The 133,846-nt window shown below is 43.0% G+C and overlaps 1 protein-coding gene across 2 annotated transcripts; it reads right to left on the bottom strand.

The window, feature by feature from the left end:
• Nucleotides 1-12,314: 12,314 nt before the first annotated feature.
• Nucleotides 12,315-99,587, bottom strand: LOC117360997 (sulfotransferase 1 family member D1-like). Of its 2 annotated transcripts, none has more exons than XM_033945740.1 (8): nt 99,436-99,587; nt 69,613-69,761; nt 65,751-65,876; nt 35,274-35,371; nt 34,858-34,984; nt 34,410-34,504; nt 33,958-34,138; nt 12,315-12,998 (listed from the first exon to the last, which is right to left on the bottom strand). In XM_033945740.1, the coding sequence occupies exons 2-8, from the start codon at nt 69,758-69,760 to the stop codon at nt 12,886-12,888; spliced, it is 888 nt and encodes a 295-aa protein (XP_033801631.1). In that variant the 5' UTR covers nt 69,761; nt 99,436-99,587; the 3' UTR covers nt 12,315-12,885. The 2 variants fall into 2 exon arrangements, with proteins under 2 accessions (XP_033801631.1, XP_033801632.1); XM_033945741.1 differs by lacking the exon at nt 99,436-99,587 and adding an exon at nt 99,221-99,409.
• Nucleotides 99,588-133,846: the final 34,259 nt, after the last annotated feature.

Genomic DNA, 133,846 nt, shown 5'->3' with positions numbered 1-133,846 from the left:
TTTTATTTGACTAATACATTTCTCAATTAGCTTTCAGAGGTTAAAACCTCTTTCTTCAGGTCAGTAAACTATACTGCTATTACAGTGTCCCTGTTCTGACCCGAGGAAAGGAGTTTTGTTCTTTGAATTAGTAAAAAAAAAAAAAAAAGTTTTAAAATTAGTCCAATAAATAGGATCATCTTATTTCCATTTTCTATTAATAAACGATTATCAACACAGCTATAATAATACTTTATCCTAAAGCAAAAATAAATAAAACAAATAGATTTTTTTCTACCTTTGTTGTCTGGTTTCTGCTTTCCTTATCTTCTCATCATTCTCTTCCTTCCATCCACTGTCTGCCCTCTCTTTGCCTTTTCCATATGGCATCTGATCTCTTTCTATGCCTCTTCCAGAAACTGTCTGCCTCTCCCTTCCATCTCTCCCTCCTCCCCCATTGGTGTGGCATCTGTCTTCTTCCCATCCATCTCTCCCTCCCAGCAGATTGTAGCATCTCTCTCTCCTCCTCCTTTCCTCCCCTCAGATCTGATATATGTCTCATTTCCTCCTCCCAGGTCTGGTATCTGTCTCCCCCCCACCCTTGCTCTGGCTTCTCTCTCGCCACTCCCTTCCTCCTGTTCTCCCTGGTCTTCCTTCTCAATTTATTTTCTGCCTCTTTCTAAATTCTTTCTTACTATTCAGTCCTCAATTTCCCTCTTTCATTATGTCTACCTATAGCTTGCCACTTTCCCTCACCCCTTCCAGTATCTAATTCTATCCTCATCCCCCAATCCAGCATGTGCCCTTTTTTCTATTTCCTCCCCACTTCCTTCCAGCGTCTGCTCCCCTCTCTTACCCCCTTCCATTCAATCTCTGTCCCCCTCCCCCACACTTCCATTCAGCGTCTGTCCCCCTCTCTCTACCCCTTCCATCTACTGTTCACCCTCTTGCCTCTTCCATCCACTGCCCTCTCTATCCAGTGTCCTTCCTCTCTCTTTCTTCCATATGGCATGTCCCTTCAATAAACTGTCCTGTGCCCGTTTTCTCCTTTGTACATGATTCATTTCAGCTTCACCCCTTCTCCATTTTTCTGTCTCCACCACTTCTCCTAAGCGCTAGCATCTCTCTCTTCTCATTTCCTTCCTTCCCACTGAACCCCATGGCCTAGAATCTCTCTCCTTTCCTTCACTTCTATCTCTCCCTCCCCCCTCCATGTTCAGGCCTCTTCTTCCTTTCCTTCTGGTTCGGCATCTGTCTCCTTCATTTCCCTTTCCTCCCCCATGCCCTGGCATCTTTCTGCTCTCCTTCTCTTCTATCTCTCCCTTCCCCTCCATTATCTGGCATTTTATCACCTTCCTTTCTCTCCCTCCCTCCTTCCTTGCCCCTGGTCTGGCATCTGTTTCTTTCCCATCATTTCTCCTTGATGGTTTGGTATCTGCTTTCCTTCCCCTCCCTCCCCCTCCATGGTCTGGTATCTCCTTTCCTTCATCTCCCTCCAATGGACTTGGCATTTCTATTTCTTCTCCTCTTCCTTCCCTGGTCTTCCTTCTCCCTCCTCCCCTCTCTCTCCCCAATTGGGGGAAGCAGCAGTATTTCTCCCCCCCCCCCCCCGACTGCCTGGTGAGGTGGTCAGCTTCCCTCCCTTAGCAAACTGAACCCAGGCCATGGGACTCTAACACTGTGTGCTGGCTTCCCTTCTCCTCTGAAACAGGAAGTTACATCATTCCTGTTTTGGAGAAGAAAGGAAGCCGACGTGCGCAGTGTTAGAGCTCCGTGGCCTGGGTTCAGTTTGATTGCGGGCGAGATGGCAGCAAGAGAGTGGAAAGGTGGGAAACTGACCTCACCAGATCATTTTGCCCTGTTCCACCCCTAACCCCGGCCCTGGAGCCCGCCTGATATTTTCGCACCCAAGGCATGTGCTTACTAGGCCTATCCTTTAAGCCGGCCCTGATAGTAAGAAGATGTTGTTGTGATGATTGAAGTGAACTTGAGGATTTGTATGGGATCAAAACTCTTTCAATAAACAAGGGGAGTGATTGGTCTGAACTTTGAACGTGAGAAAAAGAGTTTAAATGTAATTCTATGGGTGATGGGTAACTAATGGGCCTTTTTTAGAAGAGGGGTTAAATTGTCAAATTTCTTTGCATTAAAGATGATTTTTATGGCTGTGTTTTGGATTATTTGAAGTCTCCTGATCTGTTTTTGTGTGATTCCCTGGTAGAGAGAATTGCAGTAGTCTAAGGTGGAAATGACCAATGAATGAATAAGAATATTGAGAGATTTTGAGTCTAGAAGAGACGAAAGAGACAATATCATCTTGAGTTTAAAGAAACATTTTTGCACTACTGAACTAATTTGGGCTTTAAATTAAAGTGTATTGTGTAGGATCACTCCTAAGAGCTTAATGGTCAGAACCAGCTGGACCGGAGTAGAAGAAATACATAATTGGGATATAAGAGGTTCATTTTCTTTGGTTGGAAAAAACATGGTCTTCAATTTATTAACATTAAGGGAGAATAAATTTGACAAAGCAATTACTGACAAGGGTTAGTTTTAGGTTGATTTCCTGAATTTCAGATGGATTGTCTGATTAAATGTAACATAGTAACATAGTAGATGACGGCAGATAAAGACCCGAATGGTCCATCCAGTCTGCCCAACCTGATTCAATTTAAATTTTTTTTTTTTTTTTTTTTTGTAATTTTTCTTCTTAGCTATTTCTGGGCAAGAATCCAAAGCTTTACCCGGTACTGTACTTGGGTTCCAACTGCCAAAATCTCTGTTAAGACTTACTCCAGCCCATCTACACCCTCCCAGCCATTGAAGCCCTCCCCTGCCCATCCTCCACCAAACGGCCATACACAGACACAGACAGTGCAAGTCTGCCCAGTAACTGGCCTAGTTCAATATTTAATATTATTTTCTGATTCTAAATCTTCTGTGTTCATCCCACGCTTCTTTGAACTCAGTCACAGTTTTACTCTCCACCACCTCTCTCGGGAGCGCATTCCAGGCATCCACTACCCTCTCCGTAAAGTAGAATTTCCTAACATTGGCCCTGAATCTACCACCCCTCAACCTCAAATTATGTCCTCTGGTTTTACCATTTTCCTTTCTCTGGAAAAGATTTTGTTCTACGTTAATACCCTTCAAGTATTTGAACATCTGAATCATATCTCCCCTGTCTCTCCTTTCCTCTAGGGCAGGGGTGCCCAACACGTCGATCGCGATCGACCAGTCGATCGGGAAGGCAACGCCAGTCGATCTCGTGTTGCCGTTCCAATCGGCCGGCCGATCAGCCTTCCTCTCCCCAAGGTTCCCCACCGGAATCTCCCCAAGGTTCCCCACCGGAATCTCCCCAAGGTTCCCCACGCACACTCATTCTTGCTGCGCCCTTCCTGCCCGACTGCATCTTCCGACTGGGGGATGAAGTCACTTCCTTCGGGAGAAGGCGGGAGGGAGGTCTAGGGAAGTCACGACCCTTGAGAGCTGAGCGCCGGCTGCCCCTGGCGGAATTGACAAGCCAGACTGGAGAAAGGCGGTCGGGAGCAGGAGGTGCTCTGCCCAAAAATGCCGGAGCTGCTGCTGCTGCTCTGACGTCTTGAGCCTGAAAATGTGAAGTTGAGTGTCCTGCTAAAAAGAGACTGGAACGGCTCTCATGGAAGACTGGCTTTTTTTCTTTTCTTTTCCTCGGCCCTGGGGACCCAGAGATTTGGGCCTGCAGAAGCCTAACGCTGACCAGCATTCCTCTCCCCGACATCAATTCTTACATCGTAGAGGAATTTCTGGGCCAGCCAATCGCTGCCTGGCTGGCCCGGAACTTCTCTCCGATGTAAGAATTGAAGGGGAGCAGAATGCTGGTCAGTGCAAGGCTTCTGCATGCAGAGCTTGGGGGGCGGTGGCTTGGAGGCCTGTTCCCCGGTGGCGACGGCAAACCTAGTGGCTTGGGGGAGGGCAGGGAGAAAGAAACAAAAACAGAAAGAAAGTGGGCATGGAGAGAGAGAGAGAAAGAAAGAACAGGAGGCAGGGAGAAAGAAAGAAAAAGTTGGGGGAGAGAATGAGGTATGGAAGAGAGAAAGCATATAGGAGGCTGAAAGAAGGAGTGGGCTGAAATCAGAAGATGTCAGAAGAAGTGCAGCCAGAGTGAAGTGAGAAGAAGTCAGAAGAAGAAAGTGCAACCAGAGACTCATGAAATCATCAAACAAAAGTAGGAAAAATGATTTTATTTTCAATTTAGTGATCAAAATGTGTCTGTTTTGAGAATTTATATCTGCTGTCTATATTTTGCACTATGGCTCCCTTTTACTAAACCACAATAGCGGTTTTTAGCGCAGGGAGCCTATGAGCGTCGAGAGCAGCGTGGGGCATTCAGCGCAACTCCCTGCGCTAAAAACTGCTATGTGGTTTAGTAAAAAGGGAGGGGCTATATTTGTCTATTTTTGTATGGTTGTTATTGAGATGACATTGCATAGAGTCATCTGCCTTGACCTCTTTGAAAAAAACCCGGAATATGAATGATAATTAACATTTTCTCTGCCTTTCAGTGTGCTTTGTGGGGGTTTTAAAATTTTTTTATTGTTGGTAGATCATTTTGACTTGGTCATTTTAAAAGTAGCTCGCAAGCCCAAAAAGTGTGGGCACCCCTGCTCTAGGGTATACATATTCAGGGCTTCCAGTCTCTCCTCATATGTCTTCTGGCGCAAACCTCCTATCATTTTCTTCGCCCTCCTCTGGACCGCCTCAAGTCTTCTTACGTCCTTCACCAGAAACGGTCTCCAAAACTGAACACAAACTCCCAAGTGGGGCCTCACCAATGACCTGTACAGGGGCATCAACACCTTCTTCCTTCTACTGACTACGCCTCTCTTTATACAGCCCAGCATCCTTCTGGCAGCAGCCACTGCCTTGTCACACTGTTTTTTCACCTTTAGATCTTAGGACACTATCACCCCAAGGTCCCTCTCCCCTTCCGTGCATATCAGCTTCTCTCCTCCCAGCATATACGGTTCCTTCCTATTATTAATCCCCAAATGCATTACTCTGCATTTCTTTGCATTGAATTTTAGTTGCTAGGCATTAGACCATTCCTCTAACTTTTGCAGATCCTTTTTCATATTTTCCACTCCCTCTTCGGTGTCTACTCTGTTACAAATCTTGGTATCATCTGCAAAAAGGCACACTTTTCCTTCTAACCCTTCAGCTATGTCACTCACATACATATTGAACAGGATTGGCCCCAGCACCGAACCCTGAGGGACTCCACTAGTCACCTTTCCTTCCTTCAAGCGACTTCCATTAACCACCACCCTCTGGCGTCTGTCCGACAGCCAGTTTCTGACCCATTTCACCACTTTGGGTCCTAACTTCAGCCCTTCAAGTTTGTTCAACAGCCTCCTATGAGGAACTGTATCAAAGGCTTTGCTGAAATCCAAGTAAATTACATCTAGCATATGTCCTCGATTCAGCTCTCTGGTCACCCAATCAAAAAATTCAATCAGGTTCGTTTGGCACGATTTACCTTTTGTAAAGCCATGTTGCCTCGGATCCTGTAACCCATTAGATTCAAGGAAGTACACTATCCTTTCTTTCAGCAACACTTCCATTATTTTTCCAACAACTGAAGTGAGGCTCACCGGCCTGTAGTTTCCTGCTTCATCCCTGTGGCCACTTTTATGAATAGGGACCACATCCGCTCTCCTCCAATCCCCAGGAATCACTCCCGTCTCCAGAGATTTGTTGAACAAGTCTTTAATAGGACTCGCCAGAACCTCTCTGAGCTCCCTTAGTATCCTGGGATGGATCCCGTCTGGTCCCATCGCTTTGTCCACCTTCAGTTTTTCAAGTTGCTCATAAACACCCTCCTCCGTGAACGGCGCAGAATCTACTCCATTTTCTCGTGTAACTTTGCCAGACAATCTCGGTCCTTCTCCAGGATTTTCTTCTGTGAACACAGAACAGAAGTATTTGTTTAGCACATTCGCTTTCTCCTCATCACTCTCCACATATTTGTTCCCAGCATCTTTTAGCCTAGCAATTCCATTTTTTATCTTCCTCTTTTCATTAATATATCTGAAAAAATTTTTATCTCCCTTTTTTACATTTTTAGCCATTTGTTCTTCCGCCTGTGCCTTCGCCAAACGTATCTCTCTCTTGGCTTCTTTCAGTTTCACCCTGTAGTCCTTTCTGCTCTCCTCTTCTTGGGTTTTTTTATATTTCATGAACGCCAACTCTTTCGCCTTTATTTTCTCAGCCACTAGGTTGGAGAACCATATCGGCTTCCTTTTTCTCTTGTTTTTATTGATTTTCTTCACATAAAGGTCCGTAGCCATTTTTATCGCTCCTTTCAGCTTAGACCACTGTCTTTCCACTTCTCTTATGTCCTCCCATCCTAACAGCTCTTTCTTCAGGTACTTTCCCATTGCATTAAAGTCCGTACGTTTGAAATCAAGACTTTAAGTATCGTGCGGCCGCTCTCCACTTTAGCCGTTATATCAAACCAAACCGTTTGATGATCGCTACTACCCAGGTGAGCACCCACTCGAACATTAGAGATACTCTCTCCATTTGTGAGGACCAGATCCAATATCGCTTTTTCCCTTGTGGGTTCCGTCACCATTTGTCTGAGCAGAACCTCTTGAAAGGCATCCACAATCTCCCTACTTCTTTCCGATTCCGCAGACGGAACATTCCAGTCCGCATCCAGCAGGTTGAAATCTCCCAACAGCAGAACCTCCTCTTTCCTTCCAAACTTTTGGATATCCACTATCAGATCCTTATCAATTTGCTGCGATTGAGTCGGAGGTCTGTAGACCACACCCACATAGATAGAAGTTCCATCTTCTCTTTTCAGAGCAATCCATATCGCTTCTTCCTCTCCCCAGGTCCCTTGCATTTCGGTCGCTTGGATATTGATCTTTACATAGAGAGCTACTCCTCCACCTTTATGACCATCTCTGTCCTTCCTAAAAAGATTATATCCCGGTATGTTTGCATCCCATCCATGTGATTCACTGAACCATGTCTCTGTGATAGCAACAATATCTAGATCTGCCTCTAATATCAGGGCTTGCAGATCATGAACTTTGTTGCTTAGACTGCGAGCATTTGTGGTCATCGCTTTCCAGCTATTTTTCAGCGATAATCTCCTTTTTCGTATGGATTTTTGTGTCGTTTCACTTTCCGTTGCAATACTAAGAAATGAGTTGTTGATATTGCTTATGTTGCAGCCTTTACTACTATCACATCTTTTCTTTTGCCGGGGTGGTCTCTATAATTGTCCTTCGTACATACACCACCCCCACCTTCTAGTTTAAATGCCTAGAAAAATATTGTCTAAATTTCTCTGCAAGGTTTCTTTTTCCTGCTGTAGTAATATGTAGCAAAAATATAAAGAAACACACCACTTATAGAAATGCTACAACCACCTACAGTTTTTATATTGTTTTTTACTTTTTTATAACTTTTTAGCAACAATTTATTATACTATGTTCATTCAGGAAAAAGCCTCAGAATAGGAGCCCACGCTTAGTCTTATCATAGACTTCTCTTTCCGCGTGGTTTTTTTTTTTTGCTCCGTGGTTCCAGTCATTGGCTAAAAAACCTGAGACTCAATCTTTACTGCTAGATAGTTCAAAAGTTTTTATCATAAATATCTTTACCGATTTTTGAGATAACTACTTATTTTATATATAGCTGTGTATGCAACACTTCATTAGTTTGAAAAAATTAGCAACCAAGCACTTATCTCAGCGTTCGTTTTATGTGCTGTCATGCTGTCAAATAATTGCCGCTGCCTGCCAACGTTTCGCGGATATACCATTTAGTCCACTGCTTCAGGGCTAAAGGCAGAAGCATTCAAGCATTGTTCTCAGCTGTAAATAATACAAAAAAGAAAGAAGAAAGGAAAAACTAACTTAGTAACGTTTCTTCTTCTGGTTCACCTAAAACAGAGTGTGACTTACTGTTCCCAGCTGCAAAGGATTTTTCAAACCGAGGCAGAATGGCCCCGGCATTCATTTTATACTATAACAGTAATCTGCTGACAAAGGACGTTATGTCACGGGCTGACGTCATCGTTCCCGACGTTAACCCTTACAGAGAATACAGAAGAGACTATCAGTAAAAATGCTGCCACTCCATATTCCTGTTGAGCCCACTAGGGGCTAAAGAGCCCAGTCGATCGATCCAGCGTTGTTCTCGCTGGGCAAGATAACGTTTAAAGTTCCCCCCTCTATTACCTTGATGAACAATTTCGATGATTATAGCTTTGAGAGAGAAAAAATCATGATTGTTTTCTACACAGTGTCTAGCTAAAGGAGCTCCTAAAACATGGTTTTTGATGTTGCTTTTATGCTCTATCAGTCTTATATTGAATTTTCTTGAAGTTTGTCCAACATAAATCATCTTACAAGGACATTGTAAAACATATATTACACCCTGCGATTTACAATTAGAGAAATGTTTAAGATCGTATTGCTTATTATCTTTGGGATTATCAAATCTATTTGAAATGATCATTATTTTGCACATTTGGCACGTTCCACTTATTTGATGCCCCGGATGTGTCATAGCTGTATTGCAGATGGACAGAGAAGTTCTTTAAGATTTTTGTTCCTCTTGTAGGCGATCCGTAAACGATAATCCTGAAACACCCCTGCGATCTTTAAAATATCCCAGTGTTTCCTTAGGGAACGAACTGTTTGATAGCAGTTCCCTGAGTAGGTTAACACACAGGTCATGACCTGATCTGTTCCTGATTGTGTATTGTCTTTAGGAGTCAATAAAAGTTCCCTATGGTTATGATATGCCCTTTTGTAAGCAGTTTTAACTATTTTAGAAGGGTATCCCCGCTGAAGGAATTTTTGTTGAAGCACATCCGCCTGTCTTCTAAATTCACTATTAGAGGAGCATATTCTCCGTATTCTTAAAAATTGAGAATAGGGTAAGCTCCTTTTAAGGGTGAAAGGATGGACACTGGAAAAAAGAAGCGCTGAATTGCAATCAGTAGGCTTAAAGTTTACTTCTGTGTCAAAAAGGCCATCTTTAATTTTAATTTGAACATCCAAAAAGGAAATCTGCAAGTTACTGTAAATATGGGTAAATTTTACTTTAGGGTGACATCCATTAACATATGTTAAAAATTGGCATAATTCATCCTCTTCTCCATTCCAGATGAAGAAAATATCATCGATATATCTCATCCATATCTTGATCTTTTCAAAGTATTCAGAAGGATATACCCAGTGTCTTTCAAAATTGTCCATGAATAAATTAGCCACAGACGGGGCCATGGTGATGCCCATAGCAACCCCAGATTTTTGTTGGAACAAGGTCTCCTCAAACATAAAGAAGCTACCAGTCAACACTGTTTTAGCAAGAGATGTCAAAAATTCGGTGGGTAACTTAGCTTTTAGAAGTTCACAGGGCAGCCTTGTTCACAGCAATGTCCCAAAGATAATGGGTTGAATAAGTTGAATATCATTCGCATACGTGAAAACTGTAAAGCCAACAGATTGTGCAATGGTCAGAAGAGGAGCAAGAAAGAGGTTGAACAACATAGGTAATAGAACGGAACCTTGGGGGACACCTGAATCTTGTGTGTAAGGTTCTGATGAAGAGGCTGGAAGGCAGACCTGGTATCGCCTTTCGGAAAAATATGAATGAAACCATTCCAGATTACTCCCTGAGATACCTAATTTGAGATGGCTGAGAATTGAATGGTTGATCGTATCAAATACCGCAGTTAAGTCTAATAAAATCAGAAGGACTGATTTTCTTTAATTAAGTTAGTTCCTAATAGTAGCAACTAGTCCTAGAAGAGGGTGCATGGCATTAGTTTGTTCCAGAAACAGTGTCAGTTGATTAAAAATAATCTTTTCAGTAAGTTTTGCAAGAAATGGGATGTTGGCTATAAAGAGATAATTGGAGCAATCGCCAGAGTTGCCTGAGAGTGGTTTCATAATTGGCCTAATGTGGGCTAACTACCATTGTTTAGACATAGTGCCAGTGGAGAGACTGTTTCCTATCAGACTTTGGATAAAGAGTCCAAAGATGGAGAAGTATTACATTTCTTTGTAATCCATCTAGTTCTTTTAACTGAAGGAATAACCAATCTATTATCTTGAAGTGATCTCAAGGTCTTTCTAAGTACGTGTGGAATAGTCAATGAATTCAAATATCCTGGTTGTAGAGTATTTAAGGATTTATGAGTTAGCATATGTACTTTAAATTGAATTTTATAAGCTATCGGGAGTCAGTGATATCGCAAAAAAAAAAAAAAAAAAAGAGGAGTAGCATGATCATATTTACTTTTGTAGCCTAAAAGTTTGATCACTGTGTGGTCCTTTAACTAAGGTGTGCTAATTGATTTAGCACACGCTAAATGCTAAGATGCCCATAGGAATATAATGGATGTCTTAGCATTTCGCGCACCTTAATATAAGGACCCTGTATTTTGTAGTGTCTGAAGCCATCGTATTAAATGAAGAAATACCTGAATAAACATAATTACAGATATCAATTTTGGATGTGAAAAAAGCATGTATTAATGTGCTTAAGTTCTTATTATCAAGAAAATGCCAAATGGCTCTTATTGATCTTAAAGCATAAAACCTTTTTTTTTGTTGTTGTTTTCACAATTTCAGAAATCTGATCATTAATCCCTCCCCCCCTTTTACAAAACCATGATAGTGGTTTTTAGCGCAGGCCGACGTGTTGAATGTTCTGCACTGCTCCTGACACTGATAGAGTTCCTTTGAATGTCGGGAGCAGCACAGAGCATTCAGCGCACCGGCCTGCGCTAAAAAACGCTATTGCGGTTTTGTAAAAATGGGTGGGGGTGGGGAGGTTAAAAGACAGATTTGAATACAATATAATTCCTAAATATTTAAATGTATTGAACTTTGGAATTTATTTTTTAAGAAAATTAAGTGTCATATTTGGTTCAATTCCATAAGCACATAAGCAATGCCTCTGCCGGGTCAGACCTGAGGTCCATCGTGCCCAGCAGTCCGCTCACGCGGCGGCCCAACAGGTCCAGAACCTGCGTAATAATCCTCTATCTATACCCCTCTATCCCCTTTTCCAACAGGAAATTGTCCAATCCTTTCTTAAACCCCAGTACCGTACTCTGCCCTATTACATCCTCTGGAAGCGCATTCCAGGTATCCACCACCCGCTGAGTAAAGAAAAACTTCCTAGCATTTGTTTTGAATCTATCCCCTTCTAATTTTTCCGAGTGCCCTCTTGTTCTTTTATGTTTTGAAAGTTTGAAGAATCTGTCTCTCTCCACTTTCTCTATGCCCTTCATGATCTTGTAGGTCTCTATCATGCCTCCTCTGAGTCTCCGCTTTTCCAGGGAGAAGAGCTCCAGCTTCTCCAATCTTTCAGTGTATGAAAGGTTTTCCATGCCCTTAATCATTCGTGTCGCTCTCCTCTGGACCCTCTCAAGTATTGCCATATCCTTCTTAAGGTGCGGTGACCAATACTGAACACAGTACTCCAGGTGCGGGCGCACCATTGCCCGATACAACGGCAGGATGACTTCTTTTGTTCTGGTCGTAATACCATTTTTAATAATACCCAACATTCTGTTCGCTTTCTTCGCGGCTGCTGCGCATTGCGTCGTTGACTTCATTGTTGTATCCACCAGTACACCCAAATCTCTTTCAAGGTTACTTCCCTCTAATACTAGTCCCCCCATTTGGTAGCTGAACATCGGGTTCTTTCTCCCTATATGCATGACCTTGCATTTCCCTACATTGAATTTCATCTGCCATTTATTCGCCCACTCTTCCAGTTTGCTTAGGTCCCTTTGTAGGTCCTCACACTCTTCCATAGTTCTGACCCTTCTACAGAGTTTAGTGTCATCCGCAAATTTTATAACTTCACATTTCGTCCTACAATCCAACATGAAAAACATTTATCAGTATGTTTCAGCTTCTCATTGGCCTGTATTTTTCGATCACAGAATACAAAAAATACACAAGGGTGTGAAGACTTTACAAGGCATCATATCCTGGAAGTTTCCTTCCTTCCAACTTCTCCCTTCTCCTGTTCCTGGAGCCCTCCCTCTCCTTTTCAGCTTCCTCATCTCTTTCTTATTTATTCTTTTCTCTCATTCCAGACTTTCTGTTATTCCCTTCTGACTCTCCTTCCTCTTCTCTATCTGCTCCTCATCCCATTCCTGGTTCTCCTTCCTCTCCTGTCCTCTTCACTAATCCTCTCACTCTGCTTCTCTTTTCCTTCTCTTCAAAATATCCTTCCTGTGCTAACACTTAAGATGAATTTTTTTCACCCAATAAACACACACACACACACAAATACAGACACACAAGTTAGGAAAACTGCTTTATTTTTATAATGTAATAGAAAAGATAGAAAATTTTTGCCAATGTACTTCAGAATTTCACAGTTCTTGCAGAATATAATCTTAGACTGCTACTGGAAACAGAGGTGCTGTGCCTTACACCTTTTGCTCTCTGACATTTCAGAGAATAAGTGGGGGGGGGGGGGGAGCAGCAGGTACTATAATTTTGGCACTGTCTATAAGTTTCAACCACATTTTCTATCTCTGACTGTTTGGTACTTGACAGTCTTCTCTTTACCTTTAGCAAAGGATCATGTGTGTGAGGCAACATATCAAGGACCCAGATGCACATGTTAGAAAGCAGGATAACATATAGCAGTACAGTGATATGGCAGAGTCAATTTAGCAAAATCCATTAGGAAAGGCTGTTTCAGTTGATGAGAAGAGAGAAAAAGCAATTAGCCACAGAAAAATAGATATTTGCTATAGGATACAGGTATTGATTAGATTGTAAGCTCTACCAAGTAGGGACTGTCTCTTGAATGCTTTAATGTAGTTATAGAAATGACAAGTAATGGTAGTAATAAAGAGGACATCCTTCATAATTCATTTCTGAACTGCAAGCTGGTTTGTCCCATCTTTTTGGCATAATCAGCATCAAATTCCTCATTCTGTGCCACAGTGAAGTAGTTTTTCCAGTCTCCGGAAATCCCTGCAAGTTAAAAGAGATGCCATTTGGAAACATGGTGTCATTTCTTCAAAAAACAGACATGGTGAAATCAACATCCAAAATGCAACAATTGTAGTAAACATGGGACACATGCAGTGCTTGGCTTAGTTTGTAGGCTTCAAAAGGAAAAAGGTTCAGGATTATACATACACAGTACAAGCAGATTCCCCAAGGACTTCCAAATTCCTCCTCTTAATCTTGACCTCCCTGCTTTCCTTGGGGTCTTGGTTTTAACCTTTTCCTTTGGGAACTACCATCTATGACCCCCTTTGCTAAATTTCTGTTAAGGTAAGTCAGGGTTGGTCTTTTAAGGCAGAATGTAAATATCTCCTACACATTTATTTATTTTAAATACTTGTATCCCACATATCACAATATCTATGTGGGTTACAATATATATTGCAACACTGAACAAATACAATGTCTTCTGTGCCAGGGGGAGGGGAAGGAAAGGGAGATGCTAGACATGTTCATGGGAGGAAGCAAGAAGAAGATGTTGGACACCTTGGTGGGGGGACAAAAGGAAGGCAAGAGATGCTGGACAGCTGGGAGGGAGAGGACAGAGGAGATGCTGATTACAAGGGGTGTACACATCCCCTTTGCAAATACACACTATGTAATTTCAGTGGGTATTTTCAGGATAGCACTTAGGTAGCATATTGGCATTTATGAATCTGTGTATACAGTATATATGTGTATATGTCATTATTCTACACAATTAATTCTTCAAAGGATGAGTAGAACGTCCAAGAGAACAGCTAACAAAGAGTTAAACTCAAAAACAGAAGACTAGTGGAGAAAAAAACCTCACAACCACTTAATGGACATGAACACAAGGAGCCGAAAGCCAGAACTCTCCAATCCATCACGAAAAGAAACAGGACCCAATTCTTCAACTCTTAACCTCCACCATAGAACCATTCAGGCATCAGGCAACGGCTCCCTCAGCTGCCAGATCGGAGCAACTGTCAAACTGGAAATCAGTAGATGAGCTCAAAAGAAGCAAACACCAACGAGACTGGAAGTCCCAAATGAAAACAGCAGAGACAGAACAAAAAACCAACAAAAAGAAATTTAAAAGAAAAATCAACAAAGGCAAAATAAAACAAAAACAAAAGCAGGACAAGGGAGACAGCACAGAAGATGACCTAACTGGCCGCCATCTTGTTGGAATATTCATTTCTATCTCTATCTCTACCTCTGTCTTTATATTTTTATCTTTACTTTTCATAAATTGTTTCTTCAGGTACTTTAGTTAGATTGTGAGCCTTTGGGACAGTTAGGGAATTTCCAAGTACCTATCTTATTTATTGTATCTTTTAATGCATCATTTTTGTAAACCGCTTAGAAACCTCACGGTTATTAGTGGTATATAAGAATTAAATTAAATTAAATTAATGCTGCAACCTCTAAATGATATACAATCATAATGAGGGAGTGTGTTTCATCATAGGTCAAAAAAACCTCTACATACTCTATTTGAAAACTGAGAATTCTCGCAGTCAATTGCAGTTCTCTCCTTCAGCTCCACTTTTTAAGAATTAAGGCAAATATATCCAGGACAGTGTCCCTGTATTCCACAGGACCCCAAATTTTAGATAAACACTGTTCACCTATCTGTCCATATATCTATGACCACTTCCACTTTGATTCCAATGCTGGTCCACTACATGCTCCTAACAGGAAAGCTCCTTGTATCACCAGAGCTGCGTCAAGTGATTGAGGACTCTAACAGCTCCACAAATCTTTCTCAAAATGACCACAACAGTCATAAAATTAGAAGAAAAAACAACAAAAAAGTCCTATCAAATGAAGCTCCCAGCAGGAGTAAGCTCAGCTGAGGCAGCTTCATTTTGAGTTGCCTCCAGTCCTAGTCCAGACCGTCCATTCTTTGAAAGGATTCACTATGTACAGCAGTTTCCCTCAATATATGAGCTCTGGCTTAACATATGCTGTTTTTGTCACTGGGCTAGTCAAATCTCCCAAAGTGGTGAACTGAAACTTTTCCAATCCCAGATCATTTTGCAACAAATCTGTCCTGTTAAAATACTGCTAGATCACCTTGAAGTTTGAGGAGGTGCTCTCACCTCAGCTCCCAGACACTATGGAGTTAAAACAAAAACAAAAGCAATCTAGACTAATAACAATAATAGCAAAAACCATGAGAATCAGAGAATATGTATTTCTGAGAGCACTAGCAAGCTTACTGACCAATTCATCCCTTAGTAGCCTGAGCACTTCTCTTGTTCCAAATTTGGAAAATGCATCTCAAAAATTCCTCAATACTATACAAAGGTGACTGCTTTTCCTTTCACTGTGCTGGAATATCCTCTTACCTTAGTATGTAAATAAAAGACTGTTGCCTGTTTATACCTAGGGGGAGAGGCACAAGAAGAACAAACATTATGTTCTTCCTGTGCCTTCCTCTGTTCTGTTCCCCCCCCCCCAAAGAAAGATTGAGTCACCTCCAAGCCTGTCAAAAATGCCAAAGGTGGAGGGATGGGTTTTGTTGACCAGGTCAGTGATGGCTTTGAACCAATACTTCATTGTGGTCTCTCCTGCCCTGGATGGAGTATAAAGCTACATTGTGACTCCTGAACTCCCAGATTTTGGAAAACTCAGCTTCCAACACATCAAGTCCCCTGAGCCAGCTGTTCTGCATGATCTCTGTCATTTTTCCCTTCATCATCTTTATGGTATCCCTGCTTGACTTCATGATGGTCTTCACCTTGTCCATGTGGAAGAAATAGCTCCAGAGGACCAGGCTAATGCAGATCAGGAAAAGGGTTTAGGGACCGAGCAAGAAGCGGCACATGATCTGAGCCAGGAGAGACAGCAGAACAACTGCCGCACAGCCTTAAAGAAAGCAGCAGGCTACAGCATCATACAGTCCTATGGTAGTGTTTTCCACCAGGAGGAACAAGGAAGCCAGACTTGGAACAAGGGCACAAATCCAAATTGGCACAGTAGCACAGGAATGCCTCAGGCTGTCAGAGGATTCAGAGCCTTGAGCGAATCCCCAAAGGATTTTTTTTAAAATTTGTTTTATTTTGATTAGTTGGGCAGGCTCAGAAGTTCTGCCCAACCAATCAAATTAAAACAAAACAAAAAGCCTTCAGGAGGATTCACTAGAGGCACTAAACACTCAGAAGGCATAACACACTTCTGTGCTCCAAGCCAGAAGGATGCTATGGAGGATTTTGATTACTGTGCTACATGCTGATTGATCAGCGTGCAGCCATCAAGTGACTCACTGAAGGTATTGGGGATGGAAAGAGCTGGGAAGAGGGGAGTGGAAAGAGCTGGGAGTGAGCCCTCAGCGCAATACTCTGCTGCTTCATTGTGTCAATCTTCAGAGGATGCCTTCAGGGGACCACATGCAACTGGAATAGTGTTTGTCTGAAATTTGGGGTCCTGTGGAATACAGGGACATAAGAACTGCCATACTGGGACAGACCAAAGGTCCATCAAGCTCATTATCCTGTTTCTAATGGTGGCCAACCTAGATCCCAAGTACCTAGCTAAATCCCAAGTAATAAAACAGATTTTATGTTGCTTATCTTAAGAATAAGCAGTAGATTTCCCCAAGCCATCTCAATATTGGCCGAAGGACTTCTCTTTTAGGAAATTATCCAAGTCTTTGTAAAATCCTGCTATGCTACCTGATTTTTACCTCATTCTCCAGCAACAAATTTCAGAGTTTAATTACAAGTTGTACAAAGAAATATTTTCTCTGGTTTGTTTTAAATCTACTACTTAGTAGCTTTATCACATGCCCCCTAGTCCTAGTATTTTTGGAAAGAGTGAACAAATGATTCACATCTACCCTTTCCACTTCACTCAGTATTTTATAGACCTCTATCATATCTCCCTGAGTCGTCTCTTGTCCAAGCTGAAGAGCCCTAGACGCTTTAGCCTCTCCACATTGGAAGTCATCCCAAACTTTTTATCATTGTTCTCGCCCTTCTCTGTACCTTTTCTAATTCTGCTATATCTTTCTTGAGATATGGTGACACATAGTATTTGAGGTACAGCCATACCACAGAGCAATACAAGGGCATTATAACATTTTCATCTTTGTTTTCCATTCCTTTCCTGATAATTCCTATCATTCTATTAGTTTTCTTAGCTGCCACTGCGTTCAGATTCCGGGGCAAAATTAAATTTAAAAAAAAATTTTGGATTCCAAGTTGTTTGAGTTCTGAGACGTTCAGAGGTACCACTGTATAAGGGTTTTGTAAACAATGCAACAGTTCACAGGCAAGCAATGGAGTTTTTTCAGCATAGGTTGAATTTTTTCCTGCCACATATCAAACGTGTTGCCATGTTTTTGCTTGTTTGTAGTGCTTTACACATGATGAGGATGTTATACCCAAGTACAGCGCATTGCAATAGGCTAACTTTGAAATAATTGAGGTCTGTACCACTAATCAGAAGTCATACCTTGATAACATCGGTTTACAAAACCCTTGAATTAGTTTTCAAAGTCATTCACCATAAAATTCCCTGATATCTGATACAAGTGATGAAATTGTACCAGCCGTTGAGTATAGGATACAGTGTCCCCGCCCAACATGGCTGCCTTAGATTAATAACTCACACTAATGTACACATTTTCAATTAAAATTATTTGTTTATTCAATTTCTATGAAAAATGCCAATTAATAATAACTGCAGTAATTTCCAGAATTAAGATTCCACAAGTAATATTTTATATTTGTAGAGGGAAAAAATTATCTTTATGTATGGAGGATTTTTCTCAAAATGCCAAAGCTGGGCACACTCTTATATACTGTTGAAATAACAATGGTACATCATCTTTCTTATCTCCATGGCTTAGTCAGACCATTTCCATATAAGGCATATAGAAGAAGGACTATTCTTACACATGGATCTAGACAAAGACATTCCTGACCTTACAATTCATAACACTGAAATTAAAGAAAGTCATGGAATAGAAGGAGATATGTTAAGATGGATAGGAAAATGGCTAGAAAACAGAAGACAGAGAATGGGCATAAATGGGAAGTACTCAGACTGGAAGAAAATAACTAGCGGTGTACCTCAGGGCTCAGTTCTTAGGCCTATCTTATTCAATATCTTCGTAAATGACCTGGAAGAAGAAACGACCAGTGCTATCATCAAGTTTGCAGATGACACAAAACTATGCCGAGCAATCAGGTCACAAAAAGACAGCAAAGAACTCCAGAGAGATTTGAAGCAACTTGAGAGATGGGCAGAAAATTGGCAGATGAGTTTTAATGTAGAAAAATGCAAAGTGATGCACCTGGGCAGTAAAAACAAGGAGCATGGGTACAAACTGTTAGGTATAACATTGGGAAAGAGCGAACAAGAAAAAGACCTGGGAGTACTGATAGATAGAACCCTGAAGCCATCGGCTCAATGTGCAGCGGCGGCAAAGAAAGCTAACAGGATGTTAGGCATGATAAAGAAAGGAATCACGAGTAGATCAAGGGAGGTCATAATGCCGTTTTATAGAGCAATGGTCAGACCACACCTGGAATACTGTATCCAACACTGGTCTCCATACCTGAAGAAGGATATAACACTACTAGAGAGGGTGCAGAGGAGAGCGACGAAGCTAGTAAAAAGTATGGAGAACTTGAGCTACAAAGATCGCCTCAGAAAACTGGGACTATTCACCCTTGAGAAGAGAAGACTGAGAGGGGATCTGATAGAGACTTTTAAATTGCTAAAAGGGATCGACATAATGGAGCAAGCTCACTCACCAGCAGGGGGAAAGGATGGTGAGCAAGAAACAGCGTTATTCACATTGGCAAATGTAACCCAGTCTCGGACCAGAGGTCATGGCCTGAAGCTGAGAGGGGACACGTCCAAGACAAACGTCAGAAAGTTCTGCTTCACACAGCGAGTGGTGAACACCTGGAACTCTCTCCCGAAAGAGCTGGTGGAGGAAACCACCATTCTAGGATTTAAGGGAAAATTGGACACATATCTTCTTGCAGAAGACATTGAAGGATACGAGTGACCAGTGTATTTGCCAGGGTGTGCCTGGCTGAGCCTCCGCATGTGCGGATCGCCGGACTAGATGGACCCCAGGTCTGATCCAGTGCAGGCATTTCTTATGTTCTTATCTATTTTCTTTTTTTTTTTTTTGTCAATCCCTGTCCCAAGAACAAAGCAGAGAAGACCAGGTCTTCAAATCAAACAAACTTTAATGGCAACCACCTATACTGAACATTCATATGACTCGACACCAGCCATGTTTCAGCTAAAAAAACCTGCTTCAGGAGTCCTGAAATGTACAATAGAGAGGACATACGCTTAAAGCAATATACAGTACACTACAGACAAACTTGATTTTTTAAAAAATTGTATTATTTTTAAATTAACAAAAAGATATAGACAATAATAAGAACATACAGTACTTATGAATGAATCACTGAGTCGCTTACAATACAACCCCCCCCCCCCGCTAAAAATACCCTATTTAAATAAACAAAACATAAGTAAATATGACATCATAACTGAAATCATACAATTTCAAGAACAATAAAACTAATTCAAAATAACAGAGCAATAAATGTAAAATAGTTTATCATAATTGAAGGATATAAGAACAAGGTAATAAAACTCAAACTGTAATCACACAGACACGATGAATATATAAATTACAGTAATTAAAAACATCAAAGAATGATACTTAAATAAAAAGTGAGATTTTAAAAGGAAAAATGATTTAAATCTAATATAATAAAATGCTAGGCCGCGTATGCACACTCCCATCTGCGTGCGTCCGTTTTCCGTGAGATGTAGGGCACCTTAGGTAGGCGTGCGCATGCACGCCTACATCACCAGCCGCCGATGCCTCCACAAGCTGGGACCGCAGCCAGCCGCCGATCTCCGTTCCTCCAGCAGGCCAGTGGGCGAGCGGCCGGGTGTCTTGGAGGAGAGGGATCGCGGACGCTCAACGCCCCCACCGAGGAGCCCAGCAACTTTCCGCCCCGGATCGGGATCCGAGTCCTTTGCCGCCCCCCCTTCCCTTCCCGCAGATCCGACCACTTGGGCGATTCAAGCAGCGTGTGCAGCAGTCCTCACACGCTGCTTCGGGCCCTTCTACTGCCCTGATCCGATCTGCCGCGTCTCTGATGATGTCATCAGTGACGTGCCAGAGCAAATCAGGAGCGTGTGAAGACTGCTGCACACACCGGAATCGCCAGGTTCGTAGTCTGTACCGTGGGAAGGGAAACGCTAATGTTGCTGCAGGGAACTAGTGTGGGGGGAGGGAATGCTGCTTTGGACAGACAGAGGGAGGAAGGGAGACAGAAAGAAAAGAAGAAAGACACAGGGGCAGGGAGATACACAGAAAGACAGAAAGACAAAGGGGGCCAGGGACAGAGACAGACAGACAGAAAGAAAGACAGCGGGAGTCGCGTCAAGAGGGGTGCGGGATGCGGCAGAGGGAACTTTTCCAATGGGTGCAACTGGGCGGCTGTCGGGAACCTCTGATCAGGGGCAGAGCAAGGTAAGTGTATCATAGGGATAAGAAGGAGGGGGGGAGAAAAAGGAAGGGACGCCTACTGCTGCACAGGGGGAGAAGGAAAGAGGTGCTGATGGACAGGGGGGGTGAAGAAAAAGGAACGGAGGCCTAATGTTGGACAGGGGGAGAAGGAAAGAGGTGCTGCTGGACAGGGGGGAGGTAAAACAAAGGGAGAAGGGCTGCTGCTGCATAAGGAGAGCAGTGAAGGGGTGGTGGTGGTGGACACAGTGGAGGTAAAAGGAAGGGAGAATGGACAGGGGGAGCAGGCAAGGGGTGGTGATGGACAGCCAAGGAAAAAGAAAGACAGAAAGAAAGAAAGCGGCTAAGGAGAGAGAGAGAAAGAAATAAAGACAGACACACACACATATATTCTAGCACCCGTTAATGTAACGGGCTATAAGACTAGTAAACTATAAAGCATTGAACCAGGGGGCATTTAAAAGACAGACATCAATCTGGGAGCTTAATTCCACTTAGGAATCGACAATTTAAATGTAACATCTAAGTATATGTGGTTAAAATTTAAACATCTTATGTGGAAGCCTGTAATTAACATTTAGAAAAATGGTGTTACAAATGCAGCGCTGAATGATTTCTTCAAAATAAATGTAAAGGCAGCAAGTAATGGCAATAGCATAAATGCATATTGACATGATTCTAAAATTGGCTACACACAGAAAAGTAAGACTTTATAAATAACTAGCTGATGCCCCGGCGTTGCACGGGTATTTAATTATAGCAATAACACAGTAAATGGATTGAAATAAAGATACTTTATAGTGGTGAATGAAATTATTTTTTTACAGCTTTATAAAAAGTACAATAATCCTATATAATAAAAGGCTAACTCGCGCATGCGCACTTCTATTTGCGTGTTCCGTGCGCTGTAGGTCTGTGGCCTAAGGAGTGCGCATGCGCGCGAATACGTCACCACCCGATCGCCTCCACAAGCCAGACCGCAGCCAGACGACGATCTCCGTTCCTCCTGCACCATGGCACACCAGGCATGTCCCTGCCTCCCCCGCCGCCGGCCTCGGGTTCCTGGGGGCCGGCGGTGCGAGCCGCCCGGCCGGTGCTGAGGCCCCGCCTTCCCGCTACACAGCGCCGCCAGACCCGACAAAACGGCCCTACACTAACAGACCCGCGAGCAGGGTTGCCATGGAAACCCAGCCGGAATAACGCAGTCGCGCAAGGGTCAGTGAGAGGGGATCAGGAGCTAAAGAGAGATTGAAAAAAACAACAGTGTACAAGGAGAGAGAGACACACAGACACTCACAGAAGGACAGGGGGCTAAAGAGACAGATTGAAAAAATAACAAAACACAGAGGACAAGGAGAGAGAGACACACAGACACTCACAGAAGGACAGGGGGCTAAAGAGACAGATTGAAAAAATAACAAAACACAGAGGACAAGGAGAGAGAGAGACACAGGGAAAAAAATGACAAACAGACATACAGCAGCCAAGGAGACAGACAGAGAGACAGTGGGCAAGGAGACAGCAAAAAAAAAAAAAAAAAATACAAACAGCCAATGAGACAAACAGAAAAAAATAGAAAATACAATGCCCAAGGATAAATTCAGGAAAATAAACCATACAGACATACAGTGGCCAAGGAGTTAGACTGCAAAAAACACATACAGCAGCCAATGAGACAGACAGACTGACAGGAGAAAAAGCTAAGCAGTAATGTTACAGCTTGAGAATGGAGACTGAGGAAGAAAGCAGAGACAGCGCTACACAGGGAAATGGAGGGAGGAAAGAGACAGAAAGAAAAATACAGACATAAATTCTAGCACCCGTTAATGTAACGGGCTTAACGACTAGTCAAATTATAATGTGAAATATTTGACAAAATGAATACAATACAACTAACACAAAACTTGATTATAAACAACAATTTTAGTTTCACCTCCAGGAGCAAGAACATATAAATTCTTGGGTGAACCCACCCTTGATCAAGCAACATAGAGTTGTCCATGGGAAAAACAGGGGGATCTTAAATCCACTCCACAGTATGTAATAGTCTGTCCCTGTGATTTGTTGATTGTGATAGAGAATGCAAGTCTCACTGGAATTTGCAATCTCTTAAACTGAAAAGGAAGATCTGTTGGAATAAGTGGCATCCAAAAGTTTCAGTATTGATTTAAAAAACTCAATATGTGGAAACTCAGGTTGAAAAGAAACTCCATGCAGTTTGTTCCCGGTTCAGAATGGAACCTGTGTTCCTAGTTCAGGATATGTGAGTACTCATGTAATGTAATAACATTATGAACTGGGGTGCATGAAGGAAACAGTTACAAACACAGTTAGAACATACAAACTCTATATGTATGGTGTCCGTGGTAGAATAGAAACGATGTCCCTAGTGGTTATAGTGTCATAGAAAGTGTTTTATAGTTGGAATTACTGTGAGAATGGCAGCTGTTTACATTTTTTCCATTGACATGAATGGGTGAAATCTGATTTTCTGTTTGTAGCTCCGCCCACGTGTGCAGGTGGGCCGCGAGACCCCCAGAACATATCACCCCAGGTAGTGAGGGATCTGCATACCAAGTTTAGTTCAAATCGGTCAAGCCGGTTTTGAATTACAGTGAGAATGGCAGGTTTTTACATTTTTTCCATTGACATGAATGGGTGAAATAAGATTTTCTGTTTGTAGCTCCGCCAACGTGTGCAGGTGGGCCGCGAGACCCCCAGAACATATCACCCCAGGTAGTGAGGGATCTGCATACCAAGTTACGTTCAAATCGGTCAAGGCATTTTTGAATTACTGTGAGAATGGCAGCTTTTTACATTTTTTCCATTGACATGAATGGGTGAAATCCGATTTTATGTTTGTATCTCCGCCCACGTATGCAGGTGGGCCGCGAGACCCCCAGAACATATCACCCCAGGTAGTGAGGGATCTGCATACCAAGTTTCGTTCAAATCGGTGAAGCCGTTTTTGAATTACTGTGAGAATGGCAGCTTTTTCCATTTTTTCCATTGACATGAATGGGTGAAATGTGAATTTCTGTTTGTAGCTCCGCCCACGTGTGCAGGTGGGCCGCGAGACCCCCAGAACATATCACCCCAGGTAGTGAGGGATCTGCATACCAAGTTTCGTTCAAATCGGTCAAGCCGTTTTTGAATTACTGTGAGAATGGCAGCTTTTTACATTTTTTCCATTGACATGAATGGGTGAAATGTGAATTTCTGTTTGTAGCTCCGCCCACGTCTGCAGGTGGGCCGCGAGACCCCCAGAACATATCACCCCAGGTAGTGAGGGATCTGCATACCAAGTTTCGTTCAAATCGGTCAAGCCGTTTTTGCGTGATCGCGGCACATACACACACACACACATACATACATACCTCCGATTTTATATATATAGAAGAAAAAGACACTGTAGAGAAAACCAGACCTCAATATCTTGGTTCATATTTCTTCTTCTTAGCTATTTCTAAAATAATACTTTCAAGAATATTCATATAGAAAGACTCAGAAAATGTTCCTCTTCTAATCACAACACCTTTAAAAAGTCAGACTGCTTTCCTGCTAGCAGTCTGCAGCATCCTACGTATCTTTCAAGTTTTATCAAGCTTTATTGAAAATTTGATTGGTTGCCTATCCAAAATTCTAGGCGATATACAATGCTAAAAAGGGGAGAACAAAAATTAAAACAAAAACAAATACAAACAAAATCCGTAGACTCGACATACAATTAAATGAAAGGGAAGAGGGATAAACTACAAAAAAATATAGGAAAGAGAACATTAAAGGGGGAAACAATATGAACAAAGGGGAATAACTTCTTTGCCACTGGATACCTTTAAATAAGAAGAAAGAGGAAAGTCAGTATTCAAAGGTGTCTTTAAAAAGAAAACATTTCAATGCCCCTTTAAATCTGTCTAGATTTTTTTTCTTCTCTAATATATTGGCAGTGAATTCCAGATCATGGGGGCAGTTATAGAGAATGTTGTTGCCCGATGAGTACTAATAATCTTTAGTGAAAGTATGAAGAATAGATGTTGAGTTGTAGATCTTAATGCTCTGGGTGGATCATACGGAATGAGAAGTTTATCAATGAAGGCAGGTTTTATGGGTTTTGAAGATTAACATGGCAACTTTATATGTTACTCTATATAGGATCAGGAGCCAGTAGTGGAGTGATGTGGTCATATTTCTTGGAATTAGTGATGACTTTGATAGCTGTGTTTTGAATTAACTGTAGATGTCTGTAGACATCTAATTTATTTCTGTAGTATTCCTTTGTATAGGGTGTATAGGGAGTTGAAGTAGTCAATTTTTGATATTACAAGTGAATGTATCAACATATTTAGAGGTGGAAGTTCCAGAATACTTCCCAATAACCTTATCATTCTAAGTTTATGGAAACAGCTTCTAACCACAGCCCCAATTTGCACGTGGTAATTTAGTTTATTGTCAATAATCACACCCAGGATATTAACCAAACTGACTAAATTGATCAGTGTGTTATCGATGCGAATTGGAGATGGGGAGAGAAGGCAGTTTGTTTTAGAGATACTTAGGGATAGCATGTTTTCTCTTAAACAATTGTTGATGCTATCTAACTTCAACAGATTGTGGCGTCAATGTCATTGTTGTTAGAAGGATCGATAAGATGGATGATCTGAATATCGTCAGCATATGTGTAAGCTGTGAAACCTATTGATTGACACAGCATCAATAACGGAGCCAGATAGATATTAAATAATAGCAGGGAAAGAATAGATCCTTGAGTAATGCCGAAGTTATTTATGCATGTCTTAGAAACAGAGTTATTGAAGATCACAGAGGACGATCGGTCCAAGAAATAGGAATGGAACCATTCAAAAACTTGATCAGTAATTCCAACTGACACTAATTTTTTTAGAAGAAGTTGATGGTCGATTGTGTCAAAAGCTGTGGAGAGGTCCAATGAAATGAGGATGACAGACTTGTGTTGGCCAAGGTAATACTGTATTGATATGGTTAGACCTAATAAAGAGTGTTTGGTGGAATGATATTGACGAAAACCTGTTTGGTTAAAATGCAGAATTTTGGTTTTATCAACAAAATCTGAAAATTTGATTGAAGAAAAGGGGAGGGGTTGAATAATTCTTAAATTGCTAATGTGTTCCTCTCAATTTTTTGGGTAAATCACATAATACAACTTGGGGCAAGTATGTTTTATTCAAAAGAAAACCCTTAAGTATTTACTCTTCAAGTATTGACTTATATCTCAATAGTTTACTAATATATATACGTCAGATAACTATATATGTAAAATCTAACCTCAAAGACGTGCCTCTTACTTACTTAACTATTCTATTGGAATGCAGCTCAAGAGTCATTCTTTCTAAAACCTAATACATTACTATGTAAAACAAAGAAACGTGTCAGTAACCAGACCTCAAGGTCAGAAAGAAAGATATTGAAGTCCAGTCCTTGCATTCAATAGATAAACCAAAAAGTCAACAAAGGTCAGAGTTTGATTTATTATAATACTAGTGTTTAAGCCCGTTACATTAACGGGTTCTAGAATATATGTCTGTCTGTCTTTCTCTCTTTCTATCTCTATGCCTCCCGCTGTCTTTCTTTCTGTCTGTCTCTCTCCCTGGCCCCCTTTGTCTGTCTGTCTGTTTTTCTCTCTCCCTGCCCTGTGTCTTTCTTTCTTTCCCCCTCCCTCCCTCCCGCTGTCTGTCTTTCTTTCTATCTGTCTCTCTCCCTGCCCCCTATGCAGCAGCAACATTTCTCTCCCCCCCACTTCCCTGTGCAGCAGCCACAGCAGCATTCCCTCCCCCTCCATTTCCCTGTGCAGCAGCATTTCCCTCCCCCCACCCCACTTCCCTGTGCAGCAGCAGCAGCAGTATTTCCCTCCCCCTCCATGTCCCTATGCATCAGCAGCAGCATTTCCCCCTAACCCCTTCCCTTCCCATGGTCTGGCCTGCTCCCTTAGTCCCTTGATGCCCCTCCTTCCCTTCCCGTGGTCTGGCTGGCTCCCTTAATCCCTTGCCGCCCTCCCCTTCCCTTCCAGTGGTCTGGCCGGCTCCCTTAGTCCTTTGCCGCCGCCCCCTTCCCTTCCCTTCATCTGGCCTGCTCCCTTAGTCCCTTGCCACCCCCCCTTTCACTTCCCACGGTCTGGCCAGCTCCCTTAGTCCCTTGCTGGAGTTTATTTTTAAGTTTAAAGGTGCCGCGGCAGCTACTCTCACGAGCCGCACCTGTCCAGCAGTAGCCCTTCTCCCTTCCTTTTACCTCCTCCCTGTCCAGCAGCACCCCTTCCCTGCACCCTCTATCCAGCAGTAGCCCTTTTCCCTTCCTTTCATCTCCCCATGTCCAGCAGCACCCTTTCCCTGCTCCCCCTGTCCAACGTCATGGAGGGAAGGCAATCTGTAGCACACAGAGAAGTCTCCTGGTTTTCGTGGTAGTCTACACTGGCTCGCCGCATCACCGAGGGAAGGCAATGTTTAAACTGCCGCAGGCTCCAACACTCGTCAAGATGGGGAAACCGCCGCACACTCCTTCTTCCCACTGCGCATGTGGAAACCGCCGCACGAAACCATGCTCCTTCTACTGCGCATGCAGCGGCACGGTAGCACAAAGCACGGATGCAAGGAGATTCAATTATGCATGCATGGTAAGGGTTTTATTATGATAGATATTCTTTTCCCTCTCTCTCTACTATATTCTTCCTGGTCTTTTGTTAATAATATCTTTCTTATTTATTCAAGTTTCTTTTTGCTCCAGGGCAGTTTTTGCATAAGCCACTTACTCCATTCAGGTGTTTTCCCTAACTGTCCCGATGGGCACTTTTCTATCTAGTATACCTGAAAAGCAGCGGACATGCATATAACTGTATGAGAAAGATCCACATTAGACAACACGTCAAGCTTATTGCTATGATAAATATTTGAGTGATGAGTAGTGTTTCTAAGGTCCGAAGTTCTAGAAAGTTATGAAATTTACAGCTATTAACATTGATTGAATCATATAGTACAACGGATATTTATTACTTGGAATGTGAGGTACTTATGAGCTATATGCGATTCCAAGTTAGATTATTATTTAAAAAAAAAATAGCATCTTATATTAAAAAATAACATCTTATTGGGACTCAAATCATTTATATCATCTATACGGATAACCTTTCTCATGAAACCTTTTTCTCATTTCTTTAGCCCATTCTTTATATGTAACTGGGTTAGATCATAGCCTTTATCTCAAAAACTGACTAAAAGGAAGATTATTCTTCAGTGACTGACAGTGACAGCTTCTATAGTTCAAAAATATATTAACATCAGTTGGCTTTCTATAAACATCAGTTGAAAATGAACCATTATTAACATTTGAAAAAAAGATCTTTTTCAACACACTGATTTAGTGAGAACATTATACTTTGGAAGAGATATATTGATGATGTTTTTATTATCTGGCAGGGCACCACAGAAGTCTTTCAAGAATTTTATGGTTGGGTAAACCAGTTAGACGTCAATATTAAGTTTGCAATGCAGTTTGATAAGAAAAGTATAGCTTTTCCTAATATCCTAATTTCAGTTAATAATGGTTCAGTCAGTAAATGAAGAATAACTTTTCTTTTAGTCAGTTTTTGAGATAAAAAAAGGCTATGATCTAACCCAGTTACATAAAAATAATTGTCTAAAGCAGTGTCCCTCAAACTTTCTCGAGCCGGGGCACACTAAAGGTAGTGGCCATGGCTCAAGGCATCTGGAAATGTGCAGACGTAGCCGAGATGATGTCACGTGTATGTGTGACATCATCATATTTACATCTGTGCATGCACAGAGGCCCTCCAGATGGGCCCTGAGATGCCAGTGAGGGTCACCAGCAGGGAAGAGGGCCGGAGAGAAGGAGAGGCGCTGGTGCTGGCTGATTGCCTACAGCAGGGTTTCTCAACTACTTCAAACTAAGTACCCTCTAAGTCTAACAAATATCAACTGAGTACCCCCAACCACATACTGCCCAAGCTCCCTTGGGGGTACACGGTCCACTTGTTGGGGGTAAGCGGCCTGGTCGCCACCACCACCAGGGATTCCTCCCTGCCCGCCCACCCGCCCCCTGCTGAAGCCGTTGCCAGAGATCCCTCCCTGCCTGTCGGCCTACCTACTGCACCACCCCCCAGCCCCAAAGCCGACTCTGTTACTTCGTTGGAGCCTTACTAATTCTCTCTTCCCCCAGCAGAACTACATGGAGGGACGCAGGCAGTGACTCACACACTGCGTAGCTGACCCAGAACCTTCTCTCTGACATCAGAATTGACATCAAAGGGAAGGCTTATGGGTCAGCCATGTGCAGCGTGTGAATTGCTGCATGCACAGTCACTGCATGGAGTTGCTGCAGGGGGAGGATGGAGTGAGTCCAAATCCAACAAAGTAACAGGGTCAGCTTCAGGGGTGGAGGGTGGTATGGCGGGCGGGCGGGCAGACAGGTAGGCAGGGAGCAATCCCCAGCAGCAGCTTCGGCAGGGGGCAGGCGGGGGACAAGGATCCCCGGTAGCGCCTGTGGCTTCCGTGGACAGGTCGGCTCCGGGGGGGGGGAGGTGTGCGGGCGGGGCAGGCAGGGATTCCCGGCATGCAACTTAATTTTAGGCAGTGGGGGCACAAACTCGACACAGAAGGAAGGGAAGTGGCATGAACATGGGATTTAGGAGGGAGGGAATGGAAAGGGGCAATTGTTGGGCATGAGCGTGTGAGTGACAGATGGTGCACATGGGAAAGGAAGAAAGGAAAATTGGCATAGAGAGAGGCGTGAGGTAGAGGTGCACGGGGAATAGAAGAATGGTCTAAAGAAATGAGAAAAAGGTTCCATGAGAAAGGTTATTCATATAAATGCATTGATGCTTGCTATCAGCGTGCAGCTGCTATAGAAAGAAAAGATTTACTGACTGTTCAGCCTAAGACCACAGTTGATAAAATTGTTTGTCCATTGTCCTTCATACACATGTCCTCTGAGAAAAAACATCAGCATGTCATACAGAAAATTGACCATTAGTCTGAAAATAATGTAATGATGGCTTATAAGAGAGAAAATAATTTAAGGGATATGTTGGTGCCTTCAGCATTGCCAGTTATTGGTTCAGTGGTAAAGCATTTACCATTGGGTCATTTTAAATACAGCTCATGTTCAGTGTGTAATGTTAATTTGAAAATTAAAACATTTATACACCCTAGGACAGGTGAAGAGTTTAAGCTTAATCATTTCTACAATTGCTAAACTGTTGGTATGGTTTATGCTGTTATTTGTCCATGTAATCTTATCTATATTGGCAAGAGAAAAAGGAGACTCAATCTGATGATTACTGAACACAAGAGTATACCACTAGCTCTTTCCCACTTCCCAATACCACTCCCTAATACCTTCCCGATTCTCCAAAGCAACCTAATCTACTCCATATCTCCTTTAGAAATTACCAGATATCTTCTTCATGTAATACCTTTAGTGTAATCCTTTTGTAATCTGCCTTGAACCGCAAGGCAATGGCGGAATAGAAATCTCTAATGTAATGTAATGTAAGACTGCCATTAAGATGAAAATTAAAGACAAGCCACTTGTGGAACACATGATTGAAACTAGTCATGCTTTTTAAGAGTATGGTTTCTTTGCACTGGCAGTACCCCAGCTGTCATGGAGAGGAGATAACAAATATCAACTTCTGCTGAGAACTGAACAAAGGTTTATCTTTAAATTTCAAACAGTAAGCCCATTTAGGTCTGAATATGGAAATGAACTTATCTGTTTATTTGTTTTTTGAGATTGCAAAGAGTCTTGTTTATTAAGGACATTTGTTTAATAAGGACCTTTGTGGACACACAAATAATCTGAATTATGTTAGGTTGCAAGAATTTCTGCAAAGATTCTTGTTTATTAAGGACAATGGTAGATGTAGGGCTTCCATGTACATTATTTGAATTATGCTAGATTGAATACATTTCTGTTTGTTGGTACCAAATTATTTGAAACCTGAATATTTCAAGGATTTTGTGGGGAGGGGTTAAGGATATCTATTTATTTATTTATGAAATTATTTATTATTTCATTTACTCAAAAATATTTACTTCTTATATAAAGAAATACAGAATATGGAATTCAATTCACATTATAATAACATACTAGAAAAGAGAAAAATATCATAAAGTTTCCATCTAGCCCTCATCAAGGGAGAAAATCATATCTCTTAAGTAATAATAGGTAATATAGAAAAATTAATTCCACTTATCTAAGGCACAGTATATATTTTAAGCTCCTTTTTAAAATCAGTCAATTTCCCCTGAGCCTTAAGAAATTGCTCTAGTTGCAAAGAATTCACAAAAATAAATCTTTACTTTAATAGGTAACTAACACTTGCAAGGAAACTTCAGAAAAAAGTTGCACCCAAGCCCAACACCCTAGGTTTCAAAGTTAAGAAAGCCTTTTGCCTCAATTGAGTGGCCTGACCAATATCAGGAAATAACATCACTTTTACTTCACAAAAAAACCAAAAAGTTTTTCTTAAAGTACAAGTGGCCACTGAAAAGTTCTCAACCCAAGCAACAAAGTTGGGGCAGTCTCCATCGAGGGCTATACCCTTAATCCAGCAATTTTCCACTTTTTCTTTTTATTGGAAAAATATGGAACAAAAAAAAAAAAAAATTGGACTAAGTACATAGCCCTCAATGGAGACTGCCCCAACTTTGTTGGCTGGGCTGAGAACTTTTCTGTAGTCCCTTGTACACCTTCAGAATCAAAGATTTATCAAATTCATTAACACATGTTACTAAAAAAATAGATCTGATCTGAATCACCTCTTGAGAATCTTCAAGAAAAGCAGTTGTCAATATCAGGAGAACCTAACTGATCCCACACATTGTTCAATAGAAGGGAGGTAAAAGTATTTAGAAAAAGAAAACTTTGTAGCATTTTTTAGACTTAGAACTCACCGAGATATTTCCTCAGTAAAGTTTCCAGTGAAAGCAAATAAATTCTAAGAAAATTAACAAAACACATATTTCTTGCCCTATTTGCATTTTCTATCATCTCTAACTTTAAATGCAAATTATAAGAATCCTTAAGTGCAGACACTGAAACTGCATGAAGAGAAGAAGCCTGAGTTTCATCCGCTGACAATTGTTCATCTAAGGATAATGCTGTGTATTAGAATCCACATTAATTTCTCTACAACTTCTTGAGAAAACCTTTGATTCTGAGTTATAACTGATTTTAACATCCCCTCCATATGGTAATTTAAATCCCATAAGTCTTTTAGGGTAATGTCCTGCATGTCTCCTTCCTTGACCCTCAAACCTGGGTCTTCAGTGGAAATAATTTGAGAAAAACAAACTTGTGGCATTTTAGAAAATGATACATTAAGAAAAGTTTGAAGTCCAGATTGAACAGGGCTAGGAGATATAGAGCCTATAGAGCCTATACAATGAGGTTCTGTGTTCATCAGGGGGAGTACAAGCTGGAGGACTAAGAGAGACTCCAGTTGACGACAAAGAGTGGGATACAATCCCAATATGTACCCCAGTTATTAAATGTTTGTCCATCGTACCAACTATGTAGATACTCGTACTTTGGATTTATGTTGACCCATAATGAAAAAGTACCTTGATAAACTTGAAATATGGCGCCTTCAGAAGAATATTGGCTCCTCAAATCTCCTTGGGTCTCAGGTCTCCAAGGGACTTATGGCACATCCCTTCAGCCAAAACCAATGACCGCACACCAGCAGCCACATGCTGCAATGGCATCAGCACTTTATAGGAGTGGCAAAGGCTCCCAATGACATCAAAGGTTAAGACCAAACGTGCTGACTCCTCAAAGAGTACAGTAGTGAGTGAGGGGGGCTGGCGTGGACATATGGCTTGTGGCCAATGTTCAGTATGTGAGTTCATGGTGGAAATGAGTGTATTTAACCATCCACAGACAGGGAAAAGATATGATCTGAAGAATGAGACATCGTGTGTGACAAGAAGGGTGATTTACCTGATTTGGTGCCCGTGCCCACTGCTCTACATTGGGCAAACCTCATGCATATTAAGAAAGTGAATCTTGGAACATTGCTCCTGAGTGAAAGCCAGAAGAGTGGAGGAGCCATTGGTTTCACATTATCTCCAAAATCACTATGATGTTAATGTTTTAAAATGTGTGGCATTGGAACAGGTGAAGGAATCCCCGTGGCATGGTGACTGGTGGCGCAAACTTTTGCAACATGAGCAGCGCTGGATATATGAATTAAAAACAACACATCCACAGGGTTTAAATGCCCCTATTGAATGGGCTGCGTTTCTTTAAATTACAGCGAGTGTGTAGATGAGGAAGTCTGAGGGAGTGCACTGATTGGCTATTTGTTGGTGAAGGGGAGGAGCAAGCTGATGCACAAAGTATTTTCTCTGGTGTGCCAGTGACCCAATGTCACTCAGCAGCTGAATGTTTGTGTTGCTTCAGCCATACTGCAGATTTACAAGCAGAAGATTCCTGAGGAAGCCGGTTTGGTGAAATGGGGATGACCCTGTAGGATCTCTGCATTGCCATTTTGGAAGAAAAGGAGAATAGCAGTTTGTGGTATTTTCAAATGGAAAATCTGGACCCATGGCCCCGCCTCATTCCAGCCAGCCATGCCTGTTCCACCACCAGCCCCGCCCCCTCGACCTGCACGAGCAATGGGTGACGTTGGACGGCATTCGCTGGTGTGATGCGATGACATTTATTGTAAGAAATCTTCACAGGTAAAAGTGGTACATATCATGGAATCCTTGTAGTACACAGTTTTACCTGTGAAGATTTCTTACAATAAACTTTTCATCATCAAGATCATCATTTCCACAGTTTTGTTTCTTCTTGGTTGACTCCTTTCCACTGTGGAACCCTTTGGTGATTCTCTTTTGCATGCCTTATTTATTTGATTGTCAGTTTTTACATCCCTGATGTAGCCCTTATGAGGGCGAAACATGGCCTTCTTGGGCTTTAAGTTATTTATGCATTTATGATTTTATGTGGTGAATAAATTTCACATTGGAGTTTTGGACCTCTATTCTGATCTACTGTTTTTTGTACCACCAAATACTCTGACACACAAAATGGTCTTTTTCAAGGCCACCTATATGAATATGAAGAATAGATGATGTTCGTATGTAATTTTTTGGCCAGTGACATTACTCAATGTATGCAGAAAAATGATTAATATGGCAACTTTAACAAACAAACTCAGAAATTTAAGGCCAAGCTAAAATGATAATTCTAATAGCCAAATGTATCCCTTATAATGTGGTAAAAAAGACACATCTATTGGGTCAACAAAGAAATTAAAATAAAAGGTCAGAAAGTTGAAAGAATGCAAAATTCACAAGTGGTTCTGTAAATCAGAACATTTTTCAAAACTGGCTACACTTCTTACTTTCCCCATCATGAGCACACAAGTTTTCAGGGATTTCTTACCCTTTCGCATGAATGGTGAAATGGAATGGTCCATTACAGAGGTTGGAATTGTACCATAGTTGGCCATGTCATTCTCCTTCATGACTTGAAAGGAGGTGCGACGGACAATTCGCTCTAAAACCTCTTCTCCTAGGTCCTTCTCCATGAATTTCATCACCTTCTGGATCTCACGCTTTGGGTTCTGCCATGGGAAAAGAGACAGATATACAGATAACCATTGGAAAACCAGGTGGGGGGGGGAAGTGGAAGGAGAGAGAGAGAGAGAGACAGAGAAAAAAAACCTCCAGCCTTAAAAGAAGAGAGACTCATCAGAGGGTGATATCGCTGGTAGTGAAAAAAAGATACCCATTAGAAAAATATAGGTGATAGGAGGAAATGGAAAGTCAATTATTCTAGGCAATTGGTTAAAGCTCTTGGAAGATTCACAGGAGCTACACTAGCCACACTCTCACCTCCTTCATATCCTCATAGAACAAGTAGAGGATACGATAGTCCTTTTTCTTCTCCCACCAACCTTTCACATGGTTATACCATGAGCCAAAACTAACTGCAACAGGAGAAGGGAGAGAAAGATGCACTTAGATCCTGTAGGCTGTCTGAAAATCTAGAAGAGGTGTTTATTTCACCTTCTCCGGCCTAATAACTCAGGGATACACTGATTTATGTGCCATGTAAGCCACTTTGTACATCCTGCTGGCTGAAAAGGCAGGTTATACAGTATATTTTTAGGTTAAACCCTCAGAACTCAGGGATATTGAACAGAGGTTACTCAAGATTAGCTAGCCCCACTGTTCCAGCCTCAGAGCTCAGGGATGGAATTAAGCTCTCAAGAAAACCGATGTAAGTACTCTAAAGTACTGGTATAAGACAGAGATCTCCTGTACACAATAGCCATCTCACCATCTCCATCCATGTATTTCTTCAGAAACTGTTTCCAGGTTCCAGGATCTGGGTGCACCTTTGCCATCTGGTAGAAGTGATAATAAGATACAGCCACATCCTTGGCATTTCTGGCCACATATATCATCTGCCCAGGAAAAGAATAGGAGATGTTTATTTCCTAATAAGATGTTAAGTGTGTTCTTATGCAGGCCTGAGTTCTGACTGAGGCTTAATTATTTTTCTGTACCCTTTTTTGACCTCCCAGGAATAAGGAGCTGTCAGGTACATTAGATGGTCACTAGTATAAACATTAATTGAAAGCTTTCAAAAAAACAACAACCCCAAAACATTGCTGCAAGCAGAGAGTTCAGAAAAAAAGTTGTATAATAAAATAGTCTCTTTTCTACCTACTTGCTATGCTCTAGACTACATACCTTACAGTTCTTATCCCAGAAGCTCTGAGGAAGAAACTCAACAGGCAGGTGGGTCTTTATTACCCGGGGAGGAGGCAAGGCAGCTAACTGCTCAATCCCTGGAAAGATATGAGATGCTTAAATAAACCCACTGACATACAGCTCAAATGTAGACTAATGTTTTCAGAAAGATGTTTATGTTTATTACTTTATATACCACTTGATTTTGATAGAATTTAGTGATTTACATTTCTGACAGAGAAGCCTAAAAACAGACATCCAAGAATCAATCATACCAAAGTACAATACGAATTATTAGGGGCATTTCAAAATCACTAAAACGTCCAAAAATGGTCTAAATCGACACTTGGATGTCCTAATCACCAAGAGTCCAAGTGCTGATTTTCAAAACCTTTTCTCTAGACGTCTTTTAAAGCGTCCTAGCCGATGTATGTCCAACACTAAAGAGGGGCATGTTGGAGGCATGTTATAGGCAGGCTTAGACTTGGATGTCCTGCGATAATAATTGAACCTTGATGGAACTTAGATGTTCTGAACTAGACCTGTTTTAAAAGTGTATAAGTGCCAGCGATGGGCACATGCAAATTTAGCGAGTCTTCGTTACTCTCCGCCAACCTCATTTACATGAACGTTTTTTTGGAGAATGACTCACTTTTTTTTAATTTGTTACCAGAACGGCTGCGATAGCAGCCCATTGTTTTTTAACGCGGTTTTTGAGAATCTAGGCCTGGGTTCCTTTACCTTTGCCCTGTAGCAGAATTCTGTCAGTAGGGAACAGGAAAGTCAGGTACAGGGCTCCTAAACAGAAACATTTCTAGGGTGAGGAGTTCTCAGGTGAGGAGTTCCCAGAAGATACATTAGGAAGACATTTTCAACCACTGGGAGGAGATGGGGAAGGGGTAGGGAACAGCTAGCTGAGGAAGAAAACTGTATGGAAATAGAAGAGGATTTCCCAGATTTAAATAACCCATAAAGCACAGTTACTTACCGTAACAGGTGTTATCCAGGGACAGCAGGCAGATATTCTTTACGCATGGGTGACGTCACCGACGGAGCCCTCGGTACGGACCTTTTTAACTAGAAAGTTCTAGTTGGCCGCACCGCGCGTGCGCGAGTGCCTTCCCGCCCGACGGAGGAGTGCGTGGTCCCCAGTTAGGATAAGCCAGCTAAGAAGCCAACCCGGGGAGGTGGGTGGGACGTAAGAATATCTGCCTGCTGTCCCTGGATAACACCTGTTACGGTAAGTAACTGTGCTTTATCCCAGGACAAGCAGGCAGCATATTCTTTACGCATGGGTGACCTCCAAGCTAACAAAGAGGGAGGAGGGATGGTTGGCCATTAGGAAAATAAATTTTGTAACACAGATTGGCCGAAGTGTCCATCCCGTCTGGAGAAGGCATCCAGACAGTAGTGAGTAGTGAACGTGTGAACTGAGGACCAAGTGGCTGCCTTGCAGATTTCCTCGATGGGCGTGGAACGGAGGAAAGCCACAGAAGCAGCCATAGCTCGGACCCTGTGGGCCGTGACAGCACCTTCCAGTGAGAGACCGGCCCGAGCATAACAGAACGCAATACAGGCAGCAAGCCAATTGGAAAGCGTCCGTTTGGAGACAGGACGACCTAGACGGTTAGGGTCGAATGACAAAAAGAGCTGAGGAGATGAGCGGTGAGCCCTGGTACGGTCAAGGTAGTAGGCCAGGGCACGCTTACAATCCAGCGTGTGCAGTGCCTGTTCCCCAGGATGAGAATGGGGTTTGGGAAAAAAGACGGGCAACACAATGGACTGGTTGAGGTGAAAAGCTGAGACCACCTTCGGAAGGAATTTGGGATGGGTACGCAGGACCACCTTGTCATGGTGAAAAACAGTGAATGGTGGATCGGCGACCAGTGCATGCAGTTTGCTAACCCTCCTGGCAGAGGTGATGGCGATTAGGAAAAGCACCTTCCAGGTAAGAAATTTGAGCGAAGTTGTGGCAAGAGGCTCAAACGGAGGTTTCATGAGTGCTGATAAAACCACATTCAGGTCCCAGACGACAGGGGGAGGCTGTAGAGGAGGTTTGACATTGAAGAGACCTCTCATGAACCGGGAAACCAGTGGATGAGCCGTGAGAGGTTTTCCGAGGATAGGCTCGTGAAATGCAGTGATGGCACTGAGGTGGACTCTGATGGAGGTAGATTTGAGGCCAGCATTGGACAGTGAGAGCAAATAGTCCAGTACAGATTCCACCGCTAAAGAGGTGGGATCATGATGATGTCGTAGACACCACGAGGAGAACCTGGTCCACTTCTGATGGTAACATTGGAGGGTAGCCGGTTTCCTGGAGGCGTCCAAAATGAGGCGGACAGGCTGAGATAGATTCTCTGGAGAGGTCAGCCCGAGAGAAACCAAGCTGTCAGGTGGAGCGAAGACAGAGGAGAACACAGCCCCAGGAATGGACGCCTCCGTGCAGACAGAGGCCATCCCACAGCAGTACATTACGGCCTCTACACAGACGGAGGAGGTCGATCAGAGGGATGAAGACATCATGCAGGAACTAAGAAACCTCAGGGAGGAGGTGAAACGTCTGAGAGGCATTAGAGAGGATGAGGCCTACATCGATGGGATAGTGCAGGAACTATCTCAAGTCACAGAACGCACCTGTGATGGATCTCTCATGATGACTCCAGGGCCGCCGACAAAGAAACCAACTGTTGCAGTTCAGGAGATGGATGGAGACACTGACTCCTGGCAGTTAGTGACCTCCTCCACAGGTAAACGTAGGAGACCCCCACCCCAATTTACAATATACTCACCTTCTCTCTCTTTCTCTCAACAGGGCAGCTCCACATCAACTCCACAGCTGAGCCTAAAGAACAGATTCCAGGTCTTGCAGGAAGAGACTACCGACGGGGAGATGGACCAGGATCAACGCATATCTCCATCTCCAGGGACGATGGATCGACACCCCCAAAAGAAGCGTAGAGTAATAACCATTGGGGACTCCATGTTGAGAGGCACTGAGGGACCAATATGCAGACCGGATATGCAGTCGAGGGAGGTCTGCTGTCTACCCGGAGCCAGAATAAAAGATGTGACCACCTGTCTCGATAGACTTCTCAGGCCCCAGGACCACTTCCCCATGCTGCTCATCCACGTCGGAACGAATGACACTGCTAAGAACACCCTGGAGGACATAGCTAGAGACTTCGGAGCTCTGGGAAAGAGGCTGAAGCAGACAGGAGCACAGGTAGTATTCTCTTCCATTCTTCCTGTTAGGGGCAGAGGAAGGGACAGGGACGAACGCATCCTGAAGACGAATGAGTGGCTACAACGATGGTGCCGGGAGATGAACTTCGGATTCCTGAATCACGGAGAGACACTGCAGGGACTACAGGGACCAGACGGACTCCACCTGACCAACAGAGGTAAGAATGTCTTCGGACACAGACTAGCCCGCCTACTTCGAAGGGCTTTAAACTAGGTAAGTCGGGGGTGGGTACCCACTTTTACACCGGAGCAGTAAGTAACTATCCTGATGTGGAGAACCAACACTACGCTTCTAAGTCTGAGGTAAGTACCCTTATTGCAAAAGAATTGCTAGGAGACACCTTGACTCAAATGGGAGGCTCACTACAGGAGGTTAGTAAACAGAAAGAGTGGAGAGCTATGTATGTTAACGCACACAGCCTAGGGAATAAATTTCTACAACTAGAAACAGAAATAGTTAATGCAGATCTAGACATAGTAGCAATATCCGAAACATGGTTCACAGACTCTCATGGGTGGGATATAACTATACCAGGGTACAACCTGATTCGACAAGACAGAGAGGGTAAGTTAGGAGGTGGGGTAGCACTATACATCAAAGAAAACATTAAGACAACCAGGATCACGGATGTCAAGTATACTGGGGAATCTATCTGGGTAAACCTGGCCAGAGGCGGAGAAAAATGCCTGTACCTTGGTGTGATATACAGACCTCCAAGACAATCGGAGGACAAGGACGCAGAACTAATTGAAGACATTGAGAATATCACCTTACGGGGGGAGGCTGTACTATTAGGAGACTTCAACATGCCTGATGTAGACTGGAACACACTATCAGCGACAACTTGTGATAGCAGGAGGATATTAACGTCCATGAAGGGAGTACGGCTCAAACAAATGGTACTAGAGCCCACTAGGGCCCAGGCCATCCTGGACCTGGTACTTACGAATGGGGAGAGCGTCTCAGAGGTCTCGGTGGGAGAGACGCTAGCCACCAGTGACCATAACATGGTATGGTTTAACCTTAAGAAAGGCTTTCCTAGATCACAAACAAAAACAAAGGTACTCAATTTCCGGGGCACTGACTTCGCACGCATGGGAGATTTCGTCTATCAGACGCTGCAGGTTCAAGAAGTAACTACTAATGTGGAGGCTATGTGGTCAACCTTGAAATCGATCCTTCATGAGGCAACTATCCGCTACATAAAATCGGTAACCAAACAACAAAGAAAAAAGAAACCCCAATGGTTCACAGATGAGGTATCGTGCCTCGTCAAGGAGAAGAAAAGAGCATTTCTCTCATACAAACGCACGGGGGAAAAAGAAGCAAACATTGAATACAGAAAAAAGTCTGCAGCGGTCAAAACAGCAGTCAGGGAGGCCAAAATTCGTATGGAAGAAACTCTAGCAAAGAACATCAAGAAAGGGGACAAATCCTTCTTCAGATACATTAGCGACAGGAAAAAGAACGCAAACGGGATAGTACGCCTTAGAACACCAGACGGGAATTATGTAGAAACAGACTCCGATAAAGCCAAACTACTGAATGATTACTTCTGTTCAGTCTTTACCTGCGAAGCACCAGGGCACGGGCCTCGGCTAGCAGCAAAGCAAAGCATGGAAGACCCATTTCAGAAGTTTGAGTTCACACCAGCTGATGTTTACAAAGAACTGTCAAGACTCAAGGTGAACAAAGCCATGGGACCGGACAATCTGCACCCAAGAGTGCTCAGAGAGCTATGCGATGTTTTGGCGGAACCATTAGCAATACTCTTCAATCTCTCCCTAAATACGGGGAGAGTCCCCCTGGACTGGAAAACTGCCAACGTGGTTCCTCTGCACAAAAAGGGTTGCAGAGCGGAGGCCGCAAATTACAGACCAGTAAGTCTCACATCAATAGTGTGTAAACTCATGGAAACTCTACTTAAAGAGAAATTAGACACAATATTGGATGAGGGGAATCTGAGGGATCCCTGTCAACATGGATTCTCTAGGGGCAGGTCATGCCAGTCCAATCTCATCAGCTTCTTTGATTGGGTGACAGGAAAGCTGGACTCGGGAGAGTCTCTGGACATAGTATACTTGGATTTCAGTAAAGCTTTTGACAGTGTCCCACACCGTAGACTATTAAACAAGATGAAATCGATGGGGTTAGGTGAGAAACTAACGGCGTGGGTCAACGATTGGCTGAGTGGAAGACTTCAGAAAGTGGTGGTCAATGGCACCCTCTCTGAGACATCGGAGGTGACTAGCGGTGTGCCTCAGGGCTCAGTCCTGGGACCATCCCTTTTTAACATATTCATAAGGGACTTGACCCGAGGGCTTCAGGGTAAAGTAGCGCTGTTCGCCGACGCCGCCAAACTGTGTAATATAGTGGGTGGAAGCAATCCCACGGATGGTATGACGCAGGATCTGATCAAGTTGGAAAAATGGTCCACGACATGGCAGCTGGGCTTCAACGCTAAGAAGTGTAAGGTCATGCATCTCGGCAGCAGAAATCCATGCAGAACATACACCTTGAATGGAGAAACACTAGCTAGGACTTCAGAGGAACGGGACTTGGGAGTGATCATCAGTGCAGACATGAAGGCTGCCAAACAAGTGGAGAAGGCCTCATCCAAGGCGAGGCAAATGATGGGATGTATCAATAGAAGCTTCGTCAGCCGCAAACCTGAAGTCATAATGCCACTGTATAGAACCATGGTGAGACCTCATCTAGAGTACTGTGTGCAATTCTGGAGGCCACATTACCGTAAAGATGTGCTTCGAGCTGAGTCGGTCCAGCGAATGGCCACTAGGAAGGTCTCTGGACTCAAGGGTCTCTCATACGAGGAAAGACTGGGCAAATTGCAGCTGTACTCTCTAGAGGAGCGCAGGGAAAGGGGTGACATGATTGAGACTTTTAAGTACGTCACAGGTCGTGTCGAGGTAGAAAACGATATATTCCTTCCCAAGGGACCCTCGGTCACAAGGGGGCACCCGCTCAAACTCAGGGGAGGGAAATTTAGAGGTGACATCAGGAAGTATTTCTTCACAGAAAGAGTGGTAGATCACTGGAACAAACTTCCGACGCAGGTAATCAAGGCCACAAGCGTGCTCAACTTTAAGAATAAATGGGACATCCACGTGGGATCCCTACATGGGTCGAGCAGCACTCAGACTTAATGGGGTGGGTCAGTAGAGTGGGCAGACTTGATGGGCTGTAGCCCTTTTCTGCCGTCACCTTTCTATGTTTCTATGTTTCTATGTAGTAGAGATTGATGCTGCTGTGTAAGTAGAGTAGGAAACACAGGAAGAGGAATGGGCTCCCTGGAGCTGAGTTGGAGCAGAAGGGAGAACCAGTGTTGTCGAGGCCACCGAGGGGCGATGAGAATCATGGTGGCTCTGTCCTTGCGGAGTTTGGACAAGGTCCGCAACAGCAGAGGAAGTGGAGGGAAGGCATACAGGAACCGATCCCTCCAATCGAGCAGGAATGCATCTGGGGCCAGACGATGAGGAGAGAAGAGTCTGGAACAGAATTGGGGCAGCTGATGATTGTGAGGTGCTGCAAAGAGGTCCACCTGCGGAGTGCCCCAGCGAGCAAAGATGGAGTGGAGTGTTGGAGGGTCCAGCGTCCACTCGTGAGGTTGAAGGATGCGGCTGAGATTGTCGGCCAGAGAGTTCTGTTCGCCCTGGATATAGACAGCCTTGAGGAAGAGATTGCGGGCCGTGGCCCAGGTCCAGATGCGTAGAGCCTCCAAACAAAGGAGGCAAGATCCGGTGCCGCCTTGCTTGTTTATGTAGTACATGGCGACTTGATTGTCTGTGCACAGGAGAAGAACCTGGGGGCAGAGAAGATGCTGGAAAGCCTTGAGGGCGTAGAACATGGCTCTGAGTTCCAGGAAATTGATGTGATGTTGACGCTCCTGTGGGGTCCAAAGTCCCTGGGTGCGGAGATCTCCCAGGTGGGCTCCCCACGCATAGGGGGAGGCATCTGTGGTGATGATCATGGAGTGAGGGGGCAGATGAAAGAGCAGACCCCTGGAAAGATTTGAGGAGTTCAACCACCATTGGAGAGCTTGCTGAAGAGATGATGTCACAGAGATGGGATGAGAAAGAAGATCCGTAGTCTGTGACCATTGGTTGGCGAGAGTCCATTGAGGTGTGCGGAGGTGGAGACGTGCCAGAGGAAGGACATGTACTGTCGAGGCCATGTGACCCAGGAGGACCATCATCTGTCGGGCCGGAATGGAAGAATGTCTGAGGACCTGACGACAGAGACGGAGCAGGGTCCATTGACGATCGGAGGGAAGAAAAGCCCTCATTAGAGTGGTGTCCAGAACAGCTCCGATGAATTGAAGTCGCTGGGTGGGAAGCAGATGCGACTTGGGGTAGTTGATCTCGAACCCCAGGAGGTGGAGGAGAGAGATGGTGTGATGAGTAGCCTGTAGCACAAGTTGAGACGTAGGTGCTTTCACCAACCAATCGTCCAAGTAGGGGAACACCTGGAGGTTGTGAGACCTGAGGAAGGCCGCTACTACTATAAGGCACTTGGTGAATACCCTGGGTGATGAAGCGAGGCCAAACGGTAGCACCTTGTACTGATAGTGGCGGTGTAGGACCTGGAAACGCAGATAGCGGCGAGAATTCGGATTGATGGAGATGTGAGTGTAGGCCTCCTTGAGGTCCAGGGAACATAGCCAGTCGTGTTGAGAGAGAAGAGGGTAAAGCGTGGCAAGGGAGAGCATTCTGAACTTCTCCTTGACCAGACACTTGTTGAGGTCCCTGAGATCGAGAATGGGACGGAGGTCTCCCGTCTTTTTGGGTACCAGGAAGTAGCGGGAGTAGAATCCCTGACCCCTTTGTTCTGGAGGTACTTCTTCGATGGCATTGAGAAGGAGGAGGGATTGAACCTCCCTCAGGAGGAGGGGGGTTTGAGATGAGTGTGAAGCAGACTCTACGGGAGGGTTGTCCGGTGGAAGGGTCTGGAAGTTGAGAGAGTAGCCGTGGTGGATGATGTTGAGGACCCACTGGTCCGATGTGATGACCTCCCAACGGCTGAAAAATATGCGGAGACGACCTCCGATTGGTTGTGGAAGAGGGAGCAAAGGCGGAAGACTGGCTATGCCCTGGAGAGAAGAGTCAAAAGGGCTGAGAAGGCTTTGCAGGTTGAAGAGGCTTGTTGGGCTGATTGGGCTGAGAACGAGCCTGGGTATGGTGTTGTTGCTGACGGGGTCGCCGAGGTTGTTGAGAAGGCGGATTGAGTGGCCTGGCTGAGAACCTGCGCTGATAGGATGATTGAGGCCTGTAAGGTCGTGCAGGTGGAGCCTTTTTCTTCGGCTTAATCAGGGTGTCCCACCTGGTTTCATGGGCGGAGAGTTTCTGGGTGGTGGAATCCAGGGACTCTCCAAAAAGCTCATCCCCCAGACAGGGGGCGTTCGCCAGACGATCCTGGTGGTTGATGTCCAGGTCTGAGACTCTCAGCCAGGCCAGGCGGCGCATGGCTACGGCCATGGCAGAGGCACGGGAGGTGAGCTCGAATGAATCGTATATCGAGCGGACCATAAATTTTCGCAACTGAAGGAGGCCAGATATGTGTTGCTGAAAAAGTGGAACCTTGCGCTCCGGGAGGTATTTCTGAAGGGCGGACAGCTGCTGAACCAAATGTTTCATGTAAAATGAAAAATGGAATGAATAATTATTTGCCCTGTTGGCCAGCATGGCATTCTGGTAGAGCCTCTTGCCAAACTTATCCATGGTCTTACCCTCTCTGCCAGGAGGGGTAGAGGCATAGACACTGGAGCCCTGAGTCTTTTTTAAGGTGGATTCGACAAGAAGGGACTCATGGGGCAATTGAGACTTGTCGAACCCTGGAATAGGGATTACTCGATAGAGGTTGTCCAGTTTACGGGGGGCCCCCGGTACCGTAAGGGGGTTCTCCCAATTTTTGTAAAAAGTCTCCCGTAGGATGTCATGTACGGGGAGCTTGAGGAACTCCTTAGGAGGTTGTTCAAAATCTAAAGCCTCCAGGAAGGCTTGAGATTTTTTAGAGTCCGATTCCAGAGGAAGGGACAAGGCTGCAGACATCTCCCTGAGGAATTTCGAAAAGGAGGACTGCTCAGGTTTGGAGGTGGCATCGGGTGCCGATGGATCCTCATCAGATGAGGAGAGATCCTCCTCGGTACCGGGGGGGGACTCTTCCCATAGGTCTGGGTCCCGGACCTCTGGGTGTGCATGCCGAGACACCGGGGTGGAAGGTGCGGTGTGGTGAGTCTTGGATAAAGATTTTCCAGAGCGCACCGAAACGGTACCGGGAGAAGAGGACCGGCGTCGATCCCGGTCCCGGGAAGAATGGTGTCCTGCCTGGTCCCGAGGAGGATCCGTCGTGGTATGAGGGTGAACCACCGGATGGGCATGAAGTTGCTCAGCCGAAAGAATCGGCATAGAGGTATTGATAGGTACCGATGGGGTGGATACCGGGGGCTCGGTACGGGGCTCGGGCCGGTCTGGTACCGAAAGGAGCGGTGCCAGGATAGTGGGTAACAGGTGCTCGAGTTGGCGCTGCAACTGTTCCTGGAGTTGAACTTGTAGGATGGCCGTAATACGGTCATCCAGGGGTGGCACCGGAACCGCTTTCTTTTGCTTCGGTTCCTTAGGTGCCGCTCCACGCCCCGGCGATGAGGAGGCCGATGACGAGGCACTCACCGAAATCGGGGCGGAGCGCTTTCGGGATCGGCGCGAGGCCGGCAATGTCGGTGTCGCCACTGTGGCTGGTGGACGCTCGAGGGAAGAGGGAGGCTTCTTAGCCAGCTTACCTGGCGCCAGAGACGCCGATGTGGGGTCGGGCGGTGTCGAAGTAGACGGTGCCGATTTCTGTGGTACCGCTGTCGATGCCGAGGAGTCCATCGTCGACCCGGTGCCGAACAAAAGATTTTGTTGGATTTGTCGGTTTTTAAGCGTCCGCTTTTTAAGAGTGGCACAGCGGGTGCAGGAGTCCGCCCGATGCTCCGGACCCAAACACTGTAAACACCAATTGTGTGGGTCAGTGAGGGAGATCGGGCGTGCACACCGCTGGCACTTCTTAAAACCGACTTGCGGGGGCATGAAGGGGAAAACAGCCTCCGCAAAATCGAACCCCGAGGCCTGTATAATGGCAACAGGCCCCGCCGGGGCAAAGACGGAAAAAAGGGAAAAAATATAAGTTTTTTTTTTTTTTTTTTTTTTTACAAATCAAAGGAAAAAAGAAACCCGAAGGCAAAAAAGAAGAAAAAATGGAAAAAAGCGCGAGCGGGAAGGCAAAAAGTGATTTCAACGGCCGTTGAAAAAACACACGCGTCTTCTTCGCTCCGCGGAAACGAAGAAACTGGGGACCACGCACTCCTCCGTCGGGCGGGAAGGCACTCGCGCACGCGCGGTGCGGCCAACTAGAACTTTCTAGTTAAAAAGGTCCGTACCGAGGGCTCCGTCGGTGACGTCACCCATGCGTAAAGAATATGCTGCCTGCTTGTCCTGGGATAATATATGGACTGGTGTCCAGAACCAGAAGAAAGTGTGATATATGAATGTATGAGTGAATGAGTTGCTTAGGGGACAAACCTGAATGTTTGTGTTTAAATAGAATGATCCTGAACTAGTTATAAATCTCGGAGTGCAGTATGCAAAGCTTTGGGAGTGGGGAGTGACTGAGATAGCCAGCACTGCTGCTAACAGGAGCCTGGTTTAAAGACTAGAAAGCAAGCACAATTAGCTTTTAAAGACCCAAGGTTTGCTACTCCTGTGACAATGAATATTGGGGGAACATTGGGCGGGTACAGGATCATAAAATCACTATAAGGGTGGAAGTTCCCACACCTTCTGACCTTAGCTTGAGGGAAAGGTCAGTTAGGTGGAAGTGTTTGAATGCTTTAAAGAAAGCTTGGCCCAAGAACTGCTTTATAGCTCCTGCAGGATTAGTGTGGGGAAAATGTTAAGCAGGAGGCCATTCATTCTTGCCGGCTAGCAGACCAGCAGAGTGAGGTGCCTGCAAGAACTGAATTGAAGTTGCAGCCATGTTGTGTATAGTTTGAACCTGTCCTGGATTATAGTGATGAACTATTGATAATATGTGCCAAGAAGAAACTGAATGTCTGAAGATAGTTGTATGAAGAGTGGAATATGCTTTTGTTTTGAATTCTCTAACTGGAGGTGATATAAGAACATAAGAACACTAGTCTTATAGCCCGTTACATTAACAGGTGCCAGAATATATGTGTGTGTGTCTGTCTTTATTTCTTTTTCTCTCTGTATTTCTGTTTTTTTCCTTGGCTGTCCATCACCACCCCTTGCCTGCTCCCCCTGTCCATTCTTCCTTCCTTTTACCTCCCCTGTGTCCACCTCCACCCCTTCACTGCTCCCCTTATCCAGCAGCAGCCCTTCTCCAGCAGCAGCCCTTCTCCCTTTATTTTACCTCCCCCCTATCCATGCCTCCCTTCCTTTTTCTGGCCGCCCTGTCCATCAGCACCTCTTCCCCTTTCTATCAACCCCTCTTTCCTGCTCCCCCTGTCCAGCAGTACGCCTCCCTTTTACTGCCCCTCTGTGTGCGTAAATAGCATTAACAGGCCCTCCCTTTGAATTAGCGCTGCAAGGCACTTGGGGGGATTTTATTATATATGATGTTTGGCGAGCCTTTAACCTATTTATTGTCTCAATATTAATGATTTTTACACTTTGATAAATTGATAATGATAAATCTAATAAAAATAAAGCTGAAGTTGCTTTCTTCAAGCAGCTGAACAAATGCTCCATGGAGGTATTTCTACTTGAGGTCACAAAATCGAAGACAGGCTGCCTCCAGCAGTCCCGGAAGAGCTGGAAATTTCTCTCATTCAACTCCCATCTCTGATTCAACAATGGGCCACTAAGGAAGACTACCTGGACACTATTCTTCTTGACTTTGTGGATGGCCAGGGAAATTTGCCCACTGATAATGAGCTGCTTGTGGTTCCAGGACCACTGCTTGGCCCTAGTGCCTCCCTGCTTGTTACTCCGTATTATACAGTATTTGCCGCCTCCCCCTTCCCGCGGTCCTGACAAATCTCTCGCCTCTAGCAGCGGCCGCAGCACTCTACACACGCTGCTTCGCGGCCTTCAACTGCCCTGATTTGCTCCACCGCGTCCCCGGTGGAGCAAATCAGGGTAGTTGAAGGCTGCGAAGCAGTGTGTGTAGAGTGCTGCGGCCGCTGCTAGAGGCGAGAGGTTTGTCGGGCCCGCGGGAAGGGGGGGCGGCAAGGGAGTAAGGGTAGGGGCCTGACCGCGTGAAGGGGTTCGTGTGCGCTGGGGGGGATGGGCTTCCCCAACCTCCTTCCACACGGCCGCGCTGCGGCCCTCTTGGAGTCAACGGAAGAGCGGTGAGCGGAGAGCAAAGAAGAGGCACAGGAGACAAATCGTGAAGAGAGGGAAGGGGAGAGGGGGGTCATAGGCTTTTTCCTCCCTCCACTGCGGCGGGAGCCTGAGCCGGCATAGGCGGATGAGGGGGGAAGGTTGTGGTCGGAGCTGCTAGGCTGCAGCGGATGGGGCAAGCGTCTATCTCCCTCCCCCCCTCTTTGTCCATCTTCCGTCTGCCCTCTGCCGAACCAGGTGAGCCAGCGAGGAGGAGGCTTTGGTGGTGGTGGTTTGGGCGCTGAGTGAGGGCGGGAGGGGGGAGTCGCTGGCTGTGCTGTTTCTCCGCTTTCCCAATTGTCTAGCCGCCATCCTCACTCCTGCTGGCCACGGACCTACTGATCACAGATCAGGGATCACGGAAGCACACAGGTAAGTGCGCATGCGCGGCTAGCATTTTATTATATAGGATAAGCAGTGCCTCTGCTGGGTCAGACCAGAGGTCCATCATGCCCAGTAGTTCGTTCACACGGCGGCCCATCAGATCCAGGACCTGTATAGTAATCCTCTATCTATACCGTTCTATCCCCTTTTCCTTCAGGAAATTATCTAATTCCTTCTTGATCCCCAATACCGTACTCTGTCCTATCACACCCTCTAGATGCGCATTCCAGGTGTCCACCACCCTTTGGGTGAAGAAGAACTTCCTAGTATTGGTTCTGAATCTGTCCACCCTTAATTTTTCCGAATGCCCTCTCATTCTTGTAGTTTTTTTTGTTTTCGCGTGGAACTGATATATGGCTCAGAGACTAAAAGTGCTTTGATAATACTTGTTTGACTCCATTGGCACTCCTAGGAGCACTGGTTTGTGCACAAGTGGAGGAGGTCCAGCCTTAACTTACCTGACAGCCTGGGACCCCGCCACAGTCTCCAGTTTGTAAATACTGTATATTCTTTCCCAGTGTCCAGCTGGCTCTTATATACCCTCTTATCTACTTCAAGTTTAAAATTCTTGTCAATTATGGAAGCCAGATTACTATTATTTTCCAAATCTTTTCCTTAAAATGGTCAAATAGACAAAAAAAGTGGCCAAATCTAGCATGGGGGAATGGAGCCTGATGCCACACTGATTTGCACAGTGTGTGTTCCCGCCTCTGGCAAGACACAAAGAGTGGCCAAATTCAGCATGGGGGAACGGATCCCAATGCCAGACAGTCTTGTCTGTGTCCTGTACATGGTGAGGGAAGGTGAAGGTTCGACAACTCCAGTCACATAGAGCAAGTGGGGGAACAGTACAGTTTAGGAGGGAGGGGAAGACATCTTGACTGATAAATTGAATACTATCAGCAATACACCAAGTATCATCCCCATCATGTTTGGCTGCATATATGGTGGTGATTTCACAACCAGCATTTAAACATGGGTGACCTGTACCTACATGAAGTGGGGGGTGAGGCTCTGGTCACCTTGCTGGGCAGACCAGATGGACCATGAGGGTCTTTTTCTGCTATCATTTACTATATTACTGTGGTTTTTCAATTCTTTAGTGGTATTAAATATACATGGTACTATACACATGCAGATAAGAGATTTTGCTCCAGAGTTTACAATCTATTCAATACAGACAAAGCGGACAAATAAGAGATTGGAGACTTTTACTTATTTATTATGGAAAATGATTAAAAGCAACATGGCTAAAACAGAGACCTGAGAGGGAGTTAATATACTGACTTAGGAAGTTTATTCCAGGTGTATGGTGCTGCAAGGTGGAAGGAATGGAGTCTCGTGTTGGCAGTTGAGTAGAAAGTTACATATAAGAGTGACTTACTGCAAGGTGTAAAGCGAGAAGAGAAGAAATGAGGAACTGTAGAAAGAATGTACTTATAGAGCACTATGAAAAATCTGAAACTAATACAGACTAACTCTCTCTTCTATTAAACTGCGCCAGTTTTTAGCGCAGTGAATAACTCGCGCTGCTCCCGACACTCATAGAGTTCCTATGAGCATCGGGAGCAGCGCAGGCCATTCAGCGCGGCTCTCTACACTAAAAACTGCTAGTGCAATTTAATAGAAGAGAGGGTTAGTCAAAAAGTCAAAGTGAGAAAAAAGTATTCAAGGTTTCAAGGTTTATTAAATATTTGATGAATCGCTATATCTTTATACAAAGCGATGTACAAAATAAAATAAATTAAGTTAAAATACATACAGTATATATAAACAATAGAGATCCAACATGACCAACAACAATTGGGAGGGAAGGGGGGTTAAAGTTACATCTATTATATTGAGAAATACATTTAAGGAAGAAACAATGGGGAATAAGGGGATTTTAAAAGCAATTAATAAAAAAAAGTAAATTTTAGATATTAAAAGCCTGTTTAAAAAGAAATGTTTTCAGGGATTTCTTGAAGGATGAAATGTCTTTTTCAATTTTTATGTATTGGGGCAATGAATTCCACCATTGGGGGCCAACTACAGAGAACATATCTAATCTTCGAGTGCCTATTATTTTTAAGGAGGGAACAACTAATAGATTTTGGGAAGATGATCTAAGTGCGCATGTGGAACTATGGGGAATTAACATTTTTGAAATGCACTGAGGTTGATTGAATATCAAATTTTTAAATATAAGTAACAAGACCTTAAATTCTATGCGCTGGCAAATAGGGAGCCAATGTGATTCAATGAAAAGAGGAGTTACATGATCAAATTTTTTGGCATCATGGATTAATTTAATAGCAGTGTTTTGAACAATTTGCAGTTGTCGTTTTTCTTTTTGAGTAATATTAAGTAACAGAGAGTTACAATAGTCTATTTTTGCTATCACTAGAGAATGAATTAAGATATTGCGGGATTTGGATTCAAGGAATTTGGATATAGATCTAATCAAACGTAATTTATAGAAACAGACTTTAACTATGTTGTTGATATGATCTTTAAAATCTAATTTTTCATCAATTATAACACCTAGGATTTTTAATTTGGGAACAATTTCAATTGGCGTATTATTAAGAAGGAAAGGCGAATTTAATATGATGTCTCTTTTCCAATTAAAAATCATAGCTTTTGTTTTATTTATATTTAATGCTAATTTATTATTATTAAGCCAATTTTGAACGAGTTCCAGTTTTGTATTTAAAGATTTAATGTCTTCTTGATTTTCAGGATTGAATGGGTGTATTAATTGAATGTCGTCTGCGTATGAAAAAGCAGTAAAGCCAACAGACTGGCATAGATTCAATAATGGTGCAAGATAGATATTAAATAAAAGGGGCGATAAAATTGAGCCTTGAGGAATTCCAAAGGTCGTTGTGTATGCATCAGAATATTCTTTATTAAGTTTAACACAGGAAGTTCGATTAGTGAGATATGATGTAAACCAGTTAAGAACTTGATCGCAGAACCCAATTGATTCTAATCGACTAAGAAGTAGATCGTGGTCTATTGTGTCAAATGCTGCAGAAATATCAAGAGAAAAAAAGGCGACAGATTTATGATGGTCTAGGAAGTAGTGAGTAATAACAATAGGGAATTGTGTCAATAGGTCAAGAAGGAAGAGGTCAAGTAAAAACCCCTTAATTTGGTCATAGATATGCTCGGAGGCCCTTTAGACACAGCCCAGACGATGAATTTGTATGGGGCGGGGCTGGGAGTGGAACAGAGCTGGGCTGCATGTCCTCTTTATTTCATGAACAAATCTGGTAACCCTAACCAGAGAGAAGTTGAGAAGCAGGAGCTGCAGGGTTAATTCTGGTTTTTACTTTTACACCATATATTCAAACAAAAGGAATATAAAGTGGAAAATCTCTGGAAGTCAGGAGCTTCAGTGTATGTGACCTCCTCTAGATCGTCAGCTTCCTTGGACACCTCGTCTACCTTTATCCATGTTACTTCTTTCTTCATATCTCTCAGCTCACAACTGTAACTCTCAGCTGGAACAATCATTGTTGCTTTCAGCCTGTGCCCTTGGCTGTTGCCAAGCCAACAGGTTCTCAACACAAGGACATTGCTCAAAACAGCAGAAAATTAGCCCAGTCAGTTTCAACACTCAAAGACTTACAGTAGAACACTGCACTGTTATGCTGCCACCTCTTGGTTAGCCTAATAAGTAAACGTGATTTATTTGTTTTATAAGAAATTAAACTTAAAGCAAACAATTACCAAAATGTTAATGGCATGTGTAAGTTCTTGTTATAACTTTATTATGCATTAGTGTTTAAGCCCGTTACATTAATGGGTGCTAGAGTACATGCCTGTCTGGTTTTTTTTTTATTTGTCTCTCTCTCCTTGGATGCTGTCTGTCTGTCATTATTTCTGTCTGTCTCTCCCTGGCCCCCTGTCTGTCTATCTTTATTTCTAACTCTATCCTCTTTCCTCAATCCTGCATGTGCCCTTTTTTCTTTCTCCTCCCCACTTCCTTCCAACGTCTGCTCCCCCTGTCCCTCAGACTTCCATTCAGTGGCTGTCTCTCCTCTCCCCCACACTTCCATTCAGTGTCTGTCTCCCTCTCTCCACCCCTTCTATCTACTGCCCCTTCCATTCACTGCCCTCTCTTCTCTTTCCATCCAGTGTCCGCCCTCTCTCTCTCTCTGTTCCATATGGCATCTCCTCCTTCCTTTTCCCCTTCCTTTTCCCTTGGTCTGGCATACATTCCTCCTTCCCTCCATGCCCTGCCATCTCTTCTTCCCTCCAAGCCATTCTCTCCCCCTCTGCTCCCTTTCCTCCTTGAACTTCATCGGGCAGTAGCAGCAGCATTCACAATTCATTGTTGTTGCCGGCTTCAGGTCTTCCTCTCTGTCAGGTCGTCTTCCTGAAACAGAAAGTAGGCAGGACCCGCCAGAGAGGAAGGCCTGAAGCTGGCAAAAGCAGCGAATTGTAAACGCTGCTGCTGCCCGAAGAAACCAGGCCTTCAAAAACCCGAGGCACACTGCTTCTCTTCCCTCCCAGCCCAACCCCCGCTGACTTGGCTCCCTTACCCTTTCCGATCCCCGCCTGCGTCGCGGAAGCGTAAAGACTGAACGCCGGCAATCGGGGTGGCGAGGACGCGGCTCAGGAGACTGTGAAGGTGTTGGCATGTGGCAGTGCTCCACGAAGCCCCCCTCCCAGCAGCCGCCGCCAGCACCAATCGGGGCGGCGAGGACGCGGGCAGGGAGAGAGCTTGTCTGCGCTTCCTCCAGCAGTTGGTGAGTGAGGGCAGGAGGAGGGGAGTAGCTAGAGTGATCCCTGCCTCCGCGTTCTAAAATGGAACGCGGCCACGGATCAGAAATCAAAGCGGCAGGGATCACGAAGTTTCAAGAGCGCATGCGCGCTCTAGGGTTTTATTATATAGGATTTATTATATAGGATTATATAGGATGTGGATGTGTGGGCTGCCACTGACATGCTCAGGATCAGATCTGTTTAATATAATTTCCCATAGGCCTTTGCTGACATTGGTTAGGCCAACAGAAAATGCTGACAGCTAGCAATGTAAGGCTGACAACATTACCCTGGTGGTATTATATGCACCGCATAGAAGGAACATTGCCTGGGACCTGTTCTTTTTTCCAGCTACACTTCTTCCCTTGGTACTCCAATCTCTTCCCATGACTTCCAGTACCATCTCTATGCTGACAACTCACAAATTTACCTCTCTACGCCTAAAATTTCTACAGGAATCCAGGCCTGAGTCTCATGCTGTCTGGCTAACATTGTCTCGATGCCATCTAAAATTAAACATGGCCAAAACTGAACTCCTTAACATTCCTCCTAAACCTGTCTCTCCCCTTCTTCCATTCTCTATTTCGGTGGATAACATTCTCATTCTACTTGTCTTGTTGGCTCGCAGCTTCAGGGTCATCTATAAATTGTCTTTTTCCTTCTCTTCTTCTATAAACATAGAAACATAGAAATTGACAGCAGATAAGGGCCACGGCCCATCCAGTCTGCCCACCCTAATGACCCTCCCCTGCCAAAACTTGTCACTTCTTTCTATACAATGTTGTTAAAATCCAGAATTTCCTTTCTGAGCATGCTGCCAGGACTCTCATCCAAGCTCTGGTCACCTCTTGCCTTGATTAATTCAGCTTGCTTCTCACTGGTCTCCCGCTTAACCATCTTTCTCCCCTTCAATCTGTTCAGAATTCTGCTACATACCTTATATTTTGCCAGTGTCATTATGCTCATGTTATCCCTCTCCTCAAGTCACTTCATTGGTTCCCTGTCTGCTTCCACATACAATTCAAACTCCTTTTACTAACCTACAAGTATATTCACTTTGCGGCTCCTCAATATTTTTCCTCTCTTATCTCTCCCTATATTCTGACCCAGGAACTTCATTTGTTGGGCAAGTCTCTCGTGTCTGTACCCCTCTCCTCTACTGCCTACTCCCGACTCTTTCCCTTCTGCCTTGCTGCACCATATGCCTGGAACAACCTGCCTGACTTGGTATATTGGACTCTGTCTCTGGCGGTATTCAAATCCATTTTTTCAAAGCTGTGTTTTAAGTCCTAACCATACCAACTGGTAAAGTACCACATTTGTTTATCATTCCCTCTGTAGTCCTCTACCCTCTCTACCCCTTCTTCCCTTTGCATTTCCCTACATGAGCAGCTTATATTAATTCACCATTTTATCCACTGTATCTGTCATAATTAGATTGTAAGCTCTTTCGAGCAAGGACCATCTCTTGCATGTTTAATGTAAAGCGCTGCATGTGACTGGTAGCACTATAAAAAATAATAAATAGGAGGAGGAGGAGGTATAACCACCATCATTCTGTGCACAGCTGGACTTACTAAACTAAGATTCATACCCTTTATATCAGTGGTCTCAAACTCAAACCCTTTGCAGGGCCACATTTTGGATTTGTAGGTACTTGGAGGGCCTCAGAAACAATAGTTAATGGCTTATTAAAGAAATGACAATTTTGCATGAGGTCAAACTCTTTATAGTTTATAAATCTTTCCTTTTGGCTAAGTCTTAATAATAATATTGTCGTTTATAGCTAAAGAGACAGATGATCAAGAAACTGTTTTATTTTACTTTTGTGATTACGATAAACGTACAGAGGGCCTCAAAATAGTACCTGGCGGGCCGCATGTGGCCCCCGGGCCGCGAGTTTGAGACCACTGCTTTATATCTTCTGTGGTTCCACCCACATGAATCACAAATATATGGAACTTTGTTTCAGCTAAAGAGCTGCCAAAACAGGTTTTTCCCAGTCATACACAAGGTCCTGTAACGGTCAGGTAGGCCTCCTCATTGTTATGTGTTGACTTAGCTCTGCTCTCTGAATAGCATGATACCAAGATATTTCAATTTTCCCGGGGCAATGCTCACTCCAAGGCCCCCACACCAGGGGTCCGTTTGTGAACCCTCTAGCAAGAGGGCCTCCGTTTTCTCAAAGTTAATTTTAAGACCTGAGAATACGCCGTACTCGCGAATGAGCGACATCAGAGTAGGCATTGTACGGTCTGCGTGGTTTACGTACAACAGCATGTCGTCGGCGAACATGCTGATGCGAAATTTGTTCGAGCCCACCCGCAAACCCTCCAACCTCACATCCTGACGTATGCGAGCAGCCAAAGGTTCAAGTGAAAGTAGAAAAAGGAGGGGCGAAAGGGGGCAGCCTTGCCGTGTGCCACGACCCAGAGAGAAGGTGCTGGAGAGACTGCCGTTCACCAAGAGTTGGGATGTGGGGCAATGGTACAAAGCCAGCAACCAGGCAAGAAAGTCCCCTCGTATCCCGAATCGATTCAACGTACGAAATAAATGAGGCCACGAGACCATGTCGAACGCTTTTTCCACGTCTAGGCTAGTAATGAGCGCCCGGTCAGAGACTGCGCGGGGGTGTTGTAACACCGCCAAGACACGGAGGAGATTCATGGAAGCGTGTCTGCCCGGTACGAAACCGACCTGGTCCTCGTGGATAAGCATGGGTAGGAATTTATTGAGGCGTGTCGCCAAGATGCTAGCCAAAAGTTTGATATCCTGATTGAGAAGAGAAATGGGACGGTAGGATCCTAGATTGTCAAGGGGACGCCCGGGCTTAGGGAGGATAATGACGTGCGCTTTATTATGCGAGTTCCCTGGAGGGGTATCGTTGCGAAGACCCATAAAGTAATGTTGTAAGGAGGCCAATGCCGAAGGATCTAACATCTTATAAAATTCCGGGCCGAAGCCATCTGGGCCTGGTGTTTTAGCCAACTGAAGCTTTTTGATGGCAGTCTGCAGTTCTTCTCCCAGAATAGGGCCGTTAAGAGCAAGACTTTGAGAGTCCGTCAAGGTGGGGAGATTGAGGCCCTGAAAAAACCGGTCACTTGCAGTCTCATCATATGGCTGTTCCGCGTACAGGTCGGTATAGAATTGTACGAACTGTCGTGTGATAGACGAATGAGTAGTATGTGCTACGCCACACTTATCTTTGATAGAAGTAATGGTATGACGGGTGTTGTGCGGGCGCACCAAATTTGCCAATAGCCTCCCCGTTTTATCCCCCCATCTGTTGAGTTTGTATTTGTAACAGTATATGTTGCGAGAGGCCCTTTGATCTAAGAGTAGGTTAAGTTTTTTCTTAGCGTCATGCATGGCTTGCCTAGAAGCGTCATCTAGACGCGAAATATGTAGAGATCGATAACTGGCAAGGTCCCGCGATAAAGCTAAAAGGTCCCCGTCCCGCTTCCTGTTTTGCGACGCAGTGTATGCCAGGATATGGCCTCGCATAACCGCTTTAGCCGCCTCCCAATAGACTACGGGGCCTACCTCTGTTACTGAATTCGTGTTATGAAACTCCTCCCATTTCTTGTGGAAAAACTCGCGGAATTCTTCGTCTTTGTAAAGGAATGGGGACATCCGCCAAATACGATTCTCAATCTGTGAACCGAATTGTAAGTCCAGACCTAAGAGAGCATGATCGGATACCAAAGGTGGGGAGAGGCTCGCCGCCGAAAGGTGCGGGAAAAGAGAGGCTGAGATGAGAAAGTAGTCAATGCGCGAGTGGGACAGATGAGGGTGAGAATAGAAAGAGAAATCGAGTTCAGTAGGGTGCAGAGTGCGCCAAGAATCCAGCAGATCCAGCTCTTTAATAAGAAAGTGTACCCCTCTAGCGAAATGTCCCTTCGTCGCCGGCCTAGCTGGTCTCCTATCCCACTGGGGGTGTGCAACAAAATTGAAGTCACCTCCCATTATGAGCGGTTGAGGCATGAGAGGTGCTAAGTGACCCACCACAGACGAAAAGAAGGCCTGAGAGTATGTATTAGGTGCATAGATATTGCATAGGAGTAAGGGTTTGCCCCATAGCTCGCCCACGAGAACAAGAAATCTCCCATTGGGGGTCATCAATTTGGTTATGCAGGTGGAAGGGTAAGTTCTTACTTATGAGAATTGCCACCCCGCATTTACGGGAGGTAAATGGTGCAGAGTGTACCTGTCCCACCCATCCCCTACGCAGTTTCCCATGTTCCCCAGAGCTCAGATGGGTCTCCTGTAGGAATGCTATATCTGTGTGTTCACGCTTAAGGTATGCTAATATTTTGGTACGCTTAATGGGTGAATGTATCCCATCTACATTTAAGGATTTAACATGCAATTGTACCATTGAACCAACAGATACATATGAAGCATATACATAATAACCAAAAAAGGAGCGGTAGAGGCCGTCCCAGCCTGTGCCTCCACTCGCTCAAGAGATAGCTAAGCAACCTGCACAAACCGTAACTACGAGTCAGCATAAAGATATTCATACATACAATCAAACATCCCACAGGCATACCCCTCATGCTTACCCGAACCGGACACTTGTCTACATCCCAGGCAGTCATCTTACAGATATCCATCAGCAAAAGCAAGCAAACCAACCCATACAAACCAGTCAATCCACAGGCACCCAAACACTCATTCTCCTTCCCCTCCCCGCCCTCCCAATATACTTCACAGCAAGGATAATCCTCGCTAATCCCCAACTTTTAAGGCAAAAACCAACAGGTAGCCCCGGGTCGCGGCAATGCATGATATGGGCTGTTCCGTCACAGCCAAGGCCCATGCATAGATAAGACGGACCAGACCCAGATGTTAACAACAATAAAATAAGAATAAAAATAAATATAAATATAAAGGACAGATGGTAGCAAGATATCAGATGCTCAGGCCCACGCAGTAGACGAAGGGCCGAGCGTTACACAGAGGTGGTTCCCAATAGGGCACAGATGCCCAGGCTCCGCTGCAGAATCACCCCGTGCCGGGAACATGCAGAAACTGGCAGCCTCAGTGTATCGCTGCCCAGCACAGGACTGTTAAAAGAGCCGTCCCTGGTACACCATTGCAAAGTGAAGGGACTTCATAACAACAACAACATCAGCAGCTCCCCGCCGGACTGCTTGCCCAACATGGAACAAGAAAAACAAGGCACAAGGAGGCAGTCCGGGGATCAGGAAAAGAAGGAGTCCCCCACAGCTCAAGAGACCCCCCGGTCCCCGCGTGCAATCGCAGGAAGGGATTTGATGAAGCCCTCCAACGCCTCCGGAGTATCATAGAAAGTGGTGGTGTTGTTGTAAGATACTCGAGCCCTAGCTGGGTACAAGAGGGCAAAGCGGATGTTGCGCTTGAAGAGCTCGCTGCAGTAAGGCGCCATGGCCCGGCGTTTAGAGGATACCTGAGGGGAGAAATCCTGGAAAAGAAGAATCTTGTGCTCCTCAAATTGCAAGGTCATATTGTTGTCACGACGATAGGCAGCAAGCACCTTCTCCTTCACAGCGTAGTTGTGGAACCTTGCAATGACCGGTCGGGGCCTAGTGTCATCCTCACGCCGTGCTCCCAGTCTATGGGCGCGCTCGATAAAGAACGGCGCCGGTTTGTCAGGCAGGCCAACAGCCTTAGGCAGCCATGCCTCCAGCCAGCATCTCAGATCCACATCGCGGATAGAGTTAGGGACCCCCACGAATCGGAGATTATTACGTCGGCCTCTGTTCTCCTGATCTTCGAGGCGGTCCAATAAAGTTTTATTTGTAGATTCCAGTGTTCGCAGCCTCTCCTCATGGTTAGCCACAGTGTCCTCCTGCTGAGCAATGCGGTTCTCAGCCCTCTGTAGCCGCCCAGCTTGGGAGTCAAGGCCTTCCTTAATGCCTTCCATGAAAGTGTGGATGGTGGCCAGCTTGTCCTCCATGACTAACGTGAGGGACCGGGTCAGCTCCTGAATCGCCGCTGCCTCCAGGGTAAAAACCGGCCCCTCGTGGTCGTCCGCCATTTTGGCGTCCGTTCCCCTCGGTTTGTCCCGCGCGGTCCGTGCGGGTTTAGCGGCCATCAATACTTCCCGCTGCAAAGAAAAGGGTGGAAAATAACTCGGCCACTCAAGGGGGAACGAAGCCGCTTGTAAACGGGACCGACGGTCAAAGAAAGTCACTGAATTGTAGCGAGGTGTGTGCGCGCGGCCCGGAGCTACACAGAGGCACGTCCGATCACTCTCCCGGCATCACGTGCCCCCCAGCTCTGCTCTCTGACTATGATCAGGCTTACCTAGCCAGCACTTACTGATTGAACTGCAAAGGCATGAATGTTTCCAGATGTCTTCAAGGCTTCTGTACTACATGGTGGGCAAAAAGTAGGTCTACAGTATTTATTCACTATTTCTTTTTGTATTACTGGTGTCACGAATAACATTCGTTTGACATTTTTGTATCAATTACATCATTTCACTTTTACTTGATTATCATTCAGTAGTGTATTATACTTATTCAATACCTGTACAATAAAAAGAAATAGTGAATAAATACTGTATACCTACTTTTGGCCCACCCTGTATGTTTCAGCCAGTAACTGCTGTCATAAGAGCCACTCTTGTTTCTTGTAGCCTGGTGTAGACTTCATGCTCCAGGGAGCTAGGTGTATTGGTACGAGTCTCCCCTGATCATGATCTGTGGAGTTATAATGGTTGATAGCAATTCCTACGATTTAGAGCTGCCAAAAGTAGTTGGCATGTGAAATAGTTAACACATTGACATAAGACTAGGGATACTAGATTTTTAAAGTTTAAAAAGAGGACACCTGGCCCCATCCTGACCTTTTTGTCTTCTCAGCTAACAGACACAAGAGAAGCTCACATTCCAACTTCGTTTCCCTCCCAGTGAGAGGTTGTAAACTGAAAAAACACCATGAACATCTTCTCTCGCACCAAGCAGCATCATGGGGTAAAGACCTAGAACAATTGCTTTCGCCCACTACTTATGAGGAATTTAGGAAACATCTGAAAACACACCTGTTCCTAAAGTATCTAGACAACTGATCCTCTCTTCTCTCTCCCCTATATAGCGATTAACTTGTTCTATTGATTACTCTCTCCTCAAAAATGGATTTCCTGTCCTATTAACCCTCTTTCTTCCTCCCTTCTTAAAGTCAATCAATTTGTACCTTTGCTTAATCTTTGTAAACCGCATAGAACTTCACGGTATTGCGGTATATAAGCTGTTATTATTATTATTATCCCATTCCATCCCCAATCACAAAATGTCCTTAATGTATGAATTAGTTTGTGCTAATTAGAAAAAGACCCATCCACAGTAACCATTATCTCTTCCTCTCCCTATGAGATCCCAAGTGCCTTCCTTCTTAACTTCTTCAGGCTCTGCTAAAACAGCAAACACACGTCATTCATAAACTTCTAAAACACATGACCAAGTCCCTCCAGGCCTTTCCTGGTAATCACGGGGTCCTCTCTGGACTTCATTCTTCTCCGGATTCTCTCTAACCCTTCATTGGCCTTCCGGGTCTTCAAGCAGCTTCCGGTACCATTTACCGGTCTTACCACCAGTCGCCACTGGTCCCGCTGATCCCTCCGCCGGTCACTCGCCAGTCATCTTTGGCCAATGTTCCCAGGGTCTACAGGCTGCTTCCTCTTGGGTCTTCTGTCACAAGCATACTTGGCTCCACCCTGTGGAATGCTGTCTCCCTTTCTTATGCCTTGAACAATCCTCCAAATTCAAATCTGACCTCAAATTTTTCTCTTTAGAGATTCTCAGCTTTCCCATTATGACCATCTCCAGCCCAGTCCATCCCATAAGTATGAAGAATCTAGGGACAAGAGGATATGTCTTATCAATCTATCTATCTTTTCTCTTTCCTGTCTTACATTGCGATTCCTTTCTTTATACAAAAATCTTTTTTTTTTCTTTTTACATGGTAAACTGCTTCAAATAGCCTCTAGAGGGTAGTAAATCAAAAGTTAATAAAACTTGAAACCTGAAGGAAAGAAAATTTGTTGACTGTGGGGGCCCAGAGTATGTAACAAATGCATCTGGATTATGTCACAAGCACTCACGCCTATGGGAGTCCTGTATGGTAGAGAGTGAAACTTCAGGTGATTTGGTGAAGATAGCAAAGGCCCAGTTGTTACAACTGAGTCAAAGTGAGGGTGGCAGTGGGGGGATTTGGCTGGAGATAGTTGCAGTGCTGATATTCCCTTGTAGGAGCTAAAATCATCCCTCTCTACCCTTCCCAAGAAAGCCTCAGAGAGAAAGATTTTCATGACTGTGTTTTCAAATAAGCAGCTTAAGGATGAGGGATATATTTATTATCACAGTTAGGCAGAGCAAATAATTCATCTGGCAAGCAGAGACCTGATCTTGATTAAGTCACTTCACTCTCTATTGTCTCAGGTATAAAACTTGTCAATCCACCTTCTTGGGAAAGGAGCTACCTAATGAACTGTAATTGACCTTGAGCTCATATTTCAAAAACCTGAATAATTAAATATAAAATCCAAAACCAGTAGTGCTGGAGAAGAATGAGGAAAAAAAAAAGAGCACAAGAAGAGGGAAGGAGAGAGCAGCAGAGGGAAGGTAAAGGGAACAAGAGAAAGAATAGAGCAAAAAAAAAAGAGGAAGACAGCAGGGGGACAGAAATAGAAAAGCTTTGGCCTTTAGCCCTCACCCACAGTTGGGATCCAGAGATCATCTTCGGCCAGTGATTGACTATCATCGAGGGTTCATCTCGTCCATTGTTTCCTGCTGATGCCTTACACTGATTAGAGCCCAATTGGACTTTTATTCCATCTTGCTTTGGGACTTTGAGGTTTTTTTTAATTTAAATTTATTCTTTTTATTATTTGAACTGAACCCTTCCCTCACCATTCTTGGAATTTTGTTATATCTTTCCTACTTAATAATCGCTTTCTCAGGAACTTTAGCTAGATTGTGAGCCTTCGGGACAGTTAGGAAAGTTCTAAGTACCTAATTTTGGGGTCCTTGTACTAAGGCGGGCTAACTGTTTTAGTGCACGCTAAAAATTTGCATGAGCTAAACGCTAATGTGTGCTAACGCGTCCATTATATCCTATGGACGTGTTAGCATTTAGCGTGTGTTAATTTTTAGCACGTTCTAAATCGGCTACTGCACCTTAGTAAAAGGACTACTTTATTTTATTGTAACCCATTCTGGGCTCCTGGGGAGGATGGGCTATAAAAATGAATAAATAAAAGTATCTCTATTATTTATTTGAAGATGTGAAATAGAAAAACAATCAATGAGATTGTGCCTAATAGGGGGAAATATTTCTCCTTGTTTTTTGCCTTCTAAAATGGCAATACCTAACAGGAATGGAATAACCCACTGCATTAAAATTATTAAAATTCTAACCAATCTGGCTAATTAAAGCCAATCAAAAATAACCACCTCATGGTTTTAAATGGTTTAAGCTTCCTGATCTTTGTAAAGACTTGATAAGTGTATTCTTCTTTGCCTTCTATGTTTTTATAGGTTCAGTTTCTTATTGTTTAAGATTATTGTGGAAATGTGATGTATTCCATACTGTGTATGTTTACTGTGACCTGCTTTGGTTTAAAGCGGATTCTAAATGTTTTAAATAAATAAAATAAGTAAGATTAAAACCCCAGAATAAACCAGTTTATAAGAATATCAACTATCTGGAAACCACCTAAGGGTCTCTAGAGAATAACACGGGGACAAATTTGTCCCCATCCCTATGGGATCTGTCTCCATCCCTGTCCCGTCGCCGCGAGTTCTGTCCCTGTCTCTGCCCCATCCCTGCAAGCTCTGTCCCCTTGTGCATAAGCCTCGAACACTTTAAAATCATAAGTGTTTGTTGTGCAGATGAGGACAGAGCTTGCAGGGATGGGACAGGGACAGAATTCACAGGGATGGGACGGGGATGGAGATAGATCCCATAGGGACAGGAACATATTTATCCCCATGTCATTCTCTTCAAGAGTCTGTCATAGGGGAAAACACCCCCCAGGGATTCAAGACAAAGTTAGACAAGTTCCTGCTGAACCAGAACATAGGCAGGTAGGGCTAGTCTCAGTAGGGCGCTGGTCTTTGACCTAAGGGCCGCCGCGTGAGTGGACTGCTGGGCATGATGGACCACTGGTCTGACCCAGCAGTGACAATTCTTATGTTTTTATGTTCTTAGTAGACCTAAAGGCCAATGAGCCTTGCATTCCGTTTCCAAGAGAGGACAAAGGAGACACCAAGTACCCAAAGAATAGATCTATTCCTTGCTGCTCTCAGTCAGGGATAAGTGGTGGCTTCATTCAAATCTGCTGAACAACAAGAATTCCTTTTAAATCCAAATGCTAGTGGCTTTGGCCACATCCTCTGAAAAAGAATTCCATAGCTTGATTGTGCACTGAGTAAAATTATATATATTTTTTTCTCTGATTTGTTTTAAACATTGAAGCATAGAAAATGATGACAGATAAAGATCACATGGCCTATCCATTCTGACCATCCATTATCTTTTCCTCTCCCTTAGGGTTCTTATGTATTTGACCCCAACTTTCTTGAATTCAGCTACAGTTTTCATCACCTCCACCGGGAGGCCATTACACAAATTTACCACCCTTTCCATGAAGAAGTGTTTCCTCAGGTTACTTCTGAATCTGTCCCATTTCATCTTCATCTTAAGTTCCTCATTCCATAACTTCCTTTCAATTGAAAGAAACTCACCTCCTGTACCTTTATGCTACATAGGCATTTAAATGTATCTATCATATCTCCCCTCTCTTGCCCTTCTTAAAAAGTATACATATTGAGATATTTAACTCTGTCTCCCACGAGCTTTATGACTATGACCACTCACCATTATGTATCAACTCCATCTTGTATCCTATTTGTCCTGATTGTCTGTTTTGATTAGATCATAAGCTCTATCAAGTAGGGATTTTCTCTTACATGAGAGAGTGTGTGGTGCAGTGGTAAAGCTACAGCCTCAGCACCCTGAGGTTGAGGGTTCAAACCCATACTTCTCCCTGTGACCCTGGGCAAGTCACTTTATCCCCCCCCCCCCATTGCCTCAGGTACATTAGACAGATTGTGAGCCCGCCAGGGGAAAATGCTTGAGTACCTGAATAAATTCATATAAACCATTCTGAGCTCCCTAGGGAGAACGGTATAGAAAATTTATAAATAAATAACATACAGCGCTATTTAAATAAGTAGTAGGAGTAGTAGTACCCTGTCCAATAAATGGGGTCTCACCACAGAGCTGTACAGAGACATTATCACCTACTAACAACTGCTGTTGGTTAGTTTCATGGGTATCCGATAGTCTCGAGTACCATTCTCAATCTACCTGTTCACCTCACTTATGATTCTTTAAACCTCTAACATATTCCCTCTCAGTCATCCATCCCTTTTCCAAGCTGAAGAGCCGTAACCTATTTATCCTTTCTTTGGGAATGAACTGTTCCATCCCTTTGATCATGTTAATTTTCCTTCTTTGTACCTCTTAGCTTTGCTGTATTTTTGAGATGGAGGAACTAGAACTCTACATAACACTCCAGGCATAGTTGCACAACAGATCAATGTAGAAGCATTATGATATTCTCAGCTTTATCCTTCATGCCTTTCCAAATGGTTCCTAACATTTAGCTACTCACACTGAGCTGAAGATTTCAATGAATTGTCCACAATAAATTTCATCTGCTATTTATGGCCCTCTTTTACCAAGTCACGGTAGAGGTTTCTACTGTGGCCCGGGGGCGCTATATGCTCCGGCACTGCTCCGACACTCATAGGAATTCTATAAGCGTCAGAGCAGCGTTGGAGCATTTAGCGCTCTTGTACTCACAAGGATCTCCTGTAACTCTGCGCTATGGCTTTGATTCTATAAAAGGCGCCTAACTCGTAATTGCTATTTGGCACAGTTGTCAATCAACTACTAGCTGCCGTTTATAGAATCATACATAGTGGCGCCTAAATTGACTTAGGCGCCAGTAGGCATCTTAATGTTAGGCGCTGGTATACTAGGCCAGGGTTTTCATGGCCTAATTTACTGGTGCCTAACATTAGGTACCATCGCCTAAGTCATACCATGCCTATTCTTCATTCCTAACCATGCCTACTTTCTGGGTAGGCGCCTCGTTGTAGGCATCACTAGGTATCATGCCGATTTCCATGGGGAACTCAAAAGTAATTGTTTTTTTAAAAATCACATTTTAATGGTGTGGTCAATTACCAAGCCAATTTAGCAATTTTGAGTTCTGTGTGGAACTTGGTGCCAATTTAGCAATTTTGAGTTCTGTGCGGAACTTGGCACCAATTAAGCCAATTTAGCAATTTTGAGTTCTGTGTAGGCATCCCCGATCTAGGTGCCATTCTTAGAACCAGGGCCTATAAGCTCATGGTGTAATGATTTGGGCTAATTTTGTGTCACCTGCCAATTTGATCACTCATTGCTCCCTTTTCCAGATCATTTATAAAATTTGTTAAAAACCACAAATCCTAATACAGATCTACTATTTACCTTTTTTATATTGTGAATTTATCTTCCTACTCTCAGCTATTTGTCACTCAACCAGTCAACCACTCTGAAGCCTACCTACAGGATGCTCAGTTTTTACTATTCTCTACAGTAATTTCTGCTGGTAGAAGCTGGAACTGGGCATTCTCTCGCATATGCTATCTTTACCTTTTAGGACTCCAGGAACTGCAAACTCCAGAAAAGGAACTCGAATGAAAATGGCATCACGTTTAGATTTTTCAATATCTCCATCGTTAAGGATTAAGTCCACAATTTCACTCATCCAAGTAGTGCCTACCAAGAAACAAACAAAGTTGCTAATACATCCTCTTCTAATATTTCCAGAACAACAGCCTGCAAAGCATAGGGTGAGTTACCGTTACGTTAAGGGATCTCTGAGGAAGGTACATTATTTTGAGTTGTTAACAGGTAAGTGACTATCAGGAGGTCTCTAATGGATTTCCATGATTTGGAGCGGATGGAAGAGTTGACATGGAGGAGTATTTAAAAAAAAAATATGTCCAAGTCAGAATTGGGACTTCTTGCTCGTAATGTTCAAAAACCCATCTGTCTCGCAGCCATTTTTGAACAGGAAAGACATTCAGATTTCCTGTTTAAAATATATGATAAGGATGCTCTTACACTGGAGACGTCCATCTAGAACGATCATTTTACAAGCTGAAATGTTTAAATTATAAACGGGCTAAAACAAGGCACGTGGATGGCTATCTGGCAGCATTCTTATGAAAATGGCCACAAAGATGTCCTTGCAGAACAGAGGAGCAGCCTTGTGGTCAGTGCAGTGGATTATAAACCAAAAGACACAGGTTCAAATTCAAGAATCCTGCATTTCTTAATATAAAGTTTTGCTAGTAGAAAATTTTTTTTCACATATTGTCTTTCACATGACATATCAAACAAATATTGAAATAGTGCGTTCATGAAAGTTTTTTATGCCTATGATGGGGAGGAGGTAGGGTCTGACTCACCCGATACTGAGGCTTTTTCTTTCATGTGCACAAATTTCTTTGGTGTTTGAAGTTGACTATTTTTTTGTGGAGTGTTTTTTGCTTTATGTTGTGTCAGCAATTGTTTTAGCCAATATTCACCGATCTGCCAAAATCAGGTTACGGACACGGTCAATAATTTCAGGAGTTGACACCGTTTGAGGTGTCCCAAACTTTGCTGCATCTTCGTTCTCAAAATCTCCACAATAAAAGTTTACACACCACTTCTTCACTGTGAAGTATGGCGGGCATTTGTCACATGGAGGGGCATAAATCGAAAGAAATGTCTAAGTCCGTTTATGCCTAAGTCGCAAGTCGTCCAAAGTCAGACACAGCTTAGGACACATTTTTGAAAAATACGCCCCCAATTTTTTTTTCCACGAAAATCGTCTAACTATACGTCCAGCCGTCTGATCGTCCAAGCTGCTAAATCATCCATCTTTATACTACATTTTCATCCAAACATTCGTCCAAGTCAAAAACGCCTAGAATAAGCCCTGTTGGAAGTAGGAGGGGTCAGCAAAGTGATAGACTGGACACCCAGACATGGCACATGAACAGTGAGGTACCTTACAGGGAACTGCTGTGAACTTCACAAAAAGGGTGCCCCATAAACATCTCACTACAGCTCCCTTAAAAAACGTACTATACCCACTTTTCTACAACCCCAACAGCCTTTATGGCTGCAGGAGCCACTTATATGGCAGTACAAAAGGGTTTGGGGGAGTGTACATGTTTCACCATGAATGCAGTGATTACAGTGGCTTATGGGCCTGGGTCCTCCTCTCCATGGGTCCCTCCCTCTCCATGGGTCCCCAAGATGACTTAAGCCGCCTCTGTGCAGCTCTACTAGGCTTTCCTATGGCAGGCTGCCAGTTGATGATGTTCTGGAGGCAGAAATTTAAAGTTGTGATTATGATTTTGTGGGGGTGGGGGTGGGGGTTGGTGATCACTGGGGTAGTATGTGGAGGTCTGTACTATGTGTTTGCAGTGCTTATCTGGTCACTTTATATAGTTTTTTTGTGACTTAGACCATGTTTTAAATGGCCTAAGTCACAATGTCCAAGTTCCTTCTAGGCTGTGTTGTAAAACTTTCGGTTATACATTCAGTACGACTAAAGTCTAGCACGGCCCATGTCCCGCCCAAATCCCGCCCTCGACACTCCTCCTGAAACACCCCGTTTAGCTCTGGTCGTTCAGCGACACTGGGAAGGCCTAGGTCATTTGTAAATACGTCCAAAACCCGTTTATCAGCACTTGGACGTCTTTTGTTTATGATCGTCCAAGTGCCGACTTAGGACTGTTTTTGGACGTTTTTCTCTTTCGATTATGAGCCCCTTAGTGTTTGGATCATACATTTATGGATTTCCTTTGGCGTTTTCTTCCACAGGAACAGGAACTTCATGATGGCTCAGAGTTCCACACTTGAAAATTCCACACTTTCCGTTGGCATGGTTCAATCAATGATCTGAAACAATGTCAAAACATAGCATTACAATTCTGCAAATTGGCACGTTGCAAATAAAATAACATTTAGTTACAGTGACAAAATAACACTCTGAATTTAGGAGTTTGTTGGACTGAGAACTTTTCAGCACCCCCTCTCGTAATGAAATTGATTCCTTTTGTGACTACTTCACTTTAAGTTTATGGACAATTTACCTTATTGTGTTTTTCTTCTCTTGTTTATGTTGTATGGCAAATTACTTCCCTAGTCGTGGCTGCATTTAAGATCTGGGGAGGACTAGAGAGAAAGCTAGCTGAGAACCCATCCAGGAAGCCACTAAAGAGCATCCCTAAAATATTTCCCTGATGCAGCAGGAGTGCTGTTTGCCTCGTGAAACGCAGGCCACATTGGAGGATGGATTAAGGATAGTAAAGCAAGCAACAGCTTAAGCTCCACGGATATAGAGCATGAATTAAAAGCACTTTAAAGCTCTACAGATTCTGAGCATAAATCAAAGCACTTTTCAAGATATGTACCAATGATTTTGTTACCGAATTAACTTTGACTTTGCATTAATCTGCCAGTTCTGATTCCTGAGATGAGCTGCTAGGTTAATTTGTCTTTAGTGAAGAGTTTATCAAGTGCCCTTAAGTAAAGAATAAATTAGAAATAAAAAAAAAAAAATAACTTTATTAACATAAATAAAATTATTAAAGATGATTATAAAACACATAAGTTTAGTGAGAGGTAGGGCGAGTTCAAGCCAGTGATGTAAAAAGGAGCAGGTGAAAAAAATATTTTTCACAAGAGAACCCGAAGTGGGTAGACAGCTCCATATTGTGAGGCTTGTAACCCTTATAGAAGAAACACCTTCAGCTTCATTTCTTCTTTTATTTGATTTGGCATTACTGGAGAGCTCATTAAAAGGGTTTTTATTAATAACTGAGAATGGTCTCCAGTCTTTTTCTGTCTTTTGACTTTACTGTGCCTAACCATTATTAATAGGTTGGATTATCATCTCAATATCAGGGGACTTTTACATCTGTGTGCTGTAAGAGGGAAGCTGGGGAGAATCAGAGTTAATTTGGGCCATTGACACTAATAACACTACAGTATTATGTACCAACCTCTGAGGTTTTCCTCAGCCCTGCCAATCTGCGAAGTCTGCTACACTGAGTTGAAGATCTCAGAAGAAGGAAGATCAGACATGATTGAGAATCTCTTGTGGTAAAATGATATTTGAGGATAGGTGTGAGATGAAAGGTCTCTCTCTCTCATAGTGAGAAAGGGGCGAGTTTTGCTAAGTTGGAAAATCACTAACGAGAGTACGTGGAAGGTGAGTGCCTCTCTATAGATTAGAAGGATTTCTGGGGAGGGTGGTTGGGTAGCAAGTTGAGTCTCTCTTATTCTTTCTCTGAGGGGAAGGCCTTTTGCAAGAGTGATTAATTCTCTCTTTAGATTATGGTTTCTGATGGGGAATGCAAGGTTCATCTGCTTTGGGGTAGATTAGGGGTGAACGAGTCTCCGAAAAAATGACTGAAAGGTAACTCTCAGAAAAAAAAAAGGTTTATTTAACCTGCTTTGGGATACGTGGAAATCAGCAAGTCATCAGGATGGGCTTGGAACTTCTCCACCTCTTCAAAGTTCTCAGCAAAATACTTGATTAGGGGCAATCCATGGAAGTACTTCAGTGCCGGTCTTGGAGTCACACCTTCCCAATTCATCCTGCAAGACAGAAGATCAGAAATGGATTAAGATATAGCAGAGTCTTCTCAAAGCATGTGAACAAACATTCTGAGACCTACCCAGCTAATAGCCAGCTGCAGCCAAACTTGGAGATTAGAGGGGTAATGAGCATGCATTTAGTGAGAGAAGAAGGTGGTACTGACAGGGGGTCAGCACACTCTTTATACAGTATCTGCAGTCTTGGGGAAGTGTACTTGCTTCTCTACCTCAGTGGTTCCCAACTCTGTTCTGGAGGACCACCAGCCAGTCAGGTTTTCAGGATAGCCCTAATGAATATGCATGGGACAGATCTGCATGCCTATCACCTCCATTATATGCAAATCTCTCTAATGCATATTCATTAGGGTTATCCTAAACCCCCAACTGGCTGGTGGTCCTTCAGGACAGGTTTGGGAACCACTGTTCTAGCTGACTGTGTTCTTTTTTCAGGAACACTATGTAGACCTTCCTCTTCCGCCAATCGGGCCATTAAAAACTGCCCCCTCAATATACTTCTCCTAGTACTCTTCGCTATGACCAGTCTGGTCTCTAGAATAAGCTCTGTTATTGTCTACTGTTCAAGAAGGGATTGGATGATTTCCTGAAGGAAAAGGGGATAGATAGAAGGGTATAGATAGAGGATTACTATACAGGTCCTGGACTTGATGGGCCGCTGCATGAGCGTACTGCTGGGCGCGATGGACCTCTGGTCTGACACAACAGAGGCACTGCTTATGGTCTTATGTTAACCTATTTGTTGTCATGACTAGTCTGTTTTCAAACGATTGTGAATGCCTACTTGTAACCCTTTCTGAGCTTCTGGGAGAACGGGATAGAAATCGAAATAAATAAATAAACAAACAAACAGAACAGACTCAGGAAGCATTAGGAAGACAGTTGTTTACAAGATGCCACAAATAATGTATAAAGTAGTGTAAATTATAAGAGAGAACAAAAATTCCTATAATACATTGTTGCTGACCGTTAACTGATGTTTTTCATAGACAGCAGAACTGAGCAGACATGCAAGTGGGTGATGTCACCACAAGTCACTGGAATGGAACATCTCTCTCAGAACTTTTTTTTTTTTTAGTTCAATATTTTTATTGATATTTGAAAAATTAGCTAACATTCAACAAATAACATTCAAGAAAACAATGTCAGAATACTAAATTAACAATCAGGAAAAGGTTATTGCAAAAAGGCAACTTTTCCAATGCTCAGCAATTTCCTCGGCTCCTCAGTTAGTTCCATAGCTCATGAAACTGGAATTCTCAGGAAACTAGGAGGAATTGTGAACCCGATCAATCCTGCCGTCTATGGAAAAGCAACAAAAGAAAATGCTTTTTTGTCATGTACACAAAAATAGTGAAATAATCATTCATGAATGGATTACAACATCAGCAGTTTCAATCTTGCATGCAAGTCTTGGTAGCTTTTGTGCTCAGAATCATGAAGACAATAACAGGGGCAAAGCCCCAGCACTACTGTCTCACCACCCAATCTTAAAGCACCATTTATAGATAGCATGAATGTTTGAATAAATTGTCTTTAAGTGCCAAAAGGGCAAAGCTACTTGTTCTTTTATATACGTTTAGACAAAAACAAGAACTTATTTTGTAGATTGTAGCTTGCGGGTGTCAGGTTCTGATGTGACACGTTTCGTATCTGTTCAGAGAACCCATAAAATTACGAAAGGTTTTTACATATGAGCGGTGTAGACTCACTGGTAGAACACTCTTTGCTTTACTAATTGAGCAAGGTTGGAAGAGATTGCTAGTGGCTTTATACCCTTGCAATTTCCAGAAAAAGGGGAAGGCTCTCCTGCCCAGTGAGGTAGTGGTAGGAGAAGGTACATTTTGGAGGGAAACTAGTACTAGGGGGCACTCAAAGAAACTGAGAGGGGACAGGTTTAGAACCAATGCCAGGAAGTTCTTCTTCACCCAGAGAGTGGTGGACACATGAAACGCGCTCCCGGAGGTTGTGATTGGGCAGAACACACTGCAGGGATTCAAAGAAGGTTTGGATAAATTCCTGGAGGATACGGGGATTGAGGGGTATGGATAGAAGTAGTGATAAATTATAGGGTGAGTCAGGGACCACTTGAAAGGTCATGGACCTGATGGGCCGCCGCGGGTGTGGACTGCTGGGCGCGATGGACCTCTGGGCTGACCCAGCAGAGGCAACTTCTTATGTTCTTATGAAACTATGATTGAGTAAAGCTCCAGCTCTACTATACTACCACTACTATTAATTATTTCTATAGCGCTACCAGACGCACGCAGCACTGTACATAGTCACAAAGAGTAAGAAAATAGTCCCTGCTCGAAAGACATTACAATCTAAACAAGCAAGACAGACAAACAGGATGTCATGGATACAGTTAAAGGGAACAGCTAATCAGCTGGCTGGGTTGGAGGGCAGAGTAGGATTAAGGATTGAAAGCTATATCAAAAAGGTGGGTTTTCAGTCTGCTTTTAAACAAGGGAAGGGAAGGGGCTTGACGGACAAACTCGGGCAATTTATTCCAGGCATAGGAGGCAGCTAGATGAAAGGAACGAAGTCTGGAATTGGCAGTGGAGGAGAAAGGTAACGTTAAGAGTGATTTATCTGAGGAACGGAGTTAGTTCCCTGTTCAATTCTTGCTCTCGTCGCCAAGCCGCTCCACACGTTCCCGATCATTTTTTACCTACCCTTCAGTCAAAGGCTGTACTCAGAAAAGATTCATTAACCAACTTATCATACTAAGCTGCTTCCAGGGATCCTGAACTAGGCCAAATGGTTAGAATATCAACATCATATATGCATTTTAGAAGCCATTAAAAACCCATCTGTTCTAAAAATTTTTGTAATCCCTTCAAAGAAGCATACTGATGTGAAACTATTATTAACTCGTTGATGCCAATATTCTATCTATTGTAGCTCACTGACAATGGTCAGCCCATCTGTTTTGTAAACCGCATAGAACCGAAAGGCTTTTGCGGTATATAAATACAAATTTATGTTAAGTGTATAAGGAGAGAGAAGCCTGGAACTTTGTGGTTGGGCGGTATATAAGAATAAATTTATTATTATTATTATTATTGAGGGGCAGCATAATGAACACACTTGTAAGTCAGCAATAAGATCTTGAACTGTATGCAATGACAGATAGGGAGCCAGTGATGACATGAGCGTAGCAAGGTTGGTAGAAGATGAGTCGTGCAGCAGAGTTTTGCACAGATTGCAAGGGGGAGAGGTGACATTGAGAGTTACCAGTTAGGAGTAGATTTGCAGTACTGTAATCTGTAATCATTTATCTTTGACTCCCCTAGCCATTGTACCATACAAAAGGGGGAAGAAGTCTTTAACTGGTCAATACTGTTGTACCCTTTTTAAAATTATTATTATTTTATTTATATCCTTTTACATTTATCGTCAAGCAATACAATCTTGAAAAAAGATCGGAATATACCAAAAGAAAAAGTTAACATATAAATACACCAAAGTGTATATTGGAAATACAATCAGCTATTTAGTCCACAAAATTTGGAATCAAGAAAGGAAATAAATTTCAATAAACTGAAGAAAATATTCAAAAACAGAGTAATGGCAATGGTTATCCAACCTATAGCCGATAGACAGGTCATTCATCAATGTATTAAGAAACCAACCCTTCTTTTGGTCCTAAAAAATCTAATAACTGTGTAGGCTCAAAGAAAAGAAAATTTTTATTTTGATAAGAAATAAAACATTTTGCTGGAAATTTTAGCAGAAAAGTAGCCCCAAGGACCAGGATTCTAGGCCACAAGGCCAAGAACTCCTTTCTACGCCTCTGGATTTTCTGAGCTAAGTCTGGAAAAATTCTAACATTTGAGCCCAAAGATTTGTCATTTATATGATGGAAATATTAGACGTAAAACATATTCCCTATCACTTTCCAAGGCTAGAGTCAACAAAAGAGTAGTTCTATCTGTAACCACCTCAAGAGAACTTTCTAGAAATAAAGATAAATCAACATTGTTTTTAGATTTTTCCTTAGGAGTCGACTCCCCCTGAGGTCTCCTAATATCCAAATAATAAGCCCTAACAATTGGAGGTAAGTTTTCCAATGGGATGGCTAGGAGTTCTCGGAAGTTTTTTTCACCATCTCCACTTCCTTCAAACTTTCTTCTTGTTTCTCCAATTTCTCACTTAATTTAGCTAGTTGCACTCCTTGATGTTCCACCTTGGAATAGATAGTTCCATAATCAGTTTTAATAGTTGAAAGACTCAATTTAAAGTTGGCATCCATAAGAACATAAGAACATAAGCAATGCCTCTGCTGGGTCAGACCTGAGGTCCATCATGCCCAGCAGTCCGCTCACGCGGCGGCCCAACAGGTCCAGGACCTGTGCAGTAATCCTCTATTTATACCCCTCTATCCCCTTTTCCAGCAGGAAATTGTCCAATCCTTTCTTAAACCCCTGTACTGTACTCTGCCCTATTACTCCCTCTGGAAGCGCATTCCAGGTGTCCACCACTCGTTGGGTAAAGAAGAACTTCCTAGCATTCGTTTTAAATCTGTCCCCTTTCAACTTTTCCAAGTGTCCTCTTGTTCTTTTATTTTTCGAAAGTTTGAAGAATCTGTCCTTCTCTACTCTCTCTATGCCCTTCATGATCTTATAAGTCTCTATCATATCCCCTCTAAGTCTCCTCTTCTCCAGGGAAAAGAGACCCAGTTTCTCCAATCTCTCAGCGTATGAGAGGTTTTCCATCCCTTTTATCAAGCGTGTCGCTCTCCTCTGAACCCTCTCGAGTAACGCCATATCCTTCCTAAGGTACGGAGACCAATATTGGACGCAGTATTCCAGATGCGGGCGCACCATCGCCCGATACAATGGCAGGATAACTTCTTTTGTCCTTGTTGTAATACCCTTCTTGATTATGCCTAGCATTCTATTTGCTTTCTTAGCGGCTGTTGCGCACTGTGCCGTCGGCTTCATTGTCATGTCCACCATTACCCCCAAGTCCCTTTCTTTTTTTTTTTTTTGTAAATAATTTTTATTCTTTTTAAATTCTTACATCAAGTGAAATACATGTATTACATTCAATTATGAAGAAACACTTGAAATTATCAATAAATGTTCTTACATTGTAAATTAAAGAAACCCTTTATCAAAATTTTATATCATATTATTATTACAATATTTTTCCCTTCCCTACCCCCTCTATATGTTCTATACATGTGTTATGATATCTGATCAGTAGAATAATTTGTCAATGGTCCCCATATTTTATTAAATTTTTTAATATAACCTTGTTGTAATGCCATTACTTTTTCCATTTTATATATATGACAAATTGAATTCCACCAGAAAGTGTAATTTAATTTAGTGTAATCTTTCCAATTCTGAGTAATTTGCTGAATGGCGACCCCTGTTAAAATTAATAAAAGTTTATTATTGTTAGCTGATATCGGACTCTGTGTTCTCATTGTTGTTCCAAATAATATTGTATCATATGATAGTCCAACATGATTTTCTAATAATTTATTAATTTGGGGCCAAATTAATTTCCAAAAGGAATTAATACAGGGACAAAAGAATAATAAATGATCTAATGTCCCCACTTCTATCTTACAATGCCAGCATCTATTAGATCTACTACTATCTAATTTCTGTAATCTTGTAGGGGTCCATAAAACTCTATGTAATAAAAACATCCATGTTTGACTCATAGATGCTGACCTTGTAGTATGTATTCTCCAGGACCAAAATTTTTGCCATTGAGATGCAGAAATTGTCTGTCCTATCTCAATACTCCAAATGTCCCTAAGTCCTGTTCTCTTTTTTTTGTTTGAAAATTCATATATAATCTTATACCATTTTGCAGCTTGGTGTCCTAGAAAATCTGCTTGAAAACAAAGGATTGGCAAACTATATTGAGTATTAAGATTCTTCCATTCAGGGAACCCTTCCTGAATAGCCTGCTTCAATTGCATCCATTTAAAATATTGTGTTTTTTCTAATCCAAATTTTTGTTGCAATTGTGAAAAACTAAGCAGTGATCCATTTATTATTACATCTTTTAAAGTACGTATACCTGCTATTATCCATTGTTTCCATACTATTTTAAATCCACCAATTTTGATCCTGGAGTTTACCCAAATAGATTGATTTAAAGATTTAGCCAATGGATTTGTTGATAAATTGCTTATAAATCTTAATGTTTTCCATGTATCTATTAGAATTCTATGATCTTTATAACTCCTGGGCATTGTTATACTAATGAAATGTTCTGGATGTAAAGGGAACATGAGGCGCCATTCTAAATATAACCAGTCAGGTACATTTTCCATGAGATCTGGGAGGATCCAATACATACCCTGTCTTAAAATATAGGCTTGATGGTACCTATAGAAATTTGGAAAATTTACCCCTCCCTCCTTAATTGTTTTTTGTAATGATGCTAAAGCGATTCTGGGTCTTTTCCCAAACCAAACAAATTTTGTTAGTATACTGTTTAACTTTTTATAAAATGACCCCTGAAAAAATATTGGGATCATACTCATTTGATAACAAACCACAGGTAAAATCATCATTTTAATTGTTTGAACTCTTCCCCACCAAGAAAGATGTAAAGGATTCCATTGCTCGCACATTTCTGTTATTTTCTTTAATAAAAGTTTTTCATTCTCTTTTACTGTGTCATCAATTGTATTTTTTATAAGAATACCTAAATATTTTAGTCCTTCCTCTTTCCATTTAAATGAATATGAATCAAATAATCCTTTGGTACAATGGATATTAATTGGAAGAACTTCAGATTTTTCCCAATTGATTTTATATCCAGAAAACTTTCCAAACTTTTCTATTAAGTTAAGTAGATCTGGAATGGTGTCTTCTGGTTCTCTTAAATATAATAAAATATCATCTGCATACGCAGATAATTTAAATTCCCAATTAGAAAATGTGATTCCCTTTATTCCCTTAGTTTGATTTATTGCAATTAATAAGGGTTCCAGAACGATATCAAAAAGTAAGGGAGATAAAGGACAACCTTGTCTAACTCCCCTTAGCAAGTTAAATTTATCAGATAAGTTATTGTTTATATTTAATCTTGCTCCAGGGGAGCTATATAATGTTTGAATCATTTTAATAAAACCAGGTCCTACACCAAACCATTCTAGAGCTTGATACATAAACTTCCATTCTACTCTATCAAATGCTTTTTCTGCATCTAATGATATTAGAAAAGCTGGATCATTCAAATTTTTTGCTAAATTTAAAGAATGAAATGCTAATCTAGTGTTATGTGAAGAGTGTCTTTTAGCAACAAATCCTGTTTGATGTACATCAATGATAAAAGGAAGAGCTTTTGCTAGTCTTATAGCTAGCACTTTAGCAATTAATTTAGCATCTACATTCATCAAAGATATAGGCCTATAGTTTGTTATCAATGTCGGATCCCTGTTTGGTTTTGGCAAGACAATTATAACAGAATCAGCCATAGTTCCTGATATATTTCCATTATTCATTTGATATTGGTATAAATTTAATAGATAAGGTAATAAAGTATTTTGAAATGTTTTATAATATTCAACAGTATATCCATCTCCACCTGGAGCGGATCCAACTCTAAGAGCCTTCAATGCTGATTCTATTTCTTTTAAAGATATATGTTCTTCTAAGCTTCTTTTTATATGATCCGGAACATTTGGTCCAATAAATGAATTTAAAAACTCTAAACCATCTTGTTCTTTATTTTCATAAGTATTAGAAGTATATAAATCCTTATAAAAATCAAGAAATTGTTTTATAATTTCTTCAATGTTGGTGTGTGTATTGCCCTGCTTATCTTTAATTGCAATTATTTTAGTTTTTCTTTTTTTTGCTTTAATAAAATTTGCTAACAATCTTCCAGCCTTATTTGAATTTCCATAATACTGTACTTGTCTATAGAACATATCTTTTCTTACAAATTGAGAAGAAATCTCATTATATTTAACTTTTGTTTTTAATAATTTCTGTAATGTATCATGTTCCCATTTTATAATTAATTTATGTTCTAGTAATTTAATTTCTTGCTCCAATTCTATAAATTGTTTTTTAAGTTGTTTTTTCTTATATGCGGAATATGATATAATATTTCCTCTCATTGTTGCTTTATAAGCATCCCATAAAATTTCAATATTTATGTTGTCTGAATTATTAATTTGAAAAAATTCATCCATTTTTACTTTAATATCTTCTATAAAGTTCATGTCTGCAAGCAAAGCATTATCAAATCTCCAAATTGGTTTAGAAAAAACTGATATATCATCCTGCAGATCAACCCACACACCAGCATGATCTGAAATAATTATAGGATCAATAATTGCTTTTATCACTCTTTGTGCAATATTATTAGAAACAAATATATAATCAATTCTTGAAAAGGATTTATGGACCTGAGAACAAAAAGAATATTCCTGATCATTAAAATGAAGGATACGCCATATATCAACTAAATCACAAGATTGTATCAAATTGTCTAATCCTAATGATTTCATAATTTTACTTGGTTTTTTATCCAAAATAGGATCCATTACAGCATTGAAATCTCCAGCTACTATTAAATTAGAAGCAGCCAGTGGTAGTAATATCTGTTGAATATTTTTGAAAAACTCCATTTGATTTGAATTAGGAGCATATAAATTAAATAAATCCAGGGTTGTATTTCTCAGATTCATTTTAATATGTACCCATCTTCCTAGTGGATCAAATTTTATTAATTTGAAATCTGCTATGAATTTCTTATTTATGAGAATAGCTACTCCCGCTTTTTTACCAATAGCAGGTGCAAAAAAACATTTGGACACCCAACCCCCTATTAGTTTATTAGATTCAAGTCCTGTCAGATGGGTCTCTTGTATGAAATATATGTCAGCGTTTTGCTTATGAAGAAAATTCAGTATTCTCTTTCTTTTGATTGGATGGTTAAGACCATTGACATTAAGAGAATAAATTTTAAGAGCCATCTAAATTAATAAGTAATGTTTGAATTAGAACTCTATAATAAAAGTTTAGATCAGACATCCACACATGTTTAATATTTATTCCTTTTCTTATTATCAATTCCTTACTTATATCTAATTCCATTCCCCTTTTCCCATCCCCCTCCCATCCCTCCCCAATTAACAAAAGTTGTGTACACTTGGCCTCACGCATATCAAGATCAGCAATAACACACTCCAAGAAGACCTTAAAACTTTCAATATTCAATTTAAGTCTCTGAATATTAAAATTATATTAAAATGTAAGTAATAATTCATATATTTTAGTAATCATGAATTAACTAAATAAATTTCATATACATTTCTTAATATATCAAAATTTTTATATTCAATATTATTATTTCTTTAATATCTTTTTATTATTATATATATATTTCTTTTTTTTTTTTTCCTGTTAAATATAAATTGTTTATTGTAAAAACAAATAAATATATATTGTTTATCTTTACTTGCAGCTTTGTCTCTGGTTTTACAGCCTTTTTAATGTGTTTCTTTGCATCCAGTAATGCAAGCCGATGGTTAGAGTCCAAGCAAAGATCTTTGATTTGTGTCACAATTGAATCTGCGACCAAAATTAGCTGCTTGGTTTTGGCAGAAACTGAAAGCATTAATGAAATCACAGACAGATATTGTTTATCTTTACTTATATTCTAAAACTTTAAAACGTTTCCCCCTTTTTTTTTTTTCCGTTTTTTTTTTTTTTTTTTCATCTTTTACTTTATCATCGTGATATTATTAATATGGGAGTATAATGTTATGTGAAAAGTGATTCCACGAGCAAAGATTCCTCCCCCCTAAGAGAGATCACCACGAAACCACACACCAGCTATTACGTATTTTTCTCTTTTGTCTATCTCTCTTCCTCTCTCTTCTCTTTTTCCTTTTCTTTTCTTTAATGTCCTTATCTTCTTTCTTCTTTTTTCCCTTGAAGGAGAACAGTTTAAATAGGTCTTTACAAGTTTCCCTTTTTCTTGTAGTTCAAGTTCTAATATCCTTTTCCTTCTTTTTCTTCTTGTATTTTATGGAGTAAGTTCATATTATGTTCCGGTGTATGTAGAAAAAATCCATTTCCTGTTTCCTTTTCGCACAGACTTTCGGGATTCTGAGTTTTTAAGTTTTAAAACTTTTGAGAGAGAGTAGAGGGAAAACAAATCCAACAAACCTTTTCTTATTTGCAGTGCGTAATTCCGCAGCAACCCCCCCCCAGAAGAGAGAAATCCCACATGAAGAACCACTCCCCTCATTCATTTTTTTTTTTCCCCCCATATTTCATCATTCTATTTTATCAGAATTCAATTTGCAGAATAGTCTTTTAAATATAATTAAATATTTTTTATATTAAATCGTTCAATTTCCTGTCTATTTTCTTTCTTTTCATATCATATATTATAACATCTATTTTGTTAACTCTCTATTATATAAATTGTATTTAAGCCTTTTAATAAATTTCATTTGCATTTTAGAATGTTTATTACATTCTAGTTCTACTGTAAGAGAGACGTTAGAAAAGAATACATTTGAAGCTAATCTAAGCATTCTAAATCGTTGTATTTTAAAACACAGAAATCTTTTCCTTTAAAATAAAATAAAATAAAATCATTCATTTTTTTTTTTTTTGCTATATAATCAATATATGCTATATAATCAATATATGTTAATATAATTCAATTTTCATCATTTCTAATCAATATATTTAAAGACATATTAATCAAATTAGGATGACATAGGCACTTCTTGAGTTTGAATAAATCTTTCTAGTTTCTCTGCATCATCAAATGTTAAAGTTTTGTTTCCGATGGTAACCTTCATGTTTGCAGGATACATTAAACCAAATTTTGCTCCCAATTCTCTTAGCTTTGGTCTCAATTCCAACAGCTTTTTTCTTTTTATTGCTGTGTTTTTAGCGAAGTCAGGAACAAAATGGATGTAAACATCTTGATATTTAAGTCCTTTATTTTGTTTTGCTAGCTGAAGTATTTCTAAGACCTGTTGGTGGCGCAATAGTTTGAATATAAATGGCCTTGGCAGATGTTGATTTTCTCCTTTTTTCATAGGCACTCTATGTGCCCTTTCTACCTCTATGGGATAGTTTGTTTTTATAGGAAGTAGTTTGGGAAGCAGATTTTCAATAAAGGCTACCGGATTTCCCTTCTCTGCTCCTTCTGGTAATCCAATCAAACGGACATTACTTCTTCTTTCTCGGTTCGAATAATCTTCAATTTCTTTAGTAAGTAGATCTATTTTTTTCCTATCTGCTCGACTGCAGCATGCTTCTTCTTCTACAATCATCATTCTTTCTTCTAGGTTATTAGATTTTAATTCCAGGAGATCCATTTTTTTGTTTAATGTGGAAACTTCCTCTGATATATTTGTTACTTTTTTAGTTAAAATTGATAACATTTCTTTTATTTCTTTCAGTTCTTTTATTACTTCTACATCTGCCATCTTTAAGCCTGACTCCTGTTCCGGTTTTGCTCTCTTACTGCTTCCAGACATCGCAAAGTCATTCTTGTTTTGTTTTCCTGTTGCCATCCTTTTATCTTATCTTCTTTATTTAGTCTAAGCACTTTTTTTTTTATCCAATTTTAAATCTTTTTGACTTTTTCTGGACTTTCAAGGTCTTTTCTCTGGAGCTCACTTATTAGCCGACCTTCCTCATGCGCGTCCAAGCCACGCCCCCCCCAAGTCCCTTTCTTGGTTGCTCTCATTCAATAATATCCCTCCCATCGTATAGCTGCACCTCGGGTTTCTGCTTCCCACATGTAGTACTTTACATTTCTCAACGTTGAACTTCATCTGCCATCTCGTCGCCCATTCCTCTAGTTTGTTCAAGTCTCTTTGCAATTCTTCGCAGTCCTCTTTAGTCCGAGCTCCTCTAAATAGTTTGGTGTCGTCCGCAAATTTTATTATCTCACACTTCGTCCCTGTTTCTAGATCATTTATGAATATATTAAATAGCAACGGCCCAAGCACCGAGCCCTGTGGGACACCACTCGTGACCCTCCTCCAGTCCGAGTAGTGGCCCTTCACTCCAGATACACAAAGGCCATTTCACCTGCATGTGGCTTGTGCCAACTATTTCAAAGCATTTTAATACAACATGCAAAAGATCAAAAGTCACCTTCTTAGTAGTTTGCAGGTTGTATATTCCAAACTGGGTTTGGTAATAGATACCAAGGGATAAACATTCCCTGTGTTTATATATAGTGTTTCTCCTTTTGTTTACCTTATATTTGGAGAAAGAGACGGTAATTATTATGGCTGTAGAAACTGGATTCTACAAAACCCTCAGGCACAAGCGGGTGAGTATGTGTGTGTGTGGGGGGGGGGGGGAAGGGTCTATACATTTTAATATCAGAATATAAGATTCTCTAAAATATTTCCTTAGCTGTGCTGCCAGGCTTTTTTTTGTCTTCTTCCTAGGTCTCCTACATTTTCCTGTCTCCTCCGCTCCCAATCCTTGTTCTTTCATTGTGCTTGAAAATGCTCTGCCCGTCTTAAAGCTGACAAAACGTTAATATTTGCGTCCGAATCTGTTCTTTAGCTACTCATGCTGTGTAAATGTTTTAGATGGATCCATGCAATGTCTGCTTGGGGTACAGATGAAGATCCTCTCTGCGCTATCCGAGGTGCTGATAATCAGCACAGTAACACCTATCAAGATTCTTACTACTGGGAGAGGCTAAGCCTGATGCTGTTTACATTTTTCATAAAGTGCAATGTCTGAAACACCAGGAATGAAAAGTTAAAACAAACAAAGCGAGGACAATAATGGCAATATTATTCACAGATTACAATTATATTCCACCACTATAAAGTTCTAAGCAAATAACAAAATAATGCAGATATTAAAACATAAGAACTGCCATCTCCGGATCAGACCCATGATCCATCGAGTCCGGCGATCCGCACACGCGGAGGCCCAGTCAGGTATACACCTGATGTAGTTTTAGTCACCCATATCCCTCTATGCCTCTCGTAAGGAGATGTGCATCTAATTTGCCTTTGAATCCTAGCACAGTGGATTCCTTAATAACTTCCTTTGGGAGAGCATTCCAGGCGTCTACCACTCGCTGCGTGAAGCAGAACTTCCTGACATTTGTCCTGGACTTGTCCCCCCTTAGCTTCAAACCATGTCCTCTTGTCCGTGTCACGTTGGACAATGTAAATAATTTATTTTCCTGCTCTATTTTATCGATGCCTTTCAGTATTTTGAACGTCTCGATCATGTCCCCTCGTAGCCTCCTCTTCTCAAGGGAGAACAGTCCCAGTTTCTTGAGTCGTTCCTCATATTCCAAGTTCTCCATACCTCTTATTAGCTTCGTTGATCGTCTCTGCACCCTCTCCAGCAGTTTTATATCCTTCTTTAGGTTGGGAGACCAATGTTGGACACAGTATTCCAAGTGTGGTCTGACCATTGCTCTATAAAGCAGCATTATGACTTTCTTCGATCTACTCATGATTCCTTTCTTTATCATGCCCGGAAACATAAGAAAGATTTCTTTAGTTAAACGTTACTTAACTAAAGGTTAAACTAGCATGCTAAACTAAAAGATAATTTTGCACATAAACGTAGGAATTCACGTCAATCGGGTTAATGAGAAACCTCATGCAGAGTTTTGCTGCTAAAATGTAGTCTCTTTTTCTCTCTGTACAATGTCCATCCCACCCTGGCTAAGAAATTTCTGCCCTGCAGGTAAGGGGGGAGGGGCCACAACGATTTTAGCCTCGGATGATTCTGCAACAAGAAGACATCTTACACAAAATGACCAGCACCCAAAGAAAACCCAGAAGAGCCCCATTCACTTGCGGGCTCTGTTGCTACTAAATTATTTACCACTAGAGTTCTTGTAGAACCTGATTGGAAGAGTTTGCATGGATATCTCTTTCTCCTGTCTTTTATTCGTTGTGTTCCTGAACCAACAACTGTTTCAATATGTTGCAAACCACTGGGCTTCCACCAACCCATTTCATTCACATCAGATAGATCCTTACTTAGAGAAGAGGTTCAAAGGGGGAAAAAGAGAACCAGTTAATGAGAAAATGGAGAAGCACCTCAGGGTGCAATACCTGATGAGTGCTGAGGGGTTTGTGCATAGGGGTTTGTGCCTGCGGCTCAGGAGAGAGACTGAGCAGCAGGAGGCAGAAAAGTCAAGCAATAGGCTGCGGTGGCACCGTGGTAGTATAAGGCGACAGCAGGCAGGCTCTGATGATGTTTGGGCATCCATACATGTTTTGGGTTTCGCAGGCTAAGGGCTGAATTGGGCACTTTCCTGTCCCACGGCCACATCAGAGGAGGATGGAGGGAACTGGCTGGGGGGACAGGGCAGGGAAGGGCATCATAATCTCTTCAGATGGCTGTGGGCTATGGATTCAATGATTCCGCCGGAAGGCCTTGAGGATAAGTCCTTTTTGCATAATTTGACTGGTTGAGCGACAAATGCCTGTTGCCTGCTCAACCAATCAAATTAGGGCCTTTGAGGGGAGTCAGTGAATTTCCAGCCTTACATACATGCTTTTTTGCTTAATGCAGTCAGATTGGTTGAGCAGGTAGCCTGCTCAACCAATCAAATGGGATCAAGTAAAAAGTAAACAAAAAAAAAGCATCGCTATGGACTGGGCATTCACTGAATACTCTGATGGCAAACCACTGCCACCCGGGTAGGAAAAAAAAAAAATATCAAGGTGTCATATTGGACAATTTGTTGAAATTTTCTGCTGAATGTGTAGCAGTAGCCAAACCATCCCTCCAAAACCCAGAATGTTAGGATTAGGAAAGGAATGGAAAATAAAACAAAGAATATTATAATGCCTGTACCTTGAATACATTACATTATATTACATTAGTGATTTCTATTCCGCCATTACCTTGTGGTTCAAAGCGGATTACATAAGGAGTTATTTGGACATTTAGGAATACATAAGGAGTTATGGAGTGGAGCGGGTTGCTATTGGGGATTGAGATGATTCTTGCTGTGTTAGTTTGTTTTTAAGGATTTCTTGAATAGCGGGGTTTTTATTTCTTTTCTGAAGGATTTGTAGTCTGGGGTTATGATCAGTAAATTGGAGAATTGGTAGTCTAGTTTTGCTGCATGAGTGGCCAGGAGGCCATCGTACATTTTTTTCGTTTGACGTTTCTGATTGGGGGGGTGCGTGAATGGAGTATGGGTTCTCCTATGTCTGGTTGTGGTTGTTTGGATTAGTCAGTTGTTCAAGTAGGCTGGGCAGTCTCCGTTTATGGTCTTAAATAGTAGTAGAATTTGAATAGTATTCTTGCTTATATTGGGAGCCAGTGTGAATCGAGGTAAGCCGCTGTGAACAGTTCTGTTTACAGCATAGAAAAAAAGCAAACCTAACTTAGAGAAAGGCAACCAAAATAATCAAGGGGATGCAACAACTCTCATATGAGGAAAGGCTAAAGAGGCTTAGTCTATTCTTCTTGGAGATAGTTGAGAGGGGATATGATAGAGGTCTACAAAGTCCAGAATGGAACAGGTAAATGTATATCAATTGTTAACTCTTTAAAAAAATATATATATATACAAAGACTAAGAGACACAAATAAGAGAAAATCTTGTTTTCACTCAAAACATAGGCCCAATTCTATTAAACTGTGCTAGCAGTTTTTAGTGCGGTGAGCCATGCAGAATGGCTCACGCTAATCCCGACGCTCATAGAGTTCTTAATTTTATAAAAAGATTTGAACAAATACTGGAAGGTAAAGGCCATAAACCATTAGTAAGGCAAATCTGGGGATAAGTAGCATAGAATCTTTCTACTCTTTGGGATTCTGCCAGGTACTAGCGACCTGGATTGGCCGCGGTTAGAAGCAGAATACTGAGCTATATGGACTTCTGCTCTGATCCAGTATAGCAATTTTTATGTTCTTATGAAAGGACAGGGAAAACCCAGAATTTAGGGGGGGGGGGGGTTCTGTGTCATAAATACTGTACACTTTTTCAGAAAGAGTCTGCATTCTTCCCACATTATTTGCCTCTCAAATAAAAGAAACATAACAGAATGAGAAATTCCATAAGAAACACACAAAACTAAACAAAATGAAATGTTTGGGCAAAATGAAATGTGTGGTAAACAGTCGAAGGAGGAGTCTCCTTTTAGAAGAAATGTTGTTCCTGCTCTTAGCCACTGTGGCCCAAATTCTCTACATGGCGCTGGTAGGTGCCCAAACTTGGTAAAAAATGGTATTGACACAATGTTTCTAACCGAGTTTCAAGATGCATACCGGTGCCTAAAAAATAGGCACTGGAATCACGCTTCTGTAGGCGCCTTAGGCTGCCTAATGCCACTCTGGGTGTGGCTAAGGCTGGAAGTGGTGTTAAGCAGCCTAAAGCGTCTACAGCAGTGTATCGCAAACTATGTGCTTCCTAAGATTTCAGGTGTGCCGTGGCACACTGGGGAGGAGGGGCACCAGTGTCAGCTGACTACCTACAGGATGTGCCTCTTGCGGCGAGAGAGCCAGTGCCTCTCTTTCTCTCTGGCCCTCATCCCTGCTGGCATCCCTCAGGGCCCGTCTGGAAAGCCTTCGCACATACGTGGACGTCAACCTGATGATGTCACGTATGTGCAGATGTATGTGTGACATCACCACAGCAACATCTGTGCACTTCCAGATGCCTCAAGCTGCCATCACTATATTTGGTGTGCTGTGGCTCGAGAAAGTTTGCGGAACACTGGTCTACAGAGATGCGATTCACATCATAGGTAGGTGGAGGAAATGTAGGCCAGGAAACCCCAGACCTAAATTTCCGGTGCCTAACTGCCAGAGGTGCGATTCTGTACTTGTAGCCATCGCGTGATTGACATGCAATCGGCTGCTGCTTTTAAGGTGGCCACTGACAGTGGCGCCGGTTATGGAATCTGGGCCTGTGTTCTGGATCAGATGAATTCATTTTGCCATTTGACAGATGTTGCTAGAAGAAGGTTAAACATTTGAGCCAAACATTGCGCATTCTATCTAGAAGTCTGCACGGGAACGGGGATCGCGGGAATTCCCTCTAACCCCAGGACTCCCACGGTGACCCCCTCTGGCCCACGGGACTCCCACAGGGATGGAAGGCTTTGGAAGCAGGGTTTGTCCATATAATATAATGGACACATCAGCCTTAATAATAGAGGGGGTTTATAAGTTAATTACCTGAACAGAAAACAAAAAAGGGTTCCACCAAAGAGATTCCACAAGGATAACAGCAGCGCAAACACAAAAGAAACTGTGGAATTGATGATCCTGTCAGAAGTAATTGCTGCTTTTTATGGAGGCGGGCGGGGATGGAGGTAATTCCTTGCGGGGATGGGTGGAGACGGAGAGGATTCTGGCGGGGACGGAGAGGATCCTGGTGGGGACGGGCAGGGATGGGTGGGATTTCAGTCCCCACACAACTCTCTAATTCTATCAGGGTCAGACTTTCCCTAGTTTGAGGCTTTACTTAACCTGATCCAGTAGATTGTTATTACTTTAAGTAGCACTATGAGTTTGATGTTTGCCTTTTCACTAAAACTTGTCCTAAGAAGGTCCTATCTTCCTGTCAAAAAACTAGTTAGCCAAATAGAAAGTTATCACTTTATTTCCCTTGTATTTTTCTATGTTGGATTTTACTTCTCCAGTGTACTGTGGGATCCTCATATACATTTCCCAGGAATTTTCTGTTTCTGCTTTGATTGTTGATTATCAACTACTAGTCTTTAAGCCCGTTACATTAACGGGTGCTAGAATATACGTCTGCCTTTCTTTCTTTCTCTCTCCCTACCCCTGTCTGTTTCTTTCTGTCTCTCTCCCTCCCGCTGTCTTTCTTTCTGTCTGTCTCACTCCCTGACCCCCTTTGTCTGTCTGTCTGTCTCTCTCCCTGCCCCTGTGTCTTTCTTCCTTTCTTTCTATCTCCCTCCCTACTTCCCTGTGCAGAAGCCGAAGCAGCATTCCCTCCCCCCACTTCCCTGTGCAGAAGCCGAAGCAGCATTCCCTCGTCCTCCATTTCCCTGTGCAGCAGCATTTTTATTCCCTTCCCCCCACTTCCCTGTGCAGCAACCACAGAATTCCCTCTCCCTCCATTTCCCTGTGCAGCAGCAGGATTTCTCCATCCCCCCTACACTTCCCGCGGTCTGGCCGGCTCCCTTGCCAGAGTTATTTTTAAGTTTAAAGGTACCACGGCGGCTCCTCTAACGATCCCCTGCATCAGAAGTGTTCTCTGACCCAGGTGCGACTCGTGAGAGGAGCCGCTGTGGCACCTGTAAACTGAAAAATAACTCCGGCAAGGGAGTTGGCCAACTGGCAGTTCAATGAGAGCCACAGCTTCAAAACGGAGCCCTCTGTCGGACACTCTTCTGCCACCGCAACCGCCACTCTCTTGCCGGTCCTCTAAGCCAACCGCCATTGACAGAGCTGCACGCTCAAGCGCCTCCAGCCACCGCATGCACCTCCAGCCAGTGCAGGCGCCATGAGGACTGGCACAGAAGCACACCTCACGGCGCCAGGAATCACGAACTTTCAAAAGCGCATTCGCGCTCTAGGGTTTTATTATTATAGATACTAATGGTCCAGTTGTACACAAGCAGATCCTCAGCAACAAAATAACTTGTGACCACAAATCAAAAATGTACGGGCGTAACTGAAATGGAGGTTTCAAGAAGAAATACAAGCAACAGAGAATGACATGGGGAAAAAAAAATCACCATTCCTGCCCCATCCCCGTGAGCTCGTCCCCATCCCTGTCCCGTCCCCACAAGCTCAGTCCTAGTCCCTGCCCTGCAAACTGTCAGATCTCATCCGCACAAGCCTCGAATAGTTATGATTTTATACTTTACTTATTTTATTAAAGTATAAAAAAAGAAACAATATTTCTGTACAATTATCATTTTATAAACACAAATAATACAGAGCAAGTGTCACAAAAACCCTGTCTCCCCTAACAAATATCCCCTCCAGTATCATCAAATTAGTACAGAATGCTATATAGAAAAATCAAGCTAACAGAATACTTCAGCCACACATAGCAGGAATAGTGTTAGGGGAAAGCAACTAGGGCAACTGCCCCCTGGTCAGAGAGAGTGAGCCCTAAGCTAGCTGGAAGCTAAAGAAACACAGTCTGGACTTTGCGGTCCTCAGTTATGTCTAATCCAGCTCTAAAAGGATACATATTTCAAATCTGAACTATTCTAATCACAAAATATAAAATAGATTAATTTTTTTCTACCTTTTGTTTTCTGGTAATTATATTCTTCAAATCACATTGGTCTCAGGCTTTGGTTTTGGGTTCCTTCTGTCTTCATCATAGCATGTCTGGCTTCTGAAGGTAAAATAGGCGCAAAAGGAGCTGGGGTGGAGATGCCGAGTCTGACACCAGGCACAATTTTTTTTTTTTTACCACAGGAGCAAGACTTTTCACCGCTCCCACGGGGCGGTAAAAGGTCTTGTCCCCCATTCCCACGGGGCGGTGAAAGGTTTTGTCCCCATTCCTGCGGTAAACCAGTTGCAAAAGTCTCCATTCCTGCGGATTTACAGCGGTGACCAAGGTGTACTGCGGTAAACGGTCCCTGTGTCATTCTCCAACAAGCAATACTGGAAAAAAAGAACAAGAAATGCATTTCCACCCATAAGGCTCCTTTTACTAAGCTGTGGTAAACGTACACCAGTGCTTACTGTAAGACATGCTGAGACATCCCACAGTAATGATGCAATGTGTATATGTGCAAACCGTGTGCTAAAAAAAATATTTTAATTTTTCCACAAAGGGGGCATGTCTGGGAGCAGAGGGTGGGCATTTCTGTGTTACTCAGTGCAGTGCAGGATTAGTGCATGAACCCATATCATCCAAATCTCATTAAATAATCTTTCTGGTGAATTATTTTCTTCTTACTTCACATTGTCATTATTGTCTATTTGTTTTTAACATTCCTAAAGCAGGCGTATTTTATCTAAAACATGTATAGACTGTCTTTCCCATCCATAAAGTGGTTTGCAGAGCACAGAACACATTAAGATAAGATAAAACCTTCCACCAACCAATCTAACCTGAAAGGAAAATGTTTTATGTCTATTTTTATTGCCTAGTACAGTAAAACCTTGGATTGCAAGTAACTTGGTTTGCAAGTGTTTTGCAAGACAAGCAGAACATTTTATTCAATTCTAACTTGATATACAAGCAATGACTTGCAATACAAGTACATACAGTATACACAGATCACAACTGAGCCGATGGTTCTTCTCTCTCCGACGCTGCAGGAGTATAGTGACTGTTCTAAATGAATGAGGTCTTGCAAATTAAGTACGTATAGTATTTTGTATTAAAGTTTTTGGGTTGTGGAACGAATCATTCGAGTTTCCATTATTTCCAATGAGGAAATCCGCTTTGATATATGAGTGTTTTGGATAATAAGCATGTTTTCGGTATATTTTGTATTAAAGTTTGAGTTGTGGAACAAATGGTCTGAGTTTCCATTATTTCCTATGGGGAAATTTGCTTTGATATACAAGTGCTTTGGATTACAAGCATGCTTCTGGAACGAATTATGCTTGCAAACCAAGGTGTTACTGTATTTTGTTTTTCTGATCATGCTGAATCATGCTAATCCCAATTTATTTTCCTCTCCATTCTGCTTTCTTTTAATTCCTCATTCCAGACCACCCCCTTTTCACGTTCCACTTCTTTTATCGTTTCTTTTTCAATTCTCACATTGATTTTTCCACTTTCATTGTGATCCTCTCTTACAGCTAGATTTCATCCTTCAACCCCGATTCTCTAATTCTCTGCCACCCTATGTTCTACTGTTCCCCCAGTCATGTAAATTTCAAATTCAGATCCCTCAAGCAGAATTTTTGCAGTGGTACCTCTTCCCAGAGTTGAAATCCTTAGCCCTTAACTCCCATCCCAAAGTTTTCCTGACAATTAAATGACCCGATACAACTCTTACTAGGAGACTGTCCCAGCAGAAAATGAGAGCTGCCGGCCAGAATGGGGTCATTTAATTGAATAAAGGGCTACATTCACTAAGCAAACCAATCATGTACCACTCGGTTTGAGCTCACTTTCCGACTACGGCTCGATTCACTAACCTTCCTCCAGACCCATCCGCACCCAATCCGATCTGCGCATGCAAATGAGTAAAAAGGCATGTAAATTTCTAAAGGCATCGATTCATGAAACCATTTCATCCAAATCGACTTGCCTTTCCGATCCAAAAAGTTTTGACTGCTGAGAACCAGTCGCTTTACATCCTCGCCAACTATTCCTACCAACAACTGCCGCGTGCATGTTAAGAACCCCATTAAAATATATATATCTACCCCGCAAAAAATCCAAAATATATCTAAACTTTAAATATATGTAAACTTTCATGAACATAAGCGTTAGAAATCTTTTTTTGATTTTTTTGAAATGTGCATAGCAAACGCGAGAGTGAATCTCTGATTTGTAATGCACATGGCGAGAAAATCGTAGATTAACCCCGTGCTCTCCTTGTGCATTGTACATTTCATATATCAATGCCAAATTTTTAAAAAATCAAAAATAACTTTTAAGGGCCAGCTATCCCTCCCCCTTCCTTCCAGCTAGATTGTCACATGCATCTGACGTCATGGGGCCGCCTTTGGTTGCTTCATGCTTCATGGCAGAAAGAGCCGCACAGCCTCCTGGGATTCGTAGGCTGTATATAACAGCGCATGATCCCAGCGCATTCAACTGCTGTTAATTGTTGTAACTTCTAGCAATTTAACAGTCCTTTTCCTGAGTTGTTAAGCTGTTTGGAAGCGCACAATAAACTTCGACATCGATGATCTTTAAAAATAGGTCAAACTCGAAGAATTCTACAGCTCACTCACAAACCTCCGATGCTATTTCTCCTTAAACCTCTCCAACATATTTTTCAAAAAGCTACAGTCACAGCTTATACAGCTTGCAATAGCACTTAAGAAAAAAAGAGAGGTTGGTAAAAGCTACAGTTCTTATATTGCATTTTTTGCGACAACAATGCTTTGTGGTAGGCACATTCGGAGCCCGCCAATGACATCCGTGATTAAACCCCGCCCCATTTCTACAAACTGAAGTCCTAAAGAGCTAGCGCATGCGCTATGTGCTTCAAAACCAACAAGGATACAGTGCGCACGCGTGTCAATCGATGTTACAGCCAGACGTGTGCGCGAATGGGGGCGCATTTACGATTTGATCATTTGCATGGACAAGCTTTACTGAATCAATCGGCCAGAATGACTCGAATTGGATAGATTTGTGGACTTTAGTGAATCTCTAGGCCAGGGGTGCCCAATACGTCGATCGCGATCGACAGGTCGCTCACTCAGGCGACCCTAGTCGATCGCAGTGCGGGTTCCCTTCTTCCCTTCTCTTTTTTCCCCTCCTGACTGGCCCGCCTCTTGAAGAACGCCAGCCAATCAGAGTGCTGGCAGGGCGGGGTGAAGGTCGGTGGCGTACCAAGTGGGGGGCAGTCTGCCCCGGGTGCACGGCTTGGAGGGGTGCTGTCACAACCCTAACCCTGAAGCTCGGCTTGTGTCAGGTAAGGCTCTTGCTAAACCTAGCCTTGCCATCAAAAGAGCTGATCATTGTGATAGACTAGAGTCAAAGAATAGGGAAAGCACAGTATGGCCCTTTAAAACCCAGATTTCTGATCCCTGGGGAGGGGAGGATTATGAGAGTAAGAGCCTGGAACAGCCACAGAATCCTTCTACTCCTCCTCCTGTCAGCTCTCAGCTGCAGGAGCTGATTAGAAGTTCTGGTAAAGTTAGGCAGTCTGCCCTGGGCCAGCCCGGGAAGGAGGTGTGCAGGACTGTGCTCCTGAACCTCAACTCCCTCAAGACATTGAGATGGGAGATCCAGCCACTGACCCTGAAGCTAACCAGCCAGCAGAACCGGAGCCTATGGAATGCCTTGAAACTGCCAGCATGGCTGAAGTCAGTCCTATGGAAGAAAGTTAAGTTTCAGTGCTGGGTGGGTTTTGTTTGTATGCTCGGGTTAGCCATTGTGTAGGTTCCTTCCATGGGAACTGTTTGCACCTGAGACAGGATAGGAAGCAGTGCTAAGCTTCTTATTAGGTGCCTGAAAATACAAACCTTGGGTTTTGGGTTGAAGCAGTGGCGTACCTAGGGTATGTGGCACCCGGGGCCCATCATTTTTTGACACCCCCCCCCCCCCATGTAAAAAAAATTTTTTTTTTTTTTTTTTTTTTTGCAATAACCATGAAATGGAATAAATGGTCAGAATAGAAACAGGCAGTGAAAATTTTCTTTTATTGAACCTCATATATGTAACCATTATTCCAAACATAACATAACATAAATTATGTCTAAATTGTCATGACATTAGAAGTACATATGGAGTAGTTGCAGGTGATGCTTGGGACAGTTCTGATTGTGTTAGTTCGGTTTTATGTGTTTTTTGAATAGAAGGGTTTTTATTTCTTTTTGAAGGTTTTGCAGTCTGTGGTTGATATCAATTGGTTGTAGAGTTGGGGGTCGAGTGTTGCAGCTCAAATGGCTAGGAGGTTGTCGAACAGTTTTTTTCTTTTGACGTTTTTGGTTGGAGGGTGTGTGAATGGTGCACAAGTTCTCCTATGTCTGTTTGAAGTGGATTGAATTATTTAGCTGAAGAAATTAGTTACCCCCCATTCCACACACATTCTCTTCCATTTTTGTTCCCATTATAAAAAACACTGATAAGTTCCCAGAAAAAAAATACATTAAAATAAGAAGTGAAAACAAAGGCCCCTACAGATGAGAACATAACATAAGAATAGCCTAACTGGGTCAGACCAATGGTCCATCATGCCCAGTAGCCCATTCTCATGGTAGCCAATCCAGGACACTAATACCTGGTCAAAACCCAAAGAGTAGCAACATTCCATGCTACCGATCCAGGGCAAGCAGACACTTCCCCCATGTCTTAATAACAGATTATGGACTTTTCCTCCAGGAATTTGTCCAAATCTTTCTTAAAACCAGCTACACTATCTGCTTTTACCATAACTTCTGGCCACTTCATTTTTAAGTTTAGATCTTTCCTTTCAAACAGAGACCTTGCTAGATGTCAAATACAGCACAAGGTAACTTCACATGGACTTAGCTGTGCAGGAAATGTGAATCTCCTCATACACCCACCATATAGTGCAAAAATGTGCAAAGGTCTGTTTTTTTCTTTCGATCACTACATAGCCTAATGCCACACAAGCAGCGCTGTTACAAACATATTCTGTAGGTCAATGCTAAGGATAACAAAGTTTCCTTCCTTGGACCAGAAGGAGATAAACCACTGGAAGAGATCCCAAAACAACACCCAAAGACCCACTCAGTGTGTGAATCAGTTGAGTGGAGTGGACTAACTGGGGGGTGGAAATGGGCCCGGAGTTTGCTCAGCAGAATTTCCCAGACCACCTCTTCCTCTCAACACATTGACACGCTGCCACCATCACCACTAGGAACACCTCACTGGGTATGCCAGCTATGCTATAAACTTTATAAAACACATTATTATATTTTCTTATAAAGCACATATTTTAACTGACCTCTCTGACATCCTCAGCCTTTCCATTCACAAAGATAGAAGGAAGAAAAGTTCCCATTGTATAGGCTGTCTCATGTCCCCAGCCTATACAATATTTTTTTTCTGCAGACCCTTCAAAAGTCTGACCAAATCCTCGTTTCACTTGCATTATAAAGTACTGAGGATGCCATCTCTCCCCAATCCCAGGTCCTAAAGTCTAAGACAGTAGCGCAAACTAATGCTGCCAGATACAGGAAAAAAAAATTTTGATTCGATTCAGCCCTATTGAATTGGTTTTTCAATTCGATTTTCCTGCCCAGTTGGGTGATTTTTTTCAAAACTCCTGGTGGGTTTTATAGCTTTTTCACCCCCTTTGGCTTCTCCTAACCACACTGGCGCTGTGGTGTAAATAAAATAAAGAAACAAAAAGGACTTTTCCTCTTTCTGTTAAATCCTAGCTCACGTTTGCAGTCCAACACCAGCTCTGGCAGGATACACATTTCAAATCTGACATGTTATAATCACAAAACAGAAAATAAAATTAATTTTTCTACCTTTTGTTGTCTGGTTATATTTCAAATCTTGTTGGTCCAAGGCTCTGGTTTTCTTCTGATAACTTGCTTGCCAGGGTCTCCTTCTTTCTGCATGCTAACCATCCATCTGCCAACTCTGTCCTCCCTTTCCATTTCCCTTCCCTTCCCAGGAAGTCTGGTATCTTTCCTTTTTTTCATCTCCCTCCACAGATCCACCTTTTCTTAAATACCCTTTCATCCGGCATCTCTCCCTCCTTCCCCACCATCCCAGAGTCCACCATCTCTCCCTTTCTTTTCCTAATTACCCTCCTATCCAGTATCTCTATCCCTCCTCCACACCATCCCTTGTGTCCAATTTCTCTCCCTTTCTGTTCCTTCCCTCCCTAAATCCCATGGTCCATCATCTCTCTCCCTCTCCTCTATTTTCAGACCCATTATTTCTTCCCCCCCCCAAAGTTTGGCATATGCATGTCTCTTTGAACACCCCCTTCCCTCCGTGTACTTCTAAATCATGGTCCCCCCCCAAAGGCCTGTCCCCCCTTAAAGGTCTGCCTGTCCCACCTTGAAGGCCTGCACCCCCCTTGAAGGCCTGTCCCTTCCCCTTGTAGGCCTGTCCCCCCCTTGAAGGCCTGCCTGCCTGTCCCCCCCTTGAAGGTCTGCACCCCCCGAAGGCCTGCACCCCCCCCCGAAGACCTGTCCCCCACTTGAAGGCCTGTCCCACCCCCTTGTAGCTTCTCCCCCCCCCTTGTAAGCCTGTCCCCCCTTGAAGGCCTGCCTGCCTGCCTTTCCCCCCTTGAAGGCCTGTCCCCCCTTGAAGGCCTGCACCCCCTTGAAGGCCTGCACCACCCCCCTCGAAGGCCTGCACTCCCTTGAAGGTCTGCACCCCCCCCCCTGAAGGCCTGTCCCCCACTTGAAGGCTTGTACCACCCCCTTGTAGCTTCTCCCCCCCTTGTAGGCCTGTCCCCCCCTTGAAGGCCTGCCTGCCTGCCTTTCCCCCCCTTGAAGGCCTGCACCCCCTTGAAGGACTGCACCCCCCCCGAAGGCCTGAACTCCCTTGAAGGTCTGCACCCCCCCGAAGGCCTGGCCCCCCCTTGAAGGCCTGTCCCACCCCCTTGTAGGCCTGTCCCCCCCTTGTAGGCCTGGCCCCCCCTTGTAGGCCTGCCTGCCTGCCTTTCCCCCCCCTTGAAGGCCTGTCTCCCCCTTGAAGGCCTGCACCCCCCTTGAAGGCCTGCACCCCCCCTTGAAGGCCTGTCCCCCCCCCTTGTAGGCCTGTCCCCCCCCTTGTAGGCCTGTCCCCCCCCCCCTTGTAGGCCTGTCCCCCCCTTGAAGGCCTGCCTGCCTTCCCCCCCTTGCAGGCCTGTTCCCCCCCTTGAAGGCCTGCACCCCCTTGAAGGTCTGCACCCCCCCGAAGGCCTACACCCCCCCCGAAGGCCTGCACCCCCCTGAAGGCCTGCCTGCCCCCCTTGAAGGCCTGCACCCCTTGAAGGTCTGCACCGCCCCCCCGAAGGCCTGTCCCCCCTTGAAGGCCTGCCTGCCTGCCTGTCACCCCCTCCCCCTTGAAAGCCTGCCCGCCCGTCCCACCCTGAAGGCCTGATGCCCCGACCCACCCCGAAGGACCGCTCGCCCCCCTGGCCTCCCCGCACCACCTATGAACAGCCGCAGCAGGATCGCGAAGTCAGCGTCAGCGATCCCTGCGCTGCTTCCAGCGCCACGGTCCCGCCCCTCCTCTGACGTCAGAGGAGGGGCGGGATCGCGGCGCAGGAATCAGCGCAGGGATGCTGACTTCGCGATCCTGCTGCGGGCTGCTTCACAGGTGGTGCAGGAAGGTCAGTGGGGCGAGCGGTCCTTCGGGGGTGGCGGGGGACTGAACGGCAAGGCCGGGAACACCCCCTTAGGGCTGGTACCCGGGGCGGCCCGCCCCCCCCCCCCGCCCCCCCTAGGTACGCCACTGGGTTGAAGTGTGCTGGACTGTTTAAGTTTACATTTTGGTTTGGTTTTTTTTCGAAAGCAAGAAAGACTTTGGGTTTTGTATTGTGGGCTGGAGGAGGTAGCTTGTTGGGGAAGAATCCACATGTCATCCTAGGTTGGGATAGCGGGGCCATTTGTGGCATTCTGTTTTTACAGAGAAAGTTTGTGGATTCGGCTACTTCCCTTCCCCCACCAACTCCCATTAAGTTGGTGAGGTGCATGAGGCTTGTTTGCAACTCACTTTTTTTTGTGTTTTTGATATTTACTTATGGTTTTGGGAAAGCATGAACTGAAGCCTGTTCCAGATTCATTGCCACAATAAAGTAGGACTTGATTTATATTAGAAACTGACTCTTTTGAATCTTTTACTTTGATATTGAATGGTGTGACCAGCAGGACTTCCAACTTTCTTTGGAAGCACGTCGGACTTGGGCTATTCTGGACGCTGACCGGAGGGAATCGTATTCACCCAGTTCCGGTAGCGTCACAGTGCGCAGCCGGCCAGGTCCAGATCCTCCTGCCCTTCCTTTCCCCCAGTCCGCGCTCGGGGTTCGTGCCTGCCTGGTCCTGTGCCGCCACCCAAATGGTGCTGTTCAACTCTCGCGGGAGTTGACGGCACCATTTGAACGGCGGCGCAGGACCAGGTAGGCGCGCTTGGGGCTCACGTCTGACTTTCACTTCCGGCGCAGATGGGGGAGCCTGGCAAGCTGACACAATTCAGGCGGCACGAGACCAGGCAGGCACGCTCGGGGCTCACACCTGCCTATTACTGCCGCAGCAGATGGGGACTTGGGCGGCTGTCCAGCAGGGAAGGCTGCCGATGCAGCGCTGGACCGCCAGGATTGCATCAAGGTACCGGGGGGTGAGGGGATGTTTAAAATACCAGGATAGCCATCTAGGGAGGGAAGGAGGGATTTTAAAAAGTACAGGGGGTATGATTAAAAAAGGTACTGGGGGATACGTAGGGGGATGATTTAAGGTACTGGGGGTTATGGGGGATGGTTTAGGGTACGTGAGGGGTATGGGGCCAGCCTGCCTGTCACTAGGCCTGCCTGCCTGCCCTGTACTCTGTCACTGCCTAGCGGCAGTGGTTTGGGGGGAGGGCAGGGAGAAAGAAAGAAAGGGGGCAGGCAGGGAAACAGAAAAAAAGAAAGGGGGCATGAAGAGAGAAAAAAAGAAAGGGAGGCAGGGAGAAAGAAAGGGAAGGGAGAGAGGAAGAAAAAGTTGGGGGAGGGAATGAGGTCTGGAGGAGAGGAAGCATACAGGCTGAAAGAAGGGAAGAAAGATTGGATGCACAGTCAGAAGAAAGTGCAACCAGAGACTCATGAAATCACCAGACAAGGTAGGAAAAATGATTTTATTTTCAATTTAGTGATTAAAATGTGTCTGAATTTATATCTGCTGTCTATATTTTGCACTATGGCCCCCTTTTACTAAACCGCAATAGCGGTTTTTAGCGCAGGGAGCCTATGAGCGTCGAGAGCAGCGCTGGGCATTCAGTGCAGCTCCCTGCGCTAAAAACTGCTATTGTGGTTTAGTAAAAAGGGAGGGGGTATATTTGTCTATTTTTGTATGGTTGTTACTGCCTTGAGCTCTTTGAAAAAACCCCGGAATAGGAATGATAATTAACATTTTCTCAGTGTGCTTTGTGGGGTTTTTTTTTTTAAATTTTATTGTTGGTAGATCATTTTGACTTGGTCATTTTAAAAGCAGCTCGCAAGCCCAAAAAGTGTGGGCACCCCTGCTCTAGGCCAAAGACATTTGGAGGTGGATCAGCAACACCTGACAAGCACAGTGTCTCTCTATTCCTGCAGTGCGACCTCCTCTGTTCACTCCTTCCCCACTCTATTTCCTCTTCTGTCAACCCTGGTCTCATACGAACCCTCTGTACTCGCCCGTTCTCTAATCCTGTGTATATAAAATGTAAATCGCTTTGATTGTAAGCTGCCACTTTCCTCCGTTTCTTTTATCCCTGCTCCCCCCCCCCCTTGTTTCTCATCCTCCCTCCTGCCTCCCCAATCCCCGTCTTCTGTCTCTTAACCCCCTAGCAGCTTCGCGTTATCCGTTTTTCTTCTTTCCCTAGCTGTATTTTCAACATCTTTCCTTTCACTTCATTTCATAACCCTCCTATCAGGCTCCCCGCTCCCCCCACCTCTCTGTTTGGTCTCCTCCAGTCTCTAGGCCCCGGTCCAGTTCCTGTCTAGTTTTCCACCTCTCCTCCAGCGAACCTAACAGTCCCTGTTCTCCCACCCATGCGTCCTCAGACGTCCCCCCCTCCCAATTCCAAAGTCCCCTGTTCTCCCCGATCCATTATCCGTCTTCCTCCCTGAGTTTTAAGCCTGTTGGCGCCCCTCCCGCCAACAGGGGGAAGTCGGCCAAAGAGATGCAGAGTGGCAAGTTGGAGTGGGGAGAGAGAGAAAGGAGCCAAAGCTGGGTAATACTGACCCGGATTGTGGCTGATCCTCTCCCGTTTGGAGCCACTCGGGGAAGGCAGTGCCGAAAAGGGGCTGAAAGCGTTTCCTGATGAAAGAGAGAGCACCGGAGAGAGAGGATCCTGATAAACTATCTCGGGAGGAGACCTTGTAATCGTGAGGTGGCCGAGTGCCCAGAGGGAGGGTTTTGGCTAGTTGTATATGCTTGTGAAAATCTCTTTAACTGACCTTTTACACTGAGCCGAAAGTTAATCCTTCTCACGCCACATGTGCTATGGACTCCGGAAATGCGCTTTTCTTACTGTTCCTTTTGCTTTAGGAGATCCTGGGTGAGCAGGTTACAGCAACTGTTCTATGGTACATTTTGCTGGAAGGAGGGTTGTTATCAGTGTTCCCTCTAAACTAGAAAAGCAAATGTGCAAGTCATGGGACGGTCTGAGCAGCAGTTGGTTTGAGCTGGGTTGGCCAAATTATATTTTTTTAAAAATGAGAAGTTACATTATTTCTGTTGAACTGGAAAAGAAATATAAAACTGTTCACTCGTATATTCATAAACATATAAAAAACAATATTAAAAAGTAACAGTGATGTGAAAAGGTTTTAACACCCCCCTCCATTCTGATTTCTCCTGTTATTGCAATATGTCACACTGCACTACAACCATAAAATAATTTACCTAGCAATGGTTTTAGTAGGTTGCAAGAAGCCACCAGGCTTCTGCTCCACTAGCCTTTAGTTTGCTGATTACCAAATATGGTTAGAAAAGCCAGCAGAGAACTAGGGAAGCCATGGCTCAAATCCCACTGATGTTTTGCTTAACCGCTAAAATGGTCAGGATCAAATATGATATACTAAATAGCTTCTGAAATGTCAATATCTGAATACTTAAAAAGCTATTACCTTTAGTTTTGTTTTTTTTAATTCTACCACACACACCATATACCAACCAGAGCCCCCCCCCCATATAATAAATTACAGTACATTTCATACGGAAGACAAATAAATGTCCATTAATTTCCACTTTCAGTCCTTGAGCGCAATAACCATCAGATCTTTTTGTTCTTCATCTTAGATAGAATTACACTGAATTACATCTGAATTACACTCCACTGGAACTTTTGCTGAATCATAATCAGTCAGCATGACACAGAACTGTTTCAGCATCATGCGTCCTGGGGAGCTGTAACTGAAAGAGGCTCTAGTCTCCTCTTATTCCAAATAGATATACATCTTGTGACCGGGTAAAACCTGGACAGGATTAGCCAGCATCCTGACCTGGGTCATCCAAGTCTCAGCCTAGCGGTTGAATGAGGCATGGAGGGTAGAGGGGCGTCTGCATCAAATAAAAAGGTCCAGCAAAGGTGTTTAGTTGAATTATTATGTCTTTATTTTCTGGCTTATACTTTGGTGAAAGAAAAAAAACAACACTAAAACACAAACTTGCTCTGGTGGCTAAACAGATTATTAGCCCAACCAAGCTCCCCAGCTGTACAGTTCACAGTCTGGCAATTTTCCACAAACAAAAAAAAAGAAAAGACCAAACGTTCAGTATCAAAGTCCTGTAAGCAGCTGGGACTGCTCAGCCAGGTTCTTTCACAGTACTTCTATGTTTGTGCAATTTCAGGACACAATTATTCCAACTCTTTTGTTAACTTCAATTTAATCAGAAGCAGGGATGCTACACCCTTCTGTTATTAGGGCTTTTGAGGCAATTCTACCTTCCCAGAAACAGCATATGATTTCCCCAAGCTTTTAATCAGCAAACAGGATTCTACAGGTTCCATTTCATAATCACTTGTATACATTTCGTCTGGCATTTCTACATCCAAAACAGTGTTACCTTCAGAAGAAGGCTGACAAGATTCAGACCTGAGATTTTCTCCCTGTTTCCTGTGGGAAAAGCTGGCTTCTGTTCCCTGAATTGCACTGGCCTGCCTCTTTCTAAGGGTTCAGGCAAGCTGAAGGTTGGTGGTTGATCCCCTGGCCTAGAGACCATACCCTTTTCTCTAGCCTTGTGCTGATTGTCTCTAGAAACACCTGTGGTTCTCTGGTGCTTTGCTAATGAGTCTGGATAGCTTCTCTGCTGACCAACTCTGCCCCCAGCAGAGCTGATTGCAGGAGCTAATCCCTTTGTGGGTTTTGCTATCACCAGTCTGGTGCCTGCTGGTACTTGTAGTTCTTTGCCTTTAGCATTCTCTACCCTAGAACTAGGCAAGTATAATCGGGTCACTTTTGGGCTCCCTTTCACTGGGGATAAATTCTGAAGGGCAGTTTCCCTAACCTGCCTGCTTCTAGGAGCCGGTTTAGGGGGTAGTGTTAGAGCACTGCAGGATTTCTTCCAGCATGATAGGCATCTTCCTGTCACATCTTCAACAAAGTGAAGAAACCTGGGGTTTGTCACAAACGGCACAAGTTGGACCATCAGGATTCACAATGCCCCACACAGGAAATGCCTGAATGGCCGATATTTGCTTGCGATCTTTGACAAGTCACTTAACCCTTCATTTCCTCAGATACAAAATTTAAAAATTATAAGCCCTCCAGGGACATGAAAAATACCTACTGTAGTTAATGTAACTTGCCTTGAGCCATTACTGAGAAAGATATGATCTAAATCCAAATCCATTACAGGTATAGTGTAAATTTAAGTAATACAAAACACTACAAATGTCACTCAGGACCTACAGAGCAATTCCAGCATACCATAATAGCAGTAACTTCCACAAGTCACACAAGTACCTACCTATGAAAATACAGTATCAAAAGCACTGTAGTGGCCACTAAAACATCAATAAATCTATTGGAAAACTAAACAAACTAGATAAAAAAAAGATCAATCATGCAATCAGTGCTAACAAAACCATGTCTCTTTCAAACGTGCAGAACACAGATCTTCACCCAGTATAGAATAAGCAACCACAATATAAATATAGAAATAAAGATTAAACTGAACCCCTAAGAAGCTGGACTCTTCATACAGTGCAACACCAGAGAAAGAAAAAGCAATATGTGTCCCTCTGTACTATGTAAAATATAATGATAACAGACTGACATATTCTAATCACTACATACAACTTGAACGGTGAAAACTTAGCGAGAACCGCTGCAGAAAGGGACTTTGGGAGTTCTCATCCGAGAAGATATGAAAGCTGTCAATCAGGTGGAGAAAGCTTCAGCAAAGGCTAGACAAATGCTGGGTTGCATCAGAAAGAGCTTTATCAGCCGAAAGCCTGAAGTCATACTACCGTTATACAGATCCATGGTGAGACCTCATCTGGAGTACTGTGTCCAGTTTTGGAGGCCACACTATCAAAAAGATGTGAAGAGAATGGAGTCGATCCAGAGAATGGCCACTAGGATGATCTGAGGACTTAAAGACATCACATATGAAGAACGTCTAACCAGACTGCGCCTATATTCTCTCGAGAAGCGCAGAGAAAGAGGGGACATGATAGAAACATTCAAATACATCACGGGTCGCATTGAAGTGGAGAAAGAATTATTTTTTTTTACGGGCCCCACGGCAACAATAGGGCATCTGCTAAAACTTAAGGGGGGAAGATTTCATGGTGTCACCAGGAAATACTTCTTCACCAAACGGGTGATTGATCGATGGAATAAACTTCCACGCCATGTGGTCGAGGCTAGTAGCGTGCTCGACTTCAAAAGTCGATGGGACAAACAGGTGGGGGTGCTACAGAGTTATTCATAAAAGATGGGTACACAAGGGAGGGAGGGTTCTCGAGTGGGCAGACTTGTTGGGCCCCCAGCCCTCTTCTGCCGTCTTATTTTATGTTTCTATATTTCTATATTGCAAATTAACAAATGCAAATAAAATAAAAAAATAGAAAATGATACCATTTTATTGGACTAAGGGCCTCTTCTACTAAACTGCGCTAATGGTTTTAACGCAGAGAGCCGCGCTGAATGGCCCATATTGCTCCCAACGCTCATAGGAACTCAATGAACGTCAGGAGCAGCGCAGGCCATTCAGCGCGGCTCTCTGCGCTAAAACCGCTAGTGCGGTTTAGTAGAAGAGGGGGTAAATGTATTTTCAGAGGCCAAAACCTTCTTCCTCATGTCAGGACAGTATATTGCTATTATGGTATTCTGTCCTGACCTGAGGAATAATGTTTTGGTCTCTAAAGTTAGTCAAAAAGGTATTAAATTTTTCTATTTTTACTTATAAATGTTTATTAACACAGCTACCACTCCACCTTTGTTGTTTGGCTATTTACTTTTTTCAGTTGTGTTGGAACCAGTCTCTGGTTCCCAACATCTCCCCTCTCAATTTCCCCTTCTATCTCCCTCCTCTCTGTCTCCCCCCCAACCCTCTTGCGCCCCTGTTCTATTCAGAATCTGTGTTCCCCACTTCTATACAGCATCTGCCCTCCTCCCATTCCATCCTTATCTTCCTCTTCTCTATCTACTATCCAGTGTCGGCAAATTCTTTTGGCTCTCCCCCACTTTTTTACATTTGCTATGCCCCCTCTTTTCTACCCAGCATCCCACCATTCTCTTCTCCCTTCCATCATCTCCCACATTTCTCTCCCCCCCACACCTCCTTTCTCTCTCGTCTTCACAGAGGCCAATCCAGGTCACAAGTACCTGGCAAAAACCCAAATAGTAGCAGCATTCCATACTGCCGATCCAGGGCAAGCAATGGCTTCTCTCATGTCTGTCTCAACATCAGTTTATGGACTTTTCCTCCAGGAACTTGTCCAAACCTTTTTTAAAACCAGCTACATTAAATGCTCTTACCGCAACCTCTAGCAATGCATTCCAGAGCTTAACTATTCTCTGAGTGAAAAAATATTCCCTCCTTTTGGTTTTAAAAGTATTACTCTGTAATTTCGGTGCCCCCTAGTCTTTGTAAATCTTGATGCAGTAAAAAATCAATCCTCTTATACCCATTCTACACCACTCAGGATTTTGTAGACTTCGATCTTATCTCCCTTCAGCCGTCTTTTTCGAGCTGAAGAGCCTTAACCTTTTTAATCTTTCCTCATACGAGAGGAGTTCCATCCCCTTTATCATCTTGGTTGCCATGGATGCGGTGCTGGTGTGAGGAAGAAGGATTCCACTTCGTGAACAACTGGACGATGTTCTGGGGGAAGAGCAAGCTATTCTGGAAGGAGCGACTCCACCTCAGCAGAGACAGAACGAGGCTACTTGCAAGCAACATCAAGAGATAAATTGAGAAGTTTTTAAACTATTAAGAAGGGGAAAGCCGACAGTCGACCGAGTCGATGGTTCGGTAACCGGTATACCAGAGGACAGCGGGAAGACTCACCGGATCATAGGCAAGAAAGAAATCCTGACGGATCGAAAGGGACACAAGAGGGAAGGAAATGCAAGAACGTAACAGGCCGCAAACCCAAGTGTATGTACACGAATGCAAGGAGCCTAAAGAATAAGATGGGTGAATTAGAAGCTAAGGCACAAAAAGATAACCTTGACATCATCAGCATCACGGAAACATGGTGGAACGAGGAAAATGTCTGGGACACTGTGCTACCGGGATACAAAATATACCGCAGAGACAGAGTGTGTCAAAAAGGTGGGGGCATTGCCCTATACGTCAAAGAGGGAATTGAGTCTACTGGAGAGAACACGAAGAATAAGTTAGAATCTCTATGGGTCAAAATTACGGGAACAAATGGAATGGAAACGAAGATCAGCATCTACTACCGACCCCCAGGGCAGTCCAAAGAAATTGATGGAGAAATGAAAGGCGAGATTAAACGCAACTGCAAGGGAGGCAACGCAGTTATCATGGGTGACTTCAATTATCCGGAGATAGACTGGAACCTAGGCACCTCCAGCTGCGGTAGGGAGACCAAGTTCCTGGATGCTGTAGGCGATTGCTTCCTGGAACAACTTGTCAAGGAAAATACAAGAGGAAATGCAGTTCTGGACTTAATTCTAAATGGACTATGTAGAAGTAGAGGGGATGCTGGGAACCAGTGATCACAATATGATCCGCTTCGACCTGGACATAGGGGTGAAACATCGATCTACGGCACTGAACTTCCGAAAAGGGAATTACGAAGGGATGAGACTCATGGTGGGGAAGAAGATTAAGAAGAGGATAAGCACTGTAAAGACGCTAGAGCAAGCATGGTCCCTTTTTAAGGACACAGTCACCAAGGTGCAAAGTCTATATATACTGCGTATCAACAAGGGATCCAAGAGGAAAAAGAACAAGGAACCGGCGTGGCTCACTGTAGTGGTGAAGGAGGTGATCAGAGACAAGAAGACTTTGTTTAAGGAATGGAAAAGGTCAAAAACAGACAAAAACTGGAAAAAACACAAACAGCATCAAAGCAGGTGCCATTAGGCGGTTAGAGGGGCTAAAAGAGACTACGAGGAAAAAATAGCCAAGGAGGCAAAAAACTTCAAGCCGATCTTTCAATATATTAAGGGGAACGATCCGTGAAGAAAGCAGTGGGGCCGTTGAATGACCATGGATTAAAGGGAGTGCTAAAGGAGGACAAAGCCATCGCCAACAAACTGAACACATTTGTGTCTGTGTCCGAAGAGGATATACACAACATACCGTAAGCCGACAGGCTATACGTGGGAAATTGACAGGGTTGATGGTCAGTCTAGAAGAGGTGTGCAGTCAGATTGATAGGATTTAAAAATGATAAATCCCCAGGACCGGATGGCATCCATCCGAGGGTAATCAAGGAACTGAAAGGGGCTATTAGCGGAACTGCTTCAACTAATAGCTAATCTGTCGATCAAATAGGGAAGGATTCCAGAAGATTGGAAGGTGGCGAATGTTACGCTGATCTTCAAGAAAGGTTCGAGGGGTGGTCCGGGAAACTACAGACCGATGAGTCTGACCTCGGTACCGGGAAAAAAGGTAGAGTCGCTGATAAAAGACCGCATCACTGAGCACTTTAAAGGACAAAATCTGATGAGGACCAGTCAGCACGGCTTCAGCAAAGGACGATCTTGCTTGACACACTTGCTGCACTTCTTCGAGGGAGTAAACAGGCAGATAGACAAGGGTGACTGGGTCGACATTATATATCTGGATTTTCAGAAGGCGTTCGACAAGGTTCCGCATTGCGAGCCATGGAATCGAGGGTGAAATACTCACGTGGATTAAAAACTGGCTGGCGGATAGGAAACAGAGAGTGGGGATAAATGGACAATACTGGGACTGGTAAAGCGTCACCAGTGGAGTGCCGCAGGATTCGGTGCTTGGACCCGTGCTCTTTCACATATTTATAAACGATCTGGAAATTAGTACGACGAGTGAGGTGATTAAATTTGCAGACAATAAAAGTTATTCAGAGTAGTAAAGACGCAGGAGGATTGCAAAGATCTGCAACGTGACATAAACAGCTCGGGAAATGGCCCGCGACATGGCAAAGGAGGTTCAACGTTGATAAGTGTAAGGTGATGCATGTTGGTAACAAAAATCTTATACACATAAACAAGATGTCTGGGGCAGTACTTGGAGTACTGGGGCAGTGGGAGTACTGGTCGACAAGTCAATGAAGCCATCAGTGCAATGCGCGGCAGCGGCAAAAAGGGCGAACAGAATGCTAGGAATGATTATGAAGGGGATCACGCACAGATCGGACAAGGTTATCATGCCATTGTACCGGGCCATGGTACGCCCTCACCTGGAATGCTGCATCCAGCACTTTTTGCCTTACAGAAAGAAGGACACGGTACAACTTGAAAGGGTCCAGAGAAGAGCGACTAAAATGGTAAAGGGGCTGGAGAAGTTGCCGTACAGTGAGAAATTAGAGAAACTGGGCCTCGTCTCCCTTGAAAAGAGGAGACTGAGAGGGGACATGATTTAAACATATTCAAGATATTGAAGGGAATAGACTTAGTAGAGAAAGACAGGTTGTTCACCCTCTCCAAGGTAGAGAGAATGAGAGGGCACTCTCTAAAGTTAAAAGGGGATTCCGTACAAAAGTAAGGAAGTTCTTCACCCAGAGAGTGGTAGAAATCTGGAATGCTCTTCCGGAGGCTGTTGTAGGGGAAAACACCCTCCAGGGATTCAAGACAAAGTTAGACAAGTTCCTGCTGAACCGGAGCGTACGCAGGTAGGACTGGTCTCAGTTAGGGCACTGGTCTTTGACCTAGGGGCCGCCTCGGGAACGGACTGCTGGGCACGATGGACCACTGGTCTGACCCAGCAGTGGCAATTCTTATGTTCTTTTAACCTTTTCTAGTTCTGCTATATCTTTTCCAAGATAGGGAGACCAGAACTGTCCTCTTTCTCTCCCCACTTCTATATAGCAGCTGCCCCTCTCTTCCTTTCCATCCAGTATCTTTCTCTCTCACCTCCTCCCCCTTTCATCACATCTGCCTCCTGTCTCTTCTTTACCCCGGCTGCTGCTTCTTGTGCCTTGCCTTCCTCCCTCCCATGGCCACTCCAACTGCTGCTTCTCTAAATAAGCAGCAGTTTATGGACAAATGTTTGCCTTGGTAAGTCAGCTCCTGAGTGGAGGGGGGGGCGGGGTCAGATCCAAAGCTGACCACAGTGTTCTGCCTGTACTTCCCACCTCCTACCTTTGTGTTGTACTCCAGTCAACAGGAGGGAGTCTATGTGAACAGGTTTCTTCTCTGTATGTTTGTTTTTGGCAATATTTAATTGGCATCATTTAAAATATATTTACATGGCAATGGTGGGCCCAATCAGTTGGAGCAGATGACTAGCCTAATGATTAGTGTAGTGGGCTGAGGCCAAAGGGAACTTGATTTGATTCCCACTGCAACTTGTGACCCCCAAGCAAGTCATTTAACCTTCCATTGTCCCAAGTACTGAAATAAAAATCTTAGATTGTGAAAACATGCCTAATTTTTTCATTGAAAGATAGTACTGTATATCAAATCCCTTCCCCTGTACTTAGGTGCCTAGGGCACATCAAAGGGTTAATCCTTCTCAGGTTGTAATAGGAGGCTGTAATAGGCCAGAGCACGCTACAGGGATTCAAGGAAGGTCTAGATAAGTTCCTAAAAGATAAGGGGATTGAGGGGTACAGAAAGAAGTAGAGGTAGGTTATAGGATTAGACCGAAACCACTTCACAGGTCACGGACCTGATGGGCCGCTGCGGGAGCGGGCCACTGGGCGCGATGGACCTCTGGTCTGACCCAGTGGAGGCAACTTCTTATGTTCTTATGTTGTGGGCAAGAAGCAGGTCTATGGGAGATATTCTGGACTGCACAAAAGGTTGTGGCAGAGCAAACAACTTAAAGCATAGTTGGAAAGGTGAGCAAATACTTCTAGCAAGACATGTGCAGGTCTATAGTCAGTTTAAACATTTTTAAAAAGTTTCTACTGAAAGCATATGGGAACTCTTGCCAAAATTAGACTGTCCACAAAAAGACCTCAGTCAGTTGGATGACCATAAGAATATAACAACTTCTACATAGGGTTAAACCAAAGGTCCATCAAATCCAGTATTCTGTGTTCCAACAACACCCAATCCAGGTCAAAAGTACCTGTTGGGATACCAAAATGTAGCTAGATTCAATGCAGCTTACTTGCTCAACCTGTTTTTAAACCCAGCTCTGCTAACTGCTTTTCCTTCATCATCCAACAGTGAATTCCAGAACTTAATTGTGAGGTAAAAAATAAAATTTCTGATTTGTTTTACATGTTCAACTTATTGACTTCTTATAAATATAGGCACCAATAGATATTCCCAAGGCACTGTTCAAACTCTCCAAAAAGAAACCCTTGGGTAATAGATCACAATTGCTTAATGTCATTAGTTTCAATATGCTTTCACCGTTTAAAGCTTCAGCGGAGCAAACTCAGTTCTCAAACAAACAATATCATCTCACTGAGATTTACACCCCTACTTCGTCATCAGCTTTTTAACAAAGTCTAAGCGTATATTTTATATCTGTTTCATAAATTTATCTCTTTAAAGTGGTTATTATTTTTCACTTATCTTAAAGACAGGGACAGATGGTTTCTTGGCACAATGTGGCGAAACATGTCGGATTAACATTGCCCTGGCCGATGGACAGAAGTCTTTAAGACAAGTGAAAAATAATAACCACTTTAAAGAGATATTTATGAAACAGATATAAAATACAGTAAAACCTTGGTTTACGAGCATAATTTGTTCCGAAAACATGCTTGTAATCCAAAACACTCGTATATCAAAGCGAATTTTCCCATAAGAAAAAATGGAAACTCAGATGATTCTTTCCACAACCCAAAAACTTTAATAGAAAATACTGTATGTACTTGTATTGCAAGGCCTCGCTCGTTTAGAACACTCACTATACTCCCACAGCGTCAGAGAGAGAAGAACAATCGGTTCAGTTGTGATAATGTGACACGTATATATTATATGTACTCGTATTGTAAGACTTTGCTTGTTTAGAACAGTCACTACACTCTTGCAGTGTCAAAGAGAGAACCATCAGCTCAGTTTCTGATGTTGTGATATGTGTATATTGTATGTACTTGTATTGCAAGATATTGCTTGTATATCAAGTTAAAATTTAATAAAATGTTTTGCTTGTCTTTCAAAACACTTGCATACGAAGTTACTTGCAATCCAAGGTTTTACTGTATATGTCATGTTACAGGGTACAGTTCCTCTTCAGCTTTAATTTTCTTACAGATAGTCTCGCATGTTCCTCAAGCACCCTCTGATACACGGTAGAATTCATGGTGGATTCTATGATGGTGAGCTGGCTAGGTCCCGTTACAGCAAAGCATCACAATACCATGACACTTCCACCTCCATTTTTCACAGTTGGTATGAGGTTCTTTTCCTGGAATGTTGTATTTGGTATACGCCAAACATGTCCTTTTTTCTGGTGTCCAAATAATTCAATTTTAGACTCATCTGTCCATAGAACACTATTCCAGAACTCCTGTTGTTTTTCTATGTTCTCTCTGGCAAACTTCAGTCTGGCCTTGATGTTTCTCTTAGAGAGTAAAGGTTTCCTCCTTGCACACCTTCCATGCAAGTTAAATTTGTGCAGTCTCTGTCTGATTATAGAGGCATATACTTTCACATCAACGGTAGCAAGAGCCTGCTGTAGGACCCGTGATGACATTTTAGGGTTTTTGGAGACTTCTTTTAGCATCTTCAGATCTGCTCTGGGGGTCAACTTGCTTGGACAGCCAGACCTAGGCATTTTGGTAGTTGTTTGGAAAGTCCTCCACTTATACACTATTTTCCGGACCGTGGTATGGCTAATGTCAAGATCTTTCTAAATTCCTTACCAGACTTACAAGCTGCTACAATCTTCTTTCTGAAAACAGCTCTTTTGATCTCACTATGGTGTTCACTCTCACCGCAGCAATCATGAGCACACCAAACTAAATGTCTGAGGTTTAAGTAGGGCAAACCTCCATCAAAATGCTGAGTAACGATGTTCTAATCATGTGCACCTGATGTGATACACCTGTGTGTGATTTGAGCCACTTTAAGTGAGAGGATATGTGGAGGGTGGCCTATTTTATTCCTCAGTTAGAATTCACATTTTTGTGGATATCTTGTTTCATGAGTAAAATCAAGGAAAATTTTTGTTGTTTACCTTCATTTACATCACTTTCTTTTCCAGAGATAAATAAAAGAAAAAAAAAGATTTGACATCGATATGTGAATATTTCTTAAGAAAGAACTGAATATTTCTTGGGGTATCCTAATTTTTTCACATGACTGTACATTTCAGACATCTAAGTTTTTGGAGAATCATGCTTAGCAGTGCCTAAGTCATGCTCTGCCATAGTAATGCTTACTTTGACGTTACGCGCCACTAAGCACCAAGCGATAAGTGCCTATCACCCAATTAATTCCCCCCCAATTATTGAGACTATTAAGGGTATTTTGCCAATTAAGGGCTCCTTTTATGAAGCCATGATAGGCTTTTTTATCATAGGCCGTGGCAGTATTAGCTGTGACACTCATAGAATTCCTATAAGCGTCAGAGCTAATACCGCCACGGCCGGTAAAAAAAACGCCTAATACTGCACCATAAAAGGGGGAGTAAGTTAGGTGCCCTTTAAAGAATCAGCCCCTTAGTATATATTAAACCAAGGTAAAACAGAACAAAATAAAAAATATATATATTATTATTAGTGAAATTCTGAGCTTTTCTAAATTCTTGATAGGGAGAAACACTTTATAACTAAAAGCAGCATTGGTCATTGTGGTTACCCCTCATGATAAAAATATCCTGTATATACTGCGTTTTCTTGGGGTTCTAGTAGGCTCCCCAGAGCTCTAGGATAAGGGATTATATTGTCCTTATTCAGTAACATAGCAAGAGAGGTTGATGCCCAGGTCAGTGGTGCCCGACGTCACCTTGCCATAAGCACCCCACTCTTCCCTGCTGCTTGGGCATCCTCCTCCCCCTTACACCTTTTGAAATGTTTGCCAGCATGGGCAACATCTTTCACCCGCTGCTCATGCAAGCTCCCTTCTGATGTCACATCCTGGTCCTGCGACAAGGAAGTGACATCAGAAGGGAACCGAAGCAAGGAATATGTGGAAGATGCTGCTCACACTGGTGAACATTTGAAGAGGTACTCGGGGTGGGGGGAGAAGGAGAGTCACCAGCATCGGTGCCCTCCACAAAAATGGCAGCTTACTATGTCACTGTCTTTATGGCAGCTCTGTTCAGGCTTTTTCCTCATTTGTACTGAGTGGTGAAATAAGGTAAATCCTCCACAATCTGGGAAAGGCAAGGTATATCCTCCATAAGATGGAGAAGATGAGGTGAATCCTCCACAACATGGAGAAGGTATGGAAGTAACCTGCAGAAGACCTCTGAAGGAATGAGGTATATATGTATAACCCAGGAATATTGTAAGTATACTTCTCCCTCCCTATTCGCGGGGGATGCGGGCAGAACATAGCCGTGAATACCGAAAAACCGCGAATAACCTTTTGCATGTTATTCATGGTTTTTTGGTAAAATAGACCTGAAAAAGATAATAAACTGTGAATAACCCGACCTGCAATTTGCTCTGTACAACACCGGGAGCAGCGATTTCCAATGTGAAATGCCGGGTTCAGTGATGAAAATTAGGGGATGGAGTCAGCAGCCAAAAACTCGCGAATAAGCAAATCTGCAGATATGGAAGGAGAAGTGTAGTGTAAAAATTTGACTGCATGTTTATTCTTTTCTCTTGTGGTGTTTGATTTATTTTTATAGTAGTAGTACAAATAGTAAACTCTTTGGTAACTCTATTCAGCATTTTAATGAAAAATGGTTTAGATTAGGGGGAAAAAAAACCTTAAATGGCCCCCTGAGGGATTATTAGAATGGTCTAAGTGTTATGCTTACGAACAGTCATTTTACAAACAAAATAGGGAGATGTATGAGTAGAAAAATGTTTATCCTGTATGGCATGGCTGGGTAGGGAGCCCTGGTAATTGCTGAATATATACCATAGGAATTTACAGACTGAGAGAATTTAACCAAATAACTGCCACTCTAAATGAAGGGCACGCCAGGGATTGCTGCTTTTGAAAAATTGACAGCGGGCTATTCATTAGCCTGGGGATATTAAAGCATTTTTAAGCAGGTTGTTAGGAATAGGTATGGAGAATGTGATAATTAGAGGAGATTTGCAGGGTATATTACCTTAATAAATTTGGTAGAGCCAATAACTGGTTGAGCACGTGCGTGGGCAGGTGTATGGAGAAGTTCTCCAGTCAGAAGGATTTGGGAAGTCTGATGAGGTATAGAATAGGAGAAGATATAATGACTCGTATATTATATACGGTAGTTTCAAGAGGGGTGGCAATGAGAAATGGAGGAACCTTTTGATGCACCTGGGTTGCTCCTTTTTATTATCAAGTTCTGAAGGGGAGTTTTCACAAGTATTTGCAGGCAAAATTAGATAATACAATATAAATGTATTTGTATACCACTAATACCTCAAAGATCACAGCGGTTTACATAAAAACAAATTACTCTATTTTTAAAGAAAAGTCTCAAAATCCAGTTTTTTTCCACCAATGTTGCCGAAGTGACCATTTATCTATCTGATAATTCCAATAAAGCTGATACATCTATTGGTCCTTGACTATTTTTCTGTTGTTGATTTTGATTTTTCTTGGGTAAATAATAAACCTGTGTAAATTGAGGTAATGAGTCTTCAGGCACTTCCAAAATTTCCATCAGATATCGTTTTAACATCTCACGAGGAGTGATTGTTATAATTTGTGGAAAGTTAATCAGTCTGATGTTATTACCTCTTGAGAAATTTTCAAATGTCTCAATCTTCCTTCTTAAATTCATTTTATCTTTCATTAAAGTTTCTTGAAGTTGTTTGGAAGATTTTTTATGTTATCTAAAGATATCTTAGAGTCACCAATATCTCATTTTATCTGGGTAATTTCCTTTTCTTGATCTTTTATTTTCCCCTCCACTTGCACATACTGGGTAGTCACTGTTTTCACCAAATTGACCACCAGATCCCACAAAGCGTCCAAGGTAACTTCTTGGGGATTAACTATAATAGGACATTGCAAGTGTGTTTGTAAAAAACTTTGCCCACCAGCCGATAGCTCTCCTCCACTTCCATTAGCCTGGGTGGGTCCAAGTTCTGCTGTTACGGCAACCTTGTCCATACTCGGGCTCTCTTGCAAAGCCTGTGAGCCTGAGTTGGGTTTCTCTAAATAGCTCCGTGTAGTCTCCGGGGGAGAACACATCCCGACTTCCGGTGGGTTCTCAACCTCTGGGGAGCTGGTAGCTTGGGGATGAAAGGGAGGAGGTCTAACGTCGGGACTCAGCGTGGTCTCCAAATTTTGCTGAGACGCCTCCATTCCGCTTGCCTGGAGTGTCTCAAGCGGCAATGTCCCCGACAGTGTTATGATGCCGTGCATTTGCCGTAGCAATTCTTCAATGTTGCCGGTGGTTGCTGTTCCGGAGCACCGTAAAGCTCCGGCGGCGCTCCTACCCCTTCTTTTCGGCATATCAAGGTAAATAGGACCAAGTAATTGCTCCGATATGAGCTGTCAAGAAAAATCCGCTCCAGCGTCTGCTCAGCAACTTGCATCAGCGGCCATCTTGGATCGGCATAAAAAACAAATTAATTGAAACAGAAAAAAACAGCAGATTACAATTATTCATAACATATTCCATAAACAAATATGTTTTCAGGGATTTTTTAAACTCCCATAAGTTCTTATTGAACCAATCTGATCTGGTAAAATTCTCCAGAATTTGGCTGCTTGATAAGCCCATGTTGAAGTATATATTCTGAAATATTTTACTCCTTTTTAGGGTTACCGGACGTCCAGACAAGTCTTCCTTTTGAGGACATGTCCAGGGGTCCGGACGGCTTTTCAAAACCCGGCACTTTGTCCAGGTTTTGAAAAGCCTCCTTAAATCGTGTCGTGCAGGGCACGCCATGCAATGATGTCACGCATCCAGACTTCCTCCCTGCCCAACAAGAGAAGGCAGTGGGGGGGGGGGGGCGGCGGGATTAGGGCTAACACAGGACAGGGATGGGCAGAGCTGGGCGGGTATGGGGGCGGGTCTAGGGTTCCGTATTTTCTGATTGGAAAATCTGGCAACCCTACTCCTTTTACTTTAGGAAATTGAAATAAAGATTGTTGTCTCAAATCATATGATTTAGTGTTTGAATAACATAACAATAGAGGCATGTAAAGAGGAACGTTACCTTGATATATTTTAAACATCAAACAAAAAACCAAACTGAATTCTAGCTTCAATCGGAAGCCAGTGCAGTTTCAACATGTATGGGGAATGGAGAATAATGGATGGCCGGACATGCAAACACAACATCCTGTATTTTGCAAGACAGATAGAGGAGGAGGGAGGAATTGAGAGCTATGTAGGAAAAGCTGTGTGCACTTCTGATAAAGAATTTACAGGATGATGTGAGAGAAAAGGCAGCGATACAAGTAGCTCAGATAAATTGGCAACCTCCATGAATGAGAGGTCAGGGAAGGCCAGGTTCTAATCAAATGGGACCCAGAAATATGGGCACCCAGAAACGGATAGATTGGTGGGCTTGCAGGAAGTGGGAACATTTTGCTTGTCAATGTAGAAATTGAGGAATAGGAAGTGTGAATTGAAGGTGGATGGGATTATAGAGCTGGTCAAGTAGAATGTGGTCTCTCCCAGTGGTATTCCCCCATGGGAACTGCTTTGCTCCTGAGCACAGGATTTGAAATCCCCAAGAATATGAATGAATGACTAGTTACAGATTTAGGGATGGTATTATGGACAATATGGGGTACAAAACTTGTCACTAGAAAATGGAGTAGAATAACAAAAAAGGCAAGTATGATGTCCAATCCAACCACACCATTTTGACGTACGTTCTTTGCAGGAATGCCAACACGATTTTATATCAATGTTCATTTTATGCCACATCCACACTTCAGTCAATATTTAGTCCTTATGGTTATGCTGATCTTATTCTGAAGCTGCATGCTTTTTGAAACGGTATAGAAACTGAATTTTGGGCACTTTGAGAAAAGTTGGAAATAATTTTTATGTGAGATTAAACAATAGTGTCTTTTCTATAGCCTTCAAACAAAATGACTACCCAAGGGAGGTTTTTATGCCAGTGATTGGAGAAGAACTTTGGAGAGATCTTATGATTTTTCTGTATTCCTAACGATTATGAACTGAGGCTTTTCCTACCCTCTGGCATCAGTGGCGACGTAAGGATGAGGGGCGCCCCACCCCCTTCTGCTGCGTGAATTTTCCCTTCTCTTTCCCCATACCTTTAACTTCTCCAGCGTGAGCAGCATGCCCACGTCAGTGTCAGCGTGCCCTTTGACGTGACATCAGAGAGAGCGCCGATGCCGACGTGGACAGCAACCTTGTGCCACGGGGGAAGGCAAGGAGTGCGTGTATGTGGCAAGAAGAGGAGCGGGGGTGGGTGGGTGGTGGAGAGGAAAAGGGATGCTGCACCCTTAGGAAGATCGTATCCGGAGTGGACACCCCTCCCCCATCCTCCTTACTACAGCACTGTCTGGTATGGTTTGAATTGGTGGTTGTAACTAGTTGTGGTGGGATCTCCAAGGGGAGTGCTATTTGGCTGTGGGGTATATGGTCAAGGGAGATGCCTTTTATTTCAGAAAGCTTGTATGTTGGGTCATAAATGTATTATGCAATATTGGTTGCAGACAGAACCTCCTAGTTTTTGGCATTAAAGGAACCAATTACATCGTATTTGAGGTTTGGGAGGTTCGTCGATCTCCTAGACAAACTCATCTCTTTGTGAAAACTTGGGACCCCTATATTCAAAAACATTCACCTAGAGCACGAAGTTTGATTCTTAATGAATTACACTGAAGCTTGTGTTGCCTTCATGGTATCTCAAAATCTGGCTGTCTTTGTCACCTTCCATCTTGGGAGAGAGGGGGGGTGAATGGGAAGGGAGGGGGGGAGGTGAAATGGGGGCCTAGGGTTTGTCATAGAAAAATGTTTGGAGGAATGATAGCATTTAATAGAATATATGGATTAGAATTTTCAAAATGTGTGAAATCATTTGTAATGAATATATGTATTATATAAATGTATATTTACTTTATTCCTTCAATAAAAATGTTAGAACATAATTAGTTGATTTATTTAATTTGTTTTCTATCCCATTGTCCCCAAAGAGCTCAGAACGGGCTACAGGTTAATCATATATAATTTCAGTACAAGATTACAATACAAGTTTTTATCCTAACTTGGCACATATTAGGGGTCTGGTATTAATATACAGTTTACTGGTTACAATTTGTTATAGTTTTATCTTAATTTGACACATATGGACAGTTTATAGGTTAGATTTTCTGATACATAAACTAGTTCTAATTAGTAGAAAACTCTTTTTCTAATCTAATCTAATCAGGATTTCTTGATCACACCCAATTAGTGTTGCCGATTGGCTCGTAGACCAATTTACTATGTCCATAGCATCCTGTTTAGATTGTAAGCTCCTTCGAGCAGGGACTGTCTTCTTTGTGACTCTCCAGTGCTGTGTATGTCTGGTAGCGCTATAGAAATAATTACTAGTAGTAGTTAAATATATATATCAGGATAGCGTGCAGTTTTGGGCACAGAAGTGTGCATGCCATTTATAGAATTGCCCTTGTTACATGCATGTATGCATGTAAATGTTAGTGCTTGATTTATGGAATTGTCCTTTTTAACATCCCTTCAGCCATTATTGGAGGTAACTAAATCTTATTGTCTAATAGCGCATTGCTACAACAGTGATATACAAATCTAAGACACTCTAGGAAGCAGACAGTTGCTTCTCTAGGGAGAATTAACGAATGCCCACTAGCAATTTCAAATAGAACGTGTCATAATAAACAAAATGCAACCAAGATTGAAGTTCTTTGAACAGGAAAACCATTTTTGCCCAGTGAGATCTTCACCTTAAGACAAGACTTGCCTTGTGGCTGCCCCAGTGAAGAGTCTCAGCATGTCTCTTGATTCTCACCTTAATTTGGATAAACGTATTAGTGAAATATTAGACATGCTTGGTTTAAATTGCAGCAAAGCCACCTAAGTCTTTTTTAATGAAATGCAATTAAAAAAGGAGCACAGACACTGGCTATTAACTACCTAGATTTCTGTTAATTCATTACTGGTCTGTTTACCAAAATCCAGTTTGTAGAGACTACAGTCGATTCAAATAAATACAGCAGCAAGCTTAATTGCTGGTACTTTTTTTAAAAAAAATTCTTTATTCATTTATATATATACATCAAACATTATGTATAGTTATAAGGGCTTTGCCACATTTTAACAACAAAAAGAAATACAAAGTTAGATCACCAGCCCTCAAAACTTAACATTGCTCAGACTCTTATATGGGGGGGAGACAATTCACACCAATAGAGAAAATTTATAAAAGAAAAAATACAAATGCAAATCAAATTTGTATTGTTACATCTACCTGGGGTCAGTTGGAATTGCCCCTCAATATCTCTCCTCGCTTTTCTCTCCTTATACACCTCCCAGAGAACTCCATTCCTCAGATAAGTCACTCTTAGCGTTACTCTTCTCCTCCACTGCCAATTCCAGACTATGTTCCTTTCATCTAGCTGCCCCCTATGCCTGGAATAAATTACCCGAGTTTGTCCGTCAAGCCCCTTCCCTTTTTTAAAAGCAGACTGAAAACCCATCTTTTTGATATTGTGACCAGGTAAGACCTGGACTGGATTAGCCAGAGTCCTGACCTGGGTCATCCAAGCCTCAGCCGAGCGGTTGAATAAGGCATGGAGGTAGAGGGGTGTCTGCATCAAATAAAAAAGGTCCAGCAAAGGTGTTTAGTGTGAATTATTATGTCTTTATTTTCTGGCTTATATTTTGGTGAAGGAAAAACAAAATACAAACTTGATCTGGTGACTAAACAGCCATACAGTTCACAATCTAGCAATTTTTACCCAAACGTGCTTTCAACTGGCTATGCTCTGCCAGTCCTTATTACAAAAACATGTATTAACGCAGAACAAAATCTTTTCCAGAGAAAGGAAAATGGTAAAACCAAAGGACATAATTTCAGGTTGAGGGGTGGGAGACTCAAAAGCAATGTAAGGAAATTCTTCTTTATGGAGAGGTTGGTGGATGCCTGGAATGCGCTCCCGAGAGAGGTGGTGGAGAAGAAAACGGTGACAGAGTTCAAAAAAGCGTGGGATGAACTCAGAGGATCTAGAATCAGAAAATAATAGTAAATATTGAAGAACTAAGGCCAGTACTGGGCAGACTTGTACAGTCTGTAGCTGTATATGGTTGTTTGGGAGAGGATGGGCTGGGGAGGGCTTCAATAGCTGGGAGGGTATAGATGGACTGGAGTGAGCTTTGACGGAGACTTCAGTAGTTGGAACCTAAGAACAGTACCGGGTAGAGCTTTAGATCCTTGGCCAGAAATAGCTAAGGAGAAGAAGAAAAAAAAAAAAAAACCCAACAAATTTTTAGATTGAATCAGGTTAGGCAGACTAGATGGACCATTCGGATCTTTATCTCCCGTTATCTACTATGTTACTATGTAAAAGCCCAGACTTTCAGTATCAAAGTCCTGTAACCAGCTGGGACCGCTCAGCCCGGTTCTTTCATAGTACTTCTGTGTTTGTGCAAATTCAGGACACAGTTATTCTAACTCTTCTGTTAACTCCAAAAGGATCATACATTTAGAAGGATATCTTAGTTGAAATTTTGCTCCTAGAGCAACCAATTGCTGGTACTTTAATGCACAATCATATTTGTCCTGTACTGATTGGTTGACATTGGCTTCTATTGTTGATATGTCCAAATTTTAAATTTTATGCTTAACACTTCGAATCTTGCAGAGTCAAAGCCTTCAATATCTCGGTAATAAAATACAAAATTACATACCAAATCAAACTCGGAGGAAGAAAAGTGCTGATCTTGCGCATAGACCTTCTTTGCAGGTCAAGAAATTTGGCTGCTATCAGATCTAGGGTGTTTTTTTTTTTTTTTACATAAGAAGCGCCATCTCCGGATCAGACCTTCGGTCCATCAAGTCCGGCGAGCCGCACACGCGGAGGCCCTGCTAGGTATACACCTGGCTTATTTTATAGCCACAAAAATACTCATAGAATACCACAATATTGAACCATACACATCAGTATATAAAGAGAGTTCATGAGTTTTGGTCTTTAAAAATTCTAGTGTTAGAAGTGGTTATTCCGGGGAATAGAGGAGGGGACTTTAGACGGTTCCTTGCTCAAAAAGAACAGCGTTGGATTAATAGATTAGATACTTTGTGGCCTTCGGGCCTGAATAGGTCATTAGAATGGCAACATTTCTATTAGTAGCCGTATGTTTAGAGGCGGTACGTTCTGATGATGTCAGTACGTTGTGACGTTCATTAAGACTACTTAAAGCTGCTGTTGCCATTTTGGCACTGTTTGGAAAAGCTGTGACCGTATGTATTGATGTGAGTGTGAGTGTAATGAAAAAAGAAAAATAGGTGAAAAAAAGTTTTGTATTCGTGAATGTGAACTGGGTACTGTTTGTATTTATTTATAGTGATAATGTCCAGGTGGCCCTGATGCAGCGGATGTACGTAATTCCCGCGAAACGCTGGCCGCGTTGGCGTATGGACATGGGCTGCTAAACAAATGAGATAAGTTTTCGTGGTCGAGTTTTTCAAAATTTTTGATATTACACACAGTATTTGATGTAGAGTTGTTTATATAAAGAAAACCACAGTTGAAAGATATAAGGGTTCTATTGGCCAATGATTGGAGCAGGAGCTTTAATCTACGCGGATTGGTTCAGTTTGTGACTGTATTATTGTGCGTAGGCTCCATTTCTGAGGCCTAAATACTGATGTGTATAGTTCAATATTGTGGTATTCTATGAGTATTTTTGTATCTATATTATATACCACAGGGTTATATTTTATTAGGTTTGATACTAGTTATTTTATATCCAACCATATCTTTATATGCCTCTCTCAAGGAGATATGCATCTAGTTTGCTTTTGAAGCCTAGGACTGTCGATTCCGCAATAATCTCCCCTGGGAGAGTATTCCAGATGTCAACCACTCTCTGTGTGAAGCAGAACTTCCTGATATTAGTCCTGAACTTGCCCCCCCTTAGCTTCATTTCATGTCCTCTTGTCCGTGTCAAATTGGACAATGTAAATAATCTTCTCTGCTCTATTTTGTCGATTCCTTTCAGTATTTTGAAGGTCTCGATCATATCCCCACGCAGTCTCCTTTTCTCAAGGGAGAACAATCCCAGTGTTTTAAGTCGATCCTCATATTCCAGTTTCTCCATACCCTTCACTAGTTTAGTTGCTCGTCTCTGCACCCTCTCCAGCAGTTTTATATCCTTCTTTAGGTAGGGAGACCAATGTTGGACGCAGTATTCCAAGTGGGGTCTGACCATTGCCCTATAAAGCGGCATTATAACTTTCTCCGATCTACTCTAGATTCCTTTCTTTATCATGCCCAACATTCTATTTGCCTTATTTGCCGCTGCCGCGCATTGTGCCGACGGCTTCAGGGTCCTATCAGTACACCCAGATCCCTTTCTTGTTCACTTTTTCCCAGAGTTGCACCTGACATTCTGTACTCGTATTCCTTATTTTTACTGCCTAAATGCATTACCTTGCATTTCTCCACGTTGAACTTCATCTGCCATTTCTCCGCCCATGTTTCTAACCGACACAAATCGCTCTGGAGTTCCTCACTGTCCTGCGATCTGATTGCCCGGCAGAGTTTTGTGTCGTCTGCAAACTTGATGATCTCACTGGATGTTCCGTTTTCCAGGTCATTGATATAAATATTAAAAAGGATCAGCCCAAGTACCGAGCCCTGGGGTACACCACTAATCACTTTCTCCCAGTCTGAGAACTTCCCATTTATGCCTACTCTCTGCTTCCTGTTTTCCAGCCATTTGCCTATCTATCTTTGTATATCTCCCTCTATGCCATGGCTTTGTAGTTTCCTGAGAAGTCTTTTGTGTGGAACTTTGTCAAATGCTTTCTGGAAGTCCAAGTATATTATGTCCACCGGCTTTCCACTATCAATTTGCTTGTTCACGGTCTCAAAGAATTGGAGTAAATTCGTCAAACACGATTTCCTTTTCCTGAATCCATGTTGACTGGGTTTCATCAAGTCGTGTGTGTCCAAGTGCTGAACTATGCTATCCTTGATCAGTGATTCAATCATCTTGCCGGGGACAGACGTAAGACTCACAGGTCTATAGTTGCCCGGTTCTCCTCTCGATCCTTTTTTGAAAATTGGTGTGATGTTCGCTTTCCTCCAGTCGTCTGGTACCTGACCAGTTCTGATTGACAGGTTTGCAAGTTTTTGCAATAACTCTCCGATTTTCATGTATAGCTCTGAAATTGTGGAGTATATTGCAACAGGAAAATGAATTTATTATGTTTAGGAAACTTTTAAAGACTTATGTGCATGTTTATTAAAGTGCACTACGCAGTTAGCTCAAGATCATGCTCATAGCTACCACACCCTAAAACAGCCTGTGCAGTAAATGTCCCACACTAACTGCTTAGCATGGGATGGGGGCGCCAACTAAGACTGAAGCATTGGCTGCACATTGCAGCATGTGAATGCTATCAAAGGCATTTAAACTAATTAAATTTGACAGTAAGGCACTTAGGGAATCTGTTTGGATTGAAATTGCACGGGGAATAGAGGACACACTAAATCCTCGGTATGTGTCACATTAGGATAGAAATTTATATTGATAAATCTTGCACTGTAATTATATCAGATTTAACCTCTATACTGTAACGTAATGTATCTTGGTATTAGATCTCTAGTATGTGTCAAGTTAGGATATTTATTTATTTATTGGTATTTATATACCACTTATAGTCAAAGGGGCAAATTCTATAAATGACATCCCAATTGTAGGCAGTAGTAGGCGTCCTGCTGCTGTCTAGCCAGCCAATCGAGACGCACTTTAAAAAAAAAAAAAAAAAAAGCCCCGAGGAGGGTCACCTACATTGTAGATGTTTTCGCGAGCCTAGAGAAGGGTGTAAGACCGCCTAAAGCTAGGCGTGGGCGTGGTTTCACCTGGAAGTGGCCTTAGATGAGCTTAGGTGGCCCTAGGGATCTCCCTAGGGCTGCCATAGGTACCTGAAATGTAGGCCAGCAAAATTCCAGTCTACATTTCAAATAGACATGGCTGCTGATCTGATTGCGGCAAGTGAATCTCCCTGCTGCAATCAGATAAGTGGCCGCAGGAGGAAACCAGTGCCCCCCCACAAAGATTACAAGGAGGAGGGATGCCCAGAACCTCCTGCTGGAGCCCTCGAAGCTGCCCCACCCCTGAATGTCCATGGCAGGAGGAGTGCCCAATTCCTCTTGCCACCACCACACCAAGACATTCCCCGACAGGAGGGATGCCCAGACCCTCCTGCTGGAACCCCCCCTCCACTCACCCCGAGACATCAACTCCCCCACCCTCCCCCCAAGACAACCCCTGGCAGGAGGGATGCCCAGTCTCTCCTTCCTGAAACCCCACATTCCTCGAGACAACTCCTCAAGCCCACTTGGACCCCCCTAGTACCTTATTGAGTTGGCCTAAGGGATCTGACCAATCATAATGTTAGGCCACTCCCAGTGCATGCCAGAATGCATTATGAGAGAGGCTTAAGATTCTAGTTGGCCCAGGTGCCTAAGGCCCCTCCAATGAACCGTAAAGGGGAAGACCCACCATTCAGTAGAGGTGGGCCTGCAAGCTGGAGGGAGTAAGCATCCCTCCAGCCTTCCAACTCAAGGTACTTGGGGGGTCAGGTGGGCTTGGGGGGGAGTCATGATGCTGGGGGATTTCTCGGGGGGGGGGGGGTGTTCTGGCAGGATGGACTGGGCATCCCTCCTGCCGGTAGTCATCGGTTGGGGGGACGGGTTCCCTGCCACTAAACTGATCGTGGCAGGGACATTCCTTTGCTACGATCAGTTCAGCGGCAACCCGATTCTCTAACTGGCGCCTGTGACATGGACGCCAGTTAGGTTAGAGAATCGTGGTATTAGGCAGGCTTAGGCAGACTGATGTGATTCTTTATAGGACGTCCATGTGCGATTCTCAAAAGCCGTTTAGGTGGTTTATGAGACCGGGCATCCTATACAGAATCCAGTCCAAAGTGGTTTATATTCAGGTACTCAAGCATTTTCCCTTATCTTTTCCCGGAGGGCTCACACTCTATCTAATGTACCTGGGCAGTAGCGGATTAAGTGACTTGCCCAGGGTCACAAGGAGCAGCGTAGATTTCCCTATCTATCCTGGCAAGCTCACACTCTTATCTAATGTACCTGGAGCACTAGAGGATTAAGTGACTTGCCCAGGGCCATAGGGAGCAGTGTTGGATTTGGGCGCTGAGGCTGTAGCTCTAACCACTGTGCCACACACTTGTATTAAAAAAATTTGTACTGTAACTATGGCAAATTTTAACCTGTTAACTGTATAGTATGGATGTCAACCTGTAACCTGTTCTAAGCTCTTTGGGAAGAATGGAATAGAAAATAAATTTAATAAATAATAGCTACCAAACAACCTTTGCACTCACCATGTGTTAATGTTGGCTACTAGCACAGGGTAAGTGCAAACACCTGCTATACTTGAATAAAACAGGCCTCTATTTTATTTCAGAAAGCCTAAGCTTTAGAATGGATCTGTAGGAGTATACATTGCCCATACCTGTTTGTATGCATAAGGCACGCATTAGTCTAACTGAAGCCTATGAACCAATCTCTGACTGCAACATAACCATCCTATCATAGCATTTTGGTCTTTTCTGTGTTCAGTATGAGATGGTATTTTATGGCCCAGGTCTCAACAACAGCTAAACAGATTTGAAAAAGAGATTAGGTTTTTACCTTGCTAATATCTTTTCATTTAGATAGGTGTGTCTTTCTGGACAGTAGGGTATTCTCCCCATACTCGTGAGCTGTGCAGAAGGAATCCACAGCACAACAAAGAAAAATGGGGAGACCCAATGATCCACAGTGAAAACAATCCACCAATGAAAACAAAAACTGTGGATACAGATGTTCTGGAGATAATGACATAAAACCATGAAAATTAAATTTAAAAAGTACAATGCTAAAAAAAATACAATGATAAAAATCCAACTGGACTAGACCGGTTGGATTTTTATCACTGTATTTTTTAGCATTGTACTTTTTAATTGAATTTTCATGGTTTTATATGTCATTATCTCCAGAACATCAGTATCCACAGTTTTTGTTTTTGATTTCACAGAAGGAATCCACTCCATGTTTTCAACTCCTTCTTCTGAGGGCTCTGCTTCCCCCTTCAGTTTGTACCAAAGCAGGTGATAGCTCTATATAGATACACATAAGGAGGGTTATGGGGAGACTCCCCAAAATACACTGCTGTTCTGCTCTAAAAATATAACAAACACGTAAAACATTGCAATGAAACAATCCAAATTTCGGAATAGCCATATAAATCAGAAACATTTATGGAGTTCAAACATTCCCCAATGTGCTATAGCAATACATTATTCTTCATACCCTTGAGGAATAAGTTCAAAATCTCAGCTTTGACTGGAACTGTCTAATTGAGAGAGTAAGAAGGCGTCGAAATAACTGACAGAGCGGGGCTCCAGAATGACACACCTATCTACTAGAAAAGATATTAGAAAGGTAAGAACCTAATCTCTTTTTCTCATGCAATAGGTGTGTCATTCTGGAAAGTAGGGACGTGCAGAACCTGCTCTTAACACTGAGGACCAAATATGGTGTCCTCCCATGTTGCCATGTCCACTCTATCTAGAGGTCACCAGTGAGTTCCGACTGTCTGACCATCTGTTTGTGCTCACCAATCAGTCTAGAAGCAGCGTCCAGTTCAAGATGGATTTGCATGGCCATTTTTTCAGCATATATTGCCTGTGGAAAGCAATCGCTGGTCTCCTTGGAAGTACATTTGACAAGAAGCATGGCTTCTTCATGGATGGAAGCTCGGGCGATTTCGCCTGAGGAGATTTGTAGGGCAGCAATCTGGTCCACAGTGTGGTCCACAGTGTGGACCAGATTGCTGCCCTACAAATCTCCTCAGGCGAAATCGCCCGAGCTTCCATCCATGAAGAAGCCATGCTTCTTGTCAAATGTACTTCCAAGGAGACCAGCGATTGCACAGCTGACCCCAAATTTTATCTCCTTTAGTGTGGCTGGCAGAGATTCCCAAGTCCTACTAGCTGAAGACCTCCCCGTTGAAAGAGTTTACATTCTAGATGGCTGCCAGCACTATCACAGAGTCACTGCCGCTGCAGGTCACTCCCTTCTTTGCACACATGCTCAGCTTTCATGTTTGCATGAAACTTAGCATACTGCATGGAGGCTAGCAACTGCAGATCCAGGAGGAGATCTTCAGCTGGCAAGGCTTTGGGATCGCTGCTAGCATAGGTCTAGAAACATGATGGCATAAAAAGGCCAAATGGCCCATCTAGTGTGCCCATTCGCAGTAACCATTATCTCTTTCTCTCTCCGAGAGATCCCATGTGCCTATCCCAGGCCCTTTTGAATTCAGACAGAATCTCTGTCTCCACCACCTCTTCTGGAAGTCTGTTCCATGCATCTGCCACCCTTTCTGTAAAAAAGTATTTCCTTAGATTACTCCGGAGCCTATCACCTCTTAACTTCATCCTATGCCCTCTCATTGCAGTTTCCTTTCAAATTAAAGAGACTCAACTCGTGCGCATTTACATTACAGAGGTATTTAAACATCTGTATCATATCTCCCCTCTCCCACCTTTCCTCCAAAGTATACAGATTGAGATCTTTAAGTCTGTCCCCATACTCCTTATGATGAAGACCACATACCATTTTAGTAGCCTTCCTCTGGACTGACTCCATTCTTTTTTATATCTTTTTGAAGGTGCAGCTTCCAGAATTGTACACAATATTCTAAATGAGGTCTCACCAAAGAGGCATCAATACCTCCTTTTTCCTACTAGCCATACCTCTCCCTAAGCAACCTAGCATTCTTCTAGCTTTCGCCGTCACCTTTTCAACCTGTTTGGCCATCTTAAGATCATCACATACAATCACACCCAAGTCCCGCTCTTCTGTCGTGCACATAAGCTCTTCACTCCCTAATCCCTTGGGTTTTTGCAGCCCAAATACATGACCTTGCATTTCTTAGCATTAAATTTTAGCTGCCAAATTTCAGACCATTCTTCAAGCTTCGCCAGGTATTTCTTCATGTTATTCACACCATCCGGCTTGTCTACTCTATTGCAGATTTTCGTATCATCCGCAAAGAGGCAAATCTTAACCGACAACCCTTCAGCAATATCATTTATAAAAATGTTAAAAAGAACAGGCCCAATGCAAGGAGTCTACGGACCAAAATGGGAGAGCTGGAAGTCATGGCCAACAAAGAGGACCTAGACATAATTGGAATCACAGAAACATGGTGGTCTGAGGACAACAAATGGGACGTAGTACTACCAGGTTATAAACTCTATAGGAAAGACAGGACATGTAAGAAGGGAGGAGGAATAGCGCTATACATAAAGGACTCCATTCACTCGACCAGGATGGATACGGCAACAAGGGCAGAAGGTTTGGAATCGCTATGGGTTAAGTTACCAGGAAGAAAGGGAGCCGACACAAAATTGGGACTTTATTATCGCCCACCTGGACAGCCAGAAACAAGTGACAATGACCTAGAAGCAGAATTGAGGCAGGAATGCAAAAGCGGAAGGGTGACGGTTATGGGAGACTTCAACCACCCTGGGATAGACTGGAGCATTGGACACTCCAGCAGCGCGAGGGAAACAAAGTTCCTGGAGGCTGTGAGGGATTGCTTCTTGGAGCAGCTGGTCCAGGAACCGACACGAGGAGATACCACTCTTGACCTAATCCTCAACGGTCTAGGGGGCCCCGCAAAGGAGGTGGTAGTAGTAGGGCCACTAGGAAACAGTGATCACAACATGATCCAGTACAAACTAGAAATGGGAACATCAAAAGTGAAGAGAACCACAGCGATGGCACTCAACTTCAGAAAAGGGAACTACGAAGCTATGAGGAAAATGGTGAGACATAAACTCAGAAACAGCTCACGGAAGATGGAGACCGTAGAGAAAGCCTGGTCCCTACTCAAGAACACGGTGCAAAAAGCACAAAACATGTACATCCCCAGGTTTAGGAAAGGGCGCAAACAGAACCAAACAAAAAACAAGGTGTGGATAACAAAGGAAGTGAAGAAGGCGATAAGCGACAAGAGATCATCATTCAGAAAATGGAAAAAGGACCAAACTGAGGAAAACCGGAAGGAACACAAAAAACACCAGAAAGAGTGCCACCGAGTGGTTAGGGAAGCAAAAAGAGAATACGAAGAGAAGCTGGCTGGGGAGGCGAGAAACTTCAAACCGTTCTTTAGGTACGTGAAGGGGAGGCAACCGGCAAGGGAGGAAGTGGGACCGTTGGATGATGGAACCAGAAAGGGAGTGGTAAGAGAGGAAAAAGAGGTAGCAGACAGGTTAAACAAGTTTTTCTCATCGGTCTTCACGAGCGAGGACACATCCAATGTACCAGAACCTGAGGAGATTATAAGTGGGGATCTAGATGAAAAGCTGGAGCAAATAGAAGTAAGCCATGAGGACGTCCTACGACAGATAGATAGATTAAAAAGCGACAAATCACCGGGCCCGGATGGAATCCACCCAAGGGTACTAAAAGAACTGAGAAAGGAAATAGCGGAAACACTCCAGCAAATATGTAATCTATCATTGAAAACTGGGGAGATCCCGGAGGACTGGAAAATAGCAAATGTCACGCCTATCTTTAAGAAAGGATCAAGAGGAGACCCGGGAAACTACAGGCCGGTGAGCTTGACTTCGGTTCCGGGTAAGATGATGGAAGCACTTATTAAGGACAGCATCTGCGAGCACATGGAAAAAAATGGGCAGCTGAGGGAGAGCCAACATGGCTTCTGCAAGGGAAGGTCTTGCCTCACAAACTTACTACATTTCTTTGAGGGAATAAACAGCCAGATAGACAAAGGGGAACCCATAGACATAATTTACCTCGACTTCCAAAAAGCTTTCGACAAGGTACCCCACGAACGGCTGCTTAGGAAGCTGTGGAACCACGGAGTGGAGGGGGATGTATACCGATGGATTAAACACTGGTTGGCGGGCAGAAAACAGAGGGTTGGAGTGAAGGGCCAATACTCAGACTGGCAACGGGTCACGAGCGGAGTTCCGCAGGGGTCGGTGTTGGGACCGCTCCTGTTCAATATATTTATAGACGATCTGGAGACAGGGACGAAATGTGAGGTTATCAAATTTGCAGATGACACCAAACTCTGCAGCAGGGTTAGAACCACGGAAGACTGTGAAAACCTGCAAAGGGACCTAACGAAGCTGGAAGAGTGGGCCAAAAAGTGGCAGATGCGTTTTAATATAGAGAAATGCAAGGTCATGCATGTTGGGAAAAAGAACCCGATGTTCAGCTATACAATGGGGGGAACATTGCTAGATGTGAGTACCCTTGAAAGAGACCTGGGTGTGCTGGTGGATACAACAATGAAAGCATCAGCACAATGCGCAACAGCCTCAAAGAAAGCAAACAGAATGCTGGGTATCATCAAGAAGGGTATCACGACCAGGACAAAGGAAGTCATCATGCCACTGTACCGTGCAATGGTGCGCCCGCATTTGGAGTACTGTGTCCAGTATTGGTCGCCGTACCTCAAGAAGGACATAGCATTGCTTGAGGGGGTCCAGAGAAGAGCGACGAAAATGGTAAGAGGTATGGAAAACCTTTCATATGCCGACAGGCTAGAACAGCTGGGGCTGTTCTCCCTGGAAAAGAGGAGACTTAGAGGAGACATGATACAAACTTTCAAGATCCTGAAAGGCATAGATAGGGTAGACAGGGACAGATTCTTCAGACTGTGGGGAACAACAAGTACAAGGGGGCACTCGGAGAAACTGAAAGGGGATAGGTTTAGAACCAATGCCAGGAAGTTCTTCTTCACCCAGAGAGTGGTGGACACATGGAACGCACTCCCGGAGGTAGTGGTGGGGCAGAAGACACTACAGGGATTCAAAGAAGGTTTGGATAAATTCTTGAAGGAAAAGGGGATTGAGGGATACAGATAGAAGTAAGGATAGGTTTTTTTAGGGCAGGGAACACTTGACAGGTCATGAACCTGATGGGCCGCCGCGGGTGCGGACCGCTGGGTGCGATGGACCTCTGGTCTGATCCCGGTGGAGGCAACTTCTTATGTTCTTATGTTCTTATGTTCTTAAGAACAGAACCTTTATTTTAGATGGAAGGGAGCAGAAATTAAATTTGGGTTTGCTTTAATAGTGCAAGGGGGTACGGAGATTAATTTTTTGGCCTACCCACCTTGGTCTCGGGCCTACTCTAAATCGGCTGCCTGGCTATGCTGTTATATTCTGATGGCATTTCTGCATTTCTGTTATATGATATTTAACAGTGCTGTTAAATGTCTATATTGTTTCATGTTAGTCCTAATACTAGTATTCAATTTGCCATTTCCAAGTTTACCTCATTGATTGTATTAATGCTGATATTTGGTCATTTTACAATTGTTTATACTGTTAACAAAATTGCAAGCTTTCCCCTAGATTCTCTATACTGCAACCAAAATTGCATGTTCAGATCTGTGCACATTGCTGAGTTGTGCATGCAGCTTAATTCATTAATAAACCAATAAGCACTGATAATTACATTATATTAGTATTTATGGATTGCTAATATGCCCCAGAAAGTGTTCAATGTGATTTACAATGTAGTTTCAAGTTTATTAAAAAAATTTTATACCGCTTAATCAAATTTCTAGGCGGTGTACAGAAATAAAAAGTATCTTAAAAACAAGTTAAAGTTAAATTACTAAACAGAACCAGGTTAGGTTAGTAAACACATACAAACATATATACTAACTACACACAATTAGTAAAGAAGGGCGAGAACTACAATCTTTGAGAAAAAGAGCATAAGTAGGGGAGAAACAATAGGTAAGGGTAAAAAGCTATAAAACTTGTTTTAGTCCTTAAAAGGACAGTTGTTATCCAAAAGCATCTTGGAACAAGGGGCCCAATACATCGATCGCGATCGACTGGTAGATCGGGAAGGCAATGTGAGTCGATCGCGGAGCCCATCCCGGGCTCCGTGATAGACTCGTGTTGCCGTCCCGATTTACCGGGCCGATCAGCCTTCCTCTCCCCCACCATCTTCCCTGCAGAAGCGTCGGACCGACCAGCATTCCGCTCCCCGACGTCATTTCTGAATGCGCCTAACAAAATGTGTTAATGTTGCCGATACATCTCCTGAAATGCACAATGCTGAGGGCTGGGCAGCCCATTCATTCCGAAAGCAGCAGAGATAGGAGTGGAGGGTCGAGCTGGAATGTGAATGCCGAGGCAGGAGCGAGGGAGAGAGAGAGACCCGTGCCTGCCGCTGCCGCTCCTGTCATGATGTCTCCGCTTCAGCACGCAGCCGCTGCCGACCGCAGTGCAAACCCGGGCTCTGCTGCACAGGTGTTCCTGGAAGGGGCTCCAGAATTTCACTGGCTTACATTGAGCGAAGAGCCGGGAGACATTTGCACTTGTGGAACAGGAGGAAATGTTAAAATGTCGTTATCTTTTACTGTCGGGAGGGGGGGATCCGAGAAGTTTATCGATAATCTCATTGAATGAATGAGAGAGATTTTAAAATGTGTATTTTCCATTAAAAGGGAAAGATGTCCTTCAGAGAAGGTGATACCATAAGTTTTAAACTCTGTTAAAAATGCATGTTGACATGCAGAGAATTCAAACATGCTTTTAATTTTCAAGTTATTTGCCTATTTACGTTTTTTTAAAGTATATATTTCTAATTATTGCTAGTTAAGGAAAGGGGGGGGGGGTGAAAATGATTTGTTTTAAAATGTTTGTATGTGATCATAAGAATTGCCACTGCTGGGTCAGACCAGTGGTCCATCCTGCCCAGCAGTCCGCTCATGCGGCGGCCCTCAGGTCAAAGACCAGTGCTCTAAATGAGTCCTGCTTCACCTGCGTATGTTCCAGTTTAGCAGGAACTTGTTCAATTTTGTCTTGAAATCCTGGAGGGTGTAAAGTGCTTTTTCTGATTTACTCCTGATAATTCATTGTAGTGCATTGTTATTATTTAAAAATCAATAAAGAATTTTAAAAAATTAAAAAATATAAAGGTTTGACTGTTCAGTATATTTTAAGGTAGCAGTACATGTATTTACATAGCTGAAATAAGTAACACGCTATCCCCGAATTATTATAAATATAAATAAAGAAGGGGGGGCAAGGAGACAAAGAAAGAAGGGAAACAGAAAGAAAGGGGGCATGGAGAGAGAGAGAGAAAGAAAAAAGGGGGCAGGGAGAAAGAAAAAGTTGGGGGAGAGAATGAGGTCTGGAGGAGAGGAAGCATACAGGAGGCTGAAAGAAGGGAAGAAATATTGGATGCACTGTCAGAAGAAGAAAGTGCAACCAGAGAATCATGAACTCACCAGACAACAAAGGTAGAAAAAATGATTTTAATTTCAATTTAGTGATCAAAATGTGTCCGTTTTGAGAATTTATATCTGCTGTCTATATTGTACACTATGGCTCCCTTTTACTAAACAGCAATAGCGGTTTTTAGCGCAGGGAGCCTATGAGCATCGAGAGCAGCGCGGGGCATTGAGCGCAGCTCCCTGCGCTAAAAACTGCTATCGTGGTTTAGTAAAATGGGAGGGGGTATATTTGTCTATTTTTGTATGGTTGTTACTGAGGTGACTGCATAGAGTCATCTGCCTTGACCTCTTTAAAAAAAAAAAGGAATATAAATGATAATTAACATTTTCTCTGTGTACAGTGTGCTTTGTGTTTTTTAAAAAAATTTATTTGTTGGTAGATCATTTTGACTTGGTCATTTTAACAGTAGCTCGAAAGCCCAAAAAGTGTGGGCACCCCTGATGTAGAAGATCCTGGCCATATCCAGGGATTACATTATTTCATTAATGTTCATGACACAGATAACTTGACTTGTGTTCATGTAGGCGTATGATTATATGGCTTAAGTTTTGGAGAAAATTGGCTATATCTGGTGTTGTAGTCTTGATATGGTATGGGTTTCACTTTCCTGGTTTTTAAGGAACTTGGTCATCTATCAAGATAGAAGAGGTGATTTGTGTCTTGTTTGGTTTCTGGTGCCTGTTTGTGGAGGAGTAAGGTATTTTCCAAATGGGTTTATAGGCCTTAACAAAAGTTTTGGTAGTGGTGGTGGAGGGGGTAGGGGGTCTTAATTGTACTGGTAAAGGATTTTGATAATTGCCAATTAGTAATTATTGGCACTAATTAGAATTTATATGTACAGCTTTAAGCATATTCTATAAAGTGGCGCACATAAATTCTACTGTGCAGATATTAAAAGGGGGTGTGACCAAAGGAGGGTCATGGGTAGGTCATGGTTGGTCCTAAAAGTTATTATAGAATATGCCTAATCTGTGCACAATTTAGGTAGAGATATTTATACCTAATTTTCATTGGCATAAATGGCCATGCCTAAATATTAGCCATGTGGATGGAGGCTACATATATTCTGTAAACCGCACTTAACTCCAGAGACAGTTTACCGAATAGTACTAAGTGCAAATTTTTCCAGCGATGATTTGTTAGGTGAATCTCTTCAGGAAAGCAGTTAATAAACCCCAATTAATAAATGGTGTTATGGTTCTAGTGTGTTTGGTGCTTCTACATTGTCTGTAATTAGAAGGTAGGGAAAGCTTCACTATCAGCACTTTAAAAAAAAAAAAACAGTTGGTAAGGTAGAATGGCATTGTTCTCTCAGTGGTTCCTACTGAGGGTGTCTACTTGTAAAGAAATGAAATGGGCACACAATAAAGCCGTGGTGTTTTGATTTTCAGCTGTTCTGGAATAGCTTTCCCATTAAGGATTACCTGGAGCTGATGTGTACCTCTTTCTTTAAAAGAAATAAGGCCTTTTTATTCTCAAGGTAGTTTGGACGGATGATTCAGTGCATATTAGTGAATGTTGCTTAGCATGGATTTTAGGTTTTTCTTATTTTTTTTATAGGTTGTAGATTTTTTAAAATATAACTGCACACTGGGTTGAGCAATCCAACTTGGCCTGGGAAGGTGATATATTGATATTTATAATTAAATATAATCCAAATCCACTTC

This window comes from Geotrypetes seraphini, chromosome 5 (genome assembly GCF_902459505.1).
Source record: "Geotrypetes seraphini chromosome 5, aGeoSer1.1, whole genome shotgun sequence".
Classification (NCBI taxonomy): domain Eukaryota; kingdom Metazoa; phylum Chordata; class Amphibia; order Gymnophiona; family Dermophiidae; genus Geotrypetes; species Geotrypetes seraphini.
This window is presented reverse-complemented; position numbering and strand designations above follow the sequence as displayed.

What these genes read in the sequence shown, in the direction of transcription:
- LOC117360997 (XM_033945740.1), bottom strand. Translation starts at nt 69,760, where the DNA reads ATGAATTGGGAAGGTGTGACTCCAAGACCGGCACTGAAGTACTTCCAT. An exon ending in GAAATACATGGATGGAGATG is followed by an intron (nt 34,505 to 34,857) that starts GTGAGATGGCTA and finishes CTCCTGTTGCAG; the next exon opens with TTAGTTTTGGCTCATGGTAT. An exon ending in TCTATGAGGATATGAAGGAG is followed by an intron (nt 34,139 to 34,409) that starts GTGAGAGTGTGG and finishes TTCCCATGGCAG; the next exon opens with AACCCAAAGCGTGAGATCCA.